The sequence below is a fragment of the Panthera leo genome, chromosome E3, assembly GCF_018350215.1.
Source record: "Panthera leo isolate Ple1 chromosome E3, P.leo_Ple1_pat1.1, whole genome shotgun sequence".
In the NCBI taxonomy this organism is placed as follows: Eukaryota; Metazoa; Chordata; class Mammalia; order Carnivora; family Felidae; genus Panthera; species Panthera leo.
Window position 1 is genome coordinate 4425264 of NC_056694.1, and position 102653 is coordinate 4527916.

Below are 102653 nucleotides of genomic sequence, written 5' to 3' on the forward strand. Positions count from 1 at the left end.
GAGCCAAAAACAAGAGTTAGATGCTTAACCGACTGAGCCACCCAGGCGCCCCCAGTCTGCTTTTTAGTGGCTTAAGTCTCAGATGTCTCTCTGCCAGAGCTCCTTTTCTCCCGGGAGCCCCTGCAATCCTGCCTGCAGGAAAAGCCACTCACTTCCGCTTCCCAGAGGTTTCTGGAGAACCCATACTTCACGAAGCTGGCAAAGCTGGTGTTGGCTTTCCCGTGTGTCCACCCCACCCAGACAACCATGATACAAAAGGATTCCCCTTCCTTACTTTTAAACTAAACTACCTCAAATTTCTTCTGTTGTCATGCAAGCTTAGCTGGGGGGGGGGGGGGGGGGCTCCTGCCAGGCTGGAGGGCTGTCCTGTGGTCCTGAGCTCAGCGCTTGCTTTCTTGTCCCACTGGCATCATGTCAGGTGATCGTGTAGAGAAAAGAACACGGTTTTGAAGCTGGGCTCAGCAGGTGCCCCTTCACTGTGTTCCTTCACAGAGAGACCACAACTGCCCTGTCGTCCCTTGGAGGACTGACATTATTTTCTCCCCATACTCTGCTCACAAGTCCACGATTCAACTAGTTCACCAATTTTGACAGGAGTTCAGGAGTTACAGCAGTTTGACTGCTTTCACGTGACAGGGAATTTACTTTTTTGTCATGATTACCACTGTGGCAACTGAGGGGGCAGGGGGTTACCTACTAGTTGAATTTCTTCATGGCCTCTGTAGCATTTAATTTGGGGAATACTGTAACACTGTTGTGCAATGGGTCACACGTTTGCCCTCACATTAAAGGGCCTACCGGGGTGGACAAGAAAACTGGGCATGATTTGGGACGGAGTAAGGGGCAGTGGCTGGAGTTTAGCCCTCAGGTGTAAGTGAGCTCGCGTTAATGTCTCTGGCATATTTAAGAGACTTTAGGGAAAAAATCTGAAAAGTTAACTGACCCCAAGCTGAGCAGCAGTAAATGTGGGGATGGTGCGGGGCGGGGGGGGGGGGGCAACCCCCTGATGAAAGAGGCAGGCTCTGGCTGGCATGGGAGGGGGGTCACGGCCTTGCCTGACCACATGCCTAGTGGCTAAGCCCGACAGACTGGAGAGAACCGGCAGCTGCCATGGGGGACCGCACCACCGAGCCCCAACTTTCTGATGACCGCACGTTACGCAAGGCGTTCATCTGTTTACACTGCAAGCTTTGCCTGGTAGGTTAAATGGGAAATGAAATCACGTGCACATAGTCTGCTCCATCCAATGTCATGACTCATCCCCTCGGTGCCACTGAGCTCAACCAGCCCTCTTCCCTCCCCACACCAAGTCCTCATCCTTTTTATGATGCAAAATTGGGCTGTTTCTTTCACATGCACTCATTTGTGCTGTTAACAACAGAGTATCTGTAAAAAAAAAAATTTTTTTTTTTTTAACATTCATCTTTGAGAGACAAAGAGAGACAGAGCGTGAGTGGGAGAGGGGTAGAGAGAGAGAGGGAGACACAGAATCCGAAGCAGGCTCCAGGCTCTGAGCTGCCAGCACAGAGCCCGACCCGGGGCTCGAACTCAGAATGCGAGATCATGACCTGAGCTGAAGTCGGACGCTTACCCGACAGCCACCCAGGCGCCCCAACAATGGAGTATCTTACATTTGCTGAAAGGAAACCTTCTAAATACAATTTCCCATCAAGTCAAACTCACCGTTTTATGTATTTACCTCCAAGCAAGATCACCTCTATGACAGTAATGCAGAAGACGCATCCCGAATTCAGAACGTGAAAAACAACTTGAGAAAATAGGAAATGTTTACACACATTAGTTCTTTATTGGAAGAGGCGGTTCGGACCCATTTATATATGCAAAAGGGAAGGATGACAAAATATGTAATGGCTCTGTCACCTCTTCAAATATTTTACTTAAAATATACTTTATATTAAGCTTTAAGGTCACAGTGTAGGAAATCTCTGTAGTTGCCATTAAAACTACTCTAAGGAGTATTTCCTGCTCAAAATTATGCAGGACTTCAAGATAATATACATGCAGAAAAATACACATATCTTAAGTGCACAGAACACTCAAGATATTGAGCACCCAGATTTAGAAACAGTATTACCAGCACCAGATAAATACCATTTTCAGCCTTGCCTGAGGCTAACGGATATCCTGATTTCTAACTGCATAGAAAGTTTTTCTGTTCTTATACTTTATGTAGGTGGGGTCATACAGTATGTTTGCTCCTGTGTCTGGATATGTGCGTTTTCCTGATTACTAATAACGTAACTGTTAATGATTATCCTCTGGATATCCTCTTAACTGATGTTCCCAATCTTTTTGCCCATTTTCTATTTTTTTCTTGTTGATTTGTAAACGCTCCTTTTAAATTTTTTTAAGTTTTATTTATTTTGAGAGAATGTGGGAAGGACAAAGAGAGAGAATCTCAAGCACTCCCCGCACTATCAGCATGGTGCCCTAAGCAGGGCTCGAACTCACCAAACATGAGATCATTACCTGAGCCAAAATTGAGACAAGAATGCTCAACCAACTGAGCCACCCAGGAGTCCCCGTAAACGCTCTTTTTAAGTTACAGATCCACAGCTAGAAACTATGGCCTGCAGGCCAAATCCGGGCTGTTGCACGTGCTTTTGAACAAAGTATTATTGGGACACAGACATGTTCACAGAGGCTCCAGCCCACAAAGCCCCAAGTACTTATTATCTGGCCGCTTCCAAAAACATTCACCAACCCCTCCCGTATGCTCAAGTCTGCTGTCGTATGTTGTATATATGTTATAAGTATCTTTTCCCTCTGTTTCTTGCCTATTTGCTTTCTTAGTGGGGTCCTTTTGATAAACAGAAGTTTCAAAAAATTAATATATCCAAATTAACTGATTTTATTTTATAGTTCAGTGACTTTGGGATCTTCTTTCTAAAAAAAGTTTTTTTAATGTTTATTTTTGAGAGAGAGCACAAGTAGGAGAGGGGCAGAGAGAGAGGGGGAGACACAGAATCAGAAGCAGGCTCCAGGCTCTGAGCTGTCAGCACAGAGCCGGACGTGGGGCTCGAACTCACGAGCCGTGAGATCATGACCTGAGCCAAAGTCAGACGTTTAACCAACTGAGCCATCCAGGTATCCCCAGTGACTTTGGGATCCTAAGAAAAATTTTGCTTGCTATAAGGTTACATATAGTCTACTAAGTTTTCTTCTTAGAGCTTTATTATTTTACATTTCATATTTAGATCTGCAATCCACATTTCTATTTTCTATTAAGTTATTAAACGCAATGGCAACACATTTATTAGAAAGAACATCTCTCCTATTACACTGGATTATCATTTTCATCAAAAACCAAGTGACTGTATTATGTATAGGTGTTTCTGGAGCCTTTATTGTCCCAATGGTCAATTTGTTTATGTATGTGCCAATACCACACAATTATAATATAATCTCTATGGCTTTATGACAGGTCTTCTTTGATATCAAGCAATGTAAGTTCTTCTGTTCCATCTATTCCAGAAGATATCCTTGACTATTACTGGCCTTCTGAATTTTCATTTGAATTTGAGAATTAGTTTAATTTTGATAAAAAAATTTACTAGGACTTTTAAGATTGCATTGAACTTATGAATTAATTTGGGGATAATTGACATCTTTTTAAGACTGTCCTGGAATCCATGAATCATATAAGTCCCTCTCAAGTTTTGTTTTGTTTTTTTTTTCCTGGATACAGTTTTTGAAAATATGGTGTTGGGTAATTTTCCCTCTAGGCACTTGAGGATTTTTGATGCTATTGTTGAGTGGTATTGCTTTTAAGTTTTTCACTTTTTATGTTCACTGCTGGTATATTAAAACATTTTTTGCATCATGACCTTGTATGCACGGACCTTGCTAAACTTACTCATGTGTTTCCTCAGAATTTTCCATGTACAGAATTACATCATCTGCAAATAAAAGTGTTAATTCTTTCTAATCCTTATGCTCTCTGATTACTTTTATTCCCTTACTCTCCTGGCTAGGTCTTTCTGCAGAATACTGAATACAATTAGTGACAGGAAATAACCTTGTCTTTTTTTTTTTTTTTTTTTTTGAATCTTGGGAGAAAACTTCGCATATTTCAGCACTAGGCATGCTGCCGTTTGGAGTTTTAGACACTCTTCATCCAAGGAAGGAAGTTCCTCTCAAATCCATAGTTTGTGAAGCACATAAACGAATGGTGACTTTACCACCACATGACTTTTCTGCATCCTAGATTACTTCTTTCCATGTGATGTAGTCCAGGAATTAATTTTTGATTATTAAATGACCCCCTTTGTGTTCCTGGAGTAGTAAAACCCATTGATCGATGTTTTATCCTTTTGCCAACATCCGTCTATTCTGTTGGCCCAGAACTGGGTCATGTGACCACTATAAACAAGTTACTGGCGGTCCGAATAGAGTTCTCGTGACTGGTTTACACGAATCAGGATTCACACTCTATGTCATGTGAAGAAACGGCGGATACCCAAACTCTCCCAGCAAGGAATGAGGGGAGAAAGGACACTGAGTTCATCAACTAAAGCTGTCTGACAGAAACCTGCATTTGTCCCAAAATACTGGGAATAAGCAGTGCAGAGAAGAATGGCATAGTATTCAAATCAAATCAAAGTAGAGATGAAATTTCTGAATCACGTGGTATCGGCACATGGCTCGCTCAAACCCACGCAGGATGGCATGAGACTTGTGTGTATCTTACAGACTACACAGTGCAAGGCCCTCTTTCACTGACACAGACTTAACTCCAAATCATCTATGCATAGTTTATGAAAATAGTACTTTAAACTTTTTTTGCTCAAACGTAGTTGAAAACGTTATAAAAACCACGGGCTTACAATTTATTGATGGGCATTCATGAAAAACCCATTTGTAAATACCTTCAAACAAATAGAAAATTATGTATTTAACTATCTGGTACTTATCAAATGTTTCACCAACAATATACAATCCCGTGTTAGTACATTTTGCCACCTTAATACTCAAATTAGAATACTGCCTTTTCCCAAATAATTCAAATCCAAGTTTGCATAGAATTACTGATAGAACACATTTTTAAAACATGATAGAAACTGCCATATATGTACTGTCCTCATTATAAACTCCTGATGATTTTATACAATGGTTTATTCAGAGCTGATAGCTTCTGGTATCTTCCCTATAAACATGTGAATTTACATCAGAAATATGGCTTTCAGTATAACAATTTCCAAGACAACAGATTTTCCCACATTCATTACTTAGACAGATCTCACCTTGGTGTGATTCCCTGATATGTAAATACAATTTGAATTCCAAAATAAATATTAAATAGTTATCAAGTTTCACGCCTGTATAAATTATCTAGTGTCCAATGAGTTGTAGGGTCTTGCTCTGAAGGCTCTGTTTCTTCTTGCATCCTTAGGGACTCTTCTCTGTGAAAAACATTAGGTGAAGATGAATCCAGTGCCTGAAGCATTTTCCCCATTCAGAAGCACGAACTCTCAGACACTGATCTTGGACTCCTTGTTGGATCTCAATACACTCAGAGGGCTCTGACTTCACAGGAGATCCCCCACAGCCAGTACGTTCACACTCCCTCTCCTGTGAATTCTCTGATGGCTATTGAAGGCTGACCTGTGGTGGAATTTTTTCCCACACTCGTTACATTCGTAGGGCTTCTCTCCGGAATGAGTCCTGTAGTGCACGGTGAGGTAGGACTTCTGAGAAAAGACTTTTCCACATTCGTTACATTCGTAGGGCTTCTCTCCCGAATGGCTTCTATAGTGTACAGTGAGGTTCGACATCCGAGAGAAGACTTTCCCACATTTACTACATTCATAGGGCTTCTCTCCCGAGTGGATCCGATGGTGGATAGTGAGATAGGACTTCTGGGAGAAGAACTTCCCACATTCATAACACTCATAGGGCTTCTCGCCCGTGTGCACTCTTTGATGTCTAAAGAGGGAGGAGTTATGGGAGAAGGTTTTCCCACATTCGCTACAACCATAGGGTTTCTCTTCCGAATGACTTCTATAATGTATAGTGTAGTAGGACAACTCAGAGAACAATTTCCCACATATGTTACATTCATAGGATTTCTCCCCTTTCGGAAGTGACTGGTGCCCACTGAAGGCTGAACCGTCAAGGAAGATTTTCCCACATTCGTTACATTCATAGGGTTTCTCTCCTAAAGGAGCCGGAGGATGGTCGGTGAGATAGGAGAACTGAGAGAACTTTCCGCATTCACTACATTCGTGGGGTTTCTCATCTGTGTGTACCTTCCGATGTCTAATGAAGGCGGAATTTAAATTGAAGGTTTTGCCACACTCATTACATTCATAGGGTTTCTCTTCTAAATGACTTCTGTAATGGATGGTGAGGTACGACACCCGAGAGAAGAACTTGCCACACTCACTGCACTGATAGGGTTTCTCTCCTGTGTGTGTCCTCTGATGGGTAATGAGTGTAGATTTTCGGTAGTAGGATTTCCCACACTCGTTACATTTGTAAAGTTTCTCTCCAGTATGCGTTCTCTGGTGGTCACTGAGGGCAGACTTGCGGGAGAAGGATTTCCCACATTCATTACAGGGGTAGGGTCTCTCTCCTGAATGATTCCTCTGGTGCAAGGTCAGATGGGTCTTTTGGCAGAAGGTTTTCCCACACTCATTACATTCGTAGGGCTTCTCGCCTGAATGAGTCCTCAGGTGTTGGGTGAGATGTAGCTTCTGACAGAAGGTTTTCCCACACTCATTGCATTTATAGGGCTTCTCCTCCAAGTGGGATCTCCGATGGACGGTGAGGGTTCCCTTTTGGCTGAAGGACTTCCCACATACATTACATTCATAAGGTTTCTCTCCCGTGTGGGCCCTCTGATGTATGATTAACTTTGACTTTTTACAGAAGGATTTCCCACACTCGCTGCACTCAAAGGGCTTCAATTCCATCTGCGATCTCTGGTAAACATTAAAATTTGACATCTGGATGAAGTCTGACCCGGAGTCATTCCATTCGTAGGGCTTCTCCCCCATATAAGCTCTCTTATGAGTAAGGAAAACAGCTTCGTTGTCTAAGGCTTCCATGCATTCACTGTATTCAAAGGGTTTCTCCAAAAGATTAACGTTCTGAAGAATACTTTCTGCGTTTTGAGAATAGCCTTCCCCATTTTGGTTACACTCATAGGGTTTGTCTCTGTGGTCCATCTTTCCGCACTCGCTACATTCACTGGGTTTCTTTCTCGCATAGCTGCCGTCACTGATGATTAATTCTGAAGTCGATTCTAAATTCTTTCCACATGAGACACAAGTGTGAGATAGGACGCTTGAAGGAACAAGGCTTGTTTCCACATTATGTGTTGTATCAAACGCATCCTCTCTCTCCTCATTTGGGGTTTTGCTGTTGGCAGAAACAGCCTGCCTTGAAATGTCATCTCCATTTTCTGGGATTCTCTCTATCAGGTCATCAACTTTCCAGACTTCTAAAAAGGAATAAAATTAAACAAACCTTGTGAATCTGAACACAACAGGTACAGAACGGGCTGACTCTGGCTGTATGGCCAATCTCTGCAATAAAATAGTCACAAGTGTACAATCGTCTGTTCCCCTTTGTTTGTCCTACAAGACAGACAGACACACACACAAATACGCACACATATGGGGATGGGGTAGACACAGGAAAGGGACAAGTGGGATAGGACTGAGAACTATAGACAAAAGGGAGAATAAATTCACACCGAATAAAGTACCTTTATTACTTCACAAACTATGTTCAAAACTTTGGTAGAAAAGGTGAAATAAACCTTTCACCGACATTTGATGAGCAGAGGGCAATGTCACTGAAAGAGCACTAGATTAGGGCGGACGTGGGGGGAATCTGGAGCACATCGGTCAGGCGGCAGAAGAAGAGTAATTGATGTACGAACACTCAAAGAAAATAATCAAGTATGGTCTACGTTTGGAAGCAAGAGATCACCATTTATGTTAAACTGTAACATACTGCTTCACACTTAGATTACCATGGTGACATTCTCACTAGCCCAGACCCTTCCAAAATTTTTGCCTTTCTACTCTGTACATAAATCCAAATAATCATTCTAAAAATTTCAATCTCCTCATCTTTAGAGACAGTCCCCCACCCTGTCCCCCAGTTCCTCTCCCCTGGGAGTCTCCGACTCCCCAGCCCTGGTTCACCTTCACCTGGAAGGAGAGTTCCTTCCAGGCACATAATTGCCTGAAAGAAATGCAAGATGGACCCGATGGCAAGAGACCCGGCCGCTCAGATCGGCTCTCTGAAGTGTTCTGACGGGCTTACGTAAGCCTAACTGCACTTATTTGCACAACAGAGTGTGGCGGCTAAGAGGACAGAGATGAGGCCACCTTGATTCAAATCCACCACTACTGGCTGGGACTGGAGCAAGGTATTTAACTGTGATGCGGCTTCACACAGCTGAAATATGCCCAGACCACCGGGCTGGGAAAGGACCAACTTAGTGCATGCAAATCGCTCAGAATAGTATATGAAACAAATGCCCATCAATTTCCTTTCAACTTGCTGACCTCAATTTCCTAAAACCAGTCATGTCCCTGACGTAACACCAAATGAATCCGGAGAACAAAGAGTTTCCATACACGCAGGTTTCATTTTGTACAAAACCTTGAATGTCAGATTTCTAAAGTGGCCCCCACAGTATTAACTTTTATTTCTGCGTATCTTACAAGTTTTTGGAGCCTCTGAGCTATTATCATTAGCGGCTCTCATCCACAATCAGTGCAATGGCCGACAGTTCTGTGCTCAGAAATCTACACCATCCCTGGCCCCAAAGCCCCAAAGACCAATAGGAAAAAACAGAGAATTTATCATTCACCAGTAAGATTTTGCAATTACCTGGATTCACAAATATACTCAAAGTAGCAATTTGCTAGTCTTCCAAAAATACCTCCTGCTCCAGGAAGCCAGGCTATGCCCACTTATTCCCAACCACCAGCCTGTGCTCATGCCCTTGTTCATTCAATGTGGCTTTCAGCGCTGGCTACACTCAAAACCTATCTATGCTTCAGGGGAAGCTCTAAAATATTTATTAAATCTTGGGGCACCTGGTGGCTCAGTCAGTTTAAGTGTCTGACTTCAGCTCAGGTCGTATCTCACAGTTTGTGGGTTCAAGCCCCACGTCGGGCTCTGCGTGGACAGCGTGGAGCCTGCGTGGGTTTCTCTTTCTCTCTCTCTCTCTGCCCCTCCCTCACCCATGCTTTCTCTCTCTCTCTCAAAATAAATAGTAAGTATAAAGTTGAACAAAGATCAAAATGGCTGCAGTAATGCTTCCATGAAGCTCAATTTTTTTTTTTTTTTTTTTTTAGATTTTATTTTTAAGTGATCTCTATACCCAGTGTGGGGCTCAAACCCACAACCCTGAGATCAAGAGTTGTGTGCTCCTCTGACTGAGCCAGCCAGGTGCCCTGAAGCTTGATTTTAATTTTTTTTTAAATTTTATTTTTTAAACATTTATTTATTTTTGAGACAGAGAGAGACAGAGCATGAATGGGGGAGGGTCAGAGAGAGAGGGAGACACAGAATCCGAAACAGGCTCCAGGCCCTGAGCGGTCAGCACACAGCCCGACGCGGGGCTCGAACTCACGGACCACGAGATCATGACCTAAGCGGAAGTCGGACGCTTAACCGACTGAGCCACCCAGATGCCCCATTAATTTTTTTTTTTTAATGGTTACTTGTTTTTGAAGGAAAGACAGAGAGTGAGCAGGGGAGGAGCAGAGAGAGAGAGGGGGAGACAGAATCCGAAGGAGGCTCCAGGCTCTGAGCTGTCAGCACAGAGCCTGATGTGGGACTTGAACTCACAAACCGTGAGATCACGACCTGAGCCGAAGTCAGATGCTCAACCAACTGAGCCACCCCCCGAAGCTCAATTTTAAAGTAACCTTCTTCCTGTCTTCCTCTCCTTTCTTCTCAGCCCATTCAGGAACCCGTCACCCCCCCGAAGACTAGCAATGCTGGCGGCATGTACAGTTCTGTCGAGACCCGCTAGATCCTGTATTTCCCTATAAAACCGCCAGTGCCCTGCTCCTGGCGGGCTTGGAGTTTTGAAGGCCACAGCGTGCTGCAGCCTCCTTTGGCCGGCAAAGCGACGCAACTACTGTTCCTCTTTACCCCGAACTCTGTGTCTTTGTTGTATTTTGGCTGCAAAGCACAGAGGTCCGTTTTCAACAATTTAGGGCCTGCATTCAGCACCACCAAACAGAGCACAGGTGCACCCTCGGCGGAGCAGCTCAGGGAGGGGACAGGTTTTGGTGGCTGAGTGCACAGAGGAGGGAGTGAAATGGGCAGAAAACCAGCCCAAGGCATTTCATAGCAAGGAAGGAAAAACAGAAAGAATGAACGTGAGAGTCTCAAGCTAATTTTTCTCCTAGACTTCTGAACGCCAGAAAACAAAGGAATTCTGTGCTACTGGGGGGAGGCTAAGTTACTAGGGGGGAGACGGAGGTAGGAGGAAGGCACCGGATCCTTAGCACAGGCTCACGCGGAGGTTCCCCACAAGTGCAAATCAAATGCAAAAGGAAAGCAGCCTGCACGGGCGCCTGGGCTCAGAGCTGCCTTCAGTGACTCCCAGGGGTCTGGGGCCACCATGTTTAAAACCGTAACATGCTCCTGACGTACCTGGACGACTCCGACACGGCAGGTCACCTTCCACTACCCACGGCTCCTCTCCCTGCTCCAGCTTGAGGATCACTTTCGGTTTGGTGCTGTCGTACCCTGTGAGTGAGGAATGGAGGCAGGCTGGGACCGGGTGCACACCTTTCAGGTCTCTGAGTCCAAGATGCTGCCTCGGAGGCTGCCTGATCGAGTGCCCGGTTTTGCACCTTAGCAAAATCCAGACGTTTCGATGGAGGATTAAACAGACAAATAGCCTCCCGGGAGCCCAAAGAGAGTTAAATGGTCCTATCATTTATTTCTTCAAACTTGAGGGAAGAAAATCACTAAATTGGCAGGCCCCCCCGCCCCGCCCCCCAAAGCAGCAACCGGACAGCAGGCTCTCCTCACCCACGGAGACAAGGTGGCTGTAGTTCTCCAGCATCACGTCCCGGTAGGTGGTCTTCTCCTCCGGCTCCAGCTGCTGCCACTCCTCCTGGGTGAAGTCCACGGCCACGTCCCTGAATGACACTGGTCCCTGTAATGGCACGGTGATCGAAACCGGTAACACGGAGGAGATGTGTGGGCACAGGAGCTGACCAAGTTCGCCAGTAAAATGAACTATGAACACTGAAAATCTGACTTTATGTCACAGATTGTACAATAAAACAAACCATACTGGAAATATACTGTCTTTGGGTCCTTTTCATTAAGTGTTTATTTATTTTTGAGAGTGAGAGAGAGAGAGGGAGAGAGAGAGAGAGAGAGAGAGAGAGAGAGAGAGAACAAGCGGGGGAGGGACAGAGAAGGAGACACAGAACCCGAAGCAGCGTTCAGGCTCCGAGCTGTCAGCACAGAGCCTAACTTGGGGCTTGAATCCACGGACCGTGAGATCATGACCTGAGCCTAAGTCAGATGCTTAGCCAACTGAGCCACCTAGGTGCCCCTGTCTTTGGTTCCTTTAACTGCCCCCCTAAAAACCAAACCCCCAAACCAGAAAACCAACGGAGTTCCCATTCTGCCAGTGGGCTGAGTTTTGGGGGACGTGAGGTGAGTAAAGCTCCTGCCAGGGCAACACCACACAAATGGACAAGCATCGGATTCCCTGGCCTTCTCTCCGGCCACCTTTCCTAGCGGGGCCTCCGGCCCCCTCTTCACAGGGTGCGCATAGGGCCCGTCCACGGTCTCCTCCTTCCTGCCTGACGCACCTCCTGCTTCAGCTCTTTCATCTTGGACTTTGACCCTCACGGGGGCTACCTGGGGCCACCCGTGTGGCTAAGTGTTCTACTTCCTCCCTGTGTTGGTCCAAACAGCGCATCTCAAATACCCCTCTCTTGCAGCGACACGGTTGGTTGTGCTGACGAACGCCCGAGACGTCAAGGTGAGGTCTATCGCAGGGAGAGTGCCTTAACAAACTTTGAATGTTGGGGCACCTGGGTGGCTCAGTCGGTTAAGCGGCCGACTTCCACTCAGGTCATGATCTCGTGGTCCGTGAGTTCGAGCCCCACGTGGGGCTCTGTGCTGACAGCTCAGAGCCTGGAGCCTGCTTCGGATTCTGTATCTCCCTCTCTCTCTCTGCCCCTCCCCCGTTCATGCTCTGTCTCTCTGTCTCAAAAATAAATAAATGTTTAAAAAAAAATTAAAACAACAACAACAACAAACTTTGAATGTTATGCTGCCAGGCTTGGCGTCACAGGGGTGGTGGGGTACTGCACGGGGTTCAGGGGGAAAGATGCGGACGTGAAAAAGGACCAATGCCTGAAAACAGACAGCATCAGTACTGAACAGGTTGGCAGGGAAGAACAGGGCAAAGAGACCAAGACCCTTCTCCAGGACTACTTTTCCTTTTTTAATGTTCATTTATTTATTTTGAGAGAAAACGCAAGCAGGGGAGGCACACAGAGAGAGGGAGAGAGAGAGAATTCCAAGCAGGCTCCACACAGCACAAGGCCCGACATGGGGCTCGAACTCACGAGCCGTGAGGTCATGAACTGAGCCAAGATCAAAAGTCAGACACTTAACCGACTGAGCCACTCGGGTGCCCCAAGGACAGCTTTCTGACGATAAGAGTTGATTCCAATTCAGGAGAGGACGCCGAAGGTACACAGTCACTTTCCAGCCTCGAAAAGAAAACGAAATCCTCTCAAAGTCCAGTTCAAAGCAATATAAAAACAGAGACTGTTACCTAGAGCAGGCGTCTCTGAGGAGACTCCGGAGATGTGGGGTCGAGAAGAGGAGAACTGAGAGCTGCGGAACACAGAGCTGCACGCAGGGCACACGCTGGGCACCGCAAGAGAGGAGGGCGGACTGTGATGGAGCCCTGGAGCATCCCCAGGCCCATCGGGAGGGCCCGGGGTTCCCTGTCGGCAGCGGAAGTGAAGGGAAATTAACCACAGGCCTACCTGAGCAGCCTGGGTGGCTCCCGGTTTTCAGTGCACGCAGCAGCCAGATGAGGGTCGGATGGTAAGAACGCTCTGGCCGCGGGCACTGCGGCCACACACACTTCAGAGCCTCTGTAATTAGGGTGGCCACACGCTCACCGTCCAAACCGAAAACTTCCGTGTGGGGTAAATGTTAAACCAGAAGGAATACAGGTGCAACAAGACGGTCTCGGGCAAACCAGGACATACGTGAGCTCCATCCGTGTTGGACACGGATGATTTTCCTGAGGGCAGTGTCTGTCAGCACAGAGCCTGATGCAGGGAAGGCGCGGCCTGGAGCCTGCTTCTGATTCTGTGTTTCTCTCTTTCTCTGCCTCTCTCTCTCTCTCTCTCTCTCTCAAAAATGAATAAACATTAAAAAGAAAATTCTTTTCTAAATAGCATTCCCAGGGGCGCCTGGGTGGCTCAGTTGGTTGGCTAAGTATCCAACTCTTGATCTTGGCTCGGGTCATGATGTCATAGTTCGTGAATTCAAGCCCCATGTCGGGCTCTGAGCTGACAGTGTGGAGCCTGCTTGGGATTCTCTCTCTGCCCCTCCAACTCTCTCTCTCAAAATTAACTAAACAAATAGAATTACCATAGGATCCAGCAATTCTTTTGAGTGTACGCTTGTTAAGAACTGAAAGCAGGGCCTTCAAAGAGCTACTTTTATGTTCACAGCAGCATTACGTACCGTCGCTAAAACACACAAGTAACCCAAGCGTCCACCGACAGGCGAAGAGATAAGCAAGATGTGGTCCATATATACAACGGAGTCATCCTCAGCCTTAAAAAGAAAGGAAATCCTGGCACCTGCTCCAACATGGACGAACTCTGAGGACACTATGCTCGTTGAAAATAAACCAGTTACAAAACGACGAACAGTGTGCGAATCTACTTAAATGAGCAATCACACTCAGAGACAGAAAGGAGAATGGCTGAAGGGGCTGGGAGAGAAGGGGAGTTATTATCTGATGCGGAACAGAGTTTCAGTTTTGCAAGATGAGAAGTATTCTTGAGATGGTTGATGGTGATGGTTGCCTAACAATGTGAATGTACTTAATGCCAACCAACTGGGTATCTTAAAATGGTTAAAACAGTGAATGAATTTCATGTCGTGTGGAATTTACCACAATAAAAACACTGGAAGAAAAAAATGAAGTGATATCTACCTAAAACACGTATCGCTAATCCACTAACTTCTAGAGCTCCGCAGACTTCCCCTCCACAAGGGAAAGCGCAAAATGGGGTCATTAGGTGAATATATTCACGTTAGCTATTAGGAATTTTTCTCTCAAAAATTGAAATTAAAAAAATCAAGAATTCTCACCAATTGAGGAAAAGCGAGTAAGTAAAAGCTAAGCATCAAGGTGAGCTGGTCAGCAATAATGGAATCAATTTCATAAAGGAAACGACTTACAATTTTTCCACTGATTTATATTTTTTAACAAATTAAGCAGGATATTGCTTCCATAACATGAGAACATTCTCCTAAAAACAGCCATCACAAAATGCTTAGAGATTAAAGACCAAATTGTTGAATTTTTTTAAATCCCCAAGGAACAGGCTTAAATAACAAATGGGACACAAAATAAATAATCTAGGAAATCTCTCAGATAACTAGAAATTGAAATGATGAGATAAAGCTTGCGATATGAAAGCCAAATCTGACAGATTTGACATTTTCACAACGAACGAGAAAAAAAAAAAAAAAAAAAACAACTGAAAACGATACCTGAGCTGAAGAATCAAGTAAGCCTTCGCATCAAAAGGGGCCATCCAATTCGCAAACAGGACTACTGGGAGGAAAATACAGATCTAGAAATTTCCTGACAAAATACCCAAAGCGGAAAAATTAAGGAAAAAAAATCCTAAAAAGTTACAAGGGTGGAAAAAATACCCTTAGGTACCCCTGGGAACTGCCATTCTACTTCTCACCTGAGAAAAACCCACAGAGAACTGCCCACTGCTTGCGAAGGAAAAAGGATTTCGAACCCAGAACCATATATGAAGCCAAGCTATCACTGAGGCGTGCAGACATTATAAAGGTATTTGCAGCGAAGCAGGACAACTGATTTATCAAAGGGAACACTTTCCTTCAAACACTCGAGATACCCTTCCACCCCAGCCCGAACAGGGGGTACAGAAACCCCAGCGGAGGAGGGAAGAAGGTTTCCAGAGTTGCTGCCAGGAGTAGTTCGGGTGACCGCGAACACTGAACTCGTATTTCAGAAGAGAAGCGCTCAGCAAATGTGCCCCACGGCCCTGCTACTTACAAAGTCTTCATCAACAAGGGGTTTATATCACTTACAAAGTGTGCATCAACAAGGGTTCAAACCACACTGATCCGGATGCCACGGCTGAGACTGCCCAAGACTGCAGAGTTGAGCTGACTGGCCACCCAGAGCAGGGCGTCCCAGTTGGTCCAGGCCGAGGGAGCCTGTGAACTGCCATGGAGAGTAAGAACCTCCTGGGTCCTCAGTCCACACGGCAAGGAGTACCAGGATCAGAAGACTGATCGATCAATAAATAGGATAGATAAAATTACACGGTATCTCTTACATCAACACAAACATCCACAACGAAACATCAGCAAACAGAATCCAACACCAGACTGAAACGGTAACATATAATATCTAAGCGGCACTTACTCCAAAAATACAGACCTGTTTAATCTTTGAAAAGCCACTGACATAACATGCCATTATAATACAGCTAAGAAAAGACTGATCTCCACAAAGATGCTGCAAACACCTGACAATATCTGAACTACATACGTGATTAAAAAATTCCTCACGAAAACAGAAATGGATACTTCACTAGCACGGACTTGCATACACGCACACACTCTTGTACCCTGATACGCAAAGTACGTGTGATGCGTGCATACACGTACCCATCTCAATCACACACAAGCACATGTATGCTTTTTAAGTTTACACAGATGAGGACACGCACGCACATGTGTATTTATGGAGACTTCTCAGTTCTAAAATCGGGGTTTTACTTAATGGACAAACACTAGACTCATTCTCAGTGAGATCGGGAACGGGGCAAAGTGCTACCTCCGATTGGAGAAAAACAATCAGAGGCATAACAATCAACAGAGAAAAAGTGAAACTATTATTCGCAGGTGATACACTACACCTAGAAAACTCAGAGAGTCAAAAACAAAACCAACTCAATGAAAGGATTGTGTTAGATGACAGGATACAAAATCAACACACAGAAAGCAACAGCCCTCAGGGTGCCTGGCTGGCTCGATGGGAGGAGCTGGCGACTCTTGATCTTGGGGTTGTGAGTTTGAGCCCCAGGCTGGGTGTAAGGATTACTTAAATAAACTTAAAAAAGAAAAAAAAAGAAAGAAAAAAGAAAATCTCAAAAAAACAAAACAAAGCCAAAAACCCTCGTTACGTAAAAAGAAGCGTACAGTTTACAGAGCAACAGAAAAGATAAAACTGTTAATAAGAAATGTATAGTGTTATGCTAAGTGAAATAAGTCATACAGAGAAAGACAGATACCATATGGTTTCACTCTTATGTGGATCCTGAGAAACTTAACAGAAGACCATGGGGGAAAAAAAAAGTTAGAGAGGGAGGGAGGTGAACTATAAGAGATTCTTAAAAACTGAGAATAAACTGAAGGTTGGCGGGGGGTGGGGGAAAGGGGAAAGTGGGTGATGGGCATGGAGGAGGGCACCTGTTGGGATGAGCGCTGGGTGTTGTATGGAAACCAATTTGACAATAAATTTCATGTATTAAAAAAAAAATGTGTAAAATCTATAGCAGGAAAACTTTAAAAACAGTCCCGAAGGACACAGAGGTACACTTGAACAAATGGCATGACGCTTTGTTCCTGCACAGGTCAACTCAGTAACACAAAGATGCAAGTTACCCCCAATTACTTTACAGATGTGTGATCCCAACAAAAAGATCAAAAAACTTTTTTCGTGTGGGGCCTGGGTGGCTCGGTCGGTTGAGTATCTAACTTCTACTGAGGTCATGATCTTGCGGCTCGTGTTTTCGAGCCCTGAATTGGGCTCTATGCTGTCAGCACAGAGCCCACTTCTGATCCTCTGTCTGCCTCACTCTGAACTTCCCCAACTTGCACTCTCTCAAAAATAAACAAACATTTAAAAAAAAAAAAAAAAAGCTTTTGCCTGGAACTAGGCAAGCTGGCACTAAAGTTCATATGAGGGGAAGAAATCAAGAACAATTAGAAAAATCTCCAAAGAAAGCAGCAGTTTAGGGGGCCTAACCCTACCAGTTTTAAAACACAACCTTCATGGGGCGCCTGGCTGGCTCAGTCAGAAGAGCATGAGACTCTTGATCTTGGGGTTGTGTGTCCAAGCCCCACATTACTTAAATAAATATTAAAAAAAAAAAAAAAAGACCCCAACCTTTATGAATGAAATGGTTTGGTTCAGCACGAGAATGGAGACGTGTCTGTGACGTAGAGCACCAAGTCTAAAAACAGACTTTACAATAATCCACGGAACTGACTGCAATAAACAGTGTTGGAGTAACGGTAGTCATTTGGGCATGGACAAAACAGCATCCGTATCTTACACCATAAAAGAAAAAAGTCCAACTGATCAGTGATCTAAATGTAAAATATTCAGCAACACAGAAAACAAACAAACACAAACTATGGGTGAATTTCCCCATAACCAGTGCGGGGAAAGGTTTCTAACTATGACTCAAGATATTGGGACTGCTTTCAGCCAAGATGAAGAAGGACTGGATTTACCCTCCCTCCTGAAAGGACACCAAAAAACAGAATATACAAAGCTGTGGTCTCCAAGACGCTGATCTTGAAGCAACGATCATGGACAGTAATCAGAGACAGGAAATAAACAAGGTGAGGCCTGTGGTTACTGCCTTGAGAGTTTCCAGCCCTGCAGCAGGGAGCGAGAACCCAAACAGAGGTGAGGACGGTTGACACACTGGGGAAACAGGTAGGAAAGTATAGCCCGTACAGAAAATCATCAATCAACCAAAGTGGGCCCAGAGCAGACACGGATGTTATAAGCGCCAGAGCACAACACAACAGTTTATAACGGGATTCCTTATGTTCAAAATATCTGAGTGGGAACAGGGAGGATATAAATAAAAACTCAGACTGAACTTCTGCACATAAAAGCTACAGTGTCTGAGATGAAAAGTACAGCGGACTAGATGAACACACTAGAAAGATCAGCCAACTCAAAGCACAGCAACAGAAGCTTATATAAGATGAAGCACCCAGAGAGAACAGAGTTTGAAGAGAATGAAGAGTGTGAGTGAGCTGTGGGACAACTTCAAGTGGCGGAACATACAGGTAAGAGGAATCCATGCAGGGCGGATGGACGGGGAGACGGGGGGCATAGCTGAAGAAATATGATCAAAAATTTCTCACAGTTGCCGAAAATCATGAACACACAGATCCAAGAAGTTCAAGGAGATCCCCAAGCACAGAGACACGAAGAAAACAATACCAAGACCTCTCACAATCAAACTGCTCAAAACCAGAAACAAAGAGAAAAGTTTAGGGGTGCCTGGGTGACTCAGTCAGTCAAGCGTCTGACTCTTGATCTCAGCTCAGGTCATGATCTCCCAGTTCGTGAGTTCGAGCCCCGCCTCGGGCTCTGTGCTGACAGTGTAGAGCCTGCTTGGGATCCTGTTTCTGCCTCTCTCTCTGCCCCTTCCACCCCCTTCTCTGAAAATAAGTAAATAAAACTTAAAAACTTAAACGCAGCAAGAGGAAGAAAAATAAAAACCAGGTTATATAAAGAGAAGGAAGGTGAGGAGGACATCATATTTCTCTTGGAAACAACGTAAGCCAGAAGACAGCAGAGGAACCGGTTTGAAGCACAGGAGAAAAACCAGCATAGCTCCCTTGACATAAAAGCCAACGCAAAAATAAAGGCGTTTTCAGACATACAAGGCCTGAAGGAATTCATCATCAACTAGAAGAAGAGGTGACGGAAGTCCTTCAGGCAGAAGGAAAATGACAGAAAATAAGAATCTGGATTTTTTCAGAAAAAATAGTAACTATGCTATTCTCCCTTATTCTTTAAAAGATAGCTGTTTACATAACAATCACAATGTACTGCGGGGTTGATCCTGCCTGTAAAAGCAAAATGCAACAACAGTTTAAGGACCCAGAAGGGACAAATGGAAGGGACCATAAGCTTCCTGCATGCTAAGCAAAAGAGAACATCACTTCAAGAGAAATTGTGATGAATTAAAGCTGCATACTACAAACCCTAAAGCACCCACTGAAATAAAAACCGTGCTATAGCTAACAACCCCACAAAGGATGTGAAATGGAATCATAAAAAAAATTCAATTAGTCGAAAGGAAGGGAGACAAGGAAGAAAGAGGAGACAAAGCTGATGGGACAACTAGAAATCAGAGACAATGGACTACAACCTAGCCAGTTATGCCAATAATTGTATTAGGTGTAAATGGCCGAAGCGGCCCAATTAATAGAAACTGTCAGACTGGATTAAAAAAAAAAAAAAAAAAAAAAAGCAAGACCCCACTATGTGCTGTCTACAGGAAATGCACTTATTAAAAAAATGTTTATTTATTTATTTTGAGAGAGGGAGTATGTGTGCATGAGCGGTGGAGGGACAGAGAGAGAGAGAGAGGGGGAGAAAATCCCAAGCAGGTTCCACAATGTCATCACAGAGCCAGACAGGGGGCTCGAATTCAGAAACTGCAAGATCACGACCTGAGCCAAAATCAAGAGCAGACGCTTAACTGGAAATAAAAAATTGCTATAAAGGAAATTACTGGGAAAACTTGTTAAATCAGAAGGTGAACTATAGATTCGATAAAAATATTATATCAAAGTTACATTTCCTGAATTCAGTATCTTTGATCTCAGGAGGTACAATCTGAAAAGGGACATGACAGATGACATCCGCTCTCAAACGGTTCAGAAAAAAAATACATATATACACAGAGATAATAAAGCAAATGTGGGAACATGTCAAAATCTGGACTCTCTGGGCAAAAGGAACACGGGAGTTCTTTGTACGATCCTTGCAAGTGTTGTGCAATTTGAAGTTTTTTCAAAATAAAATGCTGAATAAAAACAAAAGCTATCAAATATATAGGGGATGTTTCAAAAGACTCAGAAACCAATCTGAAGAGATTCCTCTGGTCAAAGACAGATCCAACTAGACACCAAATAGAGTGACAACTTCAGTGTACTGAAAAACTTAAAACGCGTCTAAACCCGTGAGCTAATGATAACAAAACGAAACACGCAAACAAAATTCCTGTTGCACAGGAGCCTACTCAATATTGTGGAAATTATCTTTTCTGTGTGAACCACAGAACGATTTGAGAGATGCTTTCCTTTAGAAAAGTATTCTAGCTAGTAAATGAAGAAGAAATGGTAAAGCGGCATGTATCACCTTGTCTCCCCTGAAGAATTGGCAATGAACATCAGCCAATGGGAGGTTAACATCACACACAAAAAAGACAGGCTTAGAACACGGCCTCCAGGAGAAAGTAGACAAGGGTCATGAGGAACAAAGTCTTGCCAAAGGAACTGAACGTAAGTGGGTAAACTTCCCAAGCTAACTACCAATTTTACAAGACTTACTGGGAATTAAAAAAAAAGAAAAAAAGTGTGAAAGTTAAAATGACAGCAATGTGATACAGACCATGGGAAACTAAGGATAAACCCGATTTCTTCAAAACATAAATTACAAAGTAACACAAGAGACACACAGGGGGAGCTACTATTGAAAGATTTAAAAGACAGGGCGCCTGGGTGGCTCTGTCAGTTGAACGTCTGACTCCTGGTCTTGGCTCAGGTCACCATCTCGATCGTGGGATCTCGTGAAATCGAGTCCCACGTGGGGCTCTACAATTGACAGCATGGAGCCTGCTTGGGATTCTCTCTCTCCCCCCACCCCTCTCTCTGACCCTTCCCCACTCGAGATCTCTCTCTTTCTCTCCCTCTCAAAAATAAATGGATAAACATGAAAAAAAAAATTTAGGGGCACCTGGTGGCTCAGTCAGTTAAGCATCCGACTTCGGCTCAGGCCATGATCTCACAGTTCATGAGTCTGAGCCCCATGTTGGGCTCTGCTGACAGCTCAGAGGATTCTGAGGCATTGACACAGAGGATTCTGTGTCTCCCTCTCTCTGCCCCTCCCCGCTCACACTCGTGTCTCTCTCCCTGTCAAAAATAAATACACATTTAAAAAAAAATTTAAAAGACTTATCGGCCAGCCACAACATGTGGACTCTTACACGTATCCTGATTGAAAAGAACAAACCCAAAACATTCAGAAAACTGTGAACCTCTGAACACCAGATATTACATATTAAAAAAGAGAGATAATGTGGGCTATCTCCACCCCCTCTTTCAAAGACTCCTCATCAGCTCAAGGTATTTACAGAAATACTTCAAGTGACTTGTTTTAGAGGCCAAGAACCAAGAGACACCAGGAGAAAGTATCCGTTTGTAAGTAACAGGTCAACAGCAAACACATCGTGATGTGAGGTAAGGGCTGGAAAACGCCCAACGGATTTGACTGTAATGAGGTCAATGGTAATCTTTACCACCACATTCAGGAGAGCGGTGAGGACAAAACCCAAACGCTGAGGATTGAAACAGAAACAGACGTGAGGACATATTTACTAGAGAATACCTTCCTGTACCATTTACGGCACAACCCGAATAAACAGTAACAGAAGCATCTGAAGGATGAACAGGCCATTTCCTCAGGACTTCGCTTTTACCCCTGGATTAAACAGCAGCAGGGAAAATATGTCTGGCTGGATCACAGCATTTTGGTGCATGTCATTTCTCCCTGGGCAGGCCCTCAGCTCAGATAAGCTACAAGTATAAGCCACGTGTTGCAATGACATTAAAGGTTGTTACCGGGAAAGCTATCCCTGGTTATTTCAATTTTAACAAGAAAATTTTTTTCAAGTCTTGGGAAATCTTTAAAACCCACAAGTAACAAACTGGGTTCTTCTTACAGTCAATACAAATCACGTAATGGGCAGTACTCTTCCTTTTCTGTAACTGTCAGGAACATCAGTTACATTTGTAGCTATAGGGGCATGAGGACGGTCCAGTCAGTTAAGCCTCTTCCGCTCAGGTCATCATCTTCCCGATCTCGCCGTTCGTGGGTTCGAGCGCCATGTCGGGCTCTATGCTGACAACATGGAGCCTGGGGCCTACTTTGGATTCTCTCTCTCCTTCTCTCTCTGCCCTTCCCCTGCTCAAGCTCTGTCTCTCTGTCTCTCAAAAGTAAACATTAAAAAAAAAATTAAAAAAAATATTTGTAGCTCTACCCCCACAGCCCTGAAGTAGCCCACCATCTACACTCATAAACTCAACAAGGACTCTGGGTGCCGATCCAAATCCTAACAATTTTATTTTACACGATGATGTCTTTTATTTATTTCTACATTCCCACTGTAAAATCTGGAACCATATAAACCTCCTAAAATGCATTAAAAAAACAAGTAAGAGAACATATACAGACATAGGAAAGCTCACCTGGGACTCATTCATTTTCTACTGCTCTTGGAAATGCGTACAGACTGTTAACAGTGGACCTAGGGAAGGAGAAAGAAATAACAGAAGTCATGGGTAATCTGGCCTGCCCAGGCAGGAACATCCTGCGTAGTAACTGCCAAAGAAAAGCTCGTAAAATGACACCCTGTGAACACTTACAAGGAGCTAAAGACGTGATAAAGGTGAAACACAAAGCATACCTGTTACTCCCACATATCAGGAGATGTTTGGTTTTAAGTTTTTTAATGTTTGTTTATTTTTCAGAGACAGAGCGTGAGCAGGGGAGGGGCAGAGAGAGAGGGAAACACAGAATCCAAAGCAGGCTCCAGGCTCCGAGCTGTCAGCACAGACCCTGATGCAGGGCTGGAATCACAGACCATGAGATCAAGATCTGAGTTGAAGTTGGACCCTTAACCAATGGAGCCACCCAGGCACCCCACAGGAGATGTTCAGATGGGTTACCCTCGTTGGTTAATATAAATATTCACTCCTTTTTCAAATAGTTTGCCTTCACTAATGTTGCCAAAAAAAAAAAAAAAAAAAAAATCTCCCCTTACACCGTTTACAAATTTTCTTACTGTGTCTTCAAACTGTTTAAAATCAAAGTATCCAGAGGGACAGAGATTAGCTCTCCAAAACGGGACAGATGGGCATGATCAAGGCATGATTTTGTTTTTAAATTATCTAACTTAACTAGGTTATCACTGCACGTAAGAAGAAAACTTTAACAGAGTGCAAGCACATTGGCGCAGGAGTTGAGTCGCATCCACAATCCCACCCACAGACTCGGTCACCCTGCAAGAGCCACCTCCCTTCTCAGGCCCAACCTCCTCCTCTGTCACCCCAGCGGCCGCGGCGGCAGCAGCAGCAAACCCTCGCAGGCTTGTCCTGCACTACACTGGCGGATGCCACAGGGCAGAGCCCAGCGCGGTCGGCACACACTTAGAGCACACAGCACAGGTGCTCAGGGACGCTTAGAGACCCGCTTGGAAGCCGGAGAGGGCGGCACGGGGAGCAAGGGGTATCGGGACTGGAGAACGGAGCGGACACAGAACGTCCGCAGCCCACGCGGGGACCCCCTGCGCTCCCAGGAAACCTGGGCCCCGCGAGTCCCGGGGAGAGCCCATCCCTCCCTGGCCGCCGCTTGCGCCCTCGGTTTGCGGCGCGGCCCACAAGATGCACAACCGCCTGGAGACCCGAAAGCCCACGACCTACCTCGTCGGGACCTGCCGAGCTGCCCCGAGGCTCCCGAGGGCTCCGGAGCTGGCGCGGCGCCTCCCGGGGCCGCCGTTCCCGAGGAGCCGGATCTGGGCCTCCGGGACAAGTTCACTTCGGGCTGACGACCGTCCCGGGGCCCGAATCGGCCGCCTGGGACCTCGCCGTCCCGCGAGCCTCGGCCGAACCGCCGCGGGTGCAAACGGGCCGGGCCCGGGCCCCGCCGCCCTGCGCCGCCGGTGCCGCCGCCCGGCCCCTCCGGCCCAGCCCGCGGGCTCCGGGGCTCGCGCTTGGGGGTCTCCGCTCGAGACTCCGCCGGGCCCCCACAGCTCTGCGCCCGCTGGGTGCCGGCCCGGACGGACGGCGCGCAGCCCCGCAGGCCCCGGGGTCCTTGCCCGCCTGAGGCCGAAGCCTGGGAAGCACGGCCAGCGGTGACCTGGGCACGGACAGGAAGCGAGAGCGGCGCGGCGGCACTGCGCGTGCGCGAACACGCACACAGGGCGAGTCGCACATGCGCAGGACGACGCCGGCGGTGCGCCTGACGGGAGTCCGGCTCGGGAACGGGACCAATACCCGGACTCTGTTTCCCATAAGTCTAAGCGCCCACATGTTAGGGGACGTCTCGAATGTCTCCACCCTACCTGGTGCTTAAGAGGGCGCTGTGTGGAGGGGATTGACCGCCTGGACCTGGGACCCAATTTTCCATTTGTCTTCGCTTCTGTTAGGGATTAAGGGAAGGTGTAGCCTAGAGTAGCGGGCTGTGTTTACGTCCTGGATCCCTGGTCCTTTGCTTGCCCTGAGATCTTTCGTGTTGGCACTGAGATTCCCCACGAACAGGAGGGGACAAGGAAAGGGTGTACCATGTGCACGTCAATGAAATATTAGAAGTTTCACTGAAACGCTGGGATACAATTAATACCCAGCCATGACATAAAGTAATAGTATCTATGGGCACATGGTTTTTCCAAGAGGGAGAAGGAAATAGAAGATGTAGCTTTTCCAGATTGCACAACTAATGCGTAAAGACTGTAAAACAATCAGGAAATACACACAAACCGAAAAAAGAAGAAGAAGAAGAAGAAGAAGAAGAAGAAGAAGAAGAAGAAGAAGAAGACGACAGATACCTGAGATCTTACCTGTCAAAGAGAATTAAGTTTATGTTAGGTTAAAACGTCATTTTTCAAAAATTGGATAAGGACGATGATTTATCATTATTATTATTATTATTTTTTTTTTTGGTGAAATTATATAACCATGTTCTTGGCCAGTTGTTTCTTAATGCTTTCATAGTTCATCCTAAATTCACCTGGTGATCTGGGTGCCCATCCGTGCTAGTTGTCTCTGTTCAAAGGATAAAGCAAACTATTCACATTTCTCCAACAACAAGGTAGTTACAGCTCAAAGCAAGGTGCCTAGAGCCCATGCTTAACGACCTCCCTGCCCCCTGTGGTGACAGAGAGGGACAATATCTTCCTAGAGGTTTACATTTCAAAGAAATGTCTCCCAGGTCCTTAAGAAAAACCTTCCTGGGTTGTAATGCTGGCAAGATAATTATTTAGCTTCTAAAGATACTTAGATACATATGCAATCGACAGAGGTAAGTATTTATATTTCAAGTTTTCTCAAGGCAATGCTCTTTTAAATGGTAGTAATAGGTACTGATGCATGCAAATGAGTGGTCACATAACCCATTCCTGATTTCTCTAGCTGAGCTGTTGCATCAAACTAATCCCGCACAAAATGCGTGCTTCTCCCAAAGCTTCTCTTGGCAGTGACTACTTCGCCAGGGACAGTCTTTCCCAGCTCTTGTTGCTATTAAATGTGGCCTGTGCCTGAATTCTCACGAACTGAATGCTGGAATTTGAGTGAGGTGACCACACCTCACCTGGGCCTGAGCCAGGAGAACCTCCAGACACATTTCTTCCATGTTCTTTTCCACTTTCACCAGGTAAAGGATGGAAGCTTCGCTGAGCTTCTTGGAGAAGACAGGCAGAGTGCTCATCTGCCTGACCCAGCCTCCAGCTCTTGCCTCCCCTACACGCACTGACTGGCTCAGTCTTCAGCCGAAGACTGGGATGCCCTCCTGCCTCTCTCCACTCTGGTTCTCTGCCTGTGAACCCTGGCTGCCATGGGCGCCCCAACACGCAACTCTGTCCCTGCAACTCAGAGACCCACTGGGCTCCCCCACTCCCCCTCCCCTGTACCTTGGCCTGGACACTCTCTGGGTGGCGAACTGGACACTCTCAAGGCTCACCCCTCTCTCCAAATGGCTAAAACCTGTCATTTCATATATCATATATTTCCGCCTTCTAAAAATGTATGTAAGCTGGGAGGGCAAATCTGGACCCTATGTTTCCACCTGGGCCAGAAGCAGCAGAGCCCTGCCTTTCAATGTGGCTTCACTTATTAGTGTTGACAATATAAAGCTTTCTATTTTGGGGTGGAGCCACCTGGGTGGCTCAGTTGGTTAAATGTCCGACTCTTGATTTCGGCTCAGGTCATGATCTCACAGTTCATGGGATCAAGCCCCACGTGGGGCTCTGTGCTGACAGTGCACAGCCTGCTTGGGATTCGCTCTCTCTCCCTCTCTCTCTGCCCTTCATACATTCTCTCTCTCAAAATAAATAAACATTAAAAAAAATAAAGCCTTCTCTTTCTGTATTTGTATAAAATACAAATATTTTCCCAATTCATCATCAATCTTCCTAACTTAATCTTTTACTTTCATTTTCTATCACACGGACATTATTTTTTTGTGTTCAAATCATTCAGGCTCTCCTCACACTTCTCATGTGTTGACATTGTACTTGAAGAAGCCTTTCCCACCCTTAATTTTCTAAGTTGTGGCCTGTGTTTGCTCCTGTTTGTTTTCTTTTCTCTGTAATGTGTCAATTTTATTAAGATACCAGCACCCATCTTCAAGATTTCCAAACCATTCTTGAAGTCTTTCACCCACTTTTTCCCGAAACTAACATATTCACCGTGACCAGGAAATGTGAGAGGCTAAGAAAAAAGTTCAAGTTTCTCATTTGTTTGAAAGAACTGGTTCTTCTCTGGAGCCTTGGGACATGCCTTGCTTTAATGGAATGGTCGCCAGAAGTGTCAGGACAGTAACTGTCAAATCTGAATTCCCTCTTATTCAAAATACGGGTTGGATCAGTTTACAGGGAAGCTGTAATGAAGTAAGACCAACCAGGTGGCTTTAACCACAGAAGTGCATTGTCTCCAGTTCTGGAGGCTGGGAGTCTGAGATCCAGGCGTGGACAGGGCTGGTTCCCTCTGAGGGCGGTGGGGGCGGGTGTGCTCCATCTTCTTTCCTTGGCTTGTAGGTGACCATCTTCTCTCCATGTGTCATCACATTGTCTTACCTCTACTTCAGTGTCTCTGCGTCCAAATTTCCCCTTTTTATAAGGACGCCACCCATACTGAATTAGTGCCCATCCTAATGGCCTCATTTTTTTAGACTTGATTTCCTCCGTAAAGACCTAACCACCAAATAAGATCACATTCTGAAGTACTAGGGGGTTAGGACCTCAACACATGAACAGGGTGGTGGGGATAGGGGCACACAATTCACCCACAGCATTCGTGTACCCGGTCACATCAAATTCACTACAAGTGCTTTCTCACTGCTTTGCTTATGCTGTGGGAAAGGCCCTTAAAGATCATCTTATCTACACCTTTTATTTTATAGATGAAGAAATGGGGGCTTGGAAAGAGGAAGGATTTGCCCAAGGGCACATACTAGTTTATAATAGAACCACTACTTTCCCATTCCCCATCCCCACCTCCATCTTTTGATAGGCACATCATACTAACTGGCTTATGTCCTCCAGATTGTCTGGGCAGATGGAGAAGAGAATGGGATGAATGGGATATAGGACTTGAATCAGAGCAGTCGAGGTGAAACCTGGGATCCTGCTTCAGTCTTTTGAGTTTCACATCCTTTGTTTCTCAAAGACAAAACTCAGGGGCGCCTGGGTGGCTCAGCTGGTTAAGCACCTGACTCTTGATTTCAGCTCAGGTCATGATCTCATGGTTTGTGAGTTCGAGCCCTGTGTTGGGCTCTGTGCTGACAGCATGAAGCCTGCTGGGTATTCTCTTTCTCCTCTCTCTCTGCCCCTCCCCCAATGTCTGTCTGTCTCTTTCTCTCTCAAATAAATTAATTTTTAAAAAGGACAAATCCCAGAACCCTGTCTTCTCAACTCAACAAAGAAAATGAGACAATCCTCCTGAAAATGCCTTATAAAGGATAATTCTTTATCTCAAAACAAGATTTGAAACCATAAATGGGCACATTGGTGTGTAGATAACATTTTATAGCACTTAAGAGAGGCAATGATATCAGACTACAACTAACATGATTTTAGGACCCACTGAGAGCGTGTCAGACATGGTGGAGGGGAGCATAAAAGTTAAAGACCAAGGGGCGCCTGGGTGGCTCAGTCAGTTGAGTGTCTGACTTTGGCTCAGGTTATGATCTCCCGGTTCATGGGTTCGAGCCCTGCATCAGGCTCTGTGCTGACAGTTCAGCTTCAGATCTGTGTCTCCCTCTCTCTCTCTGACCCTCTCCCACTTGCACTCTGTCTCTCTCTCAAAAAGAAATAAACATTAAAAATCTGTAAATAAATTTAACACAGTGTTTAAAACTTGACATGTAATTGTTAAAAAAAAAAAAGTTAAAGACTTTAATGATTAGCTTCTGACACCAGATCTTAGAGGTCAGTATCAAGAATCTCATCCCATCTCCCCATCCCAGACACTCTGTGTCATCTTCCTAGGGGTTTCTCTAGGTCTTACAGGTCACAGGAGGGAAGTACAGAGACCATCACTCACTAGAGAATGACAGGCCAGGGTGAGCAGCCCCTGGCGAGACAGGACTTCCTAGTGGAGAGAGCAGTTTTTCACCAATACATGCACAGTCACTCAGGATGAACTCTGCTCATGGGTCTATGTATCCAAATCGGCACCCAGGCTGCTGGACAGGTTGTCACCAATAAACTGGCCAGAGGATTGAAGGCTGGTTCCAAAGGACCCCTCAGCCTTGGACTCAAGGCCTGGCCGTGGTCTTGGCATGTCAGGTATAGATCATGGCTTATTTCATGCAAGTGTGGCTTTGCTTTCTTTAGGACCCCCATTGCCCTGGGGCGCCTGGGTGGCTCAGTCAAACATCTGACTCTGGATATTGTGATCTCACTGTCACGGGATCAAGCCCCATGTTGGGCTCTGTGCTGAGCGTGGAGTCTGCTTGAGATTCTCTCTTTGTCTGCCCCTCCCCCACTCACTCTCTCTCTCAAAATAAATAAACTTAAAAAAAAAAAAAAAAAAGGATCCCTATTACCCTGACCTGGGTGGCATGTCCCACAGAGAGATTTCCAAATCTGAATGTGCATCAGTAAATAAGTTAGAGGCGCCTGGATGGCTGAGTCAGTTAAGTGACTGACTCTTGATTTCAGCTCAGGTCATGATCTCAAGGTTCGTGAGTTTGAGCCCTGTACTGGGCTCCGTACTGATGGTGTGGAGCCTGCTTGGGATCCTGTTTCTTCCTCCCTCTCTGCCCCTCCCCAGCTTGCTCCTTCTCTCTCAAAATAAATAAATAAACTTTAAAAAGTAAAATAAAGGGGCGCCTGGTTGGCTCAGTCGGTTAAGCGTCCGACTTCGGCTCAGGTCACGATCTCGCGGTCCGTGAGTTTGAGCCCCGCGTCGGGCTCTGGGCTGATGGCTCAGAGCCTGGAGCCTGCTTCTGATTCTGTGTCTCCCTCCCTCTCTGACCCTCCCCCGTTCATGCTCTGTCTCTCTCTGTCTCAAAAATAAATAAACTTAAAAAAAAAAAAAAGTAAAATAAAAAACAATAAGTTAAAGTGGGCCCTACCCCAGTTCTGTTGAACTAGAACCAATGAGGCTGGATCCGGTATCTGTATCTCAGTTACTTTCCCCATGTGGTCCTCACGCCAGAAGGACTGCATTTGCAAAGCACTTCTGTTTCATCCTGCCAGTATTTCTGCAGTAGCTACAGCCACTGTTATATTAAACTGCCTCCACGGGGGGGAAGAGACAGAGAAGAAGTAACAGTTTGCTCTTCCCCGTCTGAGCTGTTTAGCCCATTTTTGGGCAATGTACCAACAATGTATCTTAGGATGGGCCCTGCCTAACTGTGGAACATCCAGACAAGGTGGTGGGGGAGAAAGGAGTATGCAAACTGTCTTGAAGAATCCCCTTCTTCAAAGTAATCCAGGCTTTCATGGCACAGAAGAGAAACTTGAATAGGGACAGAGTATCTGCCTTCTAGTATTGGGAAGCTAGCTTCATCAGGAGGAAGAGTGGCCTTCCATTTTGTTATGGAAGGACCCAACCAGCTATGATGGCTGAAAGCATCATGAATGAAATTTAAGTGCAAACTGGCTTCCTAGGAGTTGAACTTCTCCAGGGATGAGTCATGTGTCCTTCACACAGCAGTGCCTCTTCCATCAGTGGGGAGCTGTGGGAGGGCCCCAGGCCCAAGGATACTGTGCAGGAACCCCAAGGCTGTCTGCATGCTCTCTGAGACCTCGTCCGAGTCTGAAAGTTGACGATTGCAAACAAAGGAGACGCTCAGTCCCTGTGCCTTGGATCAACTACTTTCTAACGATCTCGGCCTTATTCAGGTAAAACCGACAAAAAGTGGAAAGATATTTAAAGCGTGCATCCAGGCGATTTGATATATGTATCCACCATGAAAGGATTCTTCCCATCCAGTTAATTAACATGTCGATCACCTCACATGCTCACCTTTTTTGGGGTTAGAACACTTAAGTTCTTAGCAAATTTCACTTATACAACACAGCGTTATCAACTGTGGTTCCCATGTTTTATTTGAGATCCTTAGACCTCATTCATCTTATCACTGAAAGTCCGCACCCTGGCAAACCTCTCTTTTACCTTCTGTTTCTATGAGTTTGACCTTTTTTTTTTTTTAAGATTCCACACATAAAGGATACCACGCAGTATTTCTCTTTCTCTGTCTAGCTTATTTCACTCAGCACAATGCCCTCGAGGTCCATCCGTGTTGTCACAAATGGCAGGATATCCCTCAGGTCTCCATGCATGTACCTTACACCTTCTTTAGCCATGCATCCTTTGACGGACACAGGTTATCTTGGCTGTTGTGAGTAATGCTGCAGTGAACACAGGAGGGCAGACATCTCTTTAATATCCTGCTTTCATTTTCTCTCGGTATATACCCAGAAGTGGGGTTGTGGGATCATATGGTAGTTCTGTGTTGAGAACCCTCCACGTTGTTTTCTGGGTGAACTGATTTGACTTCACTTATGCCTGGGTGGGGCTAATTAGAAATACGTAAGTGATGAAAATACAAAATAAAACTCTAGGCCCATCCTGAATAACAGATGTGCTTCTCATCGAAGTTCAAACAGCGGATGGAAAGCAGGACTCAGAGCCAAGATGTGGAAACGACCCAGGTGTCCATCAACAGATGGATGAACTAAATGTGGTATGTAAATACATATGTGTATCATATTGTTATTATATTATTATGAAAGGAACATGCAAAAACATGTAGACACACGATGGCTATTACGCATCCTTAAGAGGAAGGGAACTGTGACATGCTAGAACATGGATGAGGCTTGAGGACATTTTGCTGAATGAAATAAGTCAGAAACGAATGGACAAACACTGCACGCTTCCATGATGGGGGGTACCTGGAAGTGGCCGTGTCCATAGAGACAGAAAGTAGGACGGTGGTTGCCAGGGGCTGGGGCGGGGTGGGGGAAGGTGGGGAGGTGGTCCTTACCGGGTGCAGAGTTGCAGCTTCAGGCAAGATAAAAAAGTTCTGGAGATGGATGGTGCTGAGGGCAGCGCAATAGCACAATAATGTATGTGTGCCTCATGCCACTGAATTATACCGTTAAAAATGGTTAAAATGATGAATTTTATGTTATGGTATTTTACCGAAGAAAGAAAGAAAGAAAGAAAGAAAGAAAGAAAGAAAGAAAGAAAGAAAGAAAGAAAGAAAGAAAGAAAGAAAGAGGAAGGAAGGAAGGAAAGAAAGAAAGGAAGGAAGAAAGAAAAGAAAGAAGAAAGAAAAAGAAAAAAAGAAAGAAAGAAAGAAAAGGAAGGAAGGAAGGAAGGAAGAAAGGAAAAGGAAGGAAAGGGAAGGGAAGGGACAGGAGGGAAGGAGAGGGGAGAGAGGGTAGGTGAGAGAGGGGATGGGAGGGGAGGGGAGGGGAGGGGAGGGGAGGGGAGGGAAGGGAAGGGAAGGGAAAGGAAAGGAAAGGAAAGGAAAGGAAAGGAAAGGAAAGGAAAGGAAAGGAAGAAAGGGCAAGTCTCAGATGCCCGGGTGAGAAGCAGAGGTAGGAGGTAGGTAGGAGGAAGGAGGTTCAGACGACGCTTCCTCTGATACCACAGGGACAACCAGTTGGCCATCCGCATTACTACATCCATACTTTCATGTGTCTCCCCACCTCAATAAAACACATTCTGTCCTGGCGATTTTTCCATTTAGTCTTCTTGTGTGTGTGCCATTTTCTTCTTAGGATACACAAATGGTAGTGAAATTTCTGGGTCAGGAGTGATACACATGCTCACAAACTTTATCTGCAGACCGGAGCTGATTAATGGCAACTGACGGGCAGGTTTGGAGCGACCCATAGACTTCAGAAACTGTAGACACCATTTGAAGCGTGTGTGAGCACGCTTCAAACAGTCTCCCCAAAAAGTCTCTCAGGCTTGGTAGAGCATGAGTGTCCCTCCAGCCCAGAATCGCATCAGTAAACATAGTGTCAGTAAACATCGAGCACAGGAGCTCTGTCAAATTTGGCATTTTGAACTAGCTTTTAACCCAACAAATCAATGTCCCTGGGACCTTCTTTACATACTGATTTCACTCTCACAAGGTCTTACCTTCCTGCTAAATTTCCTTGTTGGCTTCCTCCCTCTCCCGCCAGACTGCGCCTTGAAATAGGAGTAGAGGGGTGGAGAGAGTCTGACATGGTTCAAGTTTAGCGTGGAGGGAGCCTGGCATCTGCTGGAGAGTGGTCCAGACTCTGGAGGACAGTTCTGGAGGACGGTCCAAGGCTGGGTTGGCGGCAGGAGATATCCTTTACCCCGATCTCCAAAGTGGACACCTGTCTGGCAGTTACGCGTGTTTTCCTTCAAACTGGTTGCCAGGCTGGAATGACCGATGACATCAGAGGCTTCTGACCTTCCTGATTGGAAGGATCAAACTCCATACTGCTTAGCAGCGGAGGTGGACAACAGCATCTTCTCAGAGCTTTTCTTCACTTCCAGCTTTTCCCCAGCTTAGAGAAGTGATAACGGGCTTGTGTTCAGCCAGAATCCAGAAGAGGAGTTTGAGCAGGACACAATCTAAGTTTTCTGGAAGGGAAGAAAGAGTTTGGGAGAAATCATGGCCGGTTGTCAACCGTGTTCCCGGTCTGAGGACCAGAGCCCACAGTCCAGCTCCTCAGGGTACCCCCTGGAGGCAGTAAGGGGTGAAGAAAGGCCAGGACCATCAGGTGAGGAAGCAGGAGGAAGAAGGGACTTGAGAGTGTTGACTAGGAAGGAGGAAGGGGTACAGAAGTCAGAAAGGAGCATGTGAGTAGGGTTTGTGTGACAGGAGAGATTCAGAGAGCCAGGACCTAAGGACAAGGATATCCCCATGGAAGGAAAACCTGGGGGGCAAGGAAGGAGGGTCAGAAGATGAGATCCTCAAATGAGATAAAGGAGGAGAGGAAATTATTCCACTATTCCATTATTCCAATGGGAGAAATTAACTATAATGAGGAAGAGTTTCGAGGACAGGGGATGGAACAGTGGCAAAGATGAATGGGGGCAGGTGGATATCAACAAGGCAGAAAGATGGAAAGATGGTTTGGGAGAGGCCAATAGTCTCCGAGGTCGGAGAGAATGAGGGGAGGTTTGGGTTGCGGAGGGGCTTGGGTGACCAATGGCTGAATCCCAAAGACAGAAGCTTTATATTGGAGCCTGGTTTGTTCACTCAGCCCCCCGGGTAGACCCCCATCCCCCGCCTCCCTCCCGTGGCTGGAAGAGGAGAAGGGAGGAGTCAGAGGAGGAGACAGCCCCAGGGGCTGAGGACGTCTGGGTCGTGGAGACGCTGTGTGGACTCAAGATGAAGTTGAAGAGACAGCGGTCGTCTTCAGTGCTGCCTGAGCACCATGAAGTTTTCAACAGGCTGCTGGGTAGGCAGAGCACCCTCCAATCCTATCCTTTCTTTTTTTTCCTTAAAAAACAAGAAACTTCCAATGCCTACACTTTTCCAATGGAAAAGAATTCTCTGCTAGCTGCTGAGCTCTGTCTCCATCCTTGGAGGACCCCATATTGATCCTCATCAGGGACACTTAAAAACGACAGAGGATTAGGTGACACTTGGAGAAAGCTCTGTCTTTGGGACAAGAAACCTTGGTTTTTGGTCATGCCCCTGGGACATCTCAGCTCTTAGTGGCCTTTTGAAACTAAATGCCATCATCTGTGTGAAGGGGGATGACAGGCCATCTTTGTACCCTGAGGGCACTGTCAAATGAGGAAATGATGGTGAATGACTCTATGGTCTCTATGGTCCCTGCTGCAGTACGTGATAATGACAGAGCACCACTGTTTACTTAAGATCCGAATCCTACCTCTCTCTTGGCCACCCCGCAAGGATACCACCATATTTTCTTGGCCAGGGAGTGGTCTCCTCTCACCTCTGCCCATCAGCCTCACCCTTGGCCACATCCTACAAGCTCCCCCAGGGGAAGCATCATTCTCCTCTTCACTCTGGAATGTTCCCACACTAACCCAGTCCTGGTTCCCAACCTAACACATGCCTTCTTCTCACAGAAGATCCTGTCGTTAAAAGATTCCTGGCCTGGGACAAAAACCTGAGGGTATCTGACAAGGTATCGTCTGTCACTCTCCACTAAGATGTACTCCCGCTCGCTCCAACGTCTGTCCCGGGGCAGGCGGATGCCTTCTGAACCCTCAGCTCTCCTTCTCTCTCCAACCTGATGCTGCCTACACTTCCCTCCAGGCGCCTCATGGTTTCTTGCAGATCCTCTGGGATCTGAACCCTTGTTGTGGCTCTCTGGCTGTTGTCACCTTAAGTCCCCTCTCCTCTCAGCTCCTGGGGGCTCCCCTTTGCTCCAGCTTATCAAAGACCCTCCTGAGGCTGGCTATCCTAAAGACAAGCCCCCAAAACAGCAGAGCGAGCCACCCTGGGAGCACCAGAAACTCTCCCCTTGACTTCCTGGGTTTGCAGCCAACCTTCTGATACCAAATAAGTAGGTTCAGCCGACATGTGGGAGCATGAGCACCTGCTGAGGCCTTCCACGTCCTGCCCCCACTCTTCTCCCTCCCCTAGGACGTGACCCCTGTCTTATGGCTTTTTTCCTCTCCCCATCAGTATCTCCTGTCTATGGTCATAGCTTACTTCAGCCGTGCTGGCCTCTTCTCCTGGCAGTTCCAGCGAATCCACTTCTTCCTAGCACTGTGAGTATTTTGCCTCGGCCGTCAGTGCTACTCAACACCCTGTGACGATGGAGGGGAGAAGTGGGACTCTGGCCTTCATCTGTTGTTTTCAAGCTTATTTATTTACTTTGAGGGGGGAGAGCCAGAGAGGGAGGGAGAGAGAGAGAATCCCAAGCAGGCTCCACGCTGTGGGCACAGAGCCCATCGCGGGGCACAAACTCACAAACCACGAGATCGCGACCTGAGCCAAAATCAAGAGTCAGATGCTTAACTGACTGAGCCACCCAGGCGCCCCTCATCTATTTTTTTAAACCTGTTTGTAACTGATTATTTTTTTAATCTGTTTTTTTTTAAACTGTTTAGTCTGTGTATGAAAACGATAGGATTATAGCGTAGCGTTTTTTATACTTTTCTTTCTAAACACAAATAACCCTAACATCAGTTAAGAGACTGAAGAATAGAAAACATAAAGCCATCCGAAGGGGAGAGAAGGAAGGAAGTGTACTGCCCTGCCCCAAGCCAAGAGCGAAGCCCAAGTGACATCCATCATTGTCTTCCTCTCCGCATTCCCTGCACAAATGCTTCAGTTCAGGCCCTCAGCACTCAGCACAGACCTACCGTAAACACTCCTGCTGGTGTCTTACAAGGCTGTCCCCAAGCCAGCGGGTGTTATGTGCCTCAAGTCCTTCCAAAGCACCCTTCTCTTGCTTCATCTTCCAACTTCGCCGGCCAGTGGCGCTCTTGGGCAAGGCCAGAGCTCCCAGTTTGGATCCAACCCTCTCCACCCAACCTGCCAAGTACCTTTCCCTCTGTTTCTATATTGCGGTTTCTGTCTAGCTGATTTTACACATGCACCTGAAGAAAATGACCTGTCCTCAAGGTTGATTCCAACTCCCAAATCTTCAGATGCTCCCCTGACCTCTCTGACTTTTGTACCTGAGTAGCGCTTCTGTTAAAATCTTAGCCTCATAGGGCACTGAGGTGACTCAGTCAGTTGAGCATTTGGCTCAGGTCATGATCTCATGGTTCAGGAGTTTGAGCCCCACATCCGGCTCTGTGCTGTCCCCACAGAGCCTGCTTGGGATCCTCTGTACCCCCATCTCTCTGCCCTTGCCCCACTCACATTTTCTTTCTCTCTCTCTCTCAGAAATAAATGAACATTAAAAAAACATTTTCAGGGAGCTTGCGTGGCTCAGTTGGTTAAGCGTCCGACTTCGGGTCACGTCATGATCTCGTAGTATGTGAGTCCAAGACCCATGTCATGCTCTGTGCTGACAGCTCAGAGCCTGGAGCCTGCAGCCTCCTTCAGATTCCATGTTTCTCTCTCCCTCTGCCCCTCCCCCACTCATTCTCTCTCTCACTCCCCGCCCCCTGTCTGTCTCTCTCTCTCTCAAAAATACACATTAAAAAACATTTTCAAAAAATAATCCTAGTCTTATGGATATTTTGGACTATAGTTATTTAAAAAATATATTTAATGTTTATTTTTGAGAGAGAGAGAGAGAGAGAGAGAGAGCGAGCATGAGCAGGGGAGGGGCAGAGAGAGACAGAGGCAGAATCTGAAACAGGTTCCAGGCTCTGAGCTGTCAGCACAGAGCCTGACGCGGGGCTCTATCTCACAAGGTGAGCTGTGAGATCGTGACCTGAGCCAAAGTCTGATGCTTAACTGACTGAGCCACCCAGGTGCCCCTGGACTATAGTTATTTCTTATCCAGCCCCCACACCCCCTTCCCCAGTCCCATTAGACTGGACACCTGTTGAAGGCAGGTCTTGTCAAAATACCTCCACGCTCTCCTCTCCAAACACTCAACACAATCCCTTCCATTCTGCAAATGTTTAAGTTATTTTAAACCAATGAGGTAATCAGTATTGCACTTGACCATGAGAGAAAGCATTCATTCATTCACTCATTCATTCACTGAACAAAAACTCCCCAAGTGTATCTTATGTGCCAAGGACCATGAGGCGATGAGAAGAAGGATGGGGAGAATGCATGTTGAACTAATGCATCCACATGAACCACGTCCTACATTAGTCATTTGGTAGGAAAGCCACTTTCTGCAGAAATAGAGTGGACTCAGCTCCTGGCCGCAGGAACTGTGTGTGTCCCCAGTCCACACAGGGAGACAGGTGTGTGCACAGACACGGTGAAGGGCAAGGGGCGGGCATGGGGTTGGGAACACAGGGCAGGACGTGCCCACCGGCTTCCCTGCTGAGTTCTGTCTTGTCATCACGGTGGGAGACGTCTCTGCCCAGCAGTGCCTTCCTGGTGACTGGGTGGCATCTGGAGACATTGGGTAGTGAGCAGCCTGTGTCCTTTCTGGGAAGCTGAGCTTGTGTGTGTGTGTGTGTGTGTGTGTGTGTGTGTGTGTGTGGTGGGGGGGTCCTGCTTGTCCTGCTCCTGACCAGCAACCTGACATCTCTCTCCAGCTACCTGGCCAATGATATGGAAGAAGATAACCAGGCCCCCAAACAGGCCATCTTTTCATTCCTGTACGGGAAGAACCGCTCCCAGCGTCCCTTGTTTCACAAACTGCGGTTTCAATTCATCCGATCCATGGGCTGGAAGACCAGGGTGTCCCGGGAAGAGTGTGAGGAGGTGGGTGGGCTGTGGCGACTTGGGGGGGGGGGTGCCCAGTGGGAGACAGAGGGGAATACGGAGGGACACGGGATTCGGGATGAGAAAGAATGAAAGCCTGGACGGTGGCAGGGAGGGGCGCCTACCTGGAGGTTGTCTGCTCAGGGGGCCGTCTGTCTTCCAGATCCAGGCTTTTGATCCAGAGCTGTGGGTGTGGGGGCGAGATCGCACCCTCATGCCCTAGAGTTCCCGGGACCACGGAGGCCTGAGGTCATCGGCCTGAGAGAAGGTAGGTCTGTGTCCTCAAGGGGACAGGCAGAATGATTTATTGTCCACTTAGGAACTCGGAGGAGTCTAATTGCTGGACGCATGCTCATTGCCCCCCATCCCACACATCAGCCTTCCACACACTGTGAAGTGGGGGCGGCCACACAGCCAGACGCTGACTCACGTCCCAGCCACGAGCTGACAACCACACACCAGGCATGACCTCAGGGAGATATGTGGGTGCCAGACCTCAGGAAAACCAGTTTGTCACAGAGGCATGGACTTGGCTGAAATAACTGCATCCAAAGCAATTGGGCCTGGATGACAGTTTTGACGACATGTTGATTTTTTGTGTGAAATAGGAAAGTTTCTAATTTTTCCGTATATTGTGTTTTGACTTTCTCGTTTTAACTCATTTTTGGCCTTTAATCCCTGAGAGACTATTAACTCTAGGGATTTACTTACAACAAAATAAATGTCTAACAATACGATATTTGATGGAAACAGCCTACCTGTCCAGTAATAAAAGATAAATTATGACTAGCTATGTCTTCATCCAAATTTGCTTTCGAGCGAGTTGCTTATGGCCAGACCACATATGTGTTCTTCACCTCACCTGGCCCACTTCCAGAACAGTCTCTTATCTTGTTCAATCACACGTTTCCCCTCAGGTTTATGGTCAAGGAAGTTTGTCAGAACGAGTGAAGGTTAAGGAATACCAGTTTCAGCATGGCTTATTGTGATCGACACATAGTGACAGATTTGGGCAGAGGATTAAGTAAAGATGTGGTCCGAATTGTGCGAACTGGCTCTCTTAGTTTGTTCAGGCTCCTATAACAAAGTACCACAGACTTACGAACAGCAGACACTTCTTTCTCACAGTTGGGAGACTGGGAGGCTGAGAGCAAGATGCCAGACCGTTTTCTGGGCTGCAGACTGCCACCTTCTCGCTGTGTCCTCACCACCTTCTCGCTGCGTCTTCACACAGCGGAAAGGGAGAGCTAGCTCCCTGGGGTCTCTTTTATCAGGGCACTAGTCTCATTTATGAGGCCTCCACTCATGACCTAATCATCTCCCAAAGGTGCCACGTTCTAACACCATCACCTTTTGGGTTAGGATCCCAACATGTTAATTTGGCGGGGGAGGGTGGACACAGGCACTCGGGCCATATAGCACTGACCAAATTTAGGACTAACTGCTTTGGTTAAACATTAGGATTCAGGGTTCAAATGGGAGGTTAGGCATCTGGTCTCATGGTTCATGATGTTGTTGTGTTGGTGATGTTTGTAGTATGGTTATTAGTTCAGACCGTAAGAAGCACAAAAGGACCAAGGTGAGCATTGAGTCTAAAGCAACATTCTCTCCTGTTTGTATTACTCCCTGAGAAGAATCACCTAGAGTCCTGGCTACAGCGCATGTAGATAACTGGGCCTGACCTTCACCATAGTAAGACATTTTTGGAGGCAGGGTCCCCAAAGACCAAGGATCAAAATTGAAAATGAACTGAGGTTTAGAATGAAGGATTAAAGATAAAAATGGATTTATAAATCAGCCTAAACTCTGATTACAATTGACTGGGAATGTGAATAATCTTTTCTAACTGGAGACTTGCCTCCTTGCAATCAATCGGACATCCTCTTTTTCTCTCAATTTCAGAGCCCAGGGGAGATGCAGGTTTTCAGCAGGAAGTCCATCTGGATGCTAATGACAGGCCTGAGGAAGGAAGAGAGGAGTCTCTTGTACAGATAATCTGGAAGAACCTAGAACCTTCTAGAATGAGCTGAATAGAGTTATCACACTGTACTCCTAGGAGTTGGGGGCACGTCTAGGAGTCCATGGAAGGACAATGAGAAACCGGGGTTTTGTTCAGGGTCTGTCCCTTCCCAGGGCACCACCAAATATTTCAGATTGTTTTAATTCAAATCTCCTCTGAGGTAGAAGTTGGAGGGCCCGTTTTTTATGCACTGGGACACAGATTAGGAGGGAAGTACTTCAAAAATGTAAAATTAGAGCCAAAGGATTGTTTGTGATAGATAGCCTAACAATATGCCATAAATTTCATTGGTTTATTTTGAAAGTCTTGCCCTTAGAATGATTATATTTATTTTTATACTCTATGTTTATGTATTTATTTTAAATAGTTCTGAAATAGTCATACTTTTCAAAACATGCTGTTCCTACAAAGTTTGTGATGAGATTACAGGTGTTACATATATGTAAATATAATTTTCTTTACATTTTCAGGATAGGTTTTGTGTTATTATATTTATATAATATATCAATTATAAGCAGATGGATAGTTCTCTCAAGTTCTTGTAACTACATTTTTAATTGACATTTACTCTTCATTATTCAACTGTGAGAATTCAGTTGTAATTTTTTAACTTGCCTTGATGACATATTTGTATGTTATTTTAGATTATTAAAGAGGATACCACAGTGTGTATCTTGGGGAAACATAATAAAGATAAAAACTCTTCTTACCTTCATGATGTTCATAGTCATCCCAAGTCTGCCCTACCTGTTTGCTGTCAAATGATAATGTTGCTTAATGGGGTTGTGATCACTCAACCACATTTCGTAACTCTGAAAAATAATTCTGAGTTATTTTTCACTTGGAAAAAAGCAATAGAAGACAAGGCAAATCCTGAGCTAGAGTTCTAAAGCCGGAAAACAAGGAGAAGATACTGAGGGAGGAAATGGGGAAGAAAGAAGGAAGATAGTACTATGGGGACCTAGATCTGAAAGTCACAATGAAGGCAAGGTGACTCAGCAAGATATGCATTCCCAGAGATGGTCCATGGCAAACACACCCACAGGTGCAAGGGAACACACGCAGTGTTCATTATTTTAATCATAAGGGGAGTCCTTTTCACAACCTCCAATTCCATTTTACTGTGGTAGAAGGAAGATCCTTTGTGATGAAAAAGGAACAACTGAAAAGAAGTGAAAGTTTTGGAGAACTTTCTGAGAAGCACGAGAAGGTAAGAGGGGCTAAAGCTGACAAATCAGATAGGCATGGAGAAGAAAGAGCTAATAACACGAATCCTGAATATTGGAGGAAACCATCTAGGGACGTGGTAGCACCAGAGAATACTGGGACTGTCCAAAATACCAAGCTTCAGTGTCCCCAGGGCACACCACCCTCCTGGCACATAGATGTATATCACCAGTCAGGAAGCTCACCTGAGCCTTGGTGACCAGAGTTTGTATTGGGGTTTCATTATGCAAAGTATGATTAATTCTATCACTGGCCATACATTGAACTCAATCTCCAGCCCCCTGCCTTCCCCCAGAGACTGAGCTGATATCATGTGGTTCAAAGCCCCAACCCTGTTGGTCTTCCTGGCATGGCTGGCTCCTATCCTGAGTCACCTTGTGAGCATAAACTCAGTTTTGGTCCAAGAGGCCCATGATGAGTAACAGACACTGCTAGCATTCAGGAAATTCCAAAGATTTAGAGGCTCTCTCCCAGGAACCAGGGACAGGGACAAGATAAATTCTTTTTTTTTTTATTTTTAATTTTTTAATTTACATCCATGTTATTAGCATATAGTGCAACAATGATTTCAGGAGCAGATTCCTTAATGCCCCTTGCCCATTTAGCCCATCCCCCCTCCCACAAGCCCTCCAGTAACCCTCTGTTTGTTCTCCATATGTAAGAGTCTCTTATGTTTTTTCCCCCTCCCTGTTTTTATATTATTTTTGCTTCCCTTCCCTTGTGTTCACCAGATAAGTTCTTTATACAACACGCTGGCCATGGTCAGGGGTCTGGCAGAACTCAGGTGGTCAGGGAAGGTAAACATTTTAGGACAGATATATCATGGGAGATATTTGAGACACTGAAGAAATAAGGATTGAAATAATGGGGTACTCACAGGGATTTGGGATATCTTAGGAGACATGAGAAATTAGGAGATGAATGTAGTTGTCTATATAGGAGCAGCTAATGACAGTGAGCAACTGAATAGAGAGGCCAAAAAAAAATGTGTGGGGTGGGGGTGCAGTGCTGGTAAATGAGATCAGCTAATAAGCATGGAGCAATTTCAGAAAGTGAAACCACCAAGGCAAGAAGAGCCACAAGGACAACAGCATCAAATTACAGCAGCTCTAGGAGAGGGACAGCATTCAGACGTCGGATGCAGTTGATGGACTGAGGGCAGCAGAAAGACTAGATTCACCAGAGATGGAAACAAAGAGGAGAAACAGTCTGACAGGAACAGCTTGGAAACAGATATAACTTATGAGACACCTAGGAATTAAAACATATATTTAAGAAGCTCTAGGTCTCTGCAGGATGGTAGGTGAGGGCAGATTAGGAAATCGCTAAAATGAAACAGCTGAATGAAGAGACACAAGAAACAGGACAATGGATTCAAACAATAAAGCAATAACAAACAGGCAAGAAAACAGATGGTCAGGTAACTGATGACAGGGTGAGATTCGGGAGTGTTTGGGAAACAGAGAGCATGGTGCAGAGCACCATGGTTTCAGCCAAGACACCTAAAGAACCTGGGATCAGGACTGATCCAGTTGAAGAGGGGTGGGGGGATGGGAGGGGCAATGCCGCTGAGAAGGGGGTGAGGCTTAAGAAATTTGGAGGACAAAGAGTTGGACCAGCTGAGAAAGTGGGAGATGCTGGAGGCAACCGAAGGCTGAGAAGGACTAAGAATCTGGAAGCTGCTTCGGAAATGTGAGCTGATGTCACAAGAATGTGTGGCTCTCAATGGTGGGAAAGTCAGGAACAGGTAGAAAAAGAACGAAGAGTCAGAGCAGCTAGGCTACAGTGGCTGTGGCAAAAGGAACTGTCTCCGGGGTCTGAAAGGACTGACTCAGTGACAAACAAGGGGTGGTCGCTTTGTAAAGACAAAACACTGAGAAAACTATAAAAGAAAAAGGTAGGAGTGACACAGGGAGGGTCCAGCAGGCAACTCAAAGGCCCCTGTCTCTTCAGCTACTCCCATCCTCTCAGCTTTTCCGGTAACATGCAGCCACATATCCTTTACAGCGACTTACATGCTAGATGAGGTGGGGATTTCTGAGACGTCCCCTAACGTGTGGGCGCTTAGACTTACGGGAAAAAGAGTCCGGGTATTGGTCCCGCTCCCGAGGTGGGCTCTGTCAGGCGCACCGCCGGCGTCGTCCTGCGCATGTGCAGCTCGTCCAGTGTGCGTGTTCGCGCACGCGCAGTGCCGCCGCGCCGCTCTCGCTTCCTGTCCGTGCCCAGGTCACCGCTGGCCGTGCTTCCCAGGCTTCGGCCTCAGGCGGGCAAGGAACCCTGGGCCTGCGGGGCTGCACGCCGTCCGTCCGGGCCGGCACCCAGCGGGCGCAGAGCTGTGCGGGCCCGGCGGAGTCTCGAGCGGAGACCCCCAAGCGCGAGCCCCGGAGCCCGCGGGCTGGGCCGGAGTGGCCGGGCGGGCGGCGGCGGCGGCGCAGAGCGTTGGGATCGGGCCCGGCCCGTTTGCACCCGCGGCGGCCCGGCCGAGGCTCGCGGGACGGCGAGGCCCCAGGCGGCCGATTTGGGCCCCGAGAGGGTCTTCGGCCCGAAGTGAACTTGTCCCGGAGGCCCAGATCCGGCTCCTCGGGAACGGCGGCCCCGGGAAGCGCCGCGCCAGCTCCGGAGCCCTCGGGAGCCTCGGGGCAGCTCGGCAGGTCCCGACGAGGTAGGTCGTGGGCTTTCGGGTCTCCAGGCGGTTGTGCATCTTGTGGGCCGCGCCGCAAACCGAGGGCGCGAGCGGCGGCCAGGGAGGGATGGGCTCTCCCCGGGACTCGCGGGGCCCAGGTTTCCTGGGAGCGCAGGGGGTCCCCGCGTGGGCTGCGGACGTTCTGTGTCCGCTCCGTTCTCCAGTCCCGATACCCCTTGCTCCCGTGCCGCCCTCTCCGGCTTCCAAGCGGGTCTCTAAGCGTCCCTGAGCACCTGTGCTGTGTGCTGTAAGTGTGTGCCGACCGCGCTGGGCTCTGCCCTGTGGCATCCGCCAGTGTAGTGCAGGACAAGCCTGCGAGGGTTTGCTGCTGCTGCCGCCGCGGCCGCTGGGGTGACAGAGGAGGAGGTTGGGCCTGAGAAGGGAGGTGGCTCTTGCAGGGTGACCGAGTCTATGGGTGGGATTGTGGATGCGACTCAACTCCTCGGCCAGTGTGCTGTCCACTCTGTTACATTTTAAGTCAAAGTAAGTTTCTTAACAAAAGATCCTTTTGAGTAGCACGTTCAAGTGTCTACAAATGATTTAAAGACAGCCATGCCGGTGCACATCTTTTTACTCAGACCATCCTGCATCCTGTTCTGATCTTAAGTAGTTAAAAGCATGGCTAGAAAATAGATGACTGTAACAGAATTTCTTTTTGTATCTTCTTTTGAATGATGGAGGTTTATCTCAATAGGATAGTGTTCATTCTCTAATGAGAAACACATCCACTCAGTGACCATATAGTCAGGTGCCAGTTGCAGACAGGTGGGTGCTCCCTCCTTATTCTTCCAGTTAACTTCTGAAGATTTAAAGGGACAGTTCCCCCACAGGTTTCTTCCATGGAACTTTCCAGGAGAGCACTTTCTTGGCAGTTGAGATCACATACACCTTCATTGCTTCTCTTTTCTTTCCCCAGGTCTGCCCCTACTTTCACTGTTGCCCATGTTTTTACAAGAGGAGCAGAAGATGAGTAGATCTGTGGTAAGTGTTTCTGTTTAATGTATTTATTCCCCACTTCCTTTTGTAATATCCCCTAGGAGATGAATAGTTTAGACTTTAAAGGGGAAGGTAGAGATAGAAAAGAGATATGATTGGTCAGACACGGAGTACCAGAGTGGCAGCAAGCATTTCTGTCGTGTTCACATGTGTAGATAGCACGGTCCTTCAGAGCCTTGAAAGCCAAAGTGCAGGGCCTCCTTGGTCTGCTTGACATTCATTGAAAAAAATGACAAATGCCATTCGTTACTGGACTGACACTGACCTTTTGAGAAACAGGTTTGTTTTCTCAAGGGTTTTGCAGTTTCTTTGACCATCTCACTTTGTGACCAGTCTCCCTAAATGGCAGCCCCTAAACCACAGCTGTTGGTGCCTTACTTGTGCCTCCTGTAAGCTGAGACATACTGGTCCAGGGATCACCTAGTGCATATAATTTTTCTGGAAACTACAACATCATTCCATAGATACATTGTTTTTACTGCTTGATCCAGGGGTAAATGAGGATACTCTGGAGGAATGGCCTTCTCACCCTCCAGTAAGTCTTGCTAAATATTTTTCTATGCTAGCCTATCTGGTGTGCATCTCAGACTGTGCTGTCATGTCTCTGTCAAAGATTGCTTAGTTCCTATTCATGTTTTCTCCTGCAGTCTTGGTTCTGTCCCTGCCTGTCCCCAGAACCTGCCCCAGTAAAGGTTACCCATGAGCTAATGTACAAAGCCAGCGATTTGCCAGTCCTTGCCTTGGACTGCTCTGCTGGCTTTCCATCTGCAGGGTCTGCTCTGTTGGTTCTATGACAAACCTCTTCTACTCTCTTCCTGACTGATCTGCCCTGTTCATGTGCTGTTTTTTCCATCCCTGGCTCACGACCTTCATACGTGTCTGACTTAACCCTCCTGTGCTCTGAACTGTCCACTCTGTCCATTCTTCCACATGGACCAGATGCCTCTGCCCAGCCACCTACCAGCGTTTCCATGGAGGTTGTCCAAAGGACACCTCAGGTTAATAGTAATTATTTGTAGCCCCCACCTATGCCTTCTGCTCTCGTCCCTGTTGGCTTTTTGTTCTACTGAGCAGCCTGTCACTGAATCCAGAAAAATGGGATTCTTTCTAATCTTTCTTCATTCTCTGTTACCACATTTGCTTGTTCATATTATTCTTGTTATATTATTTTTTTGTTTGTTTTAGAGAGAGAGAGCGAGCGAGCAAGGGAGCTCTAGCAGGGGAGAGGGGTAAAGAGAGAGAAAGAGAGAGAGAGAATCTCTAGCAGGCTCCACATTGAGCCCCGACATGGGGCTCAATCCCATGACCCTGGGGTCATGACCTGAGCTGAAATCAAGAGTCGGACGTTCAACCAAGTGAGCCACCAGGCGTCCCACAGTAGGTCATTTTTAGAGCAGTTTAGGTTCATCTGAAAATTAAGCAGACAGTACAGAGATCCCATCACTCCTCCATGTCTCAGATTCCCTTGTTATTAACATCTTACATTAGTGTGGTACACTGTTTCAATGGATGGGCCAGTGTTGATACATTATTATCTGAAGTCCAGAGTTGATGTTCATTTGCTCCTTGTATGGTTCAGGTTTTGATGTCTGTAAGATGGCGTATGTCCACTGTGACAATATCATACAGAACAGGTTTACTGCCCTGAAAGTTCCCTGGGCACCACATGTTCATTCTTTCCTCCCCCAGTCTCTGGCAATTACGAGCCTCTACGCTGTGTGTATGGTTTTGCCCTTCTCAGGATTTCACATACAGGTGACCTTTGCACAACACGGGTCTGAACTGTTTGGGTTTGCTTATCCATGGATATTTTTCAATAGATACAGCATGGGACCATAAAGATATCTTCCTCATGATTTTCTTGATATTTTCTGTATTTTTTTGTTGTAAAAATGCAGTCTGGCATTCACATAATGTACAAAACACGTGTTAATCGACTGTTGAGGTTATCAGTAAGGCTTCTGGTCAGCAGCATGCTATTAGTAGTTAGTTTGGCAGAAGTCCAAAGTTATATGTGGACTTTCAACTGTGGGGGGGTGGTCAGTGTCCCTCACCCCCGCATCATTCAGTGGTCAGCTACTGTTGGGAGTCATACAGCCTGTAGCTTTTTCAGACTGGTCTGTTTCTGGTTTTATGTGAAATGCCAGTTCGCATCCACTGCTAGTCTCTCTGTTCCTATACTATCTTGTTTGTTGTGCTTTTCTTCTTGACTTACAAAGGAGTCTTAATTGTTTCACATTTTGTCTGTTTGGATCATGTTAGTAAACATTTTCTTCCAAGCTTATTTGTCTTTTTACTTTATTTTCCAGCCTTACTATATAGTCCTCTAATGTTTTCATTTTGATGAGTTGAATACTGTACATTTTTTAAATTTCTCAAAATTTGTGTGGGTAGGACTCCTAGTTCCAGAGCGCTCTCAGCAGTCAGCACTGGAGCTGCCACTTCGTTAGTAGACGGTCCACGGTGGTGAGTGGGGAGGACTTCATGGTGTTTCCCTCTTATTTCTGTGCGTTCTTGGTTTTCCCCTCCTGGCTCTGGATGACGGCCACAGTTGCTGTCCTTGGACGGGCCGCGGACTGGTGTACTGACTTCCTGACTCTGCAGGCCTCACATGTCTGAGAATGTCTTTTTCCTGGATGTTCAAGAGGAGTCTGGCTCAGTGGGGACCCTTGGACTGCAGTCTTCCCACCCCAGTAGGCTCTCGCTGTTCTCTGTTGTTTGGGCCCCAGCAAGGCATGTGAGCTCTGTGACACACGGAGGTGGCTGTGACACATAAGGGCCCCTTGTAAAGTCATTTTGCACTTGGGTCTTTGTCTGCAATCCTCTGAGGGGGTCTCTTTCTCTGTCAGTCTTTACTGATGGAATGCCAGTGCTGTGCCCTTCTAGCCACTGCTGAAAGGAGTCTCAGAAAGGTAAAGAAAACCTGTTCTCGCTCCCCCACACCAGGGGAGAGAGCAGCGCTGTCTGCATCAGAAACCGTCTGACAACATAGCAGCTTGAGATGTTCACAGGGTGTTCTTACCCTCATGTCTGATGGTCTGGCTTGTGTGAAACTCTGTAGCCAGCCCTGCATTCTTGATTTACAAAGCCATCTCTGGAATATGAGCTGTACTGAGTGTTAAGACAGCAAAGGTTGTTCCCTTTTGAAACTGACCTAAAATCCCTAAATGCAGTTCTGACTGGTTTCTTAATTTGTTAACCAGGTTTTCTGAAACCCATTTTCCTTGAGTTTAAAATGCTTTTGTAAAGCTGCTTGCTTGAAGCTGGGGAAACAACAGTGTAGTTTTCTCCCTTTGCCTTTGCACATAAACGTGAACTTGGGCAAACTACTCAAACCCGTCACAAAGAAAAAATTCAGTTTGGAACATTCACAATAATGCTCTTTTTAAGGGGCATCACTGCAGTTATTTTACGTGCATTACAAACGACAAAAATTGTAATTTTTTTCTTAGTGTGCTTTCCCCGCCAATAAGACCAAAATGCAAGCATTAAAAAAGTCCGCGCAAATTGCACGTTTTGTGAAATTACGCATGCAAAGCCAGAAGTTAGAATAAGATGTACATTGTTCTATTTATTCATTGAAATGAAACTACGTCCTGTTTCAATCCCTTGCTCTTTTGCTTTTGGTAATAACTTTTGACACGTGAACTTCTGGATGCCGATCTTCATGAGGGCGGCTGCAGTTGTGGCTGGAGGTGTCTGAATGAAGGCCGGGCAGAGCTTCTGGAATACCTCCTTACTGTATCTCCAGGACTGTCTCCTCACAGACCGGGCCTGGGCAGTTCTGCACACAGATTAGTCTGGCCTGGGTGGGAACCACCTCTTACAGCACCCAGTGCCCTGTCAGCAGTTGGTGCTCGGACCTGAACACCTTTACCTGGTCCCTGGTGTCCCTGTACCTGGAGCCTGGGAGAATAACAGGTTCAGGTGACCAAGTGTCTCAGGGAATCTTGCCAACAGGATGCGTCCTGCACTCTTTGATCGTTACATGTTAAATATTTTAGATTTTCAGTCAATGTCAGGAGTTTGTCATTCTCTCAAATGGCCCCTGAGCAGGACACAGCCTTCTCCTTCCACACCACTCCTTACATGCCTTGTCAGATCACTGGAGCCTTTTTGCTTTTAATGTACTGGCACTGTTTTATAATCCCTCCTTGGCAACTGCATAAATCTGACAGCCTCATTGGCTTTAGTTGTTTAAATTTATTTCTGTGTTTTCTGGTTAATTTTTGTCCTTATTTGGAAAGAGTGATAAGATACATAATGGATAATCAACAGTAACCTGAGGTGTCATTATGTCCAGAGAACTTAGTTCAGGGCTTTCCATGGATTAGCCCTTTTGATGCTGGTATTATGATACTTGACAGGTACCATTGTTACCTTTATTTCAGAATTAGTGATACTGAGGGATGGTTGTAATGACTGGTGTATTTGAGTGGGAACAGTTTATTCAGAAGATCCATATTTAAAGGTTTGGCTTGGGCAGTCTCTGGGTCTGTTTGCCCCTCCTTGGGACCAAGCTCCGGCTCCCCTGGAATGTGTAAATGGGCAGAAAGGGGATTCCTTCCGAGCTTCCCAGCTAGGAATTAGGGACAATTGAACAAGCTATCACTGACAGTTTACGTGGCAGCCATGGTCAGGCCTGCTAGACATACCTTGCGATAAAATACACAACTCACAGGGTGCCTGCGAGGCTCAGTTGGTTGAGCGTATGACTCTTGATTTCGGCTCAGGTCAAGATCTCACAGTTTGTGAGATTGAGTCCCATGTCGGGCTCTGCGCTGACAGCGTGGAGCCTGCTTGGGATTCTCTCTCCCTCTCCCCTTCCCCTGCTCACTTACTTTCTCTCTCTCTGAAAATAAATAAAAAACATTTTTAAAAATAAAAATTAAAAAAAAAAAAAAAAACCACACACACAACAAGGATGTGTGTTGCCTGGCTTCTTCCTTTGCCAGTTGTGGCAAATATCACAGATCAGCTCCTTCCATGCACAGGAGGATCAGGTTGACTGAGAACAGTAGTTGAATTTCAGGCTGTTGAGTTTGGATCTGGGACACGTGTCTGGAGTGTAGGAGAGAGGTCTGGCCTGGTGGTAAAGGTTTGCGAAACGCTGACATACTCACAGCAGGTTGCAGATAGCAAAGTGTGAAAGACCAAAAACGGAGCCCCAGGCCCTCCAACTTCAGGATGTCTTAGAGAACAGGGGAGCCAGCAAAGGAGACAGAAGGGAGTCAGCAGGGGAGGTCAAAGGAGAACCAACATCAGTAATGTTCTGGAAGCAAAAAGGAGGAGCAAAGCGCACCCTGCATTTCTCTGAGTGCCTCTCAGGCCTGTGCCCCTTGGCACAGGGGCTGTGTCTGCTGGTCTTCGTGTCCCCAGCAGCCAGGACTGTCCATGGCTCACAGTGCAAGATGGTATTTTCTTTTTTTGGTGACTACCGAATGAGTTCATCCTAGTGTATTTCTGATTTATTTTCTTTCCATGATAAAGGAGATAACAGTGTTTGTAGTTCACTTGACCAGTGAGTTTGGTAAGCTCTTATCCCGTATGCCTTCTCTACCTCATCTGGTTCCGATCACGGTACCATTACAGGGGCCAGTGTCATTCAGGGACGTGGCCGTGGACTTCACCCAGGAGGAGTGGCAGTATCTGGACCCTGAGCAGAAGACCACCTACCGGGATGTGATGCTGGAGAACTACAGCCACCTCGTCTCTGTGGGTGAGGAGAGCCCGCTCTCTCGATTGCTAAGATACATGGGATTTCCCTCAGATGTACCGACTGTAACTTTGAATTTGATGGGACAAATGTGAGTGGTCTGTTTTGGGCACCAGGCAGGGCCTTTGGTCTTCACCTCCCCAGTGCAAGGCTCTGATTGTGGTGCAGCTCATAAGGCAGCACCGTTCTCAGATGATGAGAGACCTGGCAGCCCAGCAGTGAGGCTCAAGTTCTCTCTCATTTCTATTAACAGGCTGTCACATTATCAAACCGGAAGTTATCATCAAGTTGGAACAAGGAGAAGAGCCATGGATAGTGGAAGGAGAATTCCTACCACACAGTTACCCAGGTGTGTTAGTGCAGGCAGTGCGGAGACTGGTAACTCGGAAGTGTTTTTCCCCAGGAATCTCTCAAGGTCCTGAGCCTGTAGAAGGGACTACAGACAGTTGTGTGTGTGCTCTAGCTACCCACGCCTCACTCCCGGAGCCTTCCTCCTTCCCCGTGAGAACCTGTGTTTGCAGAGCTTTTCCGTGCTTTGCCTCTCCCCGGAGCCCAGACCCTGTGGCTCCCTTCTCCCTGCTGAGCCTCGGGTCTTGCTTGCTCCATGGCATTTGCAGTCGCCCGTTATCATGGCTTCTTTCAGGTTTTAGGCATTCGTGTCTGTCATGAAAAAGTAACTGACAGGACTCGTAGGTTTCTTGCCACCTTCCTTACTTCTTCCTCTTTTCTGTTGAGATGCCTCAGACAGGTCTCTGTCCCCAGTTTCGTGTCTCCCTTTACTGAGGTCAGATTCCAAACCCCTATCCTGTGCCTGAGCCAGTGACTTTGGTGCACCTGTGCCGTTGGTGCGCCTGTGTGCTGCTCATCTGTCCCGAGATCCAACCCTTCTTGAGCTGGGTGACAGCAGTGTCTGGGCCTCCTGTCTGCCCCAGACACACATGTCCATCTTGTCCCTTACTCACTGTGCTGTCCTGTCCTAGTGGGTGCTCAGTGAGTGTGGTGCACGGGAATGAGTTATGATTCCTTTCCCTCCATGCTCCAGAAATGTCTCTGAAGGCTCTGCTTCCCCCTTTGCTGGGTTCTGCTTCCTGAGTTCTTCAAAGGGCTTCTCCTCCTGCCATTAGGGTTGTTGTTTGCCTGTTTGTTTTATCCTTTACCATCCCTGTCCTCCTGTCCAATCTCCTGTGGTAGCAGCCCAGTGGTCCCTCGTGCTACGTGCACTTGCAAGATGCATTCCTGGAAATTTCCAGTTGATCTTATCACTGGTCTTCCAGGATGAGCCTTCAGGGGTTTCCCTGCTGCTACTGAAAGGAAGTGTAAATTCCTCGTCTTCCCTGTGGTGCCTGGAAAATTAATTTTCTGTCGTTTCCCAGAACTCTTGCTAAATCCACTGGGTCCTCCTAAATGTCTTCTGTTCGTGTGGTTATTGTCCCTTTTGCTTTAATTCAGAGGGGAGTGCTCTGATAACAGAGCACAGAGCCAGATAACAGCACATTTTTCCAGATAACTAAGCACAGGGCCCAGGTTTTCTGCCCCTCCTTGAAGCTTTTCCTTCCAGCTCTTATTATTATTTCGGTCTCTTCCTTGTCTCAAGGTGATTCTGCCTCAGGGCCATACCTTGAAAAAAGTTAGGTCTGATCAAGTAATCTTACTTGATATTATATATATTTTGCTTGACTTCTTTCTTTCCCAAATTATAATCCTATAAAGAAAAGGGCATGTTCTCCTTGCCAAAGTATGTAACATGTAGTCCACATTGAGTATGTGTGGAGTCCAGTAGGTGAAAGAACTTTCTTGTCCATCTATTGAGAAGTAATTGATAAGCGGTGCTAAATATTCATACCTGGGTCACATCCCCATTTATTCTGCAGGTGCTTGAAAGATACCCAGAGGTTTCAGATCAAAAGCAACAGCTCTGATTTCAGTTCAGGGGTTCAAAGGAAATAGTGAGTAGTCATACTTTCTAAGAGACAGGATTTGGTTAAGAAAAGAGAAGAGAGTTGCTTGGTATAATTTATAACTCAGCATTTCAGGGGCGCTTGGCTGACTCAGTCGGTAGAGCACACGACTCTTAATCTCAGGTTCATGAGTTCAAGCCCCACACTGGGCACAGAGCCTACTTAAAAGAAACAAAGAGACCCTCAGCATTTCACGTGGAATGTTGATGTTCCAGGCTGAACCACCGTGCTTAAGCCCTTCTATGGGGAGTAGTTATTTTCAACTTTAAGGGGAAATGGATCTAATTGAGGTGAGAAAGGACTTGAGAAGATTTTGTTTTATTAAAAAAAATTTTTTTTAGTGTTTATTCATTTTTGAGAGACAGAGACAGCCTGAGCGACAGAGGGTCAGAGAGAGGGAGACACAGAATCGGAAGCAGGCTCCAGGCTCTGAGCCGTCAGCACAGAGCCCGACGTGGGGCTCGAACCCACCAACCACGAGATCATGACCTGAGCTGAGGTCGGATGCTTAACCGACTGAGCCACCCAGGCGCCCCGTTGTTTGTTTTTTTAAAGCATGGAACTCTCTGAAAGACAGGTCTTGAGTAGATCAAGGCTGGAAGCCAAGCAGACTGAATAAAGCAATAGAAGCTGAGACTTGTGGTTGAAAGGAGCTGGGCACTGTTGGCACACCATAGCTGTCTCAGAAGCACATGGTGCCTGGGATGGAGGGTCAGGCCCCCTCCCCCACACCTAACCGCCCTGGGATGGGTCATCTGCCACCTCTTGTCTAGCAAATAGCTTGGTTTCCCTGGGGCAGAAATTCTTCTTCGTAGGCTGGTATAAACCCAGGGTGGAATCACACTGTGAATCCGGGCAAAAAGTATTCTCTGTCAGACTTTTTCCCTCGTTTTACCTGTTGATGTTTTGGCAGTGCACTCAGGGAATTGTAGGTTTTGGAGGACAAGGCTGGTACGGTTTCATCTGATGTAGATGACAGCAAGCACGGCCATCAAGTTCATCCAAAAACTTGTTAAGATAAGTAAAAATAAAGGTCACTGTTTGAGAAACAGTTTGGGGAATCTGATTTTTAAGGTTTGTAAATGAAACCAAATGAAAGTCACGAGTGGCAAAGCCTATTCACATTCAGAATTAAGGGACAGTGTGGTATGTCAGAGGCAAGGCTAGTTTAAGGGAATCGCCAGGAGTCTGAAAATGGGAAAAATAGTTGCGAAACTCACAGAGCATGTGTTTTGTGCCAGATGCTGTTCTGAGCACTTTATGAGTTTATGTATGTAATCTCACAGCAGCCTGATAAAGTAGGTACCGTTGTCTCCGTCTCACCCCTGGATGATCCTGAATCATAGGTGACTTAAGTACTTGCTGGTCGCCCAGCCACAGTGCATGCTGCACCATCCAAATAAGAACAAATAGAGTTTCATGGTCAGAATCAGTTCAGTGTAAATCATAGTATCAATAGAGTGTTCACGAAATCTTAAACTTCTGAAGGGCTGGCATGCTCCGAGTTCCTGGGACTCGCCTTTCAAGTGAAACAGAACCAGAGGGATGTTACTCTAAACACAAGGAGGTTTGGGCGCACGCTGATTTGGCCCCACTGTGTGGAAGCTGAAACGAAGGAAAGTAGTGTGGAAGGATCTAGGCTGGTCAAAATGCTGTCACAGAAATCTCAGTAAAAAGCGATGGTGCCTGAGCCTGTGATCATCTCCCCCCAACTTGATGGGAAACGGTGTGGCACAAAGTGCTGGGCTCCTCCCCTCCCCCACTGCTTCCTGAGGCATCTGTGCACCCCAGCTTGCCTGGTAGCACTCCTCATTCATCCCCGTTTGCTGTGAGTCCTTTCATATCTGCCTGTCAGCTGCTCATCCACCATCCCTTGTCTTCCCATCCCTGCTCTGTGTTTACATTTCACCTTCTCTACCCAGTTTTGAACAAAACCTTATAAAGCAGCAAAGATCAAAGGTGCTTGAGCTTTTCCCCTTTCCTGACCTCAGAGGTATGTGTGTATGTGCGCATGCATGCGTTTACCCCAAACCATGAGGGTAGGGAAAAGAAGTACACTTAGAAATATTTACATCTGCCCATGGAGCTGGCATCTACACCACGATGAAATGCTTACATGTAAGTCACATTCCATGTCTTAATGTAGGAGATACACGAAATGTTGTTAATTTTGCCTCTTTTTAGAAGAAGTCTGGAAAGCCGATGACCTGGTTGAAAGGGTCCAGGAGAATGAAGGCAAACATTCAAGGCAAGCTGTGTCCGTCAACAAAACCCCGACTGAAGAGAGAGGTAATGTTCTCGGTAAGACTTTAAATGTGGAAACGAACCCCATTCCTTCAAGGAAAATGTCCTATAAGTGTGGCTCATGTGAAAAGAGTTTGAAGTCCATTTCAGAATATATCAGTAGTGATGGCAGCTATGCAAGAAGGAAGCCTGACGAATGTGGTGCGTGTGGGAAACCGTTTCCCCGTGTGAAGCTTGAGAAAACTCATCCAGGAGACCAATCTTACGAATTTAATCAAAGTGGGGGAGCTTATAGTCTAAACGAAGAAAGTATTTATCAGAACATTCATATTTTGGGGAAACCCTTCGAATATATTGAATGCCAGAAAGCCTTTCAGAAGGATCCAGGTTTTGCTAATCATATGGAGGAGAAGCCCTATAAGTGGAATGAATCCGAAATAGCCTTCCTTCAAATGTCCAACCTCAGTGTCCACCAGAGGTCTCACATGGAAATGAAGCCCTACGAGTGCAGTGCATGTGGGAAATCCTTCTGTAAAAAGTCAAAGTTTATCATACACCAGAGGACTCACACAGGAGAGAAACCTTATGAATGTAATCAGTGTGGGAAATCCTTCTGCCAGAAGGGAACCCTCACCGTCCATCAGCGCACACACACAGGGGAGAAGCCCTACGAATGTAACGAATGTGGGAAAACCTTCTACCAGAAGTTGCACCTCATTCAGCATCAGAGAACTCACTCAGGAGAGAAGCCCTACGAATGTAGTTACTGTGGGAAATCCTTCTGCCAGAAGACCCACCTCACACAGCACCAGAGAACGCATTCAGGAGAGAGACCCTATGTCTGTCACGACTGTGGGAAAACCTTCTCCCAGAAGTCAGCACTGAATGACCACCAGAAGATTCACACGGGCGTGAAACTCTATAAGTGTAACGAGTGCGGGAAGTGCTTCTGCCGCAAGTCTACTCTCACCACACACCAGCGCACGCACACCGGGGAGAAGCCCTACGAATGTAACGAGTGCGGGAAGTTCTTCTCTCGGCTGTCCTATCTCACCGTGCACTACAGGACTCACTCGGGAGAGAAGCCCTACGAATGTAATGAGTGCGGGAAGACCTTTTACCTGAACTCCGCCCTCATGCGGCATCAACGAGTGCACACCGGGGAGAAGCCCTACGAATGTAACGAGTGCGGGAAGCTCTTCTCTCAGCTGTCGTACCTCACCATCCACCACAGGACTCATTCAGGAGTGAAGCCCTACGAATGTAACGAGTGTGGGAAGACCTTCTACCAGAACTCGGCCCTTTGCAGGCACCGGAGAATCCATAAAGGAGAGAAGCCCTACGAGTGTTACATATGTGGGAAGTTCTTCTCTCAGATGTCGTACCTCACCATCCACCATCGGATCCATTCAGGAGAGAAACCGTATGAATGTAACGAGTGTGGGAAAACCTTCTGCCAGAATTCAGCCCTTAATAGACATCAGAGGACACACACGGGAGAGAAAGCCTATGAGTGTTACGAATGTGGGAAGTTCTTCTCCCAGATGTCCTATCTCACCATCCACCATCGCATCCACTCGGGAGAAAAGCCCTTTGAATGTAACGAATGTGGAAAAGCCTTCTCTCGGATGTCCTACCTCACCGTGCACTACAGGACTCATTCTGGAGAGAAGCCCTACGAATGTAACGAGTGTGGGAAAAAATTCTACCACAAGTCAGCCTTCAATAGCCATCAGAGAATTCACAGGAGAGGGAGTGTGAACGTACTGGATGTGGGAAGGCTTCTCTGAAGTCCAAGAACCCTCTCAGCGTGGTGAGCAGGCAGCTCCTGCCGTCGTCCCTCAGAGTTCACACGGGTGATGCACATGAATGAGCCTTTGTGTTAGTCAGACTTGAAATCTGAGAGTTCACAGGGTAGAGACCACAGTTGTAACAAGGACTCGTCGGATACCAGACTGTACAGAAGTAAATGTTTATAAATATGTAGGATGTGTATGAACTTCACCGTGGACTCAAACTGTTTCACATATCAGGGAATTCATACCAAGGGAAAATCTCTCAATTTAACGAAGGTGGAAAACATACTCCTTTGGAAATTATTACTATTAAATGTTTGTGATGTAGGAACAAGCTTCTTGGAACTTGAATAACTGTTGTAGTAAAGATACTTGTGCAAACAGAAGCTGTCAAATCAGCAGGTAGTGATCAAGACTGTAGCATCGCAACTGACGCTCGTACGTGAGTGTTCCTGGGAATGTAGGACTTACGTTTTTGAGGAGTTTTTAAGTTTGTCCACTTGTTTTTAGGATGCTCCATTCCAGGAATTGTATGTTCATTTGAATCGTGTTTGAAAAGCCATTGTAACCTTAGTAGAATAATTTGTAAGACATGGTAAGATTATCCATTTGAAACTGCTCCACCACGTCAGTACCCTAATACTGTCACTGAACTCGTATCTGATCGTGTATGAAGTACACTGCTTCTCCCACTCTTCCCGGTCAGTGAACTAAATCGTCTATAAAGAAGCTAATGTTTTTGTAATGTGTTCAACTTTATCTGAGTCAGCAAGAGATAGAAATCTATGCATAAAATAGAAAACCATATAGATAATTTTGTTAATGCCAGAAGTTTCCAGTAGTAAGTCTCCTATAGCACTCATTGCATTCTCTACAGTTAAACAGAAAGACTTAAAGTATTTCCATTTGTACTAATTTTTTTTTCGGTCTGTTTTCTTATTTTTTTAGTTCGGATGCTTACATATGTGTAAGTGTGCAGAGCACACATACTGTGTAACTTAGTAATTATCCGTATTTTTACTTGATATAATAATGTTTTTAAATATTGTGCTCTACTCCTTCCTGAATGAATGAAGAACTCTTCATACGGGTTTGTGGCAGACGTTGGTGAACGACCCTCACTCACTTCTTACTCACTTCTTACTGTTTGCTGGCGGAGTTTGGGTATCCATTCCTCCTCATGGAATGAGGGATAGATCCTGACTAGTTTCAGTTAATAATGGTAATCCTCTTCTCATTGCCAGCCATTGGTTTAGAGTGGTCACAGGACCCAGTTCTGTGCAGATGAACAAAGGAGAGATCTGACAGGTTACCTCTGGAAAACATTCCTTCAAAGATTCGAGGGATGAATCATGCAGGGTGAAGTAGAGTCTTCTGTCGAACGTTGCCTTCTCTGCATGGGATGCCTGGTTGTGTCTTTCAAATACGGATTATAATTTAAGAATGGCCGAGCAGAAATATCGGGAGAACCTGGGACCTAGATGATGACGTTGAGCCACTGAACCAACCAGCCATGTAGCTGGGCCACCTCTGGACTGTCTCTTCTGTAGTAGACTAACTTTACTTTTATGCCAGTTGATTTTGGTTGCTCTGTTAGCCATAACTGAAGATACAAAGTTATACCTTTGTAGGAATTATGCAATTGAGAAGTGGACTTTAGGTAAATCATCTATTTAGAAGTAAGTACTGATAGAGAGCTTTATCTTAACTTTCTGTAAATCTGGATGTAAATAGTTTGAGCACTACAAATCAACTTGAAACAATTAAATGTATGTTTCCTTGAATTGTTACATCATTGACCTAAGAACCTTTAGAGCCCGATAAAGTGTCAGGTATACCTTCCTTTTTACAATGCATGACAAATTTTGTTTAGGTTAATTTATGTTATCCATGGATCATCGCTATAGTGTGAGTTGACAACATAGGTGTGGAGGGTAAGGACCTTTGCTTTCCAGTGATTAGCCGCATAGCCTCTATTTGAATAATTGACCCCTTACGGCTGAGATGAAATGCCATATTTTCTGTGTATTTCAGTCACTTGTGCCACCTGTTTTTGTTGCTTAGCACTTTCCCTCCACATTCTTCTAGATAATCGTGAGTATGCTACATAGCAGGAATGAAAAGTCTGGTAGGTTGTATAGTTTTGTGTAGGAAAATATACTCATGGTGTATTTGTGGAAATGATACCTACAAAGATTCCCACCGTAATCTGTCATTATAGCTTTAAACACACAGTATGCATTTTAAGTAAAATACTCAAAAAGTTTCAACGGTTCACCACATTCTTCTTACCAAGTGCCTGCGCATGAAAGAGCCTGGTACACATAAGTGGTCCCGGACTGCCTCTCTGATGAGGGAGCAGTGTGATCTGTTCAGTTTCAAACATGTCCGTGCTCTCATGTTATTACATCTCTGAAAGTAAGATCAGTGGCATGTTCTTTAATGCCACTGTTTTTCTTCTCTAGAGGCACGTAAAATAATGGTTTTAGACTTGATGGAATACAATATATGAAAAGTTTTTAACTGTCCCTGGCAAGTGTGTAAGGTAACACAGGCCCGGGTTCATAAAGAAAGCACTAGAGGGACTTGAGCCTCCCTGTCCTGCAGTAAGGACTGAAGGGGGGACTGAAGGACTTGGGGGTGAGTTGGGGGGCAGGAGCTCCTGGGTGTTGTACCAGTGACCTCATAATTTGGGGTGTGAGCAGATCATGAACTCTGAGAGGGGCTTCCAGGGGCTGAGCAGAAGGCAGACCCTTCCTGGCCGTGGACACGCGAGATCCCCCAATATTCTGTATCCTCCTCGAGTTAGTGAAGCGATGGCTTACTGACTCCTTCTCACGTGGATCAAAATGAAGACGTAGTTTTAACACCAAGGCCCTATCCCCTCGGAGGCCCCCGAGTCACCCGCTTCTTTGTTCCATGTCAGTGAGCTTGGTGGCACTGTCCATCCAGGCTCTCCAGAGAAGACTGTACAGTCTTGTGCAGATGTGGCCCAGCTAACTGCCAGCTTTGCAGGCTGCCTGCAGTGAAACAAAACAAGGAAATTCCTTTTCCTTCTCACAGAGATGACATCACAAACCAACGGTGTTTCCCTTCCCTGAATTCAAAGTCCGTGATTCCTGCCAAACTGATGAAGTAGCATGGGCTGCCGACTTGTTTCCCAAGCCCAACTCTGGGGTGCCAGAGAACCCCAAGCAGTTCACACGTCCAGGGACTGCAGGGGTGCCCTGGGGGCAGATGTGGCTCTCGGCAGGGAGGTGTGAGCAGCCAGAGACAGTAGGGAGGCCGGTGCCAAGGGGAACTCGGGGACTACACGACATTGCTCTCCACTGTAGTGTCCCAAGCACATCGCTGCCCACCACGGTCCTTTGTGAGACCGAATGCAGGTGCATCAGCCCCATCCAGCTGAGATGAGGGGTGGACGTGACAGACACAGTGTGAGCTGCATCGTCCCCTCCTCATTCCACAGCCATGTCATTACCATAAGTAGGCACGTTTTTCCGGATGAAGGAGGACCTTCTGGTGATCATGTAATGTGCCAAGAAGGGGTTCCTCCTAGCTGGGGGTGGGCTTTCTCTTCTGTAACACATACGTCTGCTGAGGCCACCCTGAGGAACAGCAATAGGGGTTAGGCCTTTGCCCAGCTCCTTCCATTAGCCGAGATCTCCAGACACCTCAGCAAGAATAAATGCCGGGAGAAGACAAGGAGTTTACCAAGAGCACACCATATGTCTCCACCACTAGTGGGATGTAGAAATCCAGATTTCAAAATGGTCTTACTAGACATCCCTTGAGAAAAGTGTATTGGTTATATGAAGCAGGAACAGTTACCCCAAAAGAGGTGGGGAAAAGGGCATCAATAAATGGCATGAAGCAAATGCTTCACTAGATGAGTTTAACTGCAGAGTGGGTGCAGCCAAAAAGCCAGTGAGTGGGCTGAAAGACAACAGCAAATGATTTCGCCCTCGACGCAAGAAGAAAGAGGTACAATGTGAAAAATAAAACAGAGGATGGTAGAACACCCATATCCTGGGGTTCTCAAAAAGACAAGATGGGAAGAAAACCCATGAATTAAAAGTTTCTCAGAATTAAAAAAAGAATGAAATTAAGAGAGGCTTTTGTGATGCCAGAGGGAAAGATCCAGAAAATCTCAGGTCTGTAAAGCAAAACACTGTCTTAACCGGTAACTAGAACAAATGAGATCCAGTAAAGTGGCAAGAAAAGGGCAGCACATCCACAAGAAGGGATACGACGGTGCTTGGAGTCATCAGTCATTAGAATGCACAAGTTAAAACAAGTTACACTGATCAGAATGGAAAAAATGACAGTGATGTAAAATAAATACTGGTAAGGATGTGAATGGTGATTGGTAATATTTGTATACCGTGGGAGTGGGTAAACTGACCTGGAAATACCTTTTAAAATTCATGTGTGTGGGGCACTTGGGCAGCTCAGTCAGTTGAGCGTCCGACTCTTGGTTTCAGCTCAGCTCATGATCTCATGGTTCAGGAGTTCCAGCTCCGCATCGGGCTCTGCACTAACAGCACGGAATCTGCTCGGGATTCTCTCTCTCCCGCTCTCTCTCTGCCCCTCTCCCGCTTGCACACACACTCTCTGTGCAGCTAACAAAGTTATGGAACTTTCTCTGTCAAAATAAACATTTAATAAAAATAAAAAATCTTTAAAATTCATGGATGTGCCTTCTCATGCAGTGGCACTGCTAACACATTGATCCATCCCCAAGAAATTCTGTACACGCGTGGATGTGTACACAGGGAATTCTGTCAACAGGATGTTTGAGATGTCCGGGTCACCAGAAGAGGTAATAAAACGCTGATCAAGCAGTGGCGTGCATAACACATTTGATAAAACATGGATATGAACTTTAAAAATGAAAAGGGATTTCCGCAACTAAATATTTGTATCCGTTAACATCACACACACACACCCATATACGTTACAATGGAATGTGGTTAAGGTCATAAACCGACCAGCATGAATGGCTGTGAGAAGGGAACAGAATCAGAGTTTGAAATGAAGAGAAAAATCAGGCACAGAATGGCCTCCATGCAGAAACCAACATTGAATATAAATGTTTTGAACCCACTGGTATGATTAACACTGTTCCCCAGGACCCCTCCAGAAACATTAAAACAAAAATTAAAGGACCTGAGAAGTAAAACTCCTCATCGTTGTATGCTGTTTAGTTTTAGCCAGAGTTTCACGGCTCGGGTGCCTAAACGATGTCTGTGTCTTTTCTGGCAATTTCAACCCAACCCAGCTTCCAATAAAATTGTCGTGGCTGCTCCATTTGTTGGTTCCTCCATACCTTAACTTTTTTTTTTTTTTAGGTAGACTCCATGCCCAACGTGGGGCTTGAACTCACAACCCTGAGATCAAGAGTTGCACACTTTACTGAGCAGCTGGTGTCCCTGTCACTCTGTACTTTTAAATGTTCTTGCTAGGATGAAGGAGCCCCCAGCTGGGAGTACCTGCACCGCGTTGCAGAGGTCATTTTGTGGGAGAGACTGCATTGCTCAGTGCACCACGGTGCCCCCTTGTACCGTTTCAGCTGTGCGCCTCCCTGCAGAGCTGAGTCCCCGGCTTCAGCCAGCAGTGGCCAGGTGACTAAGTTTAGGTCCACGGAATTCGAGCTGGGGGATATGTCATCTTCTGAGTCATATTCGAAGAGGGCTGTTGTTCCCCACTGCCTCCTCCTCCCTCCATGGGCTGTGACAGCACCATGGTGACAAGGGTAATACCTGAGGACAGGGCTTGGCCAACTGGGCCTGGGAAGGGCCGGGTGGAAACACTTCAGGCTTTGTGGGTACAGCCCCTCACAGCTGCTCAGCCCCGCCTCCACATGTGACAGCACCTACACAGCCAATGGGGATGGCCTGGCTGTGTCCCAGTAAACCTTTATGTATGGACACAAATTTCAATTTTGTAGAATTTCACATGCCATAAAATATTTGATTTTTTTTTAAAAACTGACAAATGTAAAACCCAATCTTGGCTTACGGGATGCACCAAAAGGCAGCAGGCCAAATGTGGCCCATGAACTGTACCTTGCTGACTCCCTTTTAGGGGATGGAAAAGTAACAAGATAAAGGGGACCCTTTCTCTAGAGAACATCCTGGACCGGAGCTATCCTATTTCCCTGGACCGCCCGCCTGGTAGTTTAGAATTGTACATGAGATCGCCATCTTCTCTCTTACCAACTAATCCAACACTGATACAGAATTAGCCAACAAAAAAATGAACCACAGTCATTTCTTCTAAACTGCAACATATATATTCTTCCCAAACCTAGTGGTATGCTAATGACTTAAGAGTAAATCACAGGAAGAAAATAAAGGGCAGCCCATTCAAAACCTCTGTAATATAACAAGAGTTCTAGCACAATCAGTAGCAATCCTAATAAAAGATGTGGTTTTAAAATATTAAGTTCCGAATAAAATATGCAGTATTTCTATCTTTAGAAAAATGTGTGCTCACATCTTGATTTCTAAATATCACACTTTAGAGTAACAGTTTACTCCAAGGCTGATCAGGAAAAATAAGACCACGGAACATTTATCTGTACTAGTAAACAGGAAGTGCTCAGGAACTGATCAGAAGGTATGGCAGAGAGGAGGAAAATGGGGCTCTGCCCATGCCACCCCCCCCGCCCCTGCCCCCCAAGTAGGAACAACTAATGAGCTGGCATCTTCTGCAGAACTCTAGAACCTGGTCCAAAATTTCTAAGTATCAGGCGAGGCTTGATGAGGCAGGGGCACAGCTGTGCAGCCAGATAGATGACTCTCCTGCCCGCCTACCACCTCCACCCCTGCCCCCACACCTCAGATCAGCTACCAAATGGGTGACAGCCTGCATTCCAGGCCAGTGGGTTGTTCTCAAACAGCTGCAGAGTGGGCTTCACCTGCTGGACAGAGGTCTGTAGGAGGGTTTCGAGGGGCATCCTCTTGTTTCCTGGACCCACATCAGTCATGGGCCTGGGCAGCCTCCCAGATGGCTCATGCCGAAAGCATTTAAAGGCACAAGTCCAGGGGCGCCTGGGTAGCTCAGTCGGTTGAGCATCGACTTCAGCTCAGGTCATGATCTCACAGTTCGTGAGTTCGAGCCCTGCATCGGGCTCTGTGCTGACAACTTAGAGCCTGAAGCCTACTTCGGATTCTGTGTCTCCCTCTCTCCCTGCCCTTCCCCTAGTGGCTCTTTCTCTGCCTCTCAAAAATAAAGAAACTTAATAAAAATAAATAAATAAAGGCAAGAGTCCTGGCTGTAGCCAGCTGGGGCAAGAAATGACAGTCAAGGTGAGCAGCAAACTGAGACACCTGGGAAAGAAGAGGTTGAGAAAGGAGAGATGTGTGGGAATGAGGGCTTCTAGAAGCTTCCGTGCATGCCAGGAAATGACGTGTGCCCTGGGTGGGTCACAGGCTTAGAAAAGGTCGAGAAGTCGCTAGGCTCTCACTATGGATGGGCCTGCAGGTTCAACAGAAACGAAGTGAAGGCTGAGGCAGAACCGGAACCAGCTTGGCTGAGCAGTGAAGGCATGCTTGATAAAGAGCCAGTCTGCAAAGACTGGGACAACATTGTTTTTCCTCTTTTTCTTTCTCCCCACCTCTTTTTTTCTGTTTTTTTTTTTTTTTTTTCTTTTTTCAGCTCCAGGTGTTTTAAGCAAAGTGAGAAAATACACCTAACTCTTAAGTTACTGGAACAGAGAACAGTGGCTGCACATGACAAGGAATACATACCTACTGATACGGAAAAGTCAATAAAAAGAGCACACAAGAAACAACACAAACTCTGGGGTGAGGGGAAAATTTGATTCCCAGAGCTGCTGATTATATTTAAAATGCCCAGTTTTGGGGTGCCTGGGTGGCTCAGTCAGTTAAGCATCTGACTTTGGCTCAGGTCATGATCTTGTGGTTCATGGGCTCGAGCCCCCACGTCTGGCTCTGTGCTGGAGCCTGCTTGGGATTCTGTGTCTCTCTCTGACCCTCCCATCTGCTCCTGCTCAAAAATGAACATTAAAAAATATGTCCAGTTTTCATCAAGTAATTGTAAAACGTGCAAAGAAACAAAGTATGGTCTACTCACAGGAACGAGTAATTAACAAGCTGTCACCATGAGTCCTACCTCTCTGGTCACTGGGGATGGATCAAGAGTGTGCCACGCTTGGTGGGCAGCTATTTGAGACTATATTTAAACACAAACTCCAGCAGAACCCCAAAGGCTTGGGAGAAGAGCCTGGTTAAGTCCACTCGGGAGGCTGTCTCTAAGAACTAATGCGGGAAAAGCCAAGAGAGATTTGAAAAACAGAATGAAGAGAGACGTGCTTTTCAATACGTGGCAAAACATTACAGAGACAGAGCAATGAAAACATGGTTTAGCTCATCACAATTCTAAAAGAGGTCCGTAAGACAGAATCAAACAAGCCAGATTCAGAGTACTTACAAGCTATGAGTTAGGACTGACTGCAAATAGGAGAAAACCCAAGATAACCAAGCGGCTAGCAGCTCCATCATCCAAACCAGCCAACCGCTGGCCTGCGATGTCTACCAAAGCCCAAGCAGGAGCCCCCGTCGAGTCTCGCTGGCCTTAGATTAGGCATCCATCCCAGGAACTAAACTGGGCTCACAGGGCGGGCGCTGTGACTGGCCTGCCAGGGAATGTGCTGGCTCTGGGGTATCAGCTTCCCTTTCTAAAAGGATGTGGGGAAGAGCACTGAGCACACAAAAAGGAAAACCACTGCAAATGATCATTTAATCCATGATAAAGACAGTATTTCGAGTCAGGGACAAAAAGATGAGTGGCATAGACAACTAGCAGTTCATTAGGAAAATAAAAATTAGACACATCAAGCCACATCTTGTCAAGAAAAATGGAAAAGATCAACGAATGACAATTTTTTAAAGGTTGTTTCACATAAAGAGAAAGAATACTTGGTATGTAACTGGGTTGCAAAAAGAATTTTCCTGTGCTCCATTTCTTTCAGACAAGAAATAACAGTACTTCATCATTGCATGGAAATTTATAGGGCACAGGGCAGTCACTGAATCATTTTCTCAAAAGAAATCATTCTTGCTCCCAAATTCCTGTATCTAACATATGTGAATTACATAATAAAAATGAAAAAAAAAAAAAAGTATACCTCCACAATATTAGGATGCTTTATAGCTCCAAGGAACAGAAAAGTCTCAAGTCCAACAGGTGTAAGGAATGTGAACGACCTTCACCTTCCGGGTACAGAGCGGCTTCCGAGCTGGTGAATTCACCATCCGTGTGCTCCCTGCCTGCGGTTCTGCCCTCCCTCAGCTCACCACCCTGACCTCCAGCCCTGAGTCACAAGACGCAATCAACAGGTATCCAGATGGACAATGCCATTCTGCCCTGATTCATCAATGAAGAATCACCCCAAATACTTCCCTAAACATCCTGTTGGCCAGTGTTTGGTCAGACTCTCAGCCCCAAACAGCCTCTGGTGAGGGAGGAAAACCAGGCCACACCAAGGCACTGCCATGAGGAGGAAGGGCTCAGCACAGCTGCCGACCTGCTGTGTGGACACTGAGTGAGGAAGGAGACAAGGACAGGACACTGTCTCTGGCGTCCTGTTATGCACATGGCCCCTGGGTCCCTCACACAAGAACTCTGTCGCTGTACATCTGTAGGCACCCCAAATACTGTCAGGAGCAGGAAAGAGAAGGGTATTTTCTACACACGCCTGTCTTCAGTGTAACAAACACTCTGTTTTGTTAACAGAGCTGCACCCTGCCTTTGCACACTTAATGACTGTGTTTTTATTAAATCAGCTAAACCCAAGACAGGCAAACACTTTTAAGGTATTGTTTGCCTTCTTTATTAAAGAGCAGATCAGTAACGATGGGCATCACTATTTATAAATGCCAAAAAGAGAGTGAGAGAATAGATAAGTAGTGAGGTACTTCTCCAAAAGGTTTAACGAAATTTCTCAGAGCTCTGTTAAGAAAAGTAGAGTGGACACCCGTGTCCCGACCACTATGTTCAACACTAAGATCTTGCTACTTTCTGCTTCATCTACTTATGTACGCATAAGCTGCACTTACGTACTTCAAAGCTGCAGACATCATGACAGCTTACCTTTCTGTTCCGCATGGCATCCTAGAAAGATTCCCATCCATAACCACCATTATCACACTTCGGAAGAGTAACTAATTCTGTAATATTACCGAATACCATTCCACATTCAAATTCCTCTCAATGCCTCCAAAGTACATACGTGGATGTCTTCCTGAGTTGGATGTTTTGGGGATCCGATCAAGGATCACGCACTGCATCTGATTATGTCTCGTTAGTCTCTTTGTATTGAAAGAGTCCCCCTGACCCTTTCTCTCTTTTTAAAAATGACATTGGCTTTTAGAGATCAGGCCAGTTGCCTTGGTGAATGCCCCACAGATTTCGCTGATTGATTTCTCCACTGAAGCTGTTCCTCTCTTCTGTATTTTCTGTAAACTAAAAGACTAAGCGCTTGATTAAAAACCATATTAAACATCCTGCCAAGACTATACCCCAGTGCAACGTACGTACGTACCTCACACTGCATCTCAACAAGAGGCACACAATGTCACCCCTGGTGAATGGGGGTGAACAATCATTCCATTGTAAAGGTTACCTTTTACAGGGTCAGTGAGGAAGATGTCTGTGGGAGATTCTCTGGCACTGCACAAACTCCCAGTTTCCTTTGTGTCAAATGATCCTGGCATCCACTGATCATCTTTGCCTAGATGCCCTAGGGGTTACAAATTAGCAATTTTTCAAATTCTATCATTCCTCCTACATTTATTAGTGGACACTTTTCTGTAATAATCAGCCTTTCCACAACTGTGCCCACTAAAAGGGCAGGGTGGAAATTCTTTCCTTCTAATTACGGAGTAAGGCGTTTGGGCAAGATTTGTCTCCAATGGTGGAAATGAGCTCAAGCCCCTTTCTCTTTTTCTGTATTGCTGTGGACAGACTTTTTTGTTTATTCGAATGTTGCCATCAGTCATAGTCAGTCTGTTTGATCATCAAATTACCTCAAATTTGGCCAAGGAGAAACCCTGCAGGCTAGCTTCTGGGACCTCTGACATCTCCCCATTAATCTTTGAGTATTTCCTTGTTTTCTGACACAAGAGGTCCCAGTCTCATCCTGGACACTTCAGGGCCCAGGTCTAGAACCAGCTGTCTCTCCGGGGAGTCCTGGTTCCTTGTGTGGGAAATGCTGGCACCATATCTGCTCATCTGTGGGGGGGTGCCATGGCTTCTGGACCCTCAGTGGACACAGCTAAGAGATATACAACTTCTAAAAAATAATGAGCAATACTTTCAGTTCATATTTCTCATTATGGCAAGGTTTACACAGATTCTTGTTTTTATGGTCAGTTTTATTCTCTTAAACTGGGGGTTTGGGCTCTGGTATCTCCAATGGTTTCTTTTTGCCTTATCTTACAATATACAAAAACTGGATCCAAAATAACACCAGGATTACTAATAAAATTAATGAGCCATGTTTAAAATTTTTTGCAGGTCTTTGTCCTTAAACATATCCCACTGAAAACATACAGTCATAATTCTGCATTCACAAGTTTCTTGTAAAAATTATTTTCTCTGTGCGGTTACCAATTCGATATAAAGATGATTTCTGTTTTCAATTTCAGAATGCTTTTATTTTCTATTTTTGAATATGTAAATAATTTTACATTTATTCAAAAGTCAAAATTTCATAAAAAGGTGTAACGAAAGAAATGTTGCTTCCATCCCTGACTCTAGCATGTTCACTCTTGCCTCCAATTCATTTTATTAGTTTACGGTTTATCCTTCTAGTACTTCCCTTTGCAAAAATAAGCGAGTGTGTGTGTGTGTGTGTGTGTGTGTGTGTGTGTGTGCATGTTACTTCCCGACTCTTACACTGAATGTAGCGTGATATATGGTGTTGTGCACTTCCCTTTCCTTAACAGTCTGTTGGGGTATAGTACTTCAAATTTGTCAAACGTATCACTTATAATGCATATTGTACTATAAAAATACAAAAACACACTGGGGGCATTTAGTGTGAGAAATCTGTCCTGATAATTACTAAACCATGGGGAGATACTTCCTACCGACACCAATTTCAACATCTGCTACGTAAACCAAACATACATCATGTGTGTACAAAGCCGTCCTTACTTGGGCACCTCAAGTGTCTCATGCTGTCAGCTGCTGCCATGTGCTTTTCCAAAGGCCTCATACTCCCACAATGAGCATCTTCAAAATCTGGTACCACGTCAGAATTATGACTTCTAGTGCTACATTATCTCTAGAAAAAACAATGTATTCACCTATTCCAAATTGATAGAATTCCCCTCAACATTAATTCCTTTCTTCTACAGAGTTTGATTTTTCTCTTTGAACGCTTTCATGTATGTAAAACATTTATATAGTTCCACTCCAGCATCAATTACCTGGTGATCAGTAAGCTGTGACTCTGTAAATGCTTTTATACTTTTGTTGCACTCTGTGATTTTAGCGCCGTGACTGATTTCTCTGAGACACAGGTTAGATTCATAGGTAGATGCTAATATACGGGACATTGTTAGGGCTGTCTCTCCACATGAGTTCTTTGATATTCAGTACTGTATGACATGGATACCCCCCCGACATTCATTCCAGAGAGAGCCCACAAACCCCCGCCCCCTTGTCTTCTGATGCCAATTAAAGACTGAATTTCCACAGGAGGGGGTCTCCACATTATTACAGTCATAAGGTTTCTCCTGGGTTCTCTTGGTTCTTTTGTCTCGTGACAAAATTTGACTTCGCTCAGGAGGGTTTTCCATGTCTGCTGCATCTTAGGGTATCTCTCTTGTGTGAATTACCTGATGCTTTGTGAGAGTCGATTTCTTGCAGAAGGACTTCCCACATTTGCTACATTCATAGGGCTTCTCCCCCGTGTGTGCGCGCTGGTGAACCGTGAGCGTCGACTTCATACAGAAGGACTTCCCACATCGCTTACACTCATAGGGCTTTTCCCCTGTGTGAGTTCTCTCATGATTAATGAGGTTTGACTTCACATAAAAAGTTTTCCCACATTCCTTACATTCAAAGGGGCTCTTCCCTGTGTGAGTTCTCTGATGGACAGTGAGGTGTGATTTCATACAGAAAGATTTCTCACATTCATTGCATTTATAAGGTTTCTCTTCTGTGTGAGTTCTCTGATGTATGGTTAAGGCTGACTTATAACAGAAAGATTTCCCACATTTGTCACATTCGTGGGGCTTCTCCCCAGTGTGTGTTCTCTGGTGTTCAATGAGGTGTGACTTCTGGAAGAAGGTTTTTTTACATTCCTTACACTCATAGGGTTTCTCCCCTGTGTGTGTTCGCTGATGTTTAGTGAGGTGGGACTTCTGGAAGAAGGTTTTCCCACATTCCTTACATTCATAAGGTTTCTCCCCCGTGTGTATTCTCTGGTGTTGACTGAGGGCTGACTTCATATAGAAGGATTTCCCACATTCATTACATTTATAGGGTTTCTCCCCCGTGTGAGTCCTCTGGTGTACAGTTAAAGTTGACTTATGGTGAAAGGTCTTCTGACATTCGTTACATTCATAGGGTTTGTCTTCCGAATGTGTCCTCTGATGATCGATGAGATTGGACTTCATGGAAAAGGCTTTCCCACATTCACTACATACGTGGGGTTTCTTTCCCGTGTGATTTCTCTGATGAATATTAAGAAGTGACTTCACATAGAATGACTTCTCACATTCATTACACTTAAAGGGCTTCTCTCCAGTGTGAGTTCTCTGGTGTATGATGAGGGTTGACTTCATATGGAAGGCCTTCCCACATTTGTCACACTCATGTGGTTTCTCCCCTGTGTGCGTTTTCTGATGTTTAGTGAGGGCTGATTTTTTATAGAAGGACTTCTCGCATTCATTGCATCCATAGGGTTTCTCCCCCGTGTGGGTTCTTTGATGTACTATTAGGATGGAATTCATGGAGAAGGCTTTGCCACACTCGTTACATTCATAAGGTTTCAAACCGGTGTGAATTTTCTGATGTTTAGTGAGGTTTGATTTCACACAGAAGGTTTTCCCACATTCCTTACACTCATAGGGTTTCTTCCCTGTATGAGATACTTGATGGATAATCAGGGCTGATTTATAGCAGAAGGACTTCCCACAATCTGCACATTTATAGGGTTTCTCTTCTGTATGCTTCCCCTGGTGTACGTGCAGGGCTGACTTACAGTAGAAGGATTTCCCACATTCATTACATCCATAGGGTCTCTCCCCTGTGTGTGTCCTCTGATGGTCAGCAAACTGTGACTTCTGTAAGAAAGTTTTCCCACACTCATTGCATTTGAAAGGTTTCTCCCCCGTATGTGTTTTCTGATGTTTAGTTAAGTTCGATTTCACACAGAAGGATCTCCCACATTCCTTACACTCATAGGGTTTCTCCCCCGTGTGAGTCCTCTGATGATGATTGAAGTTTGATTCTGCGTAGAAGGATTTCCCACACTCAGTACACTGATAGGGCTTCTCTCCTGTGTGAATCCTCTGATGGACTTTGAGGGCGGAGTTATGACGAAAAGACTTGTTGCACTCACTGCACACATACAGCCTCCTTTCTGACTGTGTCCTCTGCTGACCAGGAGGGGCCAACTGAACGGGGGCTGTGTCACACTCACTAGGCTTCTCTCCTGGGTGAGACCCCGGATGGTCTGTGGTTGTGATTTCTGAAAAGTTTTCCCACATTTATTACTTTCACATGGTTTCTCTCCTGTGTGTATCTTCTGGTGCTGAGTCAGGTGAGACTCCTGGTAAAAACACTTCCCACAGTGACTACATTCAAAGGTTTTCTCTCCCGTGTGAGTTGCAGGAGGTTGAGTGAGATGGGACTTCTTGCTGAAGTTATTCTCATTTTCATTAGATTCTTGGGTTTTCTCCTCCACGTTAACTTTCTGATGTTTTGAGAGGGCTGACTTCTCACACTCTTTGACCTCAGTGTGACTCTTCCTTGTGTGAGTTTCCTGAAGGACTTGGCGGGCTGACTCATCACTGATATTTCCCCCATGTTCTGTACAATCAGGGGATTTCTCTTCTGTTTGAGCCCTTGTAGGTGGAATGATGGCTGACTTATTAAGGAAGGTTTCTCCACATTCATCATCTTCAAAAAGTAGTCCCAAAGTTTGAATTTTGTGTTGCTCAGTAAGGTCCTGAGTCTGACTGAGGGATTTCCCGTCTTGGCTATGTGCATCAGATTTCTTCCCAGTAGGAATATTTTCTTGATTATTAGCAAAAAGAAATTTCTCACATGCAGTAATTTCATCAGAGTTCTTACTTGAATGACTTTTATCACTAATAATGGATTCTGAAACATTTTTCAAACTCTTTCTACATGAGTCATACTCACAGGGTGTTTTTCTGCAAACATTATCTCTCTTCTTAGTCAGAGATTTTTTGTTAATGAGTGAAACTCGCCACAAACATTTATTTTGGTTTTCCTGGCTTCTGTCTATAAGGTCATAAATAAGAAAAATTAAGTCCACTTTAAAGATGTTAACACATTTCCTATGATTACCAAGATCAAGATAATTAACACATCCATCACCTTACGTAGTTAACAAAAGTAGATTGTGCGTGTGGTGAGAATGGTCAACATCTACTCTCAACAACTTTCCACTGTTCTTACCGTCTTAGTCCCCGTGCTGTGCATCACACCCCCAGAACTTGAATAAGTCATTTGTGAGGGAAAAAAAAATCAAGCTGATCTAAGACAACCATAATAGCATTTAGTGCTAAAAGCAATGGAGAAAGAATGACAAATCCTTCAAGACTAAAAGTAAATCCCAATAGTTTCATATGTAGACAAAATGGTACTCAGGTGAAGTAACGCCAGTGAGTCTGAACATGCAAGAATGCAGGTAAATATTGTTTTCATGAATTCTTAAAGAACCTACTAGAAAATGAACTTCAATCAAGAAATGGTAGGAGTGCCTGGGTGGCTCAGTTAAGCGTCCAACTTCGGCTCAGGTCATGATCTCACGGTTTGTGAGACTGAGCCCCATGTCAGGCTCTGTGCTGACAGTGCAAAGTGTGCTTGGGATTCTCCCTCTGCCTCTCTCTCTGCCCCTCCCCAGCTCGCTCTTTCTCTCTCTCTCTCTCTCTCTCTCTCAAAGGAAGGAAGGGAAGAAGGAAAGGAAAGGAAACAAGAAACAGTAAAATGTAATACAGCAGGAGATTTCTTCTGAGCACTGATTTGTTGAACTGGGAATCAAGCCTGGAAGCGGGGCCTGCCTATGAGAATACAATGAAAACATAAAGGACTTCAGATCTTAGAATTATTCGATGTTAAATTATAAACGTCCCCAAACCGATCCTCCCCAACCCCCCAGCGCAGTAACACCTCCCACCACCATCATCATGTTGCTCAGATGGAACGCTTGCCTCCCCCCATCACATGCCACATCTGACTCAGCAGCCAATCCTCCTCTCTAAACACGCAGCCCCACCTCCCCATGTGCACCAGCTCCTTATGCTAAGCCGCCATCACTTCTCATCTGAAGCAATGCAAGCATGTCTCCCCCACTGAAACCCAACAGCCCACACAGCTCACCATCTAGGCTAACCTGACTAGTGCTCTGCTGTCTTTGTGACAGGACTTTACTCCTGCAGGAAACTCCTGCCCAGGAAGCTACAGATTGCAAGTAATTTTAATATTCAGTTCAGAAGCTTCCCCAAAACCCTTTTTTTTTTAAATTTTTCAAATTATTACTTTAGAGAGAGAGTGCTAGCAGGGAAGACGGGCAGAGGGAGGGAGAGAATCTGAAGCTGGCTCCACACTCGGTGCAGGGCTCGATCCCACAACCCACAATGATTGTGACTTGAGCCTAAATCAAGAGTTAGATGCTCAGCTGACTGACCACCTAAACACCCTTTCCCAGAAAGCTTTCAAATAAACTGCTTAACTTTCCAATAAATAATAAACTTTTTCTCCAGGACTCTTCAATCCTTGTTGTGTTCACACATCCTGAACTATTACACTAGTGTCCTTACCCAATGGTTATCAAGATCCTGTCTGAAACCATACCCTCAAATCCCACAAATAACCTGATTTTGTTCACCCACCTACAAGGCACTACTGAAACTGTCAGGGTGAGCAATAAATTCAAATGTGCCATATTGGCAGGCGATTCTGGCAGCGTGCTCGTGGGGCCAGCCCTGCATACGGTCTCTGTTTCTACTTTTAATCACCACACTCGCACCCATCTCTGATCTTCTTGGACAGTAGTGGCCACAGAAATTCTTCTAAAATAGTCTTTTGCAGAAATCTGTTAACAGCTGCCCATTTCACCAAAAATAGAGTCAAAGCCCTTACCATGCCCTGTAAAACATCATCTGGGCTCTGGCTGACTCTCTGAAGTCATCCCCTACCAGTGTTCCTCTCAAATGCATCCTTGCAGCCACAGTGGCCCCCAGAGCACTTCCAACAAACACCTGCCACAAGAGCACGGCCCAGGTATTCACTGTGCCTGGAACCCCTAGAATCCACATAACATTCAATTATCTGCTCTAAGGTGGACCTCATCAAAAAGGTATTCTCTGACCACCTTTTTTTTTTAATTTTTATTTTTTTAATGTTTATTTATTTTTGAGAGAGAGAGAGATAGAGTGTGAATAGGGGAGGGGCAGAGAGGGAGACACAGAATCTGAAGTAGCTCCAGGCTCCAAGCTGTCAGCACAGAGCCTGACATGGGGCTCAAACTCACAAACCATGAGATCATGACCTGAGCTGAGCCACCCAGGTGCCCAGGTGGGGTGTCAGAGAGCACACCCCACTCCATCTGCTTTTAGCCTGCTTTAATTGTCTTCATGGGTCTTGTCACCACTTGATAAGTAAATTTTTTAGTTATATCTATCTTCTCCTGCTAGCTTGTAAGCTCCAAGAGCTCAGGAAGATTGTTACATTTACTGGCTTATCTCCAACACAAAGAACATGAGTGGCACATAGTAGAAATATCTGCAGCAGAATGAATGAATGAATGAATGAATGCACACATGGGGGGAACATAAAAAGAAAATACACCATGAAAATGGAGGAAGATGCACACTAGAGAAAGAAACAGAAGATGCTAAGATGACGCAAGCAAGGGTTCAATACTGGGTGTCAGGCAGAAAAGGACAGCACTGGTATTTACAAGTGATGAAGTAGGGCGATTTGGGTGATTGGAGGTCTGCTAGCTCACTGTTCAGCTACTTCCGAAGGCCTCAGGGCCCAAAACAGAACTACTGAGACACACACCAACCTCAGAACCAGCCCATCCGGGACCTGATTTCTGTGGGCTTCATTCTCCATAATGACTAACTCTCCTTGATCACCCTGATCTGGGGATTCTCCCCTTGATGTCCACAGCTCTTCTCCTTGCTCCAACTTGAAGATCACCTCCGGTTTGGTGAGGCGACACCCTGTGAGTGGGATACAGGGTAAAACTCCTCACGGGCTGCTTGGGTATCAGGGCCCGTGGAGGACGAGGAAGGTGCAGCTTCAGGAGCCACATGATAAAGGTGCCCATTTGAACCTTTCATTAGGGAGGCAGGAACACATCCTTTCTATGCCCAATGCGAACATCTTTGACCCATGAGATGTACACACATTATCACTAAACACTCCTTCAAGGGCCCACAAACTCTGGCAGCTAAGAACGAAGAAAAGAAACGCATGCTATGAGACATTACACAGGGAACACCCCTCACCCACTGAGACCAGGTGGCTGTAGTTCTCCAGCATCACGTCCCGGTACAGCGTCCTCTGTGTGCCTGTCAGTTGTAGCCACTCATCCCGGGTAAAGTCCACAGTCACGTCCTTGAACGACATGGATCCTAGACCAGCGCATTTCTGTTCAAGCCAAAGAGATCAGTATTAGGTGACATGAAACAGATATGTGAGAACTCTTAACATGTTTACTCTGAGAGTTTACAACAAATATTATACATGTTGCCTACTCTGTATCTTGTTTTGTTTTTATTTTGTGGGGTAAACTGACATGACAGGAAAACCCAGTGTATTAACTTATTAATTCAAATAAAAAAACTACACTTCCTACTGTGTTTCTGAAACTGTCCCACCCTGCCAAGAATATTAAGCTAAATCAGTCCTCTTTTCTTCCCCCTGCCCTTAAGGAGCTTAAGCCTTAGTAAGGAGACAAATCACATTTACAAACACTTATCCTGTAATACGGTATTATGAGAGGTGCATGGGAATCATGTACAGTTAGTGTTAAATAAGGGTAGACAATATGGTTCTATTGTGTATTGTCAGGTTGTGCTTCATCTAGCAGGGGATCTTTGTTAATGTGGCACCATTACACAAGCAGAGCCAAGGAGGCATGACAAACACCCAGAAGTGTGACAGGAGAACGCGGTGTAGGACTCTAAGAAGATAAAGTTCTGCAAAGGTGTTCAGGGATACATTACAGAGTGAGTCCGGGTCTTAGTCCTATAGCTGAGTGTCTCTAAAATACTGCACCCTCACCCTAGCAATAAATTTTTGAGCACCTCCAATTAATTTATTAATAAATAATATATACACCCTGTCAACCCATGCAATAATGATAGGCTTAATTTAACTTTTTTTTCTTCCCCCTGGCTAAAAGTTTAATGTAGACAATTGACTGTTTCCTTCCTACTGGAGCATCCTGGGCCCTCTATAGGCGGGAGGTAGGACACTCAAGATAACGAGGAGCCAGTAAGGATTGAAAGCAATCACTGTCACAGCTGCAATGTTTACACTGAAACACAAGACAGATCTCAAATCAAAAACTTCCAAAAACCCGACTTTAAAACTTAAGGTACCAGGAAAAGAAGAAATTAAACCAAAACCCAGCTGAAAGAAATAATAAAATCAGAACAGAAATAAACAAAATAGAAAAACAACAGATAAAATGAAAATAAAAGCCGGTTTTTCAAAGAGATAAACAAAATGGATAAACTTTTACCTAGATGGACTAAGAAAAAACAGCAAAGTCTCAAATTACTAAAATCGGAAAAGAGTAAGGACATTGCTACCAATTTAGCAGAAATAAAAAGGCTTATAAGACATTACTATGAACTACAGTGTGCCAAAACACTGGAAAACCAAGAGGAAATGGATAGATTACCAGAAACACAAAACCTAGCAAGACTAAATCAGGAGGAAAATAGATGATCTGAACAGAACTGTAACTAGGAAGGAGACTGAGTCAGAAATGAGGAATATAGGGACAAATACAAGTCCAGGACCTCATGGCTTCACTGTTTCATTCTATCAAAAATTCAAAGAAGAGCTAAATTACAATCCTTCTCAAACTTTTCCAGAAAACTGAAGAGGACTTCCTAACTCACTTCCTAACTCATTCTGTGAGACCAGCATCACCATGATACCAAAGCCAGAAAAAGACACTGCAAGAAAACTACAGACCATTATCCTTTACGTACAGATGCAAAATCCTCAACAAAATTCTAGCAAACCAAATTCAGTAGTATATTAAAAGTACTACATACCATAACCAAGTAGTTTATTCCTGGAATGTGAAGATAGTTCAAAATATGAAAACCAGTCAACATGATATACTACACATTGACTGAAGGAAAAAAAAAAAAAACATACGATAATCTCAACTGATGGAGAAGCATCTGACAAAATCCAGTACCCCTTCTTCATGAAAAAACACTCAATAAGGGGCGCCTGGGTGGCTTGGTCGGTTAAGCGTCCGACTTCGGCTCAGGTCATGATCTCACAGTCCGTGAGTTCGAGCCCCGCATCGGGCTCTGTGCTGACAGCTCAGAGCCTGGAGCCTGTTTCAGATTCTATGTCTCCCTCTCTCTCTGACCCTCCCCTGTTCATGCTCTGTCTCTCTCTGTCTCAAAAATAAATAAACGTTAAAACAACAAAAAAAAAAAAAAATTAAAAAAAAACAAAAACAAAAAAAACACTCAATAAACTGTGAATAGTAAGAACCTACCTCAACATAATAAAAGTAATACATGGAAAACCCAGAGAAAACATCACATTCAGTGGTGAAAGAAAGTTTTTCCTCTAAGATCAGGAACAAGACAAGGATGCCCAATTTGCGCCACTTCTATTCAATATAGTACTGGAAATTCTAACCAGAGCGATTATGCAAAAAAAAAAAAAAAAAAGAGAGAGAGAAGATATTCAAATCAGAAAGGAAGAAGTAACACTACATCCATTTGCAAATAGTATGATCTTGTATGCAGAAAACCCTAAAGAGTCCACAAAAAAACTGAGCTAATAAAAGAATTCAGCAAAGTAGCAGGAAGGATACAAAGTCAACACACAAAAAACAGTTCCATTTCTATACACTAACAACAATTTGAAATGGAAGTTATAAAAACAATCCCATTTACAATAACATCAAAAAGAATAAAATACTAGGAATTAACAAAGGAGGTGAAAATTTGTACAATAAAAGCTACACAACACTGCTTAAAGAAATTAAAGACATAACTAGATAGAAACACACCCCACATTCATGGATTGGAGGACATAACATTGCAAAGATGTCAAGATGCTACCTAAAGCGATCTACAGAATCAACGCAATTCCTTTCAAAATCCCAATGATTTTTTTTTTTAACTTTTTTTTAACATTTATTTCTTTTTGTGACAGAGAGAGACAGAGCATGAACGGGGGAGGGTCAGAGAGAGGGAGACACAGAATCTGAAACAGGCTCCAGGTTCTGAGACGTCAGCACAGAACCCGACGTGGGGCTTGAACTCACAGACCGCGAGATCATGACCTGAGCCGAAGTCGGCAGCTTAACTGACTGAGCCACCCAGGCGCCCCTAGAAAAACTCTTCTTAAAATTCCCATGGAATCTCAAGGGACCCCAAATAACCCAAAACAATCTTGAAAAAGAAGAGCTGGAGGACTCATTATTTCCTGACTGCAAAATTCACTACAAAGCTACAGAAATCAGAACAGTGTGGCACAGGCAATAGACAGACATATAGACAAATGGAATAGAGAGCCCAGAAATAAAACCTCACATACAAGGTCAGATAGTTTTTTGTAAAAGTGCCAAGACCATGAAATGGGTAAAAGACAGTTTTTTCAACAAATGGCACTGGGAATACTGGGTATCCACATGCAAAAGAATGAAGTTGGAACCCTACTTAACACCACAGACAAAAATTAAAGTGGATCAAAGACCTAAATGTAAGATTTAAAAGTATAAAACTCTTAGAAAAAAACTTAAGGCAAAATCTTTATGACACTATACCTGGCTATAATTTTCTGGATAGGACATCACAACAAAAGGGCAGGCAACAAAAGAAAAAACAGATAAATTGAACTTCCTGAAAATTACAAAGTCTGTGCACCAAAAGACACTCTCAACAGAGTAAAATGCAACCCACAGAATGGGCCAAAATATTTGTAAGTAATATATCTGATAAGGTGTTGATACCCAGAATACACAGAGAACTCCTAAAGCAAAACAACAACAAACCACAAACAGCCAGTTCAAAAATGGGCAAAGGACTTCAGCATTTTCCAAAGAAGATACACAAATGGCCAATAAACACATGAGAAGATGCTCAACATCACTGATCATTACAGAAATGCAAATTAAAACTACAATGAAATACCACCTTGCACCCATTAGGTTATGATAATACATACACACACACACACACACACACACCCAAATGCTGGAGAGGATGTAGAGATAGGGGATCCCCTGTGCACAGTTGGTGGGGATGTGAAATAGTACAGCCATTATGGAAGGGTGTGGCAGTTCTGCAAAAAAGTTAAAAAACAGAATTACCGCATGACCCAGAAATTCTGCTTCTGGATATAAACCCAAAAGAATTGAAAGCGGGGTTGTGAAGAAATGTTTCTACACCTGTATTTATAGCAGCATTATTCACAATAGCTATAATGTGGAAACAACCCAGGTATTCCTCAACAGATGAAAAGATAAGCAAATGTGTTATATACACAAAATAGAATATTATTTATCCTTAAAAAGGAAGGATATTCTGACACATGCTATAATACAGATGAACCTTTAAGACATTATGTTAAGTGAAATAAGCCAGCCACAAAAAGACCGATACTGTATGACATCATTTACATGAGCTAAATATATAGGAATATCAGACATAGATATAAATATATCAGATATCAGAATAGTCAATATCATAGACAGAGAATAGTGGTTGCCAGAGACAAGAGGAAGGGAGGAATACAGTTACTGTTCAATGGGCACAGAATTTCAGTTTTATAAGATTAAAAGAGTTACGGGGATGGATGGTGGAGATGGCTGCACAACATTATGAATGTATTTATTTAATACCACTTAAAAATAATTAGAATGGTAAATTTTATATGCCACAATAAAAAAATTGGGGAAAATTGCATTGAAGAGTGAACCCCCATCAAATGTACATGGCTGGAGAAAGATACACTATGCTAATACTAATCAAAAGAAAGCAGGTGGGCCTGTATTATTTTCAGGCTCAGCAGACTTTAATAAAAGTTCTCAAGGATAAAGAGAGGCTTTCATCATGATAAAAGGGTCAATTCTCCAAGAAAAGATAATAATCCTCAATATGTATGTGCCTAACAACAAAATGTCAAATATGTTAAAACTGACAGAACTCCAAGGAGAAAGAGGTGAATCCACTGTTACATAGCTGGAGACTTCAACATTATTCTACCAGAAATGGACAGATCCAGCAGGCAAAAAGCCAGTAAGAGTTGAACTCAACAACACCATCGGTCAAGTGGATCTAACATCTATAGACTACTCCATCCGACAGAAGCAGAATACATAGAATACATTCTTCTCCAGTTCACCTGGAACATTCACCAAGACGGACCACATTCTGGGCCATAAAACACACCTTAATTAATTAAGAGGAAATAGAAGTCATACACTTTCTGCCCTCAGACCACAGTGGAATTAAACTACACAGCAATAACAGAAAGATAACTGAAAAACTCCAAAATACATGAAGATCAAACAACACACTTGTAAATAACACACGGGTGAAAGAAGAAATCTCAAAAGAAATTTAAAATAGTTTGTACTAAATGAAAAATAAAACACAATTTATCAAATATTTGTGCAATGCAGCCAGAGCAATACAGCAAAATGTATAGCATTTAGTGCATATGTTAGAAAAGAAGAAAGATCTAAAATCAATCACCTAAGATTCCACCTTAGGAAACCGGAAAAAGAGCCACAAACCAAAAGTGAATAGAAGAAAAAGAAATAATAAAAATTAGAGTAGAAATCAAATGGAAATTTCAAAAGAAATTGAAAAATTGAAATCAATAGGAAAAAAAAAGTCAATGAAACCCAAAGCTGACTCTTTGAAAAGATCCAAGAAAAAAAAAAAATCAATAAACCTCTATCTAGGCTTTCTATGAAAAAAAGAGAGGACACAAAGTACTAAGATGTGAAATCAAAGAGAGGATATAGTGATATCCTAGGGATATTAAAAGATCCTAGGGATGTTAAAATAATAAGAGGAATACAATGAATAACTCTGTCCACAAATTTGATAACTGCATGAAGTTATTCAAAGACACAGTCTGGCAAACACACAAGAACAAATACACCAATCTAAATAAGTCTATATCTGTAAAAGAAATTGAGTCAATAATTAATAATCTCCCAAAACAGAAAGCACCAAGCTTAGATGCGTTTACTGGTGAATTCTACCAAACACTTAAGGAAGAAATTATACTACTTCTCTACAATCTCCTTTACAAGACAGAAACAGAGAGGGTGCCTGGGTGGCTCAGTCAGTTAAGTGTCTGACTCTTGATTGCGGCTCAGGTCGTGGTCTCAGGTTGTTAAGATTGAGCCCGGCGTCAGGCTCCATGCTAGTTGGGGAAGTCTGCTTAAGATTCTCTCTCTCCCTCTCCCTCTACACCTCCCTGGTTCATCATGCATGTGCACTCTTTCTCTCTCTAAAAAAGAAAAAAGAAACAGAGTGGAATAGTTCCTATTTCATTCTATGTGGCCATCACTACCCTAATATTAAAATAAGACAGACATTCCAAGAAAACTACACACCAATATCTCTCATCAATGTAGAAGCAAAATCCTCAATAAAATATTAGCAAAACAAGTCCAACAATGTATAAAAAGAGTTATATATCACAACCAAGTAGTATTTTTCCCAGATACACAAGGCTGGTTAAATATTTAAAATCAATTAAGGTAAACCCATTTCATCAACAGGCTAAAGAAGAAAAATCACATGACCACATCCATAGATGCAGACAAAGCATTTGAAAAACGATAAAAACTCTCAATAAACTAGGAATACAGAGAAAGGTCCTCAACTTGATAAAGAATACCTACCAAAACCTACAGCTAACATCATACTTAATGGTGAGGAACTAGAAGCTTGGGAACTGATTGGGAAGGAAGAAATAAGGTGTCTCTGTTCACAGATGACATGTTCATCTATGTAGAAAATCCAAAAGAATTAACAAAAAAAGTCCTGAAGCTATTAAGTGATTATAGCAAGTTTGCAGAATACAAGGTTAATATACAGCAGTCAACTGTTCTCCCTTATAACGGCAATGAATAAGTGGAATTTGAAATTAAAAACATAATTTCATGTACATTTTCACCGAGAAAAAAATGATACTTGGGGGGCACCTGGGTGGCTCAGTCGGTTAAGGGTCCGACTTTGGCTCAGGTCATGATCTCACAGTTCGTGGGTTTGAGCCCCACGTCAGGCTCTGTGCTGACAGCTCAGAGCCTGGAGCCTGCTTCCAATTCTGTGTCTCCCTCTCTCTCTCTCTCTCTGCCCCTCCCCTGCTCATGTTCTGTCTCTCTCTCTCAAAAAGAAAAGAAACTTAAAAAAATTTTTTTTAAATGGTACTTGGGTATAAACCTAACAAAATATATACAAAATGTATATGAGAAAAATCATAAATCTCTGATGAAACAAATACAAAACTAAATAAGTGGAGAGTTAGCCCATGTTTGTGGACAGGAGGACTCAATGTTGTCAAGATAACAGTTCTTCCCAACTTGATCTATAGCTTCAATCAATCCTAATCAAAATCCCAGCAAGTTATTTTGTGGATATCAACAGATTCTAAAGTTTATACATAAAGGCAAAAACCTACAGTGGCCAATATAATATTGAAAGCAATATTGGAAGCAAGTTGGAAGACCAACACTACCTCACCCCAAGTCTTATATAAAGCTGTAGTAATCAAGGCACCTGCTACTGGTGAAAGAATCAATGGAACAAAACAGAGATCCCAGAAATAGACCTCCATAAATACAGTCAGCTGATCTTTGACAAAGGAGCAAAGACAGTCTTTTCAACAAATAGCACTGCAATAATTGGAAATCCACGTGCCAAAAAATTAATCTACATTCAGATCTTACATCCTTCCCAAAAATTAACCCAGAATGGGTCACAGACCTAAATGTAAAATACAAAGCCATACGACTCCTAGAAGACAAAACAGAAGAAAATCTAGACTTTGGGTTTGGAGATGACTTTTTATATACAACTTCAAAGGCATAATCCACAAAAGAAAGAACTGATGAACCAGACTTCATTAAAATTAAAACTTCCACTCTGTGAAAGACATTGTCAAGAGAGTAAGAAGACAAGCCACAGACTAAAAGAAAATATTTGCAATAAAAATATCTGATAAGGGACTGTTACCCAAAATATACGAAGAACTCTTAAAACTTAACAATAAGCGGGGCACCTGGCTGGCTCACTCAGAAGAGCATGTGACTCTTAATCTTAGGGTCATGAGTTCAAGCCCCATGTCAGGTGTATAGATTATTAAAATAAAATAAATAAACCTAAAAAATAAAAACTCCACACTAAGAAAACAAACAACCCGAGACCTTCAGGGACACCTCACCAAAGACATACAGATAGCAAATAAGCATATAAAAAGGTGCTCCTGGGGCACCTGGGTGGCTCAGTCGGTTGAGCGTCTGACTTCGGCTCAGGTCATGATCTCACAGTCTGTGGGTTCAAGCCCCACGTCAGGCTCTGTGCTAACAGCTCAGAGCCTGGAGCCTGTTTCCAGTCCTGTGTCTCCCTCTCTCTCTGCCCCTCCCCCAGTCTCACTTTGTCTCACTTTGTCTCACTCTGTCTCTCAAAAATAAATAAATATAAAAAAAATTTTTTTTTAAAGTGCTCCATATATCATTAGAGAAATGAAAATTAAAATACCACCACACACCTATTAGTATGACCCAGATCCAGAACACTGATAACACCACATGCTGGTCAGGATGGAAAGCAACAGGAATTTTCATTCAGTTCTGGTGGGAACGCAAAATGGTACAGCTAGCGTGGACAAGTTTGATGGGTTTCTTAGGAAACTAAACATACTCTTACCATATGATCCAGCAATCACACTCCTCGGTATTCACTCAATGAAGTTAAAAGTTGTGTCCACACAAAAACCTGCACGTGGACATTTATTCCAGCTTTGTTCACTATTGCCAATACTTGGAAGCAACCCAAATGTCTTTCAGTAGGTGATGGATAACTACACTGTGGCCCATCCAGACAGCAGGGTATTATTCAGAGCTGAAATGAAATGAGCTATCAAGCTATGAAAAGACAGACAGGAATCTTTTTTTTTTTTAATGTTTATTTATTTATTTTCGAGAGAGAAAGACAAGGTGTGAGCAGGGGAGAGGCAGAGAGAGAGGGAGACACAGAATCCAAAGCAGGCTCTAGGCTCTGAGCTGTCCGCACAGAGCCCTACGTGGGGCTCGAACCCACAGACCGTGAGATCATGATCTGAGCTGAAGTCAGACGCTTAACTGACTGAGCCACCCAGGTGCCCCTTCAGGAATCTTAAATGCATACCACTAAGTGAAAAAAAGCCTGTCTGAAAAGGCTACATACTGTACAATCCCAACTATATGACATTCTGGAAAAGGCAAAACTATGAGGACAATGAAAATATCAGTGGTTGCCAGGGGGAGGGAGAAGGGAGGGATGAATAGCACAGAGGACTTCTAAGCACAGTGAAAATGCAGTTGGCCTCTGAACATAGGTTTAAACTGCATGGGTCCACTTATACTCAGATTTTTTTTTCTTTAAATTTTTATTTACTTTGAGAGAGAGAACATGAGCTGGGGAGAGACAGAGAGAGGTAGAGAGAGAGAGAATCCCAAGCAGGCTTCATGCTGTCAGTGCAGAGCCCAATGCAGGGCTCAACCTCTTGAAGCGGGAGATCATGACCTCAGCCAAAATCAACAGTCAGATGAAAAACTGATGTTTTTCAATAAATTCAGTACTACAAATATGTTTTCTCTTCCTTATGAGTTTTTAATGAGTTTCTTTTTCTCTAGCTTATTTATATTGTAAGAATATAGCATATAATACATGTAACATAAAAATATGTGTTAATCAACTGTTTATGTTACTAGTAAAGCTTCCAGTCTATTAATAGTTGAGTTTGTGGGGGGAGAGAGTTAAAAGCTATGTGTAAATCTCTGACTGAACGAGGTATTGGTGCACCTAATCCCCAAGTCGCTCAAGGGTCAACTGTACGCTGTATGATATTGTAATTGGGGATACATGTTACACATTTGTCAAAAACCCACAGTGTGAACACCAAGAGTGAACCCTAAGGTAATCTATGGACTTTGGATGATTATGATGTATTAATGTAGGTTCATCAATTACAACAAATGCACCTCTCTGGGAGGGGAGGATATTGATAATGGGGAAGGCTGGGGTGGGGGGTAGGAGTACGTGAAAAATCTCTGTACCTTCCACTCAATTTTGGTGGAAACCTAACGCTGCTCTAACAAAAACCAAATCCTTAAAGCAACAACAACAAAACTCCACCTTGTATGATCCGAGACAGCATTCAGGGAAGGGAAAGGACACCCTAGTTCTCCCGGATGGCCCTGCTGGGTTCCCAGGTAGGATGGTTACCAAGTAAGAGCAGAGTATGGGGGGGTGCCTGGGTGGCTTGGTCGGTTAAGCGTCCGACTTCGGCTCAGGTCATGATCTGGCACGGTTCATGAGTTCGAGCCCCATGGCCAGCTCTGTGCTGACAGCTTAGAGCCTGGAGCCTGTTTCAGATTCTGTGTTTCCCTCTCTCTCTGCCCCTCCCCTGTTCATGCTCTGTCTCTCTCTGTCTCAAAAATAAATAAACGTTAAAAAAAAAAAATTTAAAAAGAGCAGAGTATGGGGCACCTGGGTGGCTCAGTCGGTTAAGTGTTCGACTTCAGCTCAGGTCATGATCTGGCACGGTTCATGAGTTCGAGCCCCATGGCCAGCTCTGTGCTGACAGCTCAGAACCTGGAGCCTGCTTCGGATTCTGTGTCTCCCTCTCTCTCTGCAACTCCCTCCCCCACTCATGCTGTGTCTCTCTCTCAAAAATAAACATTAAAAAAAATTTTTTTAAAAGGAAGTTCTGATATAGGCTATAGCATGCACGAACCCTGAAAACATTTTAAGTGAAAGAAGCCAGACACAAAAGAATAAAGACTGTGTGATTGCACTTAAATAAAATATCTAGAATAGGGAAATTCATAGAAACAGAAAGCAGTTTTGGGTACCACTAGCTGGGGGGTGGGGGGATATCGGGGGTTACTGCTTAAGGATTACAGAGATCTGTCTGGGGAGATGAAAAAGTTTTGAAAATCATGGTGATGGCTGCACAACACTGTGAGTGTAATTAATGCCACTGAACTGTATGCTTATGGTTAAATGGTTAAAATGGCGAATTTTGTTATATACACTTTACCAAAATAAAAGACACGTGAACGGATAGTGCACAAGCATTTGCCAAAGACTGTGAGTCTGAACAATCTGCTGTCCAACTGTGCAACTTAACAAGTTAAAAAAGAACCAGTCGTCCGTTTCTTTCATTCCTCCAGAGAGCCTTCGGGTTTTGTCCCCAGATCAGAGCGGACGTTCGGACAGCTCTCCAGACTCCGACACCACTGTAGTCCCTGATAAAACCTGAGTTCTGACCTCCACTTCCAATGAGAAATGATTACAGGCAACCAGGGGCTCAAGGCAAGGTTCTTCACTACCTGAAGAACTTCAAAGACATTTTTTCCAGACTCCAGAGTCACTAAGTCTCTCTGTCCCAGGAAAAAACTGGCTGGTCTCTCTTTGTGGTCACTGAAAATCCTGCGTAGATCAGGAAGCTCAAAGATAAACGTGTGGGTCACCTTTGATGACTGTAGGGTCGGTCCCGTGACCTGCAGCCAACTGCTCGCTGCCTGCTAGACAGATGCCACCCACTCATTCTTCATTGGCCCTGAAGTACTTTTCCTCTATTTCCACTCTTCTACAATAATGTGTGAACACATTTACAAAAACCACAAAACCTGCGGGAAAAAGAAATCAAGGATAAAGAAAAGAAAAGAACTCACCTGGGATTTGTTCATTTTCCGTTGTACTCCCAAGAGCATCAAAACCTGGGAAGGCGTACCTGTAAGAGAAGGACAGAGGAACAGGAGAATGAGAGCCGGCTGGCCCCGCAGCATCTGGATTCTTGTACAAACTTCTGCACACAGGCTGGGTAACCTCTGATGGTGGAAAAGAGAAGGAAGGTGACATCCGTCCCTCTGTGACTCCTGCAATGTTTCCTACTGCTTTACGCTGCCCCCCCCCAACACAGAAACGTTAAAAACAGAACTATTATTAAACAAATTCTGGCACGTCAAAAAAATGAAATACAAGGTCTCCATTAAACCGGACGTTGCAGGGGAGAACAAATCCTAAAGGATGTTTTGTGTATCTGATTTACTAGATAACGTTCACCCCCTGGGTAGGAGAATCCTCAAAGCTTTAGAAAAAGGCACAGGTGCCTTGAATGCAGGTCTTCTAAAAAAGTGTTTCTTCTAATTGGACTGATGCTTCTCAAAAGGATCTTTTAGGAGTAAACTTGCTTTGATGGGACTGTGAGGACAGCACCAAGCTTGGAGTCAGGGACTCTGGCTTCTATTCCCTCTTGTTAATCTTAAATAAGCCGTTTCCTCTGTCAGGATCTTTCCCCCACTTCTGCCAGATGAGACAAAAATAGAAAGAAAGGAAAAATCCTGGCAAACCTTCCCTGAACTACTACTCTTGAGCCTGTAAGATCGGGACACGAGAGCGCACCTCCACAGGCCCGACGCGGTGAAAGCTGCCCAGCTTCTGGAAAGAATCGGTGGAGAACGAAGGGAGGCAAGAGAGCGTTTGGGGTGCGGTTGAAAAAAGCTGCCCGCCTGTAGAACTCCTAGCGTCCCGCCAACCAGGCGACACTTCTCCCACGGTCTGTCCCTCGCCACCACCTGGCCCCAGCTGCCGGCAAAGTGACTCACAGCATCTGAATGCGGTGAAATCCCTGGAGCCCTGCCCCCCCTTCGCTTCTTTTCCGCGTTTCTTCCGTCTTTCTCTTCTGAGGCTCCGACGGGCTCTGATGCGTTCTTCCCGGCGGGATTCCTGCGCCTGCGGCCCGGTCCTTCCTGCCTCCGTGAAGCTGCTTTGTTCCAGGAGAGCCTAGGGGACAGACACGCGCTGGCTGGCACCTTCACCAGGGGCCCCGGACCCGCCTCCCCGAGAACACACAGCGCCTGTCAGGGAGCGCAAAGCGGGGGGCTGAGGACAAAGGCAGGAGGGCCGTCGCGAAGCGCCCTCAGTACCCGGACAGCGCAGATTTGGGGAGCACCCCCGGCCCCCGGCGGGCAGGACGCCCGCGGCTCCCCGGGGACCCATATTCCACGGACCCAGGGAGACACGAAAGGAGCCCCGGGATGCACACCGCCGCGGGGCGCGCGCGCGTGTGCGCGTGTGTGTGTGTGACCACAATACATGTGGGTCCGACGGGTGCACGGCGGGCAGCGTGCGACACCCGGTCCCCGTCCTACCTCCGAGAAGCGGTCGAGCCGCCTCGGAGCCTACGAGGACGGAGACCCCGCGGCGAGCGCGGCTTCCCCCCAAAACGCCGCACTTCCTGCGCGTTCGCTCGGGGCCCTCCAGAGGCGCCCCCATTCGGTGTCGACTCGGCCCCCGCCGGGGTGGCGGGGGAGGAGGGGCGGCCTGAGCGGGCCCCGAGCGAACCCGAAGCCTCCCTCCCCACGCCCCACGCCGCAGCCTCAGGCCGTCCGCGCGGACCACGGTCCGGACCTCCCGGACCTCCCGGACCAACCGCCCGCCTTCGCGCCGCCGCACCCGAGTAGGGCCCGGGACCGCCGGCACGCTCCGCTGAGGAGAAACGCGCGCCTGCGCACTAAGCACGACGCCGACCCGGCCACGCGCACCGCCCACCCCGCGGGACACTCCGCCCACGTGTGGGGGCGTGGCCTGCGCGGGCCCGCCCTTTTCCCCGCCCCCAACACCTGGACTCCCTCCCACCCCGCTCCTACATCACCCTGACTCCAGCTCTGCCCCTCCCCCACGTCACCCAACTCCCACCCCATCCTTCCCTTCCCCCACATCGCCCCACTCCCATTCCGCCCCCATGTCACCCCCAGTTCCCCATGTTTCCCCCCCAACCCCAGCTCCGCGACTTCTCCTGCCAGGAGGTGAGGGGCCTCAAAGCCGCCAAACAAGGGAGAGATTCGGGAATACAGATGAAAATCTTAACGAAATTAGTCCTTGCAATCAATTGCCCAGCCAAGCAATTGGATAATAATGAAATAACCTCCAATGATGTATATATACGAATCTTGTTCAATTTAGTTGCACTAGAAAAATAATGGAAGCAATATAGACAATTTAAGTGTCTAATCAATGAATATGTAAAATACATTGGGGAAGGTGGTAGCCATTCAAAACTATAATGTAAGGTAAATAACTCACGTGTAACAATGTTCGTGATCCATTTTGGAATCAAAATATACTTGAAGATACAGGGCGCCTGGGTGGCTCAGTGGGTTGAGTGTTCAACTTTTGATTTCAGCTCAGGTCAGGATCCCAGAGTCGTGGGATCTGCGCTGAGTGTGAAGCCTGCTTGAGATTCTCTCTCTCTCCCTCTGCCCCTCTGCCCCTCTCCCCTGTGCACGTACATTCTCTCTCTGATAGATACATGGATAGATAGATAGACAGATAGATAGATTCCAAGATAGAAGATAGGGTCCTTTTTTTATGTGCCTATGTGCTGTAAAGAATATAAACAAATATGTGGGTTTTTTTTTTTTAATGTTTATTTACTTTTGAGACAGAGCAAGATAGTGCAGGGGAGGGGCAGATAGAGCGAGAAGGACAGAAGATCTGAAGCAGGCTCTGTGCTGACAGCAGAGAGCCCGATGTAGGGCTTGAACTCACAAACCAGGAGACCATCACCTGGGCCAAAGTCAGCTGCTTAACCAACTGAGCCACCCAGGTGCCCCTGTGTTTTTTTAAATAAACAAAGACGAACCCACAAACAGTACAGAACAGTGTAGACATTCTGGACATTGTTCATTCACAGGAGTCTAAGAATGGAATTAACATCTGAATATTAATTTAAGGGACACTGCCCTGAAATGCTGGCAAAGCATGTCAGCTTTACCATTCTACAATTCCTGTAAACGTTCAATTTACAATTTAACAAATCTGTATTATTTTAAAATTTGGGCTTACTATGAGATTCTTAGTACTTGATTACCATTACCTCAAATCTGCACGATTAAAAGACCTATAGGAATATGACAGTACTCTACTATGTGTCCTCTATATTTGTATATCAAGTCATAGAGAAGGTCAGGATGTCTGCACAATTAATTGATAACAGTGATGTCTCTGGAGGAGTGGACCTAAGATCCACTTAGTATATATGACTTCAGATTTCTCTACATTTTTCTCCCCCCACAAGGAAAAGAAAATTACTTATCTGTGGGATTGTAAGGCACGAGGCAGCACTGCACAGTAGTCCCGCCCAAAAAGGGGGTCAGCTCACATTTGCAAAGATGACGTCAAGCAGGGACAGCCTGGTCCTAGCTGTGGATAACTTTGATCGAGATCCTTCAAATGCCCAGACTTCAGTGCTTCCACCCATAAAGAGCAATGGGATGGGTCATGCAGTGAGTTTCCAGCTATGAGATTTCACAAGCCAATGATTTGACCATTCCAGCTGTGCATAAATCCCCAAACTCTTGGAAATCTGGGATCTGCAATTTCCTAACACAATGAGATAAAAGAAAGACACCACCTTGCTGTTTAGGAATAGAGTTGGCTATATGACGTCGTGTCGGTGGGACTATGACTGCAGATAAAAACATGGTTGTGTGTATGTGCACGAATGTGTTCTAAGAGTGTGTCTGAGAAGCAGTTATGCAGAGGGATGGAGCTAGGTCTACAAAATCTCAGTGCCTGGGCCCAAACCGCGATTCTCCAGCCTACCAGACCTTGAGACCTTAGGGTGGCTCTCTGTGCCTCACTTTCCTCACCTGTAAAATGGGGATGATCATTCTTACCAGAGGCTTGTAAGGACCAAGGGAGTTGATTCAGCAGTGGCTGGCAGAGCTCTCACCCAGTAAGCCGGTGATCAGGGTACATGCACAGGGTGCTGTTCTAGGCATTGGTAGCTTTTAGGTGTTTCTAAGGAATCCATCTGAATGTATACTGTCATCTTGTGTGAGTGTAGTTACATGCACGGTGGTGGTGGGGGGACACCTCAGTTTCTTTGAAATAAGGAAGGTTATAGACAAACCAAAGAGTAAGAAAACAATAACTTTATTATGTTCTGTGTGTGTTCCTCCCAAATTCACATGTTGAAAACCCAATCCCAATGATGGCATTTGGAGGTGGGGCCTTTGAGAGGTAGTGAGGGCGGAGCCCTCATGAATGGGATTGGTGCCCTTATAAGAAGAGATCAGAGGGGCGCCTGGGTGGCTCAGTCGGTTGAGCTGCCGACTTCAGCTCAGGTCATGATCTCGCGGTCGGTGGGTTCGAGCCCCGCGTCGGGCTCTGTGCTGACAGCTCAGAGCCTGGAGCCTGTTTCAGATTCTGTGTCTCCCTCTCTCTGACCCTCCCCTGTTCATGCTCTGTCTCTCTCTGTCTCAAAAATAAATAAAAGTTAAAAAAAAATTTAAAAGAAGAGTTCAGAGAGCTAGTTGTGACAATAGCAGAAGTCAGTTTGCAACCCAAAAGAGGGCTCTCACCAGAATCCAAACGAGCTGGCACATGTCAGGCTTCCAGCCTCCAGAACTGTGGGAAATAAACGTTTGATGTTTAAGCCATCCAGTCTACGGTAATTTGTTACAACAGCCTGAACTAACGCAGACCCCGTGATACTTCGCACTCTCTCCATCCAGGTTCTGCAGGAACCTGTCAGGCTATGTGTTCCAGATGGCACAGGTTCAAGAAGGCAGAGCCTCCTGACCGGTCTGCCTGGTGTCTGCTGTTCCCCGCTTCCCACACACATCACAGGTCTTATGAAGAACAGAAATGGATACCTGTCATGTGCCGCTATGCAGAATCTAGGGCCCGTCATTTGTCACCGAATCAAAGTCTAAGACATTGTACCAAGCTCTCCCCACCTATAATTCAACAGCAACCCTACCACATAGCTATGCAGCCCTCTACATGTGGAAAAACTGAAATTTTTCGAGGTTAAGTCACCTGTAGAGGTCATAAAATCAGTACATGTTGGAGTTGAGATCTGAACCATAACCATTTTCTCAGACTTAGCTCTTAACCATAAGGCCAGATTAACACCACTCGCAAAAGTATTTGTTCCCCCGTGCTGCCACCAAACCTTATGGGAGAGCCATCCAAGAGGCCATGAGGAAAGGCAGCCATCCAGAATGGACACACCAACTGAGTCAGGCAAGGAAACAGCCCATCAGTGGTGACGTCTTCTTTCTTTCCTCCTCTTCCACCTAAGCCATGAGAACAGAAACTGTTAGAGACAGTTGCATTTGCATCCCTCGCCCTCTCTCATCTTCAAGGAGGAGAGGAAAATGCGGGCACTCCAGGAGGAAATCCACTGGGATCACTCCCAGGGACCCCTCTCTCCCTCCATCCTGATAAAGCTGCTTCTCCACATTCATGTAATAAGCTGGGTCTCGGCCCAAAGGTTCGGTAATTGTGAGGGGCCCTTCCCAGGGGAGTCCTGAGGACCCTATAAAGGACAGAAATTCAGAACCAGAAGAAAAGCATCCACCCCACCCCACACACCCCCAGGGGCTGCATCGTGAGCGCAAAGAGGAAGGAAACAGGAGGGCAGCCGGGTGAAGGCGGGAAGAATGTCACTGACCTAGCCCATCCCAAGGGAGCATCATGAGACGCGGAAAGCGAGTTTCAGCCAATCGCGAGAGAGTAGGGAGCGTGGAAAGCCAGCCTTAGCCAATCCTGAGGGAGCAGCCCCCTGCGCCAGCCAATTCCCGAAGCACCAGGGGGCGTAGCGGGTGAAAGCTTCAACCAATTAGAGAACGTCATTCATCCTACCAAAGTCCCTATGAGAAAACCGTATTAGTCCGCGGGAAGTTTTCTTTGGGGTTGCAGAAATTTGGTTTACGGAGCTCGGCTTAGGAAATGTAAGTTCTCAATTATTAATGTGAAACAGTAATATCGTCTCCACCAGAAGGACGCTTGGTTCTTTCTCACACACACACCTGGGAACTCTCCCAGGATTCTCCAAAAGATCTAAACCATCACAAAATAAGAATTTTAGAGAATTTAGAAAATTATGCAAGCATCAGTAGTCAACACCTGAAATTAGAATTGGTTTGGCTATCAAGTGGATTTTTTGACTACTTGCATTTTTTAAGGTAAACATTTCTTTTATTAGATTTTTTTTTTTTTAAATATCCAGGAAAACTAAGTAACAAAATTTACTTTTAATTGCAAGGCATTTGATTCCTGTACTGTTTTCCTACCCCACGAAGGAGGTAACATTTCCTGCTTATCGGAAATAAATAGCTTTCTCGGAACTCTCTTCTGAGCCATTGTGTTTGTTACAACCGCAAGAAACGATGCTTCATGAGAACTTACCACTAAAGGGTCAGCAGCTGTTTTAAGGGTTTCCACTCATCTGATTCTCAGGACAAAAGCCAGGAGGTAGCCCTTGTGTTGAGATAACAGAGGCACAGTTTTATTGGGGTAATAAGCGACGTAGAGTGAATTGAACATGTATGAAGTTTACAATTGGATAAGTTTTGGTGTGTGAATATACCCATAACTCCATCACCACAATCAAGATAATTAACATATTGTGCCCCCCAAAGTTTTCGCATGCTCCTTTATAATCCCTGTCTCTCACTTCTCCCTGCCAACCCCCCCCCCGCCCCGCCCGCCCCGCAACTTCCAGGCAATCACTGATATGCTTTCTGTCACTGTAGACGAGTTTGCATGTTCTAGAATTTTAGACTTTTATATAAAGCGAATTTTGTTCCTTTTTGAATGGCTTCTTTAGGCCAACATAACTATTTTGAGAACCATCACTGTTGTTGACTGCATCAATACTCTATTCCTTTTTATTGCCAAGGGGTCCATTGCATGAACAAACCATTATTTGTTTACCCATTCACCTATTACTGGACATTTGGGTGGGTTCATTCCTCTTAGGTAAATACCTAGGAGTTGAATAGCTGAGTCTAGGGTAGATATATATGTAACATTTTAAGAAACTTCCAAACTGGTTGACCATTTTCCATTCCCACCATCAGTAAATGGGAGTTTAAGTAGTTTCCTATGCTTGCCAACACTTGGTATGGTTTAGATATTTACAGTCATTTAAAATAGGTGTGTATTGTGTAATAGTATCCTATCATGGCTTTAATTTGTATTTTCTTAAGATTGATGGTGCTGAGTTTCTTTTCTTGTGCTCAATTCCCACTCATATATCTACTTTAGTGATGTGTCCAAATATTTTGCCCATTCAGAAACACAAACAAAAAAAACAACAACGGGGTTCTTTGTTTTCTTACTATTGAACTTTCAGAGTTTTTAATGTATTTCTGGATACAACCCCTTTATCAGGTATGTGATTTGTATTATTTTCTTTCAGTCTTTTCCTTGTCTTTACAATGTCTTTTGAAATTCTTGATTTTAATAAAGTCTATTTATAGGGGTTTCTTTTCTTTTATGGTTCTTGTTGTATCTCAAAAAATTCTTTGCCTAACGAAACATTTATAAAATTTCCCCTGTGTTTTCTCAAAAGCTTCATGGTTTTACATTTGGGTCTGTTATCTCCTTTGAGCTAATTCTGGTATGTTGAGAGAGGTGTGGATCAAAATACAGTTTTAGTCCAGTAGTCAAATAGGAATTTGGAAGAAGAAAATAGAGAGACTGATAGAAAGGCAATATTAGAAATTGCTAAGAATTTCCAGACTTAGGAAATATGTTCATACACCAATTCACAAAATAGGTTCTGAGCAGGATAAACTTAAAAGTTCCCACTTTCCCATTAAGTTGCTTTTTTTTTTTTTTTTTTGTAGGAGTTCATCAAGTATTTTAGATGATAGTCCCTTGTCAATTTTAGACATTTCAAATATTTCCCTCCTCTGATATCTATTTATATTTATCTCTGGAGTCCTGCATAGTGCAAAATTTATAAATTTTGAAGTGATCAAATTCATCAATTATTTGCCTCATGGCTATGATATTGGAGCTTTGTTGAGTCCTTTCCTACCCTGAGGTCCCAAAGATTTCACCTAAATTTCCTTCTGCTAATATTGTGGTTTTACCTTTGTCTTTAGGTCTTCAATGCATCAGGTATCCACCTCTTTATCTGATGTGATCCAGTATTATCCAGTATTATCACCCAGCTTCTCTAACCTCATCTACCAAACAATTTGTGCTTTCTTGTCATTGGTAGGGTAAGTGAACCTCTCTTTACTCTTCTTCTTCCACAGAAATTTATCAAGGCCCTCAAAAAGCCCAACTGAAATTTTTATGGAAATTGCATTATTTATGGATTAATTTGGAGGAGAAAATCTTTGTAGTATTAAGTCGTCCCCTCCAAAAGCATGATACAACCATTTATTTAGATTGCTGGTAGAGAAACACCGTTGATATTTGGAGGTTGATCTTATATGAACTTTTCTGTAAGTTCTAGTCTGTGAGCAATGGATTCTGATGTTTTTCTAGGTATATGGTCATGTTATCTGAGAATTAGAACATTTTTAATTTATCCCATTGTAATTCTTACACCCCCTCTTTCCTTGCATGGAAATTCCAGTATTATCCTAAATGGTAGAAGGATAGTGAGCACATATGTTTCTAATTTTAAAAGAAATCTATCTAATGTTTTTTCCATTAAATATAATGTTTGTATAGATTTTTGCTATATAACCCTTACAAGGTTAAGACAGCCCCCTTCTGATTCTAGTTGAACTTTATCTAATGTTCTTTCTGTATCAATTGCAATATATAAATTTGATGAATACTGTACACAGTTTAATTATATATGACTATAATACATAATACTCATAGGGCTATATTATGTATAGTGATATATACAATTTAAACACGGTTATGTATGCACAGAATTTGATGACTAATAGATACAGCTTTAAAACATTCAAAAATATTGTTTTTGAGATGTAAATATGCAGCATAACTCTAACGCATGGGAGCAGTGAACATCAAATTAATGACAGTCACTTCCACGGGGGAAAGAAAGAGAATGAAAGTAGACAGGAATACATAGATGAGCTCTACTGCACCTGTAACATTTATTTCTAACAAAATGAAAATTCTTGAAGCAATAAAGAAAAACACCAAGTCTGGATATGGATGAAAGATTCATGATTGTTCATTTTATAGTATATTCTCTGCGCGGGTTCTTTGAAAATTTTTAGTTAAGACAAGGGCATTCTGTTTTACCCTTCGGGTTGCCAAAGATCAAGAGGTTTGATTAACACATACTGTTGACGATTGTGTTGGGAAAAAGAGGCCGGTGTTGTTGACCAGAGGTCCGATGTTATAAGGACTTCTGCAAAACTCAAAATCAATGTACCCTTTGACAGAGAAATTCCATTCTAGGAATTTATCACACTAATCACACTAGCAGGCGTGTGCAAAGGGCATATATGCCTTCCTGCATTGGTTGTAGTAGCAAAAAAGAGGGAGCACCTAAAATGTCCATTCAAGGGGAGCTGAGTGAATAAATGTAACATTCATACAATGCAACTATGTGGCATTAAAATGAAGAGGTAGATCTCCTTGTACTGATTAGAAAGTGACTTCAGGATACAAGGTTAAGAGGGTAAAAGCATCCTGTTTGTTATTCCAGCATTTGTTTAAAAAGAAGGTAGGGATATATATGCATTTGAATATGTATATAGTTTCTCTGGGACACAAGAGATTAGTAACAGCAGGTGCCTTTCACGGAGGGAACAGCAAGTGGGTGTGACTCCTAGTAGGTGTGAGAAAAAGAATCAACCTTTCCCCCTCCCCCCCTCTAATCTAAAGCCTTGTGATATGTTTGAATTTGTATAATATGTATTAAGTTTTCAAACAGATAAAAGCATTCGTATCAACGGTATTTTAGTATCCTCCTCACCCTTTTGTTTTGCCTTTTCTCAGCAGCTGTTTCCAAAAAGGCAGTCTGTAGTTGCTTCTTTGGGGCTGAGGAGGTACCAGGCTTTGGAAGATAAGGGGGGCAGAGGGGCTCCCCAACTCAATAGCGAATCGTCACTAGCTAGGGACCACTCCAGACCTGGTGTCTTTATGTCTAGATGTCGCCTTTCCCCCCTTCGCTTCCCCCCAGGCACGTTTATTGCACGAATTCTTTTTACAGGCACTGTGCTAGTCAGAGGAAGAGAACAAAATAAGCTGTCCCCACCTTGTTGGATGGTACTGGCCCACGGAGAAGACCGTCATTAAACCAGGAACACAAGTAATCCTGTAATTTGTGCTAAGAACCTTGAAAGTGAGAACTGGGCGTTGCCTTAAGAGGGTGGAACAGGGAAATCTACATTAGGTAAGGGGAGCAGAAGACCTGTCTGACAAGCAGATGGTTATGCTGGAGCTTTGCCATTTTAGGACTCTTTCTGGTACAAGTGCAGAAATCCAATCCAAGAGAGCTTAAGCCAAAAACGGAAAACTGCTGTGTATAAGTAACTGAAGAGCCTTGGATGGGGCTCAGGGGAGAGAGCATCAGGAGTGACTGTGGAGACACAAAAATGTTTGGGAACTAGACAGAGGTGCTGGTTGTACAATACTGAAATGTACTAAGTGCCACTGATCTGTACACTTCAAAATGGTTACTTTTATGTGACATACATTTCACCTCAATTAAAAAAAAAAAAAAAAAAAAAGTGCCTGTGATTCTACGGCGAGGATCCCAGATCATTAGGAACGGCCTCTGTGGGTGAAGTAGTTAGTAACATCCAGCGGGAGAAGGACAGATGTGTTCTGACCCCGTTCACCAAGGTTCCTTAATGCTCCGATGGCACTCTAAGTCAGATACGGGAATGATGCACCCGCAGTCTCCTGACATGACCCGCAAAAACCGTCCAGAACCATCTAGTTACCACCTTCTGTGTATGGAAGTCACGGTGTTTGCTGATCTTTGGTGGGTAGCTTCATCTGTGATCTGTGCCTGGCTGACACATTACAACCTTGGGACCAGGCGGTGACAACCCACAAATCTTGGTGTGTGCAAGTAGCTTCCTGTGGGGTTCCCTGTTGATGGCAGGGGTTAAGGATATGATGAGTGGGCATGGGTACCCGTTCTCATTTCCTTCTAAGTGTGCCTGCTGGGGCTGGAACGCTGACTACTGCATTTCCCAGGCTTCCTTGCTTCTAGGGTTCTGGAATCAAATTAGGCCCTCCAGTTAGATGCACTTGGGTAAGATTCGGCAGACGGAGGAGAAGAGGGCACATCTTCCTGATGCTTTGCATATTGTGCCAGCAAAAGTACTGTGTGTCTCTTTTGTTTGGTTTTGTTTTTTGTTTTTTGGGTTTTGTTGTGGGCCGTCCAATGCCCAGCACCAGATCCATAAATGAGCGTAACACTTGGAAATAGAGGCACCTGGGTGGCTCAGTCGGTTAAGCTTCCAACTCTTGATTTCGGCTCGGGTCGTGATCTCAGTTTGTGGGATCCAGCCCCATGTTGGGCTCTGTGCTGACAGCTCAGAGTCTGCTTGGCATCCTCTCTCTCCTCTCTCTGCTCCTCCCCAGCTTATGCTCTCTCTGTCTCTCAAAATAAATAAACATTAAAAAAAAAGTGGAAATAAAGCAAATTCACATTTTTGTCACCTGTCCTTCATGTTGCCATCTCTACCTGGAAAGAACCTAAAGGGGACAGGACACGAGGATCAGCATCTTGGCACAGTGATTCAGGAAGGCATGGCTGCTGCTAGGTTGTCACCTGACTAAGTGGGTGACACCTGGCCCAGACCTTCTAAGAATGGGCTGACCATTTGGAAAGGAAGTCCTTGAATGAACACCACGGTCGGGCCTGTGTGCACTGGCTATTGTAAAGGGCTAGGTTTGGGATGGGAGCTAGGGACAGATGGCAAGATGAGATGGAGATAAAGCCCAGAGTGCCGTGAGCCAGGATCCAAGAAAAGAGCTTCCCCAGGATTTGCACAAGAGAGACCAGACAACGGAGAATGAAGAAAAGCCTGGAAAGGCAGGATGCCTGCCAAGACGGGAGCCCATCCCTGTGTTCTCATTTGCATCCACCCTGGTAGTGATTAGAAAAGAGCCACAGCTCACCTGGTCAAGGGGAGGGATCCTGGCCAAAGACGTCCTGGTGTATCAGTTACTGCAGGGGCACAGCGGATGTTACCCATCGTTTTTGGACTCTCCGGGGAGGAATCCTTTGTGTGGGTCTCAGTAGGAGGTAGTGCCTATGTCCCACTATCGATGGCAAAGGGGCCAGGGATTCTCAACCTCCTGGCAGCTGGAAAACGCCCCTGACCCAATCTCAGCCAATCACATGCTTCCTCCCACCTGGAACTTTGAATCTTCAGGGAATAATGCGAATACAGAGGGTCTATTGAGAAATTACTCTGGCAGCTGCCGCTGCTGGTCATCCCAACTGGAAAGTTCCTGGGGCAGAACCTTGGCTATGTCTCCACTGCCGAGCCCACCTTGATCTTGCTCTTGGAGACCCCAGGTACTTGCTGCTTTTCTGCTCAGCCATTCTCAGCATGTAGCTGCCACCCTCAAAGTCACTTCATTGTCTCAAGATGACAGCTGAGCTCTACCCATCACATCGGCATTTCAGGTACAAGAAAAGGAGAATCAAAGGGCAAAAAGGTACGCCTTCCAGCTGAGTCAGGCCCTTTTAAAGAACTTTCCTGGAAGCCCCACGTAATTATCTTTTCCTTACCTTTTAACTGGCCACTTCTGTATACAAAGGAGGCTGGGAGGTGTCACTGGGGCACGTTGGCTCGCCCAGCAGTGTAGAGGTTCTTTTAGAGCAAAGGAAGGAAAGAATGGATACAGAGTGGACAACAAGGGAGGATGAAGGGAATAAAGTTAAGGGGAAGTAATAAAAGTGGTATCGATCTGGGTGAGACAGCACAGCACATTCGCATTCACCACACTCCTTGTTTTGGTCACATAACGACGAAAGATAAAATTTGTCAACAGGTAATGAAAAAGACAAAGCCAGGCTCAGAAAGCGGGGCAGACATCTCTTTGAACCAAAAAATGAGCAGAAACAGTGTGCGTGGTGAGAGAATAGGCCTCATGGACTCATGGGTTTGGGAGTGAGCAGGAGGCATTGGAGGCTCAGCTCTGGGGGAAAGCCCTTATGAGAAAGGGACCCCAGGCAGGTTCACTGGGTGAAACAGAGCTGGGAACCAGGGCTGCCCACCTGCTGCTGGGGACTGTGGGTTACAGGGAGCTGAGGGCCTAGGGAGGTGGGCGAAGAGGACTGAGAGCCAGCTTCCTGACCGGGAGTCCAGCCCAGCTGCATGTGCCTCCTTTCCTGGGTCTGCGGCATGCCTGGTATCATCATGGAGCGGTAGCTCAGGGCACTGTTAGCACATTTCTTGGTTACCATGGAGGTAACCAACAAATGGTAGACTCCTGGACAAGGAGAGAGAGAGAGAGAGAGACTGGAACTCAAACACCGGTCAAAGAAACCAACAAATAAAAACCCTCCTCCTCAAGATGAGACTGCCTGCAAAGTAAGTTACCAAAATATGAAGAAATCTAATGCCAAGAAAAAGTAGACAAATTTACCAATCAAATTTGGCATGACACAAATTAAGCTTATGGAACAATATGACAAGAACCTAAATACGTATGTCCGGGGTAGTCGGGTATAAATAAAGACATAACTTCAAAACTGAGAAACAAATTACAAAGCAAAAATTGCACGGAGCCTCACAGTGGCCTCTGTGGCTGCCAGTTATGGGAAGATGTAGCATCAGCATTCAGCGTGTGTCTCCAGGTGGAAACAAGACCCTGGTTCCTCCCCGCCGCAAATCTTGCCTGAAGAGTTTACTTCATGGCCTGTGATGCTCCATGCTGGCTTTTCCAGCCGAGGACCCTTCTTCCCTTCTGGCCTGATTTTCATCCACAGCTGTGCTCTTGCATGTGCAACTTCTCGGGCATATTTCCGACTCCGCTGGTCTCCCCCATTTCACAGAGACCTACTTCCTGAAGCCGTCCATCCTCAGGCTCAAATTGGACCGATGCATAGCTGTTGTTCCTGACAGCTCCTTCTCCTGGACTGGCTCCACTATTTCCTGCATCCCAAACCTTCCTCTTTCTTGGTTGACTCTTTCATTCTGTGACACGCCTCCTAAGAGCGGTCAGAAGATGGTCGGTTTTCTGAATTCTTGCATATCTAAAAATATCATTTGTCCTCATCACTAGAATACCATGGCTGGATATAGAATTCTAAGCTGGAAATTTTTTTTTCCTTAGAGGAAAAAAATCAGCCTAGTAGCATTGAGCACCCCAGCACCAAACTGTGGTCCCTAAATATCATTTCGCAGTAAAGGAATCCTGGCTCCTTGGAGAAGTGGTTGATTACAGGGTTGGGACAGGAAAATTTGAAGGCAAACCTGAGATATCTTGTCATACCAGAAAATAGGGAGGCTGTGAACTTGGGGTGAGTGGGGATAGTTTATAGCCACAGGCCCAGAAATACCTTAGCAAAGGCCATGAGTTGTTTCTTTTAATAACCTATTCACATGCTTAAAAGAAATAGAAAGATGCAAGCCACTCACCTCTGTAAAATTTAGAACAAAGATGAAAATGATTGTGGATGCCCCGTGTTGGCGAGGCCATGGACCAGCAGCACTTTCTCACTGCACCGGGAGAAGAATATACCATGGGACTGCTTAGCCTTTCTTGGTGGCAATTTAGCTATATCCAGAATTTTAAACATACATGCCTTTTGACCTAGCAACATCACCTCTAGTCCTTTTTCTCATTTAAACAGACAATTAAACATCTACAGAACTGCACAGAAATATGTACAGAACCTACATTGCAGCATTGTTTGTAATCAGGAGAAGCTGGAAACAACCAAATACCCATTGTTGGAGATACAGGTACATAAACTATGGTACACCCACTAAGTGAAATGTTATGATGGAGCAGTTAAAATGAGTGAGGTAGGTCTGTCCAGTAGGAAAGAGATGTCCCGGTACATTGTTAAATGAAAAGAGAAAGTTGCAAGGGGCACATAAAGCAATCCCCAGCTGTGAAACATCTCTGTGTACGTGGAAGAAATGTGCCCCCACGCCCTCCTGCATCAACTGTGGTGCCTGATGGCTGGATGCAGTGTGACGCTTTAGGAGATGAGAAGTATGCACATAACACTTTTCTACTGTTGGAGTTTTGACAACTAGCATGTGCTTTATCATCAGGAAAAAAATTAAATAATGAACAAGGATCATAAAGCTTTATTTAATAAATATAACCAAAAATCTCAAAATACTTTATTCCATATGTAGCCAATTAGAGAAAGAAAAAAAGTTAGAAGGAAGTGTCTGAAGAGATCAAGTGTAAGGGTCAGGAGACAGGGAGGAGGTTGGGGAAATACAAGCAGTAGACAAAACAGGAAAATGACAAAGGTGGGTGGAGGCCAGAGGGATGCTCAGAGCCTCAAAACTCTGAGTACCTCCTTTCATGGGTCACATCTCACGGGGGCTTCCACTCCTTGGCAATGATCGAAGCTGATAAACTGATACTTGGGAAATTGATTAGGGACTCCAGAAATTCAGAAGTCCTCTCAACACCAGAAGGGCTTTTTTTTTTCTAGGACCATCGGGATTGCCCC

The 102653-nt window shown here is 45.1% G+C and overlaps 5 protein-coding genes across 9 annotated transcripts; 2 read left to right on the forward strand and 3 right to left on the reverse strand.

The window, feature by feature from the left end:
- Positions 1-3042: 3042 nt before the first annotated feature.
- On the reverse strand, positions 3043-33050 carry RBAK (RB associated KRAB zinc finger). Of its 2 annotated transcripts, none has more exons than XM_042922840.1 (5): positions 32698-33050; positions 22564-22622; positions 11038-11164; positions 10654-10749; positions 3043-7465 (listed from the first exon to the last, which is right to left on the reverse strand). In XM_042922840.1, exons 2-5 carry the CDS (start codon positions 22576-22578, stop codon positions 5550-5552), a joined length of 2154 nt encoding a protein of 717 aa, XP_042778774.1. In that variant the 5' UTR covers positions 22579-22622; positions 32698-33050; the 3' UTR covers positions 3043-5549. The 2 variants fall into 2 exon arrangements, with proteins under 2 accessions (XP_042778774.1, XP_042778775.1); XM_042922841.1 differs by lacking the exon at positions 32698-33050 and adding an exon at positions 23797-24001.
- Positions 33051-33164: 114 nt separating this feature from the next.
- Positions 33165-38109, forward strand: LOC122210244 (speedy protein E4-like). Its single transcript, XM_042922846.1, has 6 exons — positions 33165-33311; positions 33798-33995; positions 34636-34694; positions 35198-35283; positions 37693-37861; positions 38025-38109. Exons 1-6 carry the CDS (start codon positions 33203-33205, stop codon positions 38082-38084), a joined length of 681 nt encoding a protein of 226 aa, XP_042778780.1. The 5' UTR covers positions 33165-33202; the 3' UTR covers positions 38085-38109.
- A 5186-nt stretch (positions 38110-43295) lies between these two features.
- On the forward strand, positions 43296-56673 carry ZNF12 (zinc finger protein 12). 2 transcript variants are annotated; one of them, XM_042922844.1, is made up of 5 exons: positions 43296-43770; positions 44708-44772; positions 50380-50506; positions 50757-50852; positions 54646-56673. In XM_042922844.1, exons 2-5 carry the CDS (start codon positions 44734-44736, stop codon positions 56493-56495), a joined length of 2112 nt encoding a protein of 703 aa, XP_042778778.1. In that variant the 5' UTR covers positions 43296-43770; positions 44708-44733; the 3' UTR covers positions 56496-56673. The 2 variants fall into 2 exon arrangements, with proteins under 2 accessions (XP_042778778.1, XP_042778777.1); XM_042922843.1 differs by lacking the exons at positions 43296-43770; positions 44708-44772 and adding an exon at positions 47417-47699.
- A 2113-nt stretch (positions 56674-58786) lies between these two features.
- Positions 58787-88855, reverse strand: LOC122210245 (zinc finger protein 81). Of its 3 annotated transcripts, none has more exons than XM_042922848.1 (6): positions 88700-88855; positions 87850-88027; positions 86917-86975; positions 75251-75392; positions 74867-74962; positions 58787-59521 (listed from the first exon to the last, which is right to left on the reverse strand). In XM_042922848.1, exons 3-6 carry the CDS (start codon positions 86953-86955, stop codon positions 59424-59426), a joined length of 375 nt encoding a protein of 124 aa, XP_042778782.1. In that variant the 5' UTR covers positions 86956-86975; positions 87850-88027; positions 88700-88855; the 3' UTR covers positions 58787-59423. The 3 variants fall into 3 exon arrangements, with proteins under 3 accessions (XP_042778782.1, XP_042778781.1, XP_042778783.1); XM_042922847.1 differs by lacking the exon at positions 88700-88855 and adding an exon at positions 88396-88674; XM_042922849.1 differs by lacking the exons at positions 87850-88027; positions 88700-88855 and adding an exon at positions 87647-87684.
- On the reverse strand, positions 70232-72489 carry LOC122210243 (zinc finger protein 239-like). The gene is given in 2 exon segments (XM_042922845.1): positions 70232-70365; positions 70367-72489. Coding segments are annotated over 2 exon segments (930 nt in total). The 5' UTR covers positions 71252-72489; the 3' UTR covers positions 70232-70320.
- Positions 88856-102653: the final 13798 nt, after the last annotated feature.

Coding starts and splice junctions, on each gene's coding strand:
- ZNF12 (XM_042922843.1), top strand. CDS start 47,646: ATGGAATGCCAGTGCTGTGCCCTTCTAGCCACTGCTGAAAGGAGTCTC. Junction 47,700..50,379: donor CTGAAAGGAGTCTCAGAAAG/GTAAAGAAAACC, acceptor GTACCATTACAG/GGGCCAGTGTCATTCAGGGA. Junction 50,853..54,645: donor CCTACCACACAGTTACCCAG/GTGTGTTAGTGC, acceptor GCCTCTTTTTAG/AAGAAGTCTGGAAAGCCGAT.
- RBAK (XM_042922840.1), bottom strand. Junction 10,750..11,037: donor CAGCCACCTTGTCTCCGTGG/GTGAGGAGAGCC, acceptor CCTCACTCACAG/GGTACGACAGCACCAAACCG. Junction 7,466..10,653: donor GCCGTGTCGGAGTCGTCCAG/GTACGTCAGGAG, acceptor ATTCCTTTTTAG/AAGTCTGGAAAGTTGATGAC.
- LOC122210244 (XM_042922846.1), top strand. CDS start 33,203: ATGGCCGGTTGTCAACCGTGTTCCCGGTCTGAGGACCAGAGCCCACAG. Junction 33,996..34,635: donor AGTTTTCAACAGGCTGCTGG/GTAGGCAGAGCA, acceptor TTCTTCTCACAG/AAGATCCTGTCGTTAAAAGA. Junction 37,862..38,024: donor CCCGGGAAGAGTGTGAGGAG/GTGGGTGGGCTG, acceptor TCTGTCTTCCAG/ATCCAGGCTTTTGATCCAGA.
- LOC122210245 (XM_042922848.1), bottom strand. CDS start 86,955: ATGCTCTTGGGAGTACAACGGAAAATGAACAAATCCCAG. Junction 75,393..86,916: donor GGAAAATGAACAAATCCCAG/GTGAGTTCTTTT, acceptor TGGCTTGAACAG/AAATGCGCTGGTCTAGGATC. Junction 74,963..75,250: donor CAGCCACCTGGTCTCAGTGG/GTGAGGGGTGTT, acceptor TCCCACTCACAG/GGTGTCGCCTCACCAAACCG.